General features: G+C 44.9%; 1 protein-coding gene across 1 annotated transcript; it reads right to left on the reverse strand.

Moving 5' to 3' along the window:
- Positions 1-17,030: 17,030 nt before the first annotated feature.
- Positions 17,031-114,591, reverse strand: LOC126251797 (4-hydroxy-2-oxoglutarate aldolase, mitochondrial-like). Its single transcript, XM_049952432.1, has 7 exons — positions 114,384-114,591; positions 57,292-57,420; positions 50,915-51,012; positions 36,694-36,858; positions 36,492-36,588; positions 35,381-35,514; positions 17,031-17,339 (listed from the first exon to the last, which is right to left on the reverse strand). The coding sequence occupies exons 1-7, from the start codon at positions 114,541-114,543 to the stop codon at positions 17,181-17,183; spliced, it is 942 nt and encodes a 313-aa protein (XP_049808389.1). The 5' UTR covers positions 114,544-114,591; the 3' UTR covers positions 17,031-17,180.
- Positions 114,592-144,179: the final 29,588 nt, after the last annotated feature.

Below are 144,179 nucleotides of genomic sequence, written 5' to 3' on the forward strand. Positions count from 1 at the left end.
CACGCAAGGTTGGCGCCGGTGGCTACACCTACAACGTGCTGACATGAAGAAAGTTTCCAACCGATTTCTCATACACAAACAGCAGTGGAGACTATGGGTCAAGCTGCTGGAAAACCATTCTGGAGTGTAATTAGCAGTCTTCGAAAGGGAGGTGAAAAGGAAATGACAAGTATTTTGGACAGGTCAGGAAAACTGCTGGTGAATCCTGTGGATGCCTTGGGCAGATGGAGGGAATATTTTGAAGAGTTGCTCAATGTAGGTGAAAATGCGATCAGTAATGTTTCAGATTTCGAGGTAGAATGGGATAGGTATGATGATGGAAATAGAATCACATTTGAGGAAGTGGAGAAAATGGTCAATAGATTGCAGTGCAATAAAGCAGCTGGGGTGGATGAAATTAAGTCAGAACTCATCAAATACAGTGGAATGTCAGGTCTTAAAAGGCTACACAGGATAACTGAAATGGCCTCGGAGTCGGGACAGGTTCCATCAGACTGGACAAAAGCAGTAATCACACCAATCTTTAAACATAGAAACAGAAAAGATTGTAACAACTACAGAGGTATCTCTTTAATCAGCGTTGTGGGTAAAATCTTCTCAGGTATTGTTGAAAAGAAAGTGCGAGTATTAGTTGAGGACCAATTGGATGAAAGTCAGTGTGGGTTTAGGCCTCTTAGAGGTTGTCAGGACCAGACCTTTAGCTTACGGCAAATAATGGAGAAGTGTTATGAGTGGAACAGGGAATTGTATCTATGCTTTATAGATCTAGAAAAGGCATATGACCGGGTTCCTAGGAGGAAGTTATTGTCTGTTCTACTAGATTATGGAATAGGAGGCAAACTTTTGCAAGCAATTAAAGGTCTTTACATGGATAGTCAGGCAGCAGTTAGAGTTGACGGTAAATTGAGTTCATGGTTCAGAGTAGTTTCAGGGGTAAGACAAGGCTGCAACCTGTCTCCACTGTTGTTCATATTATTTATGGATCATATGTTGAAAACAATAGACTGGCTGGGTGAGATTAAGATATGTGAACACAAAATAAGCAGTCTTGCATATGCGGATGACTTAGTTGTGATGGCAGATTCGATTGAAAGTTTGCAAAGTAATATTTCAGAGCTAGATCAGAAATGTAAGGACTATGGTATGAAGATTAGCATCTCCAAAACGAAAGTAATGGCAGTGGGAAAGAAATATAAACGGATTGAGTGCCAAATAGAAGGAACAAAGTTAGAACAGGTGGACGGTTTCAAGTACTTAGGATGCATATTCTCACAGGATGGCAACATAGTGAAAGAACTGGAAGCGAGGTGTAGCAAAGCTAATGCAGTGAGCGCTCAGCTACGATCTACTCTCTTCTGCAAGAAGGAAGTCAGTACCAAGACTAAGTTATCTGTGCACCATTCAATCTTTCGACCAACTTCGTTGTATGGGAGCGAAAGCTGGGTGGATTCAGGTTACCTTATCAACAAGGTTGAGGTTACGGATATGAAAGTAGCTAGGATGATTGCAGGTACTAGTAGATGGGAATAATGGCAGGAGGGTGTCCACAATGAGGAAATCAAAGAAAAACTGGGAATGAACTCTATAGATGTAGCAGTCAAGGCGAACAGGCTTAGATGGTGGGGTCATGTTACACGCATGAGAGAAGCAAGGCTACCCAAGAGACTCATGGGTTCAGCAGTAGAGGGTAGGAGGAGTCGGGGCAGACCAAGGAGAAGGTACCTGGATTCGGTTAAGAATGATTTTGAAGTAATAGGTTTAACATCAGAAGAGGCACCAATGTTAGCACTGAATAGGGGATCATGGAGGAATTTTATAAGGGGGGCTATGCTCCAGACTGAACGCTGAAAGGCATAATCAGTCTTAAATGATGATGATGATGATGATGATGATGATGAAACAGCAGTTGACCGGCGTTGCCTGGTGAAACGTTGTTGTGATGCCTCGTGTAAGGAGGACAAATGCGTACCATCACGTTTCCGACTTTGATAAAGGTCGGAATGTAGCCTGTCGCGATTGCGGTTTATCGTATCGCGACATTGCTGCTCGCGTTGCTCGAGATCCAATGACTGTTAGCAGAATATGGAATCGGTGGGTTCAGGAGGGTAATACGGAACGCCGTGCTGGATCCCAAAGACCTCGTATCACTAGCAGTCGAGATGACAGGCATCTTATCCGCATGGCTGTAACGGATCGTACAGCCACGTCTCGTCACCTGAGTCAATAGATGGGGACGTTTGCAAGACAACAACCATCTGCACGAACAGCTCGACGACGTTTGCAGCAGCATGGACTATCAGCTCGGAGACCATGGCTGCGGTTACCCTTGACGCTGCATCACAGACGAGAGCGCCTGCGATGGTGTACTCAACGACGAAGCTGAATGCACGAATGGAAAACTGTCATTTTTTCGGATGAATCCAGGTTCTGTTTACAGCATCATGATGGTTGCATCTGTGTTTGGCGACATCGTGGTGAACGCACATTGGAAGCGTGTATTCGTCATCGCCATACTGGCGTATCAGCCGGCGCGATGGTATAGGGTGCCATTGGTTACACGTCTCGGTCACCTCTTGTTCGTAGTGACGGCACTTTGAACAGTGGACGTTACATTTGAGATGTGTTACGACCCGTGGCTCTACGCTACATTCGATCCCTGCGAAACCCTACATTTCAGCAGGATAATGCAAGACCGCATGTTACATGTCCTGTACGGGCCTTTATGGATACAGAAAATGTTCGACTGCTGCCCTGGCCAGCACATTCTCCAGATCTCTCGCCAATTGAAAACCTCTGGTCAATGGTGGCCTAGCAACTGGCTCGTCTCAATATGCCAGTAACTTCTCTTGATGAACTGTGGTATTGCGTTGAAGCTGCATGGGCAGCTGTACCTGTACACGCCATCCAAGCTCTGTTTGACTCAATGCCTAGGCGTATCAAGGCCGTTATTACGGCCAGAGGTGGTTGTTTTGGGTACTGATTTCTCAGGATCTATGCACCCAAGTTGCGTGAAAATGTAATCATATGTCAGTTCTAGTATAATATATTTGTCCAATGAATACCCGTTTATCATCTGCATTTCTTCTTGGTGTAGCAATTTTAATGGCCAGTAGTGTTAGCTAGATGTTTTTAAGTCTTGTTACCGCTGAACATTTGTCTTAACCATGCGGCGGCTACTTTCTGCATTTCCTCTAAGAGTAAACAATGTATCGGGACGTGACGTGGCTCTCAACAGTATAGAGGTCCTTGCAGCAGCCCACGCCGTTGCCTGGCATCGGTCTGAGATGAGGCGATAGCGAGCAGCACGGATGTCACGGATGTGCCCATCCCTGGTCAGCAAAATCTTAAGAAAACCGTGGGATGCAGTAAGAGCACGGCGTAACGATAACAGTGAGAAGGTAAGCTATCAACAAAAATCTGATTTCTGTCAATCCTTGACACTCCAGATACAGGCGTAAAATCTACTTCACCTTTTTGCGGACGCCAGCATAAATTATCACAGGTGCATATAAGTATTGAATTTCGAGAAGGCAGCTACATTCATGGTAATTTGATTTTGCAAACCAGTCACCCAAAATATTTACAACGGCTTCAATAAAGCTGTCTGTCTTGGAGAAGTCTGGATTTTATAAATGTTGTTATTACAAGAAAATCAGACTACCACAAATTATCCATTCTTGAATATTTGGTGTGACAGGAATGCAAAGAAAATGGGAAGGAAAGAGGTAGAAAGGAAATGATGAGTCCCAGCCGCACAGGGCATTACGGCAATGAAACAGTAAGAACTGACAATTTGTGCGCCGGACCAGGACTCGAACCCTATGCTCTGCTTCCCTAGAACGGTTGCCTTGATCGCCTTTTTTGGGCTCAAATGGCTCTGAGCATTATGGGACATAACTTCTAAGGCCATCAGTCCCTTAGAACTACTTAAATCTAAGTAACCTAAGGACGTTACACATATCCATGCCCGAGGCAGGATTCGAACCTGCGACCGTAGCGGTCGCGCGGGTCCACACTGTAGCGCCTAGAACCACTCGGCCACCCCGGCCGGCGATCGCCTTTCTTTCCTTCATTTTGTTCCTTATTGTTTTCGGTATTTGGTCTGGGCGGACGTCACATGACACACCGTCAAGTTCATCTTTGAAGCCAGCCCTCTGACCGAACACGCCGAGCTACCGTGCTGGCTACCGTCTCGGCCATCCGGAAACGCTTTCCGTCAGACTCAAATTCCCAATTTGCTTCCCATCGCACCGTAACGACCTCCGCCTATTAAATTCTCAGATTTATGATTCCCGTAGGAGATAGAACACTGGTCGTGGATCCAGACTGAGCCTTTTTATCAGGTAGCCCTCGCACCCGTAGAATTGTAGATATGAGCGGTGCCTGTTATCTCGGGTATGTCTGACTGAACAGACACCACTCAAATTATCCATGTCCTACGAAATTTCTGTGCCAAGTGCATTTTCGTATACACTTGTGTGGATAATGTTCCAGTAGTCGAGTGTCTCGTATTGTGTCACAACCCTTTTCCCGTCCACACATCATCAGAAATAATACATTTTCGTAAGAATTTCTAAAGGATGATAGGTCGATTTACTGCTTTAAGGTCTATTTTTCTCGTAAATCTAATGTGCGTTTTAAAGCGAGAGACGTCTTGGAAAGTTTCAGTATTAACGGAACGAAATCTGATTTGAAAATTGTGCTTTTGCTGACAAATAATTATGTATATCGTTTTTATTTCGGTATAATCCGTATCTCCAATTCCAATTCAGTGAGCTCATATTTTCTTGGTTTGTCGTCTTTCTAGCACTGGCCATCAAACGATGCTGTGTGCAGTAGGTGCGGCACTGTGGGCGTCATTGCCTGATACTGCCTTTCATTCTGGTGGTAAATAATTTCTGGTAGTAAGTATGATCTGTGTATGACGTCTTACGCCGTACTGTGCGCCCTGGTCTGGCACATCAAGTAGTGCCGTCGATGACACACGAGCGATATATCATTGCCAGTCCCAGCAGGAATATCGGTTGCCAGCGGTCGCTCTCTTTGACGCTGCCATTTCAACCAGTATTTCCAATGCCACTTTTCTTTCTTATGCTACTGCCATTATCCCGCATTGCGCGCAGGGTCGGCAGGGTTAAGTACGGATCTGGCATGGTGAATTTTAAGGGGTGGCCAGACGCCCTTCCTGCCGCCATCCCATACCCCCCGGGACGGAATTAGTGTACCCCAGCTGTCTGCGTCTAGTGTAAATCGGGAGAGAGTGTGAATGTGTTTCAAATGTCTGGGAGTCATGTAACTGAGGCGGAACGTGGGGCGAGCCCGGTATTCACCTAGTAGGATGTGGAAAACCGCCTAAAAACCACATCCAGGCTGGCCGGCACACCGGCCGTCGTCGTTAATCCGCCAGGCGGATTCGATCCGGGACCGGCGCGCCTACCCTAGTCCAGGAAGCAGCGTGTTAGCACTCTCGGCTATCCTGGCGGGTAGTATTTCCAATGCCACTATGTCTGCCGTATTTAGCAGCAAGGCACCTGATCTGCGTATGTTGGGTAATACTAGGAAGCAAGAGGGGGGGGGGGGGGGGGTGGCACAGGAGTCATGTGAAGGATCGGTTTTACTAATTTGGGGGGGGGGGTGGCACAGGAGTCATGTGAAGGATCGGTTTTACTAATTTGGGGGTGGGGTGGGGGTGGCACAGGAGTCATGTGAAGGATCGGTTTTACTAATTTGGGGGGGGGGGGTGGCACAGGAGTCATGTGAAGGATCAGTTTTACTAATTTTTCCAATTCTCCTCTCCATTTTCATTTTTCTTTATTCATTTTTCCTCTCTTTCCTTCGGACGCCAGGAGGTCCTTCCTCCTCGGTGGCCCCGGGGATTCGTACCGGTTGGCCTAGCCTAATTATGTCCCCGATTCCACTGGATAACGTGCCTAGACTAAAGGCTGTAAGAGAATGCCGAAAACTGCATACTACTTACTTGGTTCCCAAATTATTCAACAACTGCTGCTGCTGATGCTGGAGGAGACCTAAGTCACGTCGAACTTGCTGGAAAGTATGATTACGCAGCGTAAAGGATAATAGCACGTAACGAGCATTAGCCATAATATTTTAATTAGTTAAAAAAGTCAAGCAGCGAACATGAAACTTGGTAATGGTGTTCTTCTTTCTCTACATATTCACCCTTGAATGCGACACATTTTTCCCAACGTGGAATGACTTGGCGGAGCCCTTGGTTGTAGAGGACTACATTTTGGTTATTCAAGAAAAGTTACACTTCAAAGATGACCTCGTAGTCATCCTGGAAATGCCTGGCACTCATTAGCTTCTTCATCTACGTCGCTGAGTTCCATGTCAGGAGAATAAAGGCGGTAAAGCAAAATGTGATGTCCCAAATAAGTGACTACATTCTGTGCAGAATAAGCTGGGGCAGTGTCATGGAGTAGAAACACACCTTTGGTCATCTTCCTGCAACGTTTCGGCTTAAGATACTCCCGTGACCTCATCAGTAGAATTCCCTAGCATATTCCTGTGACTGTTTGCTCCTTACGAGCGTAATGAGTAAAAGAAAGTCCGATAGAAAATGATACAAATAAGGTCTTTGGAAAAGTTATTAATTGGTTTTCTGCGAATGGGCTTGCTCTGAACTTTGAAAAAACGCAGTACATCCAATTTTCTGCTGCAAATAATATAATTCCTTCAATAAACATAACAGACGAAAAGAAGTCAGTAGCCAAGGTAGAGCATACTAAGTTTTTGGGTGTACATATAGATGAGAATCTTAATTGGAAAATTCATATTTTGGATCTCCTAAAGCGACCAGGTTCAGCAACTTTCGCAATCAGAATAATTGCCAATTTTGAGGATGTAGAAATTAGTAAGCTAACATACTTTGCATACTTCCACTCTCTGATGTCATACAGAATAATATTCTGGGGCAACTCAACACTTAGGCAAAAGGTATTCACTGATCAAAAAAAGTAGTTGGAATAAAGTGTGGGGTTCATAGTCGCACATCTTGTAGGCATCTGTTTAAAAGATTAGGAATTCATACAACTGCTTCACAGTACATTTACTCAGTAATGAATTTTTTTCTCAACAACATGGACCAGTTTAAAATCAACAGCGACATTCATGATTACAATACCAGAAAAAAGAAAGACCTACACTATCCTTTACTTAACCTATCTTTGTTACAGAAAGGGGTAAAATATGCTGCTATAAAACTTTTTGATAAATTACCAGATGAAATAAAATGTCTGACAGACAACAGTAATAGTCTCAAAAACAAATTGAAATTATACCTCCTTGGCAACTCCTTCTATATGAGTAACTAAGCCTGGAGATATAATGTATGCATTTTGTGCCATTTAAGGGAATGAGATAGATAATAGAAATATTTAGGTATAACACTATAATGTAAACAAAAAAAAACTTGTTTCCTGTGCGCATTTCTTGTGCATTTGACACGGTCCGCATCATAACGGTTTTCTGTGCTATTGATCAATGGAACACGTAGCTAACTAACTAACTGATCCACAGAATGGTAGTCTCAAGAAACTCTCAGCCTCATCCTGTCCGATTATGGTTGGCTCTTAACCTTTTCGGCAGTAATGAATCCATATGTTTCCGGTACTTGCTTTGCTCCTTTGTCTCGGGGCCTTAGTAATATACCCAACATTGGTCCATGGTTGCTGATCAGGCGGCTGCAGAAACCATCTAGACTGGTGCAACAGAGCTACAGGATTTCCGTTTATGGCTCGGTACAGCAGGCCTTTTGAAGGGGTGTGAGCAGTTGTGGAACATAGCGGGTGACCACCAGCTCAGCGTGCATTGTTACATCGTTGTTCCCCTTGATGAACAGAAAACGAATTACCGCACGATACTCCACTTAGTCTTGGGATGCGCCACATCGTTTTGCCTCCTGCAGCCTCGTACAACGGTACTGTGTCACGGGAATTACAGTGTGTTCAAGAACTACAGTCGTGTACGAGGGTTGCCCAGAAAGTAGTGCACCACGCTTTTTTCTTCAACAACTCTTTATTGAAAATAATGAGAATTACACAGACGAAATAATGGTGTTTTATCTACACGCCCTATTTTACCATGTAATCCCTATCCCGTTCTATGGCCTTCCTCCAGTGTGAAATAAGGGCGTGCATGCCCTGTCGGGACAAATCCTTCCTTGTCCTGGTGGCAGAGCCAGTGATTCACTGTGTGAATCACTTCCTCATCGTCCTCAAAATGTCTTCCACGAATGGCGTCCTTTAATGGCCCAAACAAGTGGAAGTCTGAGGGGACTAAGTCAGGGCTGTAGGCTGGATGAGGTAACACTGTCCAGCCCGTTTCGCGATGCTTTCAGCAGTCCTCAGACTTGTGTGGGGCCGAGTGTTATCATGTTGCAGCAAAACATCTCCTGGGTTGCTGTAGCGCCCAAGTCGCCGGAAGCGCGTCTTGAGTTTTGTCAATGTGTTGACATATGCCTCTGAATTAATGGTACCGCTTCTTGGCATTACATCAATGAGAATCACACCTTCACAGTCCCAGAACACTGTGACCATGACCTCACCGGCGGAAGCAGTTGCTTTGAATTTTTTCTTCTGTGGAGAGTGGGAATGGCGCCTAGGTTTCATCACCTGTCACAATCCGGGACACAAGGCCTCCCTTCACCTTCAAAATGTTGCAACCAATTAAGACAAATATTTTTTCTGTGCGATTTGGGATCCACCGTTAGACACTGCAGAACCCATCTTGCACACACTTTTCAATATCCAAGAGTGCGGATAATTGTATCCACACTTCCTTTGCTGACTGACAGAAGCAGCGCCAACTGCCGAGTCGTAATGCGTCTGTCCTCGCAGATGACAACATTAACTTGTTGCAACATGTCAGGTGTAACAGCTGTGGATGGTCTCCCCAACTGCTGCAAATCGTGGAGCTCTGCCGAACCGCCTTCTGATGACCTCACCCTCTGTGCCCAGCGACTAGCTGTACTTCCGTCGACAGCAGATGCTCCACAGACTTTGCACAAGCGTTTGTGGATATTGCCCACAGTTTCTTTCTCTGCAGTGAGAAATTCAATGACGGCACATTGCTTGTAACGTACATCACCTACAGACGCCATTTTGAACCTATCCTGCAGCCAGGGGAGATTCTAGAAGTCGTTCAAGGAGGGGGCTAACGTGGGGGGGGGGGGAGGGGGTTTGGGGAAATGGAATACCGCTTATCAAAGAGGAGAGTTGGGTCCTCTAACGACAAATTGGTAAAATTTAGTGTTGTTTAAAGTAGTTTTTGGTAACTGTTTTGGAGTTCAGGGTAAAAAATGTGTTTTAATAAATAATAAGACGCCTATTTTATGTTAAATGATATTTATTGGTTTAGATAGTAAGCTATTTTCCACTGTTATTCTTTTGTTAAAATGTGTTTGAAATACATTGTAACCTATATTGCTACATAATTATTTAAAAAAATGATTGAATCTGTTGAAGTAATATATTCGCTAATTTATGAAGTCATTTTATCCAGTGTAATACTATACTCCATTGGGGGGGGGGGGGGGCTATAGCCCCCATAGCTCCCCTCTTGCCACCGCCCCTGCCTGCAGCTACGCTATCTGTCGGAAGTGACGGGAACTTGGCGCGCTCACTCAGGAGACTCCAAATAATACATACGTAACGTTTCGCATTCGTAGCATTGTTTTCAGCTGGGAAAAAAGGTGCGGTGCATTACTTTCTGGAAAACCACCATACGTTTAAACAAACAGGAAAAAAAATTGGACAGTTGCGAGTAGGTCTCGCATGCTGAGGGTCCCATACAACCTTAATTTCATATATATAGACAGTTCCTCCATCCCGGGAATCGAGAATCTCAACGGTTTTCGCTGTTACCGACGTTGATATTGGAAACATACTCGTATTGGTCACAGGAATTCCAAGACTTTCGAGAAAGTATTAAGTTTGAATTCGGATGACGAATCACGAAAGACATATTTTTTCCTGTGATAATTACAAATCAATCATTTTCTGATTTTCTTCCTTTACTTATACTGTGAAACCTTGCTTCTTGTCAAATTTAAGAATTCTCAGTCAACGAGTAAAAATACACTATAGGTTTTGATGAGAGAGTTTGCGGGTATCAACATATGTGACATACTGATCAATGACTTTCGTACCCATCATCTTCTTCGCCAGAAGGTGATGGGTACGAAACTCATTGAAACATTGCGACAAGACGACGCCACCACTGATAACCCGAGAAGAATTCATCAGTGGAATACTCCGAGGAAGATTGCAATCGCATATATGTGACATAAAAGGCAGTGTGTTTTGATTGCATGACCTTACAGTTAGAATTTTTTTAATCTTGAAGGGACCATAGACTTTAGTATGTGACACGAATTCGAACTTGATATGTTTACCCGTTCCTGAGGAAGAGAGTCTTAACAGACGGCCGGACAAACAATCGGATAACAAATGAAAAAAAAAATTCGTTTGATGTAATTACAAATTCACAATTTTCGGACTTTTTCCTTTACCTTTACTTTGAAACCTTGCTTCTTGCAAAATTTTTTGATTCTACGTTAACGGGAAGTATCCTACAAAGTTTGGATGAGCGACTTTGCAAGTATCAAAATATGTGACATAAATGGCAATATCTTTTGATTGCATTGACTTAGAAGTTCCGGTATTTTATATCTGCATGGGATCGTAGATCTCAGTATGTGACATAAATTTCAATTTGATACGTCTACCCGTTCCTGAGGAAAAGAATTTTTAACAGGCTGACAGACAGACAAACGGACAGACAGACAGCATAAGTTCATAGCTCTTTTTCGTCAGTTTGGTTAGCGGCACACGTACACGCTGTAGAGAGTTTAGTCTTCAATAATACACTACTGGCCATTAAAATTGCTACACCACGAAGATGACATGCTACAGACGTGAAATTTAACCGACAGGAAGAAGATGCTGTGTTATGCAAAGGATTAGCTTTTCACAGAATTCACACAAGGTTGGCGCCGGCGGCGACACCTACAACGTGCTGACATGAGGAAAGTTTTCAACCGATTTCTCATACACAAACAGCAGTTGACCGGCGTTGTCTGTCGAAACGTTGTTGTGATGCCTCGTGTAAGGAGGAGAAATGCGTACCATCACGTTCCCAACTTTGATGAAGGTCGGATTGTAGCCTATCACGATTGCGGTTTATCGTATCGCGACAGTGCTGCTCGCGTTGGTCGAGATCCGAACACTGTTAGCAGAATATGGAATCGGTGGGTTCAGGAGGGTAGTACGGAACGCCGTGCTGGATCCCAACGGCCTCGTATCACTAGCAGTCGAGACGACAGGCATCTTATCCGCAAGGCAGCCACGTCTCGATTCCTGAGTGAACAAATGGGGACGTTTGCAAGACAACAACCATCTGCACGAACAGTTCGACGACGTCTGTAGCGCCGGCCGGGGTGGCCGTGCGGTTCTAGGCGCTACACTCTGGAGCCGAGCGACCGCTGCGGTCGCAGGTTCTAACCCTGCCTCGAGCATGAATGTGTGTGATGTCCTTAGGTTAGTTAGGTTTAATTAGTTCTAAGTTCTAGGCGACTGATGACCTTAGAAGTTAAGTCGCAAAATGCTCAGATCCATTTTGACCTCTGTAGCAGCATGGACTATCAGCTCGGAGACTATGGCTGAGGTTACCCTTGACGCTGCATCACAGACAGGAGCGCCTGCGATGGTGTACTCAACGACGAACCTGAGTGCACGAATGGCAAAACGTCATTTTTCGGATGAATCCAAGTTCTGTTTACAGCATCATGATGATCGCATCTGTGTTTCGCGACATCGCGGTGAACGCACATTGGAAGCGTGTAATCGTCATCGCCATACTGGCGTATCAGCCGGCGGGATGGTATGGGGTGCCATTGGTTACACGTCTCGGTCACCTCTTGTTCGCAGTGACGGCACTTTGAACAGTGGACGTTACATTTCAGATGTGTTACGACCCGTGGCTCTACCCTTCATTCGATCCCTGCGAAACCGTACATTTCAGCAGGATAATGTACGTCCGCACGTTGCAGGTCCTGTACGGGCCCTTCTGGATACAGAAATGTTCGACCGCTGCCCTGGCCAGCACATTCTCCAGATCTCTCACCAATTGAAAACGTCTGGTCAATGGTGGCCGAGCAACTGGCTCGACACAATACTCCAGTCACTACTCTTGATGAACTGTGGTATCGTGATGAAGCTGCATGGGCAGCTGTACCTGTACACGCCATCCAAGCTCTGTTCGACTCAATGCCCAGGTGCATCAAGACCGTTATTACGGCCAGAGGTGGTTGTTCTGGGTACTGATTTCTTAGGATCTATGCACCCAAACTGCGTGAAAATGTAATCACATGTCAGTTCTAGTATAATATATTCGTCCATTGAATACCCGTTTATCAACTGCATTTCTTCTTGGTGTAGCAATTTTAATGGCCAGTAGTGTATATTCTTCCTCAGTATTTACAACAGTCTGCCAAAGCTGGGATAACTTTTGGATTCACCGACTGTAGAAATCACGTGGTTTTGAGACGAAGAACTCGTAAAGCCATGTTTGCAGAGCGTTTTCATTCGGAAAGGAAATTCTTTGGAGGTTGTTCGACAGATAGCGGAAAACCCGAAAATGTGAAGGTGCAAGATCAGGTGAATAAGGTGAGTGCAGAGTGACTTCCCATCCCAACTGCTAGACAGTGCTTTTTGTCAATGTTGCAGAGCACGGGCTGCCATTATCGTGGAGTAGCATCACTTCATGCAGTCTTCCTGGTCACTGTTCTTGCACTGCGTCAGCAAGACGTCTCAGTTGTTGACAATAAATGTCAGCACTGAAGTACACCACACCGTCGCTGTTCCACCAGATGCACAACATTATCTTTTGCGGATGCTCGCAGGTCTTTGTACAGGGAGTTGCTGCTTTGTTTGGGCCCAACCACTCTTTTTTTTCCCTTATGTCAGCATGAAGACACCATTTATCGTCACCAGATAACGATACAGTACGGGAATGGTTGGTGTTATTTACGAGCCAGTTGATGACAAGCAAGCAGAGAGGCACATATGGCCACCTGCTGATTTTTGTGATTTTGGATTAGAGCATATGGTACTCATAAAACCAATTTTTGCATGTAGATGTCACACGGTGGTGGAATGATCACAGTTCATCACATCTGCCAGTTGTCGAGTACAACGACGTGGATCATTGTGGATTAATGCGTTTAAACGATCTTCATCAAATCCCAAAGGCCTTCCTGTATGCGGAGAGTCATTAATGTCAAAACAATTCTCCTTAAAACTAGGAAACCATGTTCTGTCCAATGGCATTATCCCCATACAGGCGCAAATTTTTCTGGTTGCCTCCGCTGTTGCCACCCCTCTATTGAACTCAAACAGAAATCGGAAGTATTCCCATTTCTCCACATGATATTCCATTTCCTACAGTCCACAGCTTCACTCTCTACCTCCGAATGACAAGATGTGAGAAAGTATCGTTTATATCAAGGCTAAAGTTAAGAGAACATGCAAGAAATACACAAGGTCCATCGACGAGAGCGTGGGCTGCAACACTCTTCACTGCAATGCGCTTCTTCTTGTCCCCAGATGTTGTAGTAAGTTCAATGTTTTCTATATTTTTGTAAACTGTTGTGCGACGACGACGTCGATATCTCCTGTGGGCCATGCTGGCGGCGTTCAGTGCAGTTGCCTGTGCAGCAGCAAGACACAGACTGGGCGTAGCGCTAGAGAGCGCTCGCTTATATACTGTGCGTGGACTTGACGTTTTCGCAGTGGCCAGCGGGAGCGTTATCCCGGACGCGCATACTGGGTGTTCTAGGTATGCGCGTCCCCGCTGGCGCGCCGCCAACGCCGAGCCATAGTGAGAGGTGGTAGTGGAGTTTCTAGTGTACCTGGACTTGAAAGTTTTAATGATAGAGATGTAATTGCCTATCGTACCTACCATATGTTTGAGATTGCTAATAAAGATTTTGGTAAATCTGCTTATGACTCTACCTCGCCACTTGTATACACGTAACAAACGAAAACTCAATCCTAATGAATCTGTATTTATATGGATTAAAGGTAAAGGTGTATGTGAATATGTAAAATTTGTTGGTGATTGTACTGTATATTTTCATAAATAAAGATCTGTAGCGTCAGCCACTAATCGGACAAGGGTAAATCTCGAACCGGTGGCTCTAGGATGCAACAGTTTGAAAAATTTTACAAAGCATTGTGCCACACTGCCCGCTTATCGTCTAGACGGTGGTTACTTAACCCGTCTGTCTCGGCGTTGGCGGCGTGCCAGCGGGGACACGCAAACTCAAATAGCAACAGTGAACACAAATAAAGAATGACAGTCGATAAATAAACACACAACAACCGGAATACTAACATACAAGACAAAAACGCTACGAACGTATGTACCAGACTAACATATGAGTTCACTTGCCGCTGTGGCTGAGCGGTTCTAGGCGCTTCAGTCCGGAACCGCACGACTGCTATGGTCGCAGGTTCGAATCCTGCCTCGGGCGTGGATGTGTGTGATGTCCTTGGGTTAGTTAGGTTTAAGTAGTTCTAAGTTCTGGGGGACTGATGACCTCAGATGTTAAGTCCCGTAGTGCCCAGAGCCATTTGAACATATGGGTTCCGTTTTCACCGATTGACATACGGAACTCAAATATAACTTTAACTTTTCGATGTGATGACTGAAAAATTATGACTATCCTCGAAGTTGTACTAACGTTATTCGGCAGTATATAGAGTTACAGTTGAACGCTAATTATATACTTGTTTTGTCCAACGCCTTGTCGGAATACAACTTATGGTTCTTCGTTGCCTCAAGAGACGGTTAAGTGTCAACCTGCATTAACACTAAGCGAGACTTGCCTCGCAAAAAGGTCAGGAAAGGAGTGAAATATCGGGCGAGACCATGGTGTTGGAAAGCCCGGCCGTAGCTCTGACCGCCGCATCTGCTTTCGCCCAAATGAGGAGCCTGTATATGGAAGAGCAGAAAAAAAACCATAATGTTCATAACACCCCACATCACAAAAACGTGCTGCCTTCCATTGCATGGTACTTCGTCTTATGCCCATTCCAATGTCAAAACAGAATTTTGAGATAGAATTAGACACGATTAGATGCACTGCATCAAACAATGGCTATAACCTTCAATTAACTGACAACATTTTACAAAAACACAAAAGAAGAAACATTTCTGTGTGTATGCCCCTCTGCAGCAACAATCACAGCTAAAACCAGCTGGTGTACTGCTCCGCAGTTAGGAAAGCTATCCGACAAATTAGCCAAAACCCTCAAATCCTGCAATTACAAAACTTCATTGCATGTAAGGAGCACTACAGCTCCTATCCTATTCAACAGCAAGGTCAAAACAGATTTATTGAGTAAGTGTTTACAAAATCAATTGCAATGACTGCAAGGAACTGTATATTGGCCAGACAAGTAGGGCCATAACAAGTAGCTGATTGGACACGAACGCAGCTGGAGGTTATATGTCAGACGCCACCTTTGCCAAACGTGTGTTGCAAGATGAACACAAATACCAAGTCCACACGGAAGTAGTGCATATATACAACAAATGAAGAAAACTAAGCTTGTTAGAAGCCCTTTAGCTAAGCAGACATTTAGTTCAAAATCGCCAGCTGGTGCTAAAAAATCAATTACAGCTGAATATATCCCCATTTTTAACCTTCACATTCAACAACCAATCGGTCACATATCCTCAAACCGCCACACTGACACATACTGCTGGACAAAATTAATGGAATTACCAACTCCTTACCTTTATTAGACCACAAACTTCAACAATATAACTTATAATACTTTAATATTGTGTATCCTAACCATGTACTGTGTTTAATGTTGCCCGCTGCATAAAAATGTAATTTACGATGTGAAACATGTTTGTCGCAGAACATAAGTTACCAGTGCTCAATTACACAGTTCTCAACCAATGTCACGACCTCGCAAACTATGGCACTACAACCACAGAACGTTTAATACTATAAGATTGTATATTTTAATTTCTATATAGTACTCTCCGCTGCCTTAAAGTTTGGTTTACAGCGTTAAAAAAAAAAAAGATGTATGTTGTAGAACATAAATGAAGAGCGCTCAGTTTAACAATTTCTTAGTCAATGTTAATATCTCAAGAAATTTAGCATTATAACCATTTAACCCGTAATATTGCATTATTTAATTATTTATCGTGCTTAACATTGTCAGTTATGTAAAGCGTAATTTGAACGTTAAGAAACAAGTTTGATGCACAATACTCGTACTCTGTGCAAGTGGGCAGTATCTTTGTTTTTGTGTGGTTGCCTAAGAACCAGAGTCTATTTCTGACTATAGTCAGTTGTTTCCTGAAGATTGCCCAATAAGCCGCAAACTAGTTCGAATTAAACAAAAGTCAGCATAACAACAATAGTGTACTTGTTACTCAACCTTAGATAAAACGGGATGAGGTCGTTGCTTGTGGAGTAAGACATTTTCTGTCGGCGATGTCAATGCGGGAATCAGTGTTTGAATAAAATTGGCTTCGTTTTGTTTTTATATGACCTCCAACAGAGTTTTCATTTTTAATTTCAAAACTGAGACTGTCTGCTGAAGAATCACGGTCAGGTTCCTCCACTCATTCTCTCTTTATGCCCGATTGTGATGGGATTTCACTTTGAGATCTCACAAAGGCAGAATTTTTTTGTATAATTCGATGAGGTGGATACTTACCTCTTGTTTTATTGTCTCGCTCGCAACAGGTAGCTACGTTTACATTACTAGAAACGAGAGAGGCGAGGCTTTCCGACGCGAACACAGAGGCCGAATGGGGTCTGCTTCGGCGCGAAACAGCTTCACGCTACACCTCTTGCGGCAGGGACCACGTTTAACAGTATGCGACACTTGCCTCGCCAAACTGTTGCGTACCGCTGTTTCACGCCGTGTAAAGACACCTTTAGGACTTTGCTTGTTTCACTCTGAAATGAATGCATATAGTTCTTTCTAATTTTTTATTTATTTACAGAAGCGTGGATCAGTTTCCTTGTTTCATCCTTCTGACGTTATTCAGTCAACTCATGGAATATCTTTTTATGGAATGGCGAGAAAAGAGGCGAGAAACGTCTCTAATGTGTACTGTTATTACAGTTATTTGACCGGTGTGAAACCAGACTTCTTAAATGTTTCTCTGATTTGTGTCCTTTGATCATCTGTCAAAGGCTCCAACGGTCGACGGCACGGACCTCCGTACAGCCCAAACATGTCCATTGCTGCTTTCATAGCTGGTACGCCGAACTCACGTGTAACCTGCCAACAGAAATTTAGCATTTTAGTAAGTAAAGTGTCTCATATGAACATTTATAAAGGATAAAGAGGCTGCGTTGTCAGTTGGATACAACCAAAAAAAGAGCAAAATTATTGTTTTCAGCGAACTGTACACGTCAATTTATTTAACGTTTATTTATTCAGTTACTTATCTTCGCCAGATGAGGGCATTCACGCTCTCTCCCGTTTAACCAAATCGCTTGCATTTTACTTGGTAGATACGTAAATATTAGAAATTAAACTGGTAGCGATACATTGACAGTATTTCGTCGTTGAAGAAACAGTGCCACGTGACTGACTGTGTCGATATGCCGCATAAATGCAAAAACTCGCACGGCCACAAAACAGTGTTATCGATTTTAGTGTATGTCCTTGTGCTGGAAACCAGTTTTGGGTCAAGGTTTTAGCTGATAGCGTTTCGTAAAATGATCTTTTCATCAAGAAAGAATTCGTTGCTCACTTGAAAGTAGTGTGTTTGAGAGTCGAGATTTGTCTTTGCGAGTGATTGACAGCTGCCAGCCACTGTAGGTGTTGCTGCATTCCGCAAGAATTTTCTGGCGCTGCAGCCTGCTTACACATAACGGCATCTTCTGCTAACACCCTGTGAGATCTTCTGACGCTCCAGTTACACGGTATTTAATTCTTTTGCAGGTGCGTGAAATGTATAAGTCTTTTTACTTTGTTTGGATTACACAATATTCTTTGAGCTTTATTTTCATCGTATACCAACTGAAACAAATCTGGAAAATCGGAAAGGTCAGTTACACAGCATTATTTCTTCAACGACGATTTGTAAGGAATAATGTACAACTCTGCTATGCCTCTTTTGGAAATATTTATTCAGTCGACAAAGTCACAATTGAAACTTCCTGGCAGATTAAAACTGTGTGCCCGACCGAGACTCGAACTCGGGACCATTGCCTTTCGCGGGCAAGTGCTCTACCATCTGAGCTACCGAAGCACGACTCACGCCCGGTACTCACAGCTTCGCAGGAGAGCTTCTGTAAAGTTTGGAACGTAGGAGACGAGATACTGGCAGAAGTACAGCTGTGAGTACCGGGCGTGAGTCGTGCTTCGGTAGCTCAGATGGTAGAGCACTTGCCCGCGAAAGGCAAAGGTCCCGAGTTCGAGTCTCGGTCGGGCACACAGTTTTAATCTGCCAGGAAGTTTCATATCAGCGCACACTCCGCTGCAGAGTGAAAATCTCATTCTGGAAAGTCACAATTATTCCACAGTATTACCAGCTTCGGTTGACTTGGCAACCATCACGTCGATTAGCGTTCCTAAAGATAATCAACACTCGTAGTGTACATTCCAGTGAAAAACTACCGAGACCGGCAAGAAATTGAAGATGGCGTTATTACTGCGATGACAGCACCTAAGGTTGTTTCTGCTATAATATACCTAGATGAACACGCTATAATTTATTAATGTACTGCCGTTACAGTAATGCGATCTGAAGATGGTAGCTGTGACAACCGAATGTAATTACACAGTGCAATAATTATTGACTTTGCTGGTTGAATTATCGTTTCTACAAAGAAATTGGGATTTACAACGTAAATGTTAACTGAAAGAAAACCACAGTTAAAAGAAAGAAATAAAAAAGGGGAGAAATATTAGAAAACATGGAGGGGAAAGTGAAAATATCTGTATGTTTAATTTATGGTAGCAAATTGTGAAAGATGGCAGTTTGTGATGTACAGCAACTAAATGGGAAGTAAACGCTGAGCTCCCATGATTTCGATAGATAAGTCATGAGTTTATTTACGAAAGTGGAAAAAAATGGAACACTTTTGATGTGCTATAATGCTAGTAATTCCTTTGTAGTATGCTTACGCTCAAATGGGGATGGCACAAACACTTGTGGGATGAGCTAGAATTAAAGTTTCAAAATGCCCGAGGGTGTTGAGCAACCAGCTGACATAAGGAAATTGCGCTTGGGCACATGTAGGTGGAGTTGTTACCAGTGAGGGGCTATGGAGATAATATTGCCTTTGACCTGTTATGCTGACAACCGTACTTCTCCGGATCACGCTCCGTCTGCCGTCACCGACAGCCATAACGACAATGTAATCATGAAGATGGTCTGAGGAAAGGGCCAAAACCGGTTGCCAACAAATAAAAAATCTGAAAACGCGATCGAATCTGTTTTTATTGATTTTTGAAGTCTTTATTTTGTAGGAAGGTTTCATGAGACGCCAAAGAGCTGTGAGTATTAGCACAGTAATTTAGGGCTGTCTGAATTGGTGAAAACAGCGAGCCTTGCACACGAAGTAGCAATACGTCTCACTGTTTGCAACATTTTACCCAGAATCAAACCGTAGTCCTCTGATATGGAGACGAGGGGAAGGTTTAAGGCAGACGTTTTCGCGACGGTGTCGAAAGAGGAATTCTTGACAATGACTATCGCACACAAAATGTTCCCTTCCACGGTTCTCCTCTTCCACATCTTTATAGACTCTATGATGAACTAAGTGTAATACTCGGAGAAAGAAGTAGGCCAGGCACGTTAATATTAGAAAAAATTCATCCTTGCAGACTGGGAAGAGGAAATGTTATTGTCTTGTTAGCTAACTGCAGGACAGTCCGTGGTAAGGGACCAAAATTTGTCTTGCTTATTGAAAGGAAAATGTCCATGTACAGTCCATATACAGTTTAAGAAAACAAAAAGACGATGAACCACAAAGGGTTATCAGATTGGGACGGTAATCGGTAGATATGATGTACATGTACAAACAAATAAAAGATTACAGTTTCAGAAAAATTGAATGATTTATTCAGAGAGAGAACTTCACAAATTGAGCAAGTCAATAACGCGTTAGTCCACCTCTGGCCCTTAAGCATGGAGCTATTCTGCTTGGTATTGATTGACAGAGTTGTTGGTTGTCTTTGTGAGGGATACCGTGCCAAATTAAGTCCAACTGGCACGTTAGATCGTTAAAATCCCGAGCTGGTTGCAGGACCCCGCCCATGATTCTCTAAACATTTTCAACTGGGGAAAGATACGGCGACATTGCTGACTAAGTTAGGGTTTGGCAAGCACAAAGGCAAGCACTAGAAACTCTCGCCGTGTACAGGATGGCATCATCTTGATGAAATGTAAGCCCAGGATGGCTTGCCATTAAGAGCAACAAAACAGGGATTAGAATATTGGCGACGTACCGCTGTGGTGTAAGGCTGCCGCGGCTGGCAATCTAAGGAGTCCTGCTAAGAAAAGAAAAGGCACCCCGGACCATCACTCCTGGCTGTTGTGCCATGTTGTTGTTGTTGTGGTCTTCAGTCCTGAGACTGGTTTGATGCAGCTCTCCATGCTGTTCTATCCTGTGCAAGCTTCTTCATCTCCCAGTACCTACTGCAACCTACATCCTTCTGAATCTGCTTCGTGTATTCATCTCTTGGTCTCCCTCTACGATTTTTACCCTCCACGCTGCCCTCCAATGCTAAATCTGTGATCCCTTGATGCCTCAAAACATGTCCTACCAACCGATCCCTTCTTCTAGTCAAGTTGTGCCACAAACTTCTCTTCTCCCCAATCCTATTCAATACCTCCTCATTAGTTACGTGATCTACCCACCTTATCTTCAGCATTCTTCTGTAGCACCACATTTCGAAAGCTTCTATTCTCTTCTTGTCCAAACTAGTTATCGTCCATGTTTCACTTCCATACATGGCTACACTCCATACATATACTTTCAGAAACGACTTCCTGACACTTAAATCTATACTCGACGTTAACAAATTTCTCTTCTTCAGAAACGATTTTCTTGCCATTGCCAGTCTACTTTTTATATCCTCTCTACTTCGACCATCGTCATTTATTTTACTCCCTAAATAGCAAAACTCCTTTACTACTTTAAGTGTCTCATTTCCTAATCTAATTCCCTCAGCATCACCCGATTTAATTTGACTTCATTCCATTATCCTCGTTTTGCTTTTGTTGATGTTCATCTTATATCCTCCTTTCAAGACACTGTCCATTCCGTTCAACTGCTCTTCCAAGTCCTTTGCTGTCTCTGACAGAATTACAATGTCATCAGCGAACCTCAAAGTTTTTACCTCTTCTCCATGAATTTTAATACCTACTCCGAATTTTTCTTTTGTTTCCTTTACTGCTTGCTCAAAATACAGATTGAATAACATCGGGGAGAGGCTACAACCCTGTCTCACTCCTTTCCCAACCACTGCTTCCCTTTCATGCCCCTCGACTCTTATAACTGCCATCTGGTTTCTGTACAAATTGAAAATAGCCTTTCGCTCCCTGTATTTTACCCCTGCCACCTTCAGAATTTGAAAGAGAGTATTCCAGTTAACATTGTCAAAAGCTTTCTCTAAGTCTACAAATGCTAGAAACGTAGGTTTGCCTTTTCTTAATCTTTCTTCTAAGATAAGTCGTAGGGTTAGTAGTGCCTCACGTGTTCCAACATTTCTACGGAATCCAAACTGATTTTCCCCGAGGTCCGCTTCTACCAGTTTTTCCATTCGTCTGTAAAGAATTCGCGTTAGTATTTTGCAGCTGTGACTTATTAAACTGATAGTTCGGTAATTTTCACATCTGTCAACACCTGCTTTCTTTGGGATTGGAATTATTATATTCTTCTTGAAGTCTGAGGGTATTTCGCCAGTCTCATACATCTTGCCCACCAGATGGTAGAGTTTTGTCAGGACTGGCTCTCCCAAGGCCATCAGTAGTTCTAATGGAATGTTGTCTACTCCCGGGGCCTTGTTTCGACTCAGGTCTTTCAGTGCTCTGTCAAACTCTTCACGCAGTATCTTATCTCCCATTTCGTCTTCATCTGCATCCTCTTCCATTTCCATAATATTGTCCTCAAGCACATCGCCCTTGTATAAACCCTCTATATACTCCTTCCACCTTTCTGCTTTCCCTTCTTTGCTTAGAACTGGGTTTCCATCTGAGCTCTTGGTGTTGTGCCATATGGCGTGCAAATATCCCACCGCTGTCCGGGGGTCTCCAGACACGTCTTAGCTGGTCATCGGGGCGCAATGCGAAGCGGGTCTCATCACTGAAGACAATTCTACTCCAGTCAGTGACATTCCAGGCTGGATAACGGCTTTTCTAAGGGCCACAGGTGGACCAACGCGCTATTGACTCGCTCAATTTGTGAAGCTGTTTCTCTTGAATAAATCATCCAATTTCTCTGCAATGAGAATCATTTGTTTGTCTGTGCATGTACACCGCATCTACCGATTTCCGTCTAATTCGGATAATTCCTTCATGGTGTGCAGTTTTTTTTTCTTGTTTTAGAATGTATATCACAACGATAGACTATACGTGTATAGTGATGCAGTAGTTATTTCTGTAAAGAAACGACATTATCTAACGAGATTATTACAGAGTCTTATTGTGAAGTTATCTGGATGAAAGTAAGCATCAAAGATGATAGCTATATGCTTCTGTAGACCACCTACCTCAGGAGCTATACCATTACAATGCTTCAGAGAAAACTTGGAGAATATTGAGGGAACTTTTTTTAGATAATTCTACTGTAATTCATTTATTGTGACAGCTATAGAGCGGATTAGCAATGCGATTAAATCTGGTGCCTGGGACAGCGATTCGTGTGAGATTGCTAGAATGTTATTCTCTGAAAATTACTTCAGTCGTTGAGAGAACTGAATAGATGTAGAATCTGAGCAGACAGAAAGTTTTGGAAACAGTCAGTGTAGATGATGGAATCATTTACCGTAAGGCTTTAACGATCAATGACTGTAGTTGTTAAGTGGAATGATAATAAATATAAAATATTTTTGATCAGTAATTGCGACAGGAATCATATTGTAGATATTTTGAAGATCCAGCATCAATTATCTCTTGGGACGCAGACAAGAAGTGATGATCGTTTGGCATTGATGGCCGTGAGTCCTCAATTGGGGGAGTTCGGCCGCCGAGTTGCAAGTCTCTTCAGTTGACGCCACATTGGGTGACTTGTGCGTCAATGGTGATGGAACAATCGTGAGGGCAACACAACACTCAGTCCTCGAGGGGAGAAAATCTCAGACCAGACGGGAATAGAACCCCAGCCCTATGCACGGGATTCGGACGCGCTGACCTCTTAGCTAAGTGAGCAGAGGTAGACACGACGTGTCAATGGATAACATCCGAGCAAGGTTTTCCAGGAAGGTAAATATGCGCCGTGGTCTAAGCTGTTACAACAAGTAAGGAAGAAAGATTGAGTTTCACGTCCCATCAATATCGATGTCATTAGAGAGGGAGCACAAGCTCGGATTCTGTCAAGGATGGGGAAGAAATCGGCCATGCCCTTTCAAAGGAACCTTCCCGGCATTTGCCTGGAGCGATTTAGGGAAATCACGGAAAACCTAAATCTCGATGGCCAGAATCGTCGTTCTCCCGAATGCGAGTCCAGTTTGTTAACCACTGCGCCACTTCGCTCGGTGTGTCTGTTGTCCTTCTGTAGTCTCTGCAATAGTCATACTATGCATTGGTTGTAGAATATGGGTCATGTGGTAAGAACATATTACCGTCGCAGATAAATGTGATGGATAGTGAGAGCATCCGAGATGACGCATAGCCCTATCACAGAAATGAAAACAAAAAATAAACCGGTATGAACTATGTTACAACAAATGTATTCAAGAGTCAAAACTTGCAAGACGGAACGCAAGAGTCATAGCATGTAGTAATTGTGTAGAACAAAGAGGAGATACGTACATCTGGAGGTCTCTTCCTTACACCTCGTTGTTGCAAACGGACGTTATACCACGACACAAACACAAATTTGAATACAGTGAACAGACACCTGGATTACAGGAAGGACAGTCCATAATTTTGTGGAAAAAATGGCGCACGAGAGAGATTTGAACACAGACCTCCACTTTCGCAGTCCAACAGCGTGACCACATAACGATGACACCGGGAGTATTCAAGTTCACTCGATGATGCACATCTTGAGCTTGGACCGTTCACTGTTTCGATTTTGCTTCTTTTTTCACAGTTCAGTACATCTTCTCCCTGTTTTCATGCTTGATCTGCATTTAGTTTTTGACGGGCTATCCAATGGACCATCCTACCACTAAATCTGAGGCTGGTGCAGTGGGGAGTTTCTCCTGAAAACATCCACAGCCGGAGGACTTGTCCGACTTAGCGATGTAAGTGGGGTGCTTCTGTGTTGGCTTTGCATTGGATCTCTGACTGCGCTTTCTTTGTAAGAGACTCGGTGGCTGGTTGGACTCGTTGTTGGAAGTTAATCGCCAGTACTGTTGGGCAGTTGGAAGTTAGTCGCCAGCAGTGATGGAAGTACTGTTGGGCAGTTGGAGGTGAACAGCCAGCAGTGTTGGATGTTAGATGTGAGAAGTTAGCATTGATGGAGGGTAGAGGTCTGAAGTGTTAGCGTAGGCTGACTATCTGTACATGTTCGACTTGGAGATTGAATATTATTCATGATTATGTACCTTTGTACTAGGTGTCAATGTAGATTTATATTCGTGTCTGAATTGGATGTCACATTATTAAGGTACAAAAAAAAAAAATACATTATTTGGTTTGCAACAAAATCTTTCCTTTGCTAACCACATGCCTATTAGTAGTTGGTGGCTTTAGTCGTTAGAATCTTTTATTTAGCTGGCAGTATTGACGATCACTGTATTGCAATTGTTCGCGTAATGAAGATTTTTGTGAGGTAAGTGCTTAATGAGATCTATAGGTTATTGTTAGGATTTATTTTTACTCAGGGCCATTCTTTTGAATTATTTATTTCAAGTCAGGTTATCTTTTTTTTGAGCAGTCAGATTGCGTTGTGCTGGAATATTGTGGTTCTCAGCCATTCTGCAATTTAAGTACAGCCACACACATTTAAATAAAGAAGTTTCAGCGAAAATAAATTCTGTACGCAAACCTTTCCCTTGAGTCAGTTTATCTATTAGCGAAAACCGTTTCAAAAGCCGTACAGTAGTTCCTGAGATTAGCTTTGCCATACAAACAGAGAAAAGCGGCGGAGGGCTTTAATTTGTAATGCACGGTCCAGTCACATTATGTTACCACCGAAAACAATGTACAATAACCACTCATAGTCGGCGGGTGGCACCGATAACAGTGGAGGGTATATAAAGCGTGTCGGGGCGACGCAAAAAACAGTGAAGTCGTTGCCGAAAGGAGCGATTTATCTGACACTCAGAAGGGGATGATTTTTGTGTAGCAGCATTTCTGAAACGTCTAAGTTTGCAAACTGTCCACGTGCCGTCGAGGATAAAGTATACCGTGCGGGAAAAATGGCTCCATCCAAAACCGGCGCTGAGGTAGCTGTGGTGTACTATTGGCCATAGGTGGCAGGGATCAACAATGGCTGCGGACACGTGTCGGGGCGAATAGACGTGTGACTGATGAGTAACTGACCGCCCAACCGACGAAAGGGATACCAACGGTGTCTGCTCAACGACCGTTCAGCGAACGTTACTGCATGTGGTCCTCTACAGCAGGCGCCTAGTTCTTGCACCCATGCTGACTGCGTTCGTTGGCTCGGAAAGCTGGACGGTGATAGGTGGCCTTTTCATATGAATCACGTTTTATGCTCCATCGGAAAGATGGCTGTTGGGTTGTAGGGTGCGAGATGTGTGAAAGCAAACACTGTACAAAAAAGAGGGAGCGTTGTGGTCTGGGGAATGTTTCTGTGGCATTTCGTGGTTGATCTCGTCATTCTCAGAGGCGAAATTGATCAACACAAGTATGCGTCTATTCTTAGGGACCATGTCCATCTCTGCATGCAGTTTGTTTTTTCTCATTGCTGTTGCATCTATCTGCAGAACAGTGCATTGTGTCAGACAGCCCCCAGTGTACGTTTGTGATTGGAAGAGCCCAAGGATAAGGATGAGTTTATCGTACTCCCCTGGTCACCAAATTACCCGGATTTAAACCGAGTCGAGAATCTGTGGTACCACGTCGATCGGGCTGTACACGACATAGATCCTTAACAGAGAAACGTAGTGCAGCTGGCCCCGGCAATAGAATCGGCATGGATCCACACCCCTGTCGATACCTTCTCGAACCTCGTTAGCACTCTTCCTGCACGTCTCACAGTGGTCAGCGATGCGAAAGGCCGTTGTTCAGGCTTTTGTCAGTTGGTCACATTAATGTGACTGGACAGCGTGTGTACAGATATCGCTGAGGTCTATATGTTTTAGAATTAACAAACATGTGTTTTGCTTAAATATCACAACCATCCTAGAGAACGAAAATCTCATAAAGGAATCAACGTGTTACTGCAAACAAATATCTTGTGAATCTTAGCTCGCTGTGGTTGTCCTTCAGAGCCACAGCGCCGTAGACAACGATGCCCAGGGTCACGTCAGGTTCCTTGACTTCCGGAAAGTGTTTAATATAGTACCGCGCTGTAGATTAATGAAAATAAGAGTGACATCTCGTTGAATCGGGTGTACTGCCGGTGGTCTGCGTTTATCTAACACAGTATTTCGACGCCGTACCTCGGCGTCTTCATCAGATGCTTCCTGTGACTGAACGACAGGCTGACCGTGTCCTGTATTTGTCTGCACGGTGTCTGGCGTTCCATACGCCGTCCGTTCCAGCTGCGAACGTGTTGGTTGGTCGGCAGATGTTCCGTCTTCCGTCCGCGCCCGCTTCCGCTGTTTTCCCCGTCCGTACCCTACCACGTGCGCGCCCGTCAGGCGCAACCAACAACAAACGCAGCCTGTCGACAGTGCTAGGAACGCGGCTGCCGGGCGCGAACCTAGTAGGGCATGCAATGAAACGGCCACCACCGGGGAAAACAGCGGAAGCGGGCGCGGACGGAAGACGGAACATCTGGCGACCAACCGACACGGTCGCAGCGGGAGCGGACGGCATAGGGAACGCCAGACACCGTCCTTACACAAACACGGGACACGGTTAGCCTGTCGTTCAGTCACTCGAGTGAGCGATGCCGTGCGAGTAGGACCACGCTACTCAGGCGCAGGGTGTGGCGGACCGCTGCCCGGCGGGACGGGCTCGGGCGACCGAGTCAGCCCCGCCGGCGGCCCCGTCCGGCCCCCCTCGTACAACGACGCGGCAAACGTCGACGGACAACGGCCTGGATTCTTCCTCTGCGGATACTTGCCCACTTACAGCGGTGCAAGTACACAAAATCCTGAAGCGTACGCAGACGCAACAGGACTACCCGCAGCGCGCTGCTGATGAACGAGCTGATCGCAAGTTCCAGCGGTACCTCCTGTCCATAGGATGCGTGGCCAGAGAAATGGTGAGAGTACCGCAGGGAGCCCCGCCAGGCGTGTTGACAGAAGACGACAGTGCCCTGCCAGGGGCGGCCCCGACGGGTGTTGCGCCACCAGTCACAGTTACGCAAGAAACTGTTGCACCTCTGGTTGCCCCATCGGTCTCTCCCGATCGAGAGGCAATTGAACCACCGGACACTGTCCCGCCAGGCGTGACAAAAGAAGATGTCACTGCTCTGCCGGTTGACGCCGACAACAACAGGATGGAGGACATAGTAGAGGCCAACCTTGGCGATCTGCTGGAGGCAGAAACCATCGATACCTCTCAGCCCTCTAGAAAGAAGCCTGCAGCCACAGAGGAGGACGACTCCTCCACATTTTGTCAGTCTGTTTGCAGGAGGAGCCAGAGGAAGAAGATGGCAGACGACCCTGCCCCACTGAGGCAGACCAGCTGCCTGACGATGGGTTTACCGTCCCGAAGTGGCGGCACACTGCTCAGGCCAAGCGGCTCGAAACAGTGCAGCCGCTTCCGACGACGAACTCATTCATCGACGTCGACGAGCCAGAGGCCATGGAGGCCACTGAGCCACCTAAGAGGCGGGCACACGCCCAACCACCGATAACTGTCTCATGGAAGGACACTTATATGTACTTCCTTGATAAATTTCAGACAGTTGCGTCCACTGCCAAGGTAAAATGTGTCGGGGAGACCTATACCGGGTTTCGACCGGCACCGTGGATGACTACCGAGCAGCCATTAAGATCATTGAGAACGACAAGCTACACTGCTTTACACATAATGTGGAGCCCGTGAAGCAGTTGAAGGTGGTCTTCCGCCACCTACCGCTGCGGATGGAGACTTTGGACCTCAAAGACGAACTGGCGGGACTGGGCTACATGGCCAGCTCCGTGACCATCATGAAGTCGCCCAGGACGAGGCGAGATATGCCTCTTTTCCTAGTTGTCCTCCCGCACAACTTCGAAAAAAGGAAAATCTTCCAGTTGCAGATGGTGGCCCGGATTGGGGTGGAAGTGCAGCCGCTCAAGGCCAAGGGGAGGCGCGCCCAGTGCTTCTCCTGCCAGGGCCTTGACCACGTGGCTCGCTACTGCTCCATGCCGGCCCGCTGCGTCAAGTGCGCCGACTCCCACCAGAGTCGGGACCTCACCAAGAAGAGAGAGGAGGCGCCAAATTGCTGCAACTGTAGCGAGCCACATGTGACGAGCTACAGAGGCTGCGCTTAATTCAGATGCCGCCCACGGAGACAGGGACGATCAGCACCTGCCAGGAAGGTGCAACCTGGCACCAGATTCGCCTCCGCCACCAAAGGGGAGTCCACTGACGTCATCAGGGGACGACAAGTGGCCTTCCCGCCACTTCCGCAACAGGACTCGAACGAGACCACACCAGCCACCGCGCCCGGCTCGTCGGCCCCACCGGCTGACTCCCAGGCCGACCACCGCAAGGGCGGACGACGCACTGCCCGTCCACTCGACACTCCCACGCCTCAGGCTGCTGGGTATGCGGCCCGGCGAACGGGCGTGACAGCGACGCTGCACCCTGCCGCCCCCGCACCCGCTGCTGTGGCTGCACCCGCACCATCAACAGGACCAGGAGCCACAGACCTGGGAGCTCTTCTGGGCTCCCTCTCTTCCCTGCTCCAACAACTGCCCGTGCTAGTCACGGCAGTCACGTAGGCTCTCCATGCTGCTACCGTCACCACGAAGCCGCACCGTGGATAATCCACTCGTCCATGGACTGACCGTTCGTGGCTTCAATGCAAACAGCCTGTTTCCCTAACAAGGTGAGTTTCGCCACTTCATGCAGGATGAGGCCATTGACCTCTGCCTGGTCTGCGAAACTCACCTTTAATCTGGGGTCCACGTGCGTGTAGCAAACTATGTTTGCTACCGCAATGACAGGCAAACAGCCGGCGGGGGCACCGCCATCTATGTCCGTGCATCACTAAGGCACCACATGCAACTCCCCGACCTGGCCACCCTGGAAGCCACTGGTGTGACGGTCACCACGACAGCTGGGTAGATCACGTTCGTGGCAGTATACAGGCCACCCCGTGGACACCTCCCAGAGGCGGACGTCGACGCGCTGCTGGCATTTGGGGGGAGGGTGTTCATTGCGGGTGAGTTCAATGCGAAGCACCTAGAATGGAACTTCCACCTTACGAATGTCAGTGGCCGTCGACTTTCCCGCGCTGCCCAGAGGAACGTCACCCTGGTCCTGGGCCCACAGGAGCCCACAATCTACCCGTCCAGGGGACCGCTGGATGTGCTCAATGTCACAGTCATAAAAGGCATCAGGCACCACACGACCGCCTCCACACAGTGTGCGCTGTCGTCAGACCATCTGCCAGTGGTCTTCGCCATTGATGTCGCTGGAGCCAAGCTGCCAACACGCCGACGGACATACCGGCGCATGGACTGTGAACGGTTCCAGGAGACAGTCCTGGAATCGATCGCGGACACATGCGATCCAGACTCAGTGGGCGCGGACGCCGCTCTGCGGGTCTTCTCCCGCCAGCTACTGCAAGCAGCTGACGCAGCCACCCCTCCCCAGCCACAGGGGCCCAGGGACCTCTCCCGCAACCTACCGCCTCCCATCCGGGACGCAGTCAGGGAGAAGAATAGGCTGTTCCGGGAGTGGCAGAGCCAGAGGACGTCAGCACCTGGCGCACGGTGAATTCGTTCCTGCGCAGACGACAGCGCACACCACCGATACTGGTCGGGCAAGACGTCGTCTGCAGCCCAGGCGGAAAAGCAGGTGTCCTGGCGGACCAATTCGAGTCGTCATTCACCCCGGTGGACGACAGTCTGGATGAAGACCACATCCAGTGGGTAGCCGAGCAACTCCCGGTTTTCCTGGAGGCAAGGGACGACGGAGACGTAATCGACGCCATCTCCGAGGCGGAGGCTGCCGCACAGCTGAAGGCGGTCAACACTAGGAAGGTCGGAGCCGCTGATGGGGTCACCAACCACCTGCTGAGGAACCTGCCGGCAGGGGCCCATCCGCTGCTGGCGGGTATCTTCAACCAGGTCCTTTGCTTGGGTGTCTACCCTCTGTGTGGAAACACACAGAGGTGGTGGCTATCTCCAAAGCAAACAAGGACCCGCGTGACGCCGCCACCTACAGACCCATCATCCTGCTACTGGCTCTCTCCAAAGTGTTCGAGCGCCTCTACGCCATTGCCTGCTTCGCCACGTGACAGCAGGAGTGATACCGGACGAGCAGTTCGGCTTCCAGAGGGGACACTCCACAGTCCATCAGTTGATGCGGCTGGTGGAAGAGGCCATGCGCGCTCTGGAGACTCGGGAATACCTTGGGGCGGTGTTCCTCGACGTCTCCAGGGCATTCGACTCCGTGTGGCACGATGGCCTCGTGTACAAACTTTTTGTGCACGGTGTCCCGACGTCACACGGGGTCCTACTCCTATCGTATCTGGTCGACAGGACTTTCCACGTCCGGCTGGACAAGAGGACGTCCACGCACCGGCCCATCCGTGCTGGAATGCCGCAGGGGTCAATTCTAGGCCCACTGCTCTACTCCCTATTCACCGCCAGTGAAGTTGGCACTATACGCCGACGACACAGCGCTATTCTTGCTGAGTATGAAGGCGGTCGAGATGCGCCGCCTACTCCAGCGTGGATGTGAGGCCCTTGGTGAGTGGTCGACTATGTGGCGCCTGAAACAGAAAGCGGCGAAGAGTATGGCAGTGGTGTTCACACGAAGACCATTGCCACTCGATCTTCCGCCCAGTCACCGTCATGGGAAGCCCCGTCCAGTGGAGCAAGACTGGCCGCTACCTGGGAGTCACTTTCGATCAGAAGCTGACGTGGAAAGCCCACATTGAGGACGTCAGGGGCAGAGCAATAGGGCGCCTACGCGTTCTGTACCCTCTGCTCTACCCGTCATCTGCCTTCCCTCCCCACCACGACATCACGCTATATCTGGCACTGGTTCGTCCAGTGCTGGAATATGCGGCCGTGGTGTGGGGCAACGCAGTCGACACACACATCAACAAGCTGCAGAGGGTGCAGAACAGGGCGCTCAAGCTCGCATTGCGCCTGCCGAGGCTCTATTCGATTGCTTGGCTACACCAGAAAACAGGCATCCCCTTCCTCCGCGACCGATTTAAACAATCGGCGCGGGTCTTCTACGAGCGGGCCGAACGGTCCGACAATAGGCTCATTAGGGACTTGGGCCACTCTATTCACCACAGGCCAACCACGCGTTGGCCTGACCTGTTACGAGAGTAATATCTCGTGACAGAGCAAGGACAACACTCCCCAGAAAACACCTCAGGCCAATTCGGACCGTGAGGAAGCCACAAATATAGGTTTATGCAGGAATAGCAGTATATGCTTAGCCTGCCCCCTTCACGAGTCAGGCAGACTCGTATGGTTAAGTAACAGTGACAGTGACAGCCGTTTCATGACATACCCTACCAGGTCCGCGCCCGCCAGGCGCAACCAACAACAAACGCAGCCTGTCGACAGTGCTAGGAACGCGCCTGCCGGGCGCGGACCTGGTAGGGTACGCCATGATACGGCCGCCATCGTGGAAAACAGCGGAAGCGGGCGCGGACTGTAGACGGAACATCTGGCGACCAACCGACACGGTCGCAGAGAGAGCGGACGGCGTAGGGAACGCCAGACACCGTGCAGACATAAATACGGGACACGGTCAGCCTGTCGTTCATTCACAGGAAGCACCTGATGAAGACGCCGAGGTACGACGTCGAAATATTGTGTTAGATAAACGCAGACCACCGGCAGTACACCCGATTCAACGAGATGTCACAAAATCGCCGGGAAAGTGTAAGAAATTACAAAATAAAAGTGCTTATCGAATGTCAAACTAATTTTGTTTCTTGATTCAGGGCTTCCAAGGTGATATAATTCAATATAACATTTTTAACGGTACATAATCGACTTGTAGGATCATTACCATTTAGAATTTATGTAAATGATGTAGAGAATAACGCCTAAAGCTCCGCGAGGCAGTTCGCGAACGCTGTTGTTGTGTGTAGGAAAATCGTAATCCCAGAGAACTGTATCGAGCTGGAGGAAGACTTCCAAAGGCTCGACACTTGGTGCAGGGACTGATAATTAACCCTCAACGTTAAAGAATGTAACATATCGTGTTTAAGTGTGCAGAAAGATCCATTAGTGTTCTGTTACATTATTGGTGCTAAATAACTTTAAACAGTAACAAGGATAAAACATTTATTGGTGATAGCCCAGGACGACGTACAGTGAAATAAGCAAATAAAACTATTTAAGGAAAAAGAGATACCAGGGCGAGATTCGTTTAAGGAATTAGAAGGTGGTATAATCTATCCACGAAAGAAGCAGCATACACTGCTTCTGTCGTAGAATCTCTGTTTTCCGTCACTCCGGGATCCATACTTCTTACCGGGAGAAGTAAAAGATCAGAAAAGATCCAGAGAACAGCAGATGGTTTTGTCACAAATTTGTTCAGCAGCCGACGGAGCATTACAGCACGATCATCAATCTTCAGTGACAGACGCTACAAAGGGGTCGTCGTTAATCACGAAGAGGTCTACAGTTAAGATTCCAAGGTCGTACGTTCCAAGAAGTTCCAGGCAAAGTGTTACTACGTCTTACATAAATGTCGCAAAACGACTACACTGGGAACACCAGGGAAATGAGAGGTCTTACGAAGGCTTACCGTTATACGTTCATCCCATACATAATTCGTGTCTGGAGTAGGAAACGGGGAAGTCTCTTCTGTAAATCAACGTAGTCTTGCTTAGAATTATAGATATAGAACGTTGTGAGGGATCTGTAGTTCAAAAAATTGAACACTATTTGCATGCTGCGTTTCATTGCTTGAACAGACTATTTTCGTGGATTATGGAATTCAGTGAGCAGTGAACTGTATGTAATAAGGCCTGTCAAAATTTAGTGATAATCCATTTCACTAGAATCATCTACAGATAATTTTTCAGACATTTCATGATCTACCGTTTCACAAAGAGTTCTCTTACTGGCAAGGCAGCTATAAAATATTTGAAAAAAAATTTGTTTACTCTTAAACTGTTACTATCCGCGTGTTGTGATATAGCAAGTGGAACATCATTTATGTAAACATATATCACAAACAACAATGAAACCAATATAGAAGCTTATGGTACATCATGATTGTTCCAAATTCAAGGCACGTACATTGCTTTCTGTCATGCTGATAAAGTAGCGCTTACTATTCCATTACGTTGTAGCTTTTTCTGTAACATGTAATCGAGATTATTGTTTACACTAATACTTTTCGTCGCGACCACACCAGCAAATAAGATGTTTAGAATACAGCTTAACTCCCAATACTTCAGAGCCCTTCTCTATGTCAGTGACATAGCGGCTCGTTTATCCCTTTCTGGCTGTCGAATTAGTGAATCGAAGATCTACTCTAGCGTTCTTTTTCCCCTCAACAATGGGATTTTGGCCTGGCGGGTTGATAACGAAGTTTCTGTGAATAGGGGGAATGCTAGCACACATTTCATTCTGCTGCTGTTTTCATCTGTGAAGAAGGCGGATGTTATACATACCAGGAGGATGCACTGACTGGATTTCCAGTAGAACTTCGTGCTTAAACAAAAAGCAATGCATCAGGCCATCAGAAAGTTATAGCAAACAACGTCCATTAACACTCGTGTGATTTCTCGTCAAGAGTGACTTAAAAGGACTTTTGTCAATTTACATAATTTAAAAGGTGCTCTAATAAAAATGCAGTCCAGCCGTAACGACTTATTTTTCAGTGGTTTACCTCAGGAGCTCCAAGGAATTTCTCCAGAAAAGTTAGCGACTGTTTGCCACCCTCGTCCTTGCCCAACTCCACGAGAGCTCCGTTTATAATGAACCTGATGTCAGCGAGACGTTAGACTGTAAGCTCATTTCTTCCTTTAAGGGTATTTGTGCAGAGAATATTCAGGGAGACAGGATATAAATTAGAAGACATCTGCTAAGACCCAGGGCAGTGCAGTGTCATGAGATGTTAACAAACAAAAAGGTTAGAGAGAAGTACACGTAAAGAACGTTATTAAGCTAGAAGCATAACGCTAACAAGATATAAAGTTTATGAGGATGATAATACTTGAGTACAGTATTATTATAATTTTAGGTATAACGAATTAAGCAACCAATAAGTTTCACATGCGTAACAACTGTGAGTATGAATACCACAGCTGTTAATAAGTATGATAAGACAATGGAACTGTAGACGCTCCTCAATCAATGCTATCAGCATGTTACTTTGCGAAGTATTTTGCCTCCTTCAAGCATGTGTAATGCGAATGTTTTTTGGTGCTGACTGCTTCTCGCCTCTATAAGCTTCAGTTTCTCTTATTCTGTCTATCATTTTCTGGAGTTTTCTTTAGGTAACTACATCGCTTACGGTACGTCTCAATACTAGCTTCTAGATGTATGTCTTTCTTTTTTGTCTTTGAAAAAGTGAAGATGTACAGCTAGAAGCTAGTGTGAAGGCGTTCTTGATGAAGTAACTTCAAGAGGATTCCAAGAACTGGGTTAGTAAGGTAAGATGATGTGGAAGTTCTTTGGTAATGTTATTATTTTAAGGAGGAAGTATTACCATTGCCAAGGATCAGTAGTGTCATCAAGTAACTAAATGTACAATACCAAAATACTCCATTAGAAATAAGTTAAGTTTGCATTTGTAAGTATATTATTGACATTTTGTGAGCAAAGACAAAGAAATACCGAGGCCTTGTGAAATGCTAAGACTATAATTAAACTTATAAGTACTACATATTGCACCTCTTACTTCAAGTACTCACTATGGCATTGGGAGCTTGAATTCTTCCGTGAAGTTCTGTTGCTTCTTTGTACTTCCCTTCAGAAGCTAGCCTGTATATCTCACACACCTCGTTTCCCAACATGTTGGCCAGTCCGTTTATTCCTCCAACCGCCCCTGAGGATGCATATTTTAGAAACAGTTTATCTTGCGATCAGAACAAATAAATTTAAAGCAAGTGATATTAAATGTAATGTCTATAAGATTTATAAGTTTCTTTCGAGATACAAGTAAATTATTCAGGTTTATTGTGCATAAAAATGAAATGTTCAGAACAACTATGCAGACCATAATAAAATATTTCTCTATATAATTCAATAATAGAAACGCTCAGACTTTCCTTCTTTTTTATTTGTAAAATTCAGGTTTCTTTTAATAATTGTATCAGTAAACTGACAATCTACTTAACTACAAGCTTCGTGTCCAAATAAGGGACAGCATCAGTACTGTTCCATAAAAACACGGGAGAACTGCCGGATATCAGTACGCCGGGAAAGCTTTAAACATCACAACATCAGTACTTTCTGTTTTCTAAAATAAGCTCACGTGCCTCCACTGCAGTATGTTACAGTGAGGCTATATTTTTGAGATTCTTACTCAGTGCAAGTAAACAAAGAAAGAAATGAACGGCGATTTAGACATCTGCGAATTTTGGATTGTGTGAGCAAAAAACATCATGCAAAGAAACATAAATTATTAAATCAACCTGATTTAGTTCTGAATCTAATCTAGTGTATCAAATCAGATAAGTAAAAGGTTGGAAATCGTATTTGTATTTCACATGTTTCGTTCATATTATATTCTGTAACACCTGCATTCTCAATGTAAAGATTTATGCCATTCTATATATAAGTACTTGCTTTTTGCACCACAGGATCTGAAACTGACAGCTTAAGAGCATAAGGAAAAATGTAGTATCATGCGTGCATCAAGAGGCTTATGAAACGTAAGCAGAATAAAAAAAAGATTAAATTGAATCTGAAACTTTTGGAATCAGATAATCCCTGATTGAGAATGTTACTGCAGCTTAAATTAAAGTACAGTTACGTCCTCATACGTATTATACGAGACATGCAGGACGGTTACTTTCTCACCGACTAGTAACGAAGGTAGTAGGAAACTAGTGGATCCAGCAAGGACCTGGAAATCGACGTTCTTTGTTTCATGCACTACACGGGCTATCTTCGTTATCTGAAACAAGCAAGATGTTATTTTCAGAATTATATGCTATACTTTTATAAAGGTTACATAAATACATTACATTATTATCATAGTCTCAACAGATTTATAACTTACATCACCACCACTCTCTTTCATTCCGATTATATTTGGGTGTTGAGCCAACTCAGTTATTAGAGGTGCACCCATATCTATTCCAGTGTTAGCTGGCATATTGTACAGTATTACAGGTACACGACTTCCTTCGGCTACATGCAAAAAATGTTTCTTCAGTGCTTGTGGCTGCAAATAGAAATGTAATTCCTTAATTAGTTATATCTGCAGAAAATGGTGTATGTCGCAATATGTTCCATTCAGGCATTTTATTCACCTAACATATAAAAAGAGAAACTGATGAAATGCTTCTTTGTTTACTTAATGAAAAGTAAATTGAAAAATTTTGAAACAACAGAAAGCTATAACGCTTCAGTAAGCATTCATGGCTGATTTCAGCGTGCATATTAACTGCCATTTACGAGAATATTTGTCACGAAGTGTATTGATTCCTGAACAGGTTTTTCGCCCTTTGTGCCAGTTATACTGCTCATTGTCGCATTTCATCTTTCTGCTCATTGTCGCATTTCATCTTTTTCTCAGCTGATAGCCGAAATAATTCTAAATGCACGAGGCAGCATCCGTTCAGTGCCGACTGTTTCGTCCTTTTAACACATATAGTAAAAGGATGGTGAAGGCAAAATGAGTATCAAGTACATGAACATCCGCAGGGGGGGGGGGGGGGAGGGGGTGAGAGAGGGCAAGAGGGTACACACTCTTGGATACAGAGCTTATTTTCATTAAAAAAATTTCCATACGCCATGGATAACCAACAGTTATCTGGGATATAAGAAGTTGTTATGCAACCTGTAAAATGTTATTAGTTCTTGCAGCATGACACATCTCGAAATTAACCAACTGGTTTATCCAAAAATGGCACTTTTACCGTAGGGTCCTGCCTTACACTTGATTTTTTTAATGTATTGTACATATCTATCGGGTCTCTTTCTTAAGAACAGTCAGGCTGATTTTCTCTGGAGTTTCGGCTGTTATTCACAACCACGTTTTGGCATTGCATAGCTGGAGTCAGCCCAACCAAATTACTGCTCGTCACGTCTTTCGTGCGACACCCAGTGACAACAGAAAGCGTCGGTTTGTTTCCTTTTACAAACAAAATTATCTTTAAATCCAAATTTTACGTGCGCGTTAGACTGAGTGCTTCCAAATTATCTAGTGTGATATTCGTTTTATAGACATTTATTAACAGGGACAGAAAAAAACGAAGAATGAGCAGCAACGCAGCGGCGACTCAGCTGCGCCGCATGCTCGGTGGTAGCATCCAGTGCAAGCCAGAGCAGTGCCGTCGTTGCTGGAGTACTGGTTATTATTCGTGTTTTACTCTCCTTTTTAATAAATATCGATAAAACGAATATCGGACTAGACTGATCAGAGTCCGCTGCATCGAGCAGGCATGTAAAATTCCTCTTTAAAAATCACTTTGTTTGTAACAGGAATGGAAGTCGCATGAGACACTTGGTGAGCGGCATTTGTTTGGGCTGACTTCAGCTACACAATGCAAAAACGAATTTGCAAGCATCTGCTGAAACACAGGAGAAAATGCGCCTAATGATTCTTTGGTGAGACACCTCATATACTATCCTTTTCTCCATGGCTTCGCCCCAGTATGCGTTCGACATGTACACTGCACATACCACCACCTACCCCATATCTCTGTTCACCTCTTCCTCTCTCTACCTCATCTTCCAACCTCTATCTGTCTCTAGCTCTTTCTTCTCCTCCTCTCTCTCTTTGTCCATCTTCTCCACACCCTCTCTATATCTTTCCCCTTCTGTGTGTATCCTCGTCCTCTCTCTCTCTCTCTCTCCCTCCCTCGCTCTCTCTCCCCCCACACTCCTTCATCACTATCTCTGTCAGAACCCTCCTACCACTCTCTCTGTCCATCCCCTCCTCTATACATCTCAACATTCCCCTCTGAACGTGTAGCCCCTGCCAAACAAATCCATAAAGCACACATCTGTTGTGTAAGGTAGCCTATATAGCAGGGGCTTAAAAACATGGCTCTTCCTGTAACTCTATTTCTAATGCATCTTTGAATTTTGCTGTTTGTGTGCCAAATTTGGTTGCAGTTGATCCAGGAGCTTAGTAGGAGAACCTAGACATAAATACTACACACACACACACACACACACACACACACACACACACAAATGAGGCTATTACCCACAGCTCTGCTCATGTACACATACGAGTACTCATACATTTCACAAATCTTCTTTTCCCCTTCTATTTATCCATTTCCTCCATCCCATAGCTCTGTTGATCTCCTCCTCCCCTTTCTGTTTCCTCAACTGACTCACCTTGTCTCTCTTTTCACATCGTCTTCCCACTTTTATCTGTCCATATCCTCCTCCAATTCTTTCTGTCTCTCCAACTCTTTCTGCTGTCTCTCTCTCTGTCCTTCACTTCTACCCCTCTTTCTGTCCATCCCCTCCTCACATCTTCTATATCCATCTCCCCTCACTCTCTCGATTCATACTTTTCTCCTCCATCTCTCTAACCATCTTCCCTTCTCTTTCTGTCCATCTGCTCCTCCTCCCTCCCCCTGTCCATTTCCTCCTTCTCCCTCTATCTCTCTGTCCCAATCTTCCCATCCCTTCCTTCTTTCCTTCTCTACTTACCCACCCCCTTCCCTATACATTTGCATCTTCCTTCAGCCATGCCCATCAGGACGTGTAGTCACTGCAAAACACACACTACTACTCCCACAATGTGTCTGCTGTGCAGGGCACCCTACATACCAAAGGCCTTAAAACCTTTTCTTGCTACTGATATGTAGGCTTCTCTTCAAAACAAATCGATAAGGCAGGCTGATGCAGCTCCAACACAACATGGCCTTTAGCGCAGGGCAGCCCACATGTCAGGGGCTAGAAAACCGTTTCTTGCCCTTGACATGCAGGCTGCCCTGCAATGCAGGTCTATTAGGCAGGCTGGCACTATTATATCACAATACATACTTCATGCAGGTCAGCCTATACAGCAGGGGCTGAAAAATTACATCTCTGTCGATATCTCCTCTTTGAGATAGAAGGTTATAAGCCCCACAGTGCTCATACTTGTGAAGTATGCTCATCATGTGCCAAATTTCATTGAAATCTATCAAGGGGTTTGGGAGGAGATTCCTGAAGAACATACAGTCTGCTTTACATATTACATAGTAACCTTTTGCCCATGGTTTCTCATTTGTTTATGCATGTCACTTATAATGGTTCAAATGGCTCTGACCACTATGGGACTTAACATCTGAGATCATCAGTCCCCTAGACTTAGAACTACTTAGACCTAACTAACCTAAGGGAGCACACACATCTATGCCCAAGGCAGGATTCGAACCTGCGACTTTAGCAGCAGCGTGGCTCTGGACTGAATACTTATAATGCACACACCTATTGTTCCTTCACTGATGAGCAGCATTTTCTTGGGCTGCCTCCAACTACATATTACAAAAACAGACTACAGAATGTTTCACCTAACCTTACGACTTCATACATTTCCGAAATGAAACAAAAAATGAAAAATGCAGTTCACCAGGGATGTACCTATGGTAGGGGCTCACACATCAGGAAGGAATGCACAGTCCAAAAATGTAAATAAACATCACTTTCGACGTTTTTCCGCATTGGAGCATTATGGCAGAAACTGTGGCACCATTTCCGAAGTAGTGCTGGACGGGACTGACACCTTGAATCCTGCAGGGCTATCCATAAATCTGTAAGAGTACGAGGGGGTGGAGATTCTTCTGAACAGCACGTTGCAAGGCATCCTAGGTATGCTGAACAATGTTCTGGTCTGAGGAGCTTGATGGCCAGTGGAAGTGCTTAAATTCGTAAGAGTGTTCCTGGAGCCACTCTGTAGCAATTCTGTAGGTGTGGGATGTCGCATTGTCCTACTGTAATTGCCCAACTCCGTCGGAATGCACAAGGGGCATGAATGAATTCAGATGATCAGACAGGTTGCTTACGTATGTGTCACCTACCAGAGTCGTATCTAGACATATCAGGGGTCCCATATCACTCCAACTGCAAACACCACACACCGTTACCTAGCCTCCACCAGGTTGAACAGTCCTCTGCTGGTATACAGGATCCACGGATTTATGAGCTCGTCTCCATACCCGTACACGTCCATCTGCTCAGTACAATTTGAAACGAGACCTGTCCAACCACGCAACATGTTTCATGCCATCAACAGTCCAATGTCAGTGTTGACGGCCCCAGGCGAGGCATAAAGCTTTGTGTCATGCAGTCATCAAGGGTGCACGAGTGGGCCTTCGGCTACGAAAGCCCATATCGATGACATTTCGTTGAATGCTTCACATGCTGACACTTGTTGATGGTCCAGCATTGAAATCTGCAGCAATTTGCGGAAAGGTCGCACTTAAGTCACGTTGAGTTATTCTCTTCAGTCGTCGTTGGTCCCACTCTTGCAGGATCTTTTTATGGCCACAGCGATGTCAGAGATTTGATGTTTTACCGGATTCCTGATATTCACGGTACACTCGTGAAATGGTCGTACGGGAAAATCCCCACTTCATCGCTACCTCGGAGATGCTGTGTCCCATCGCTCGTGCACTGACTAAAACACCGGGCTCAAACTCACTTAAATCTTGATAAGCTGCCATTGTAGCATCAGTAACCGATCTAACTACTGTGCCAGACACTTGTTGTCTTATACAGGTGTTACCGATCGCAGCGTCATATTCTGCGTGTTTACATATTTCTGTAATTGAATACGCATGCTGCCGATACCAGTTTCTTTGGCTCTTCTGTGCATATGTAGTGGCAAAGTTAGTTGGGACCCATTGTGTTCCGTTTTTGTAATGTGTAACGTAAGTTAGCCCAAGCAAATACTGCTCATCAAGTCTTGATGGCTAGTGTAGACAGAAAACTTTGGCTTGTTACATTACAAACAAAATGATGCTTAAAGTGGTATTTTGTGTGGTGTCACCGCCAGACACCACACTTGCTAGGTGGTAGCCTTTAAATCGGCCGCGGTCCGTTAGTAAACGTTGGACCCGCGTGTCGCCACTATCAGTGATTGCAGACCGAGCGCCGCCACACGGCAGGTCTAGAGAGACTTCCTAGCACTCGCCCATTTGTACAGCCGACTTTGCTAGCGATGGTTCACTGACAAAATACGCTCTCATTTGCCGAGACGATAGTTAGCATATACCTTCAGCTACGTCATTTGCTACGATCTAGCAAGGCGCCATTATCAGTTGCTATTGATATTGTAAAGAATGTACAGACATGAGCTACGTTCAACATTAATGGATTAAAGTTAAGTATTCCACCAGCTACATCCTTTTTTTCTAGTCTAACTTCCTTGTCCTGTTTCAGACCTCACGCCAGCCTGCGTGAGCTTAAACGTGTGCCTTCCGGCTTCCTCTTACATTAGTGGATTGGCCCTCTTGCCAGTCCACAACATATTGGCGACGAGGTTCCCGCGTTCTTATCAAAAAATGGTTCAAATGGCTCTGAGCACTATGGGACTTAACATCTTTGGTCATGAGTCCCCTAGAACTTAGAACTACTTAAACCTAACTAACCTAAGGACAGCACACAACACCCAGCCATCACGAGGCAGAGAAAATCCCTGACCCCGCCGCCGCGTTCTTATCGATATTGCCCTGATTTACTTGTGTCATGGCTTCGCCACCATCTCCAGATGTACTGTCCGAATTTTATCGCTTTCAGAATCAGCAGACGCAGGCCTTACTGGATGCCCTTGGACAGCTCGTCCAGGGTCAACGAGCAATGCAAAACGATGCGGCGGCCGCCGCTCCACCGCTACCGCAGCCACAACACGCTGTTGCACCAACTTTTCATCCTTTTGATGCTGCACTGGAAAGCTGGACGGAGTGGTCACGCCAATTTGGATTCCATCTCGCCGCCTACAGAATTCAAGGTAATGAGCGGCAGCCTTTTTCCCTTTCCTCCGTAGGCGTCCAAACGTACCGTGTGATAGTGAAATTATTTCCCCGACGCGAAGTAGCAACTCTGTCCTACGACGAAATTTTGTCTGGATTAGATGCATATTTCAAAGAATCAGTCAATGTAGTTGCAAAAAGGTATACCTTCTTTTGTACAAAACGTACGGCCCGTCAAACTAATCGGGAGTGGGTTGCAACCTTGAAAGGCCTTACTAGGGATTGTGCTTTTGAGTGTCAATGTGGATTTCCTTATTCAGATACTATGGTACGTGATGCAATTGCACAGAACGTTTCTGATGTTCGTATAAGGGAACAGATTTTGAAACTAGTCAATCCCTCCCTTCAACAAGTGATGGACATATTGGATCGGCAGGACACACTTGACTTTGCTCAGGAATCATTTGAAACTTCACCAGCCGTGTGTCAGATTAACCGGCCCGCCGGGCGCGCTGCACGGAACAGCCACGTGTGCCGCGCAGGCAAGCAAATGCAGTGTACAGTGTGCTACTAGACATTCGCATGAGAATTGCCCGTCACGCCAGGCTATTTGCTTTTTCTGTAATAAAAAAGGACATGTTCAGAGTGTTTGCCAGAAAAAGCTCAGATCGGACACTCACAACCATTCCAGGCCCTTTGCTTCGCGCCGGAATCGGAATCGAACCAAGGATACTCCGGCTCGTGAAACTTCGTCCATGGAAATTCATGTAGTTCATTCCACTCCACCCAGTGCCACTCTCTCTAACAGTGACTGTGTTCGTCCCACAAATAGTGTGCGTCGACATCGACGGAAATCCCGTCATGTCACAAGTGATTTTGTACCAGTGTCAGTTCACGTTGCACGAGACAGTCGCTCTTGTCGTCAACAGGACAATAAACTTTTTGTAGACTTGGACATTAACGGCAAAGTGATACCATTCCAGCTCGATACCGGAGCTGCAGTTTCACTGATCAATCAAGACACGTACAAACAGCTGGGCACACCTCCGTTGCGTGCCGCAAGTGTTAAGCTAACTACATATTCAGGTCACAGGCTCCCTGTGTTAGGACAGTGCAGCCTTCTTGCAACATACAAAGGACAAACGAAACTTGTCATTGTACGTCCTTCGTTCTTCTTCTGCAGTGAACTTGTTTGGTTTAGATTTATTTCAGTTGTTTAACTTGTCTATAGTCAATCAGGTCCTATCAGTGAACCAGACTGTGCCTTCAGACAGTGTTTCTCGTCTATGTGAAGAGTATGCAGACATTTTTGCACCGGGCCTTGGTTGCGGTAAGAACTATAAAGCACATTTGGAACTGAAAGTCGTCGCGCAACCGCAATTTTTCAGAGCGCACAATGTTCCCCACGCATTGCGTGATGAGGTCGCAAAAACATTACACGATTTGGAATCACAAGGTGTGATTGATCGTGTGCAGGACTCTCTCTGGGCATCACCGTTAGAAATTTTGCCAAAACCTTCCGGAAAATTGAGACTTTGTGTGGACTTCAAGGCAACAGTGAATCCACAACTAGTGATTGCCACTTTTCCTTTACCCCGCCCGGAAGATCTTTTTGACAAACTGTGCCTGGGTAAATATTTTTCGAAGTTGGACCTAGCAGATGCGTACTTACAAATACCGGTGGACGAAGACTCCCAGCGCGTTTTGGTGGTTAACACGCATCTTGGTTTGTATCGATTCAAACGACTGCCATTCGGGTGTGCATCCGCCCCTGCATTATTTCAGCAATATCTGCAAACTGTTTGTGCGTCGGTCCCTACTGCAGCAAACTATCTGGACGATATAGTGATCTCTGGACAGACGGAAGAAGAACATTTAGCCAATTTCAGAACATTATTTCAGGTCTTGCGACAAAATGGTCTTCGCTTGCGGAAGGACAAATGTGTGTTTTTTGCTCGTGACTTACCCTACCTGGGACATGTACTCAATGCCCAAGGCATACATCCTAGTCCCGAGCACCTCCGTGCCATACAAGACTTGCCTTCGCCGCAGAATTTGAAGCAGCTACAGAGTGTGCTGGGAAAAATTAATTATTATAACCAATATGTGCCGCACGCCTGTTCCATTTCAGCTCCGCTTCATCGCTTACGCCATAAAGGTGTTCCGTTCGTCTGGACGACGGAATGCGAACGCGCCTTTTGCCAGTTGAAATCGGCGTTGCTTTCCAATACTTGCCTTACGCCATTCGATCCCCAGAAACCCCTTTTGTTGATGGTGGATGCATCGGATTTCGGGATCGGTGCTGTGCTTGCGCACAAAGATGGATCGCACGATCGCCCAATTGCCTTTGCGTCCAAATTGCTCTCGTCTGCACAAAGAAATTATTCACAAATCGAGAAAGAAGCATTGGCTCTCGTACTTGGTGCTACTAAGTTTCATGATTTCTTGTATGGTCGTCACTTTACCATCATCACAGACCACAAACCTTTGACATCGATTTTTCATCCGAACAAGCCTGTACCTCCACGTACAGCGCAGAAATTCATTTGCTGGTCTATTTTTCCACTCGCAGTACCGCTACGATATCTTGTATCGGTCCACTGCTAAGCACGGAAACGCCGATGCGTTGTCCCGTTTGCCTGTTGCTGAGGATAGAGCATTCGATTCCTCCGAACTTGCTTGCATGTTCATTGATGCGGAAACCGATGACGTGGTCCAATCGTTTCCGATTGATTTTCGTCGTGTAGCTACAGCCAAAGCTGCTGACCCTGTCCTTGCTACCGTTCTGCGTTTTGTTGCTACGCAATGGCCCTTGTCCAAGTCACGGATCGGGGATCCGTTGGTTCGCCGATTTTTTGCTCACAAGGAGAGACTTTTTGTTCGACGTGGTGTTTTGCTGTTGCGTTCTGATAATGATCAGTCCAGGGTTGTGGTCCCACGTTCGTTACAGTTCTCTGTCTTACGGCTCCTCCACCAAGGTCATTGGGGTATAGTGAGAACGAAACAACTTGCTCGTCAGCACTGTACTTGGTTCGGAATCGATGCCGCGATTACGAATATGTGCTCTTCTTGCATGGCGTGTGCCGAACAACAATCCGCACCGCCGCGGAAATTCTTTGCATGGCCAACAGCCACTTCCCCTTGGCAACGCTTACACATCGATTTTGCTGGTCCATTCTGGAATGCTCGATGGTTGGTTGTGGTAGATTCATTCAGTAATTTTCCTTTTGTTGTCCAGATGTCTTCCACGACGTCATCTGCCACCATCCAAGCGTTCTCTGCTATCTTTTGCATTGAAGGTCTTCCGCAGACTATTGTTTCCGACAATGGCCCACAATTCATGTCCGCAGAATTTCAGTCATTCTGCAAGGCCAATGGTATTCAACATCTGACATCCGCGCCGTTTTTGCCTCAGTCAAACGGTGCCGCTGAACGATTGGTCAGGACTTTCAAGTCCCAGATGTTGAAGTTGAAAGAGTCGCATTCTCGGGAGGACGCATTATTGCTCTTTTTGTCCTCGTATCGCTCTCAGCCCCGAGATGGTCGCTCGCCGGCTGAGCTGCTCCACGGTCGTCCTCATCGAACCTTGATGTCTTTGCTACATCCGCCGCATCAGGTTCCTGTGCAGCGGCAGACACCTGCTTTTGCTCCGGGCGACGTTGTCTGCTATCGTTGCTACCGAGGTTCACGGCGTTGGATTGAAGGGCGCATTCTTCGCTGCCTCGGACGCGCTCTGTATCTGATTTTGGTGGCCTCTGGTGAGATGCGTCGGCATCTCACTCAGCTGCGCCTCTGTCGTCGCACGGGTTCTGTCGCTCCCCGTCTGCTTTCAGCGACGGGGCCGTCCGGTCAGCGCCCTGGGGACCCATCTACTGGCTCGCCTCAGCCCCAGGTGTTACCAACGCTGCCTTCCATTTTGCCCCATGGCGACGCGCCGCCGCCGCCGCCTGTTCTCCCGCCGGCGACGCCCGCAGTGGACGCGTCGCTGCAACCACCGGGCGCCTCCCTGGGTCACGCGCTGCCGTTCGCTTCCCGTGACCAGTTGTCCTCCGACATGGAACTCTTGCCCGATCCGGACCATCTGTCGTCTTCGCCCGTCGGGTGCCCCGGCCCGATGGAGGTCGACCCTTCGGCCCCTCCTGTCTCTCTGCGGGCGCATACACCGCATGTTGGCGTGCACCCTGGAGCAGGTTTTCAGGCGTTTCCTAGCTCCCCTCGGACCGAATGGCAGGGTGCGGGTGGCACAGCCTCGCCTGTGGTTAGGCTCCCCACCTCGTCGCATACGTCAACATGGGGTCCTCCCCACGGCAGGCGGAAGCCTTATAACACAACCGTACGCCGATTTGCGGGGGAGGAATGTGGTGTCACCGCCAGACACCACACTTGCTAGGTGGTAGCCTTTAAATCGGCCGCGGTCCGTTAGTAAACGTCGGACCCGCGTGTCGCCACTATCGGTGAATGCAGACCGAGCGCCGCCACACGGCAGGTCTAGAGAGACTTCCTAGCACTCACCCAGTTGTACAGCCGACTTTGCTAGCGATGGTTCACTGACAAAATACGCTCTCATTTGCCGAGACGATAGTTAGCATAGCCTTCAGCTACGTCATTTGCTACGACCTAGCAAGGCGCCATTATCAGTTGCTATTGATATTGTAAAGAATGTACAGACAAGAGCTACGTTCAACATTAATGGATTAAAGTTAAGTATTCCACCAGCTACATCCTTTTTTTCTAGTCTAACTTCCTTGTCCTGTTCCAGACCTCACGCCAGCCTGCGTGAGCTAAAACGCTTGCCTTTCGTCTTCCTCTTACATTAGTGGGTTGGCTGTCTTGCCAATCCACAACATTTTGTGTGCCCGTTCGACATATCGGTCCCAAATAACTCAAGTGTGACTTTTTTTTTATCGATACGTATTGGCAAGAAAATTAAAACACAAAGGGTAATCGGTACTCCAGCAGTGACTAAACAGCGCTGCTGCCTGATGGTAGCATTCAGGACTGGCCAGGGGGGTGCTGTCGTTGCTGGAGTGATGATTATCCTTTGGGTTCTACTGTCTCTGGAAATACATATCGGTAAAACAAATGTCGCATTAGGCTAATTTGGGACTTCTCTATCGAATGCCCATGTAGAATTCCACTATAGAAATTATCTTGTTTGTAATGGGAAAAAACCCAACGCTAGTAATCGACATTGAGCGTCGCATGAAAGACATGTTGAGAAGTGTTTGCATGGGCTGACTCCAGATGGAGTCTGCACAGAGTACTGTGGCTCACAGATGCACAGACAGCAGGGCACGTGTGGGGAGAGCAGTAGTGGAGGGGGCTAAGGACAGGCGTTGTAGGGTGAGAGCAGAGCACTGGAGGGGAAATGCCATCCTAAACTGAACCCTGCGTTCACATTTTCTGTAAATATTAGGAGGGCCCCTCCACGCCCACAACTGCACGGCGACCATTCGAAAAGATCTGTCATCTCTGCTTTGGTTAGTATTTAAAGAGAATTCCGCCGAAACTGTTTTCGACTGGGTTGTTAACTGTTTTTAACTTTCAGTGAAGCGTCATGGGTGGCGAATTTTGAGTAAAACCTACACATTTCTCTGGTTGACGTGTTAAAATTTGCTTCTTTTGCCAAAACACAGTGGAGTTTACAGACTCACCTCACTAACATTTTGTGCAGACACAACTGCAAGAGCATTCTGAGCCAGTGGTTTAGAAGCTTATTAAGTGAGGAACTTAGGCAAAGTAAGGTCAGTAGCTTATGAAAAAGCGCATCTTCGGTACAAATAAGTGTAATGTCTGCACTTATGTTGTTCCAAGACCCATAGCATTTTTCGTTTCATGGCCTATCGATGGGCATTAAAAATTACATTCTTTCATCGAAGAAGTCTGTTCAAAATGGTTCAAATGGCTCTGAGCACTATGGGACTTAACAGCTGAGGTCACAGTCCCCTAGAACTTAGAACTACTTAAACCTAACTAACCTAAGGATATCACACACATCCAGGACCGAGGCAGGATCCGAACCTGCGACCGTAGCGGTCGCGTGGTTCCAGACTGATGCGCCTAGAACGGCTCGGCCACTCTGGCCGGCGAAGAAGTCTGTAATTAGTGGAATAACACAGTAGATAATGAAGTTTTGCATAATGACAATATGGAAAAATACTCTCCTCCTTGTGTGCTGTCATCTGCTAAAATCTCATTGTAGTATCTGAAATCATTTATGAAATGTGAGGAACGTGTGGATATTCACTCTGCCTTTATCGCTGGCACGGCGCGATCGCAAATGAGAGTGCGCCATCAGATCAAATTTCTCGAGATTGGTGACAGACAGGGACATCTACCCAAGTCTACAGAAAAATTCAATATGTTAGCTAAACTTCATTCACAGCAACGTAATATGTAATAAGGACGAAACGCAAAACCATAGCGACCCCTACTTTTCATCGCAAACTTCTTAGAACTGCGCACGTCTCCACGTAAATATCACAATAACTATGATCATTAACGAAATAAAGAGCGCATCATCGTGAACCTGACATATAAAGCTCTAAGTAAGGCAAAAATGAAATGTTTTTACCGAATAGTTTCTGTAAAATAGTTTGAGAAAGACTGCATGGCGTGCGCCTCGATTCTGTGATCGCCGACCACTCGAAATGTGACGAACACTGGTCGACCTCCCCTTCCGCACAAACGAATGGACCCGCCCAGCGCTTTGGACGAAAATTGCTCACTGCCTATCGGCCACCGTATCCTGTGCGGACTCCACATACTGTAAAAACGAAACTGCAAATATCTGTTGAAACACCAGAGAAAACGCTCCTGACTACTCTTTGGAGAGACAACATGTATTACAAGGAAGCCCGCCCGGTTGGCCGTGCGGTCTAACGCACGGCATTCCGGGTGCGAAGAAGCGCCTGGTCCCCGGCACGAATCCGCCCGGCGGATTTGTGTCGAGGTCCGGTGAACAGGCCAGTTTGTGAATGGTTTTTAGGCGGTTTTCCATCAGCCTCAACGAATGCGGGCTGGTTCCCCTTATTCCGCCCCAGTTACACTATGTCGGCGATTGCTGCGCAAACAAGTTCTCCATGTACATGTACACCACCATTACTCTACCACGCAAACATAGCGGTTACACTCGTCTGGTGTGAGACGTTCCCTGGGGGTGTCCACCGGGGGCCGAACCGAACAATAACCCTGGGTTCGGTGTGGGGCGGCGGAGGGGTGAAGTGGACTGCGGTAGTCGTCGTGGGGTTGTGGACCACTGCGGCTGCGCCGGGGACGGAGTCTCTCCGTCGTTTCTATGTCCCCGGTTACCATACCATACAATACAATACAATGCAATACAATTATAAGGAAAGATAAATCCGTATCATTCTACAGCTCATTATGATGACACTGTGAGCTTCCTATAAAACCCTCATGAGGAAGTTTGAAGGCAATATTTTATCAATCATTTATCACTGATCTGCACATACAGTCACTGACTAATAGTAAGTCTCGTAATAACAACTCTGTTTAACTGAGGATTCTAATTCACAGCAGCACAGTGGCACGGGACCCCAAATAGTCATTCAATCGAAGTCGTAATGGCGAAAAATATTTCCATCGTGGGAAATTGTGCGAACGAGCGAGGTAGCGCAGTGGTTAGCACACTGGACTCACATTCGGGAGGACGACGGTTGAAACCCGCGTCCGGCCATCCTGATTTAGATTTTCCGTGATTCCTCTCAATCGCTTAAGGCAAATACCGGGATGGTTACTTTGAAAGGACACATCCTTCCCCTCCCTAATCCGATGGGACCGATGACCTCGCTGTTTGGTCCCCTGCCCCAAATCGACCAACATTTCTATTCTGCTTAAGCAAATAAAAAGAAGAGTAAAAGTTACCTGGAATGCACTTAGTATCCTGAACAGAATTCTCTACGTTAACTTTTCCACATTGCTGGGCCAAAAAGATTACAGTAAGTGCGTATTATCTGTTTTGGCTTATGGACACGTGATATGAAAACCATTAAAAACAGTAAGGCCTGTTTGGCAAGCAGTGGTGAAATTAATTTGAAAGTATCTAAAAAGGATAGAATATAGCCCTTGTTGACTTAAATATGACCTGAACCTAACTTACCACCTGAAAAGTCTACTAGATAAAATTCTGCAGATGCCCATGGTCAAGTGGTGATGCTAGCCTCAAGCACAACTCACATAAATAAGAAGTGAAAACGAGGCAGCTGCGTATCATATTATACGTCTACAGAACAACTTTTGCAATGACATATGTCTCGAAAGTGAGACACCTGCAGCAAGAAAAGAAGGAGCTATTTCCTAAGAATCCACCATAACAATAACTTGTATAACTTTTTTTACCGTCATGCTGCTCTTGAAGTAACTGGGACAAATGACCATCACGGCGTCTGCGCCAGCATCGGCCATCTTGTTCGACATGTCGATAGTCATTTGAGTAGCTGCAAATGTAATAAACCATGATCAGCTCACGATACTTTTAAATAGTGGATAACTGATGGCTATTAGAAGAAAGTGCATTTAATGATGTTTTTCCATCCAGTGTTTTCAGCTACAATGTCGACAAAATTATTCAATAAATGGCTCTAAGCACTATGGGACTTTACATCTGAGGTCATCAGTCCCCTAGACTTAGAAACTACTTAAACCTAACTAACCTAAGGACATCACAAACATCCATGCCCGAGGCAGGATTCGAACCGCTCGGCCACAACGGCCAGCGACAAAATTATTATTAGTTACTTTAGTAGCTGCAACCTAAATTGATTGTTTACAGGGTGTATCCTAAGAGTCATCAAACGCATTTCCTCTTGTGTTTCGGTGGATATTTGCAGTTTTGTTCTCGTAATGTGTACCTGGAGCCAGCCCAAACAAATACACTGCTCATCGTGTCTTTAATGGGATGCGCAGTGTCGACGGGAAGAGTCGGCTTGTTCCCTGCTACAAACAAAATCAGTCTTAAAGCAGAATTTCACGTTCCCAGTCGATAGAGCGGTCGAAAATTAGTCTAGTCCGATATTCGTTTTATCGATACGCATTAACAGGGGCAGTAAAACACGAAGAATAACCAGTACTACAGCAGTGACAGCACCGCCATGCCCTGCGCTGACTGCTGCAGCCATGCAGAAGCGTTACTCAGTCGCTGTTGGAGTACTGATTATTCCTTGTGTTTTACTGCCCCTGTTAATGCGTATCGATAAAACGAATATCTCGCTAGACTAATTTGGGACCGCTGTATCGATTGCGCACGTAAAATTCCACTTTAACGGTAATCTTGTTTGTAGTGCGAAACAAATCTCGTTGACACTGCGAGTTGCATGAAAGACTTTGTGAGCAGTTGTTGGATGTAAGGTCCGCCAGTTATGCAAAACACCGTTTTTTCAAAGTTTCCAAACATGTTTCAGCACCTTAGTGCGATTATCAGTGGGTTTCTGTTTTATTTCATCTCTAATGTGAACATTTTAATACATGACTGCAAAATTACAGAAATATTAAGTTCAATCAACTATTTGTTTCTGCTAGTTAATACCTTTACATTCGGTTTTTATGGTTTTACAGGACCGCTTGTGTGTCATTTCGTACTGGTAGCTTGTCATCTGCAACCAAATAAGTTTTATGAGAAATTTTGTTGGGAGTTAACCTGTCACTTTATGCTTTAACCATAATTTAGTTTTTAGCGATATTTCGTGCATATATTCGTTTTTTACGTTTTCGTATGGCAAACCCTTTTTCTCAGCATCCTGATGAGGTGTCGTGATGCACACATAAACATAACACTTATTTTCAAAATTTGGTCGTAAAAAAGCACTTTACACTTCACCAAAATGAGATGTAATCGTTTTTCTTGTGTGTCCCAGCCCAGTCAGTATTGATTTGTTCACCAGTGAGTTGGGCGCCAAATTTGAATTTTGTTTACATTTTGTCTTTATGTGTGTGTGTGTGTGTGTGTGTGTGTGTGTGTGTGTGTGTGTGTGCGTGCGTATGTGTGCGTTCTATACACTTCTTTGCTGTTTGTATTGTCTTTTACGTGGTGTTCCTTTAGTGTGTAAAGTGGTGACCGTTTGTAGAGTGTAGTGTATTCACACACACACACACACACACACACACACACACACACACATGATAAATGAATACACTACACTCTCCAAACGCTCACCACTTTACACACTAAAGGAACACCGTGTAAAAGACAACACAAACAGGTAAGAAGTGTACAGAACACACACACACACACACACACACACACACACACACACACACACACACACACACAAACTCACACAAAAATAAAATGTAAACAAAATTCAAATTTGGCGTCCATCTCATTGGTGAACAAATAAATAATGACTGGGCTGGGTTACACAACAAAAACGATTACAGTGTGTTTTAGTGTTAAGTGCTTTTTTACGACCAAATTTTGAAAATAAGTGTTATATTCACGTGTGCTTCACGACACCTCATCAGGATGCTGAGAAAAAGGGTTTGCCATACGAAAACGTAAAAAACGAATATATGTACGAAATATCGCGACAACCAAAATTACGTTCATAGCATAAAGTGATAGATTACCTCCCAACAAAATTTCTCATCAACATCGTTTGATTGCAGGTGACAAGCTACCAGTACAAAATAATACGCAAGTGGTCCTGCAAAACCATGGAAATTGAATGTAAAGGTATTAACTAACAAAAACAAATAGTTGATTGAATTAAATACCGGTAGTTCTGTAATTTTGTAATCATTTAGTAAAATGTTCACATTACCGATTAAATAAAACAGAAAGCCACCGATGCTGGCACAGAGGTGCTGAAACATGTTTGGTAACTTTGAAAAAAACGGTGTTTTGCATAATTGGCGGGTCTTACATCCAACAATTTTAACTGGAAAAAAATATAAGTCCTGCGAACCTAAAGGATGAATATTTGTGTGCAGTATTTGTTTGGATCGAGTCCAACTACACATTGTGAAAACTAAACTGAAAATATCTGCTGAAACCAAAGAAAACGCGCCTTAAGACTGTTAGGAGAGAGAACCTGTAAACTGACGGAAATGGGAAATGTTGCACAGAGAACACCCTCACCGTATCGTACTACACATATACTCGAGTATTTCCGTGCCTGTTTGATATACTGATCCACATTTCATCCTTATGCAGTCTTATTTTCAAGTGTGTCTGCATGACGGCTATTGGATGTTGAAACGTGTCAGGTTTGGACAATTCCATGGTATCATTTTTCTTACTATTATTTCCTCTTCGATCATGCATAACTAGACACAAGTTGTATGAATGCAGATTCTCACGGCGATAACATTGAATAAAATGTTCTCGGGTTTCCAGCAGCGTCAATTGCTTAAAACAACACGAGCTTTCGGCCAAGCACTTCTTGGCCATTCTCAAGTGTTATACAGCCAGTGGGCTGTTGGTGCGCCCTTATATACGCTAGCTGCCAGCTGTGACGTCACTGGTGCCCGTGACATTGCCATACATGGGCATCCTTGATTAAGTGATGCGAGATTTTATATGCAAATTGGGACACACACATTACAAAGGTCGTAACTTCCATGTAATAATGTTATTTTGATTAATTTGATGTTGAGTTATCGTGCTGTACTAGGATTGTAAATTAGCAGAGTCTCGGTGAGCTTTTCCAGTATGAGGTGGCCCACTGACCGGCAGGTGCAGCCTCCTTTCTCGGGTTCTAAGAGCTTTGCCGCTGTAGAGGCCAGCTCCCCTCCCACTGCGGACAGGAACAGCGATCGATCACCGATACACTAAGCTTTGTATTCAGGGCGCCGCTTTGGTGAGGCAGAGAGATTTTTTCATGGAAACTGGACAGGTGTGAGGCAGACGATCCGGACAAAGTAGCTGCGGCAGTAACAAATCAAAGAATTACTAGAACTGCAGAGACCTGTGCGTTTCTTAATGTTCTGTCCTATTCAACCAAACTGCTCCCTGTAGCACTTTTTGGCCACAGCAGTACGGCATGCAAAGCCAACAGATTTCAGGCGAATGGCCCGATAGATAACATCACTTTTTTTAAAAAGATGCCAGCATAATTTTCTGACGCCAGGACACGAAGAGTGTTGAACTGTCTGCTGTCGTGCAGAGTGGGAAACGCTACGATTGGATGGTGCCTAAAATGTAGACAGAGCGGGAGTTAGGGTGCCTTTTTTTTTCAAGAAAAACAAGGGTGGGTTTGCTCGCACTGGTCTGCGCCGCATCCTTTTTCAAGAGTGGGAGTGTGTTACCAAACTGTTAATATTTTGTTGAACATGCAAAATTTAGAGTTTGGCTTGTGGATGAATAAAATGTTTAGATGAGAAAGTGCCGGCGACGTTTATTACGCAGCATGCCATTGGAAGCTCGTCCTACAAACTTGCGGACTGGCAGAGAGACAGTTTTTGGCGGCTTCTCTGGGTAGAGCTCTGAGGAGCGCCAATCTTCATGGATTCCTCGTCGACACTTTTTAGCGTACTCTAAGGCTGACTCTTCTGCTGTTTTCTGTTCTGGGACATCAGGTGAGTCCCACTAGAGACTTGGGAATTCGTCTCTTCTACAACCACGGTTTCGACAGCAGCTACGATTTCAACTTAGACCTCTGCGGCGCTATTTAGGGCGCAGTCTATTTTCTTGTACCGCAGCCTCATGGTACGTTAACGCAGCCAATGTGGTTGATGATTGAAAGTGCGGAGTGAGTGCTCGGCGCATTTGCTCTAAACTTCAGGGGATCTTGTTGTGAATTAATTTGTGTTCAATGGCTTGTTCATGGCTCTGATGCAAGGATTTGCATTTTCTTTCCCTTCCCGTGGACTTTGCCTCTCAGTGTTACGTTTATGTTAACTGAATGCATTGTACAGGTTCTATCGTCCAAGATTCTCTTATATCTGTTGTGTTGGAGATGTTACTGGTTTGTTTATAAATCATGTTTACGTCTTCCTTTTGAATTTTATAACAATAAATGTTTGTACAAGTGGACCAATCTTTACTTTCAATAATTAGATGAACCTCATAGCTCCATTAATGATTAGTGATTTGGCAAGTACCATATCTGCGGCTCATTTGTCAGCATCATTAATTTCCCAATCGTTTGTGATGCGCACAGTTTGCCACATCACGTCACGCCTGAGTCAGAGGTGGGGATCTACATATTGAGGGGGTTCACTCGATACAGATCACAGACAGGGCGCCTTGAATTCCCACACTTGGACCTGACTGGAGTCTTGCAATGTTCCTAACGTTACAGAAAATTTTCAGGTGGATATAGCAACAGAGCAGACCTAGAGGATCTGTAAGTGCAGGTCATCGACACTTTTCAGATTTTGAGTAAGGTCACTGACATTAGAGTGATGAGAGAACCGCAGCGACTGATCACAGAGACAGTTGCCTACAGTGTAAAGACTGCAGAAAGAGTGTTATGTCAAGGACTCAGTATAACAGCGTGGCAAGAGGAGTGGGTATGAGTCCTTCCAGAAGGACTACACAACGAGAAGATCGTAAACGAACAGACGGATGACAACATATGTTATCCGTGCAGACGTTACACGGAGAATATCACCACGAACCATCGGGAACAGGATACTGGAATTTGGGTTCCAATTTTAGATTGTCCTTAGTCGTTTACCATTGACACCGTACGGCAGACGGCAGAGAATTGAATGGTGTAGACTGTAGAGTCAACTGGGACGTACGAGTAGAGTGGCATTCTGAGGAGCTCACCGAAGGATCTCGCGTCTTTTTGTGGTGGTCAGATTGACGCCAAAGGGTCCGTAAATCATCTGATGGAAAGACACCAGAAGCAGCGATTCTCGAGATGCGTGCCTCTCTGTCCTCTGGAATAATGGTGTGGGAATCTATTGGACACAGCGACTGCAGAACTGAATTGGTTATAGTTGAAGGGGGCTAAATTTTCTCCAATATGTGGCAAGATGGGAAAGCCCTGTTATCACACTCTTGGCGATCAAGGTACCAAATGGAGTATTCCAGCAGGATAATGAAAGACCCACAGTGATCATCACACGACAGAAGTCTTCAGAAATGTACGTATGTTTGACTGGCCTGCCTGACTGCCTTATATGTCATCCAAAGAACACGTCTGGGATGTGATGGGAAGACGTATACTTTGGCATCAACCTGCATCGAGCAGTCTTTGTGAACTGACATGGCATGAGTTTCAGGCATATACTCTTTGTAAATATTGAATGAGAATTACTTCAGTGTCCAACTTGCTTCATCCATCTGCATACAAGCCACTGTAACATGTGTGGCTTATTGTTCATGGAGCAGCAGACGTATTTCCCCTTTCTATTCCACTTGCAGACAGTAGAATAAAGAAGGACTGCCGGTACTGCGTGTAAGCCTACATTTCTGCAGTTTTACGGTTGTGATAAGTACGTGAGATATGTGCTGGAGGAAGTGAAACGGATTCGAACGTGTATACCTCGAATTTTAAAATTGTGCATCTTGTTTTGAATTTACCACATTTCTTCCGTTAATCCAACATGGTATGTTGAAACTGAAACCACATATCAACTACGTTGTTCCGTGAGAAGATTATAAATATGTAATGTTTTACTGAATTATAACCACATTCTAAAGATAATGCTGAAAATAGTTGTGACAGACAATGCGGGACACTTATACTTGACGTAAATACATGAGGATTACGTCACGGATTTTCAGAACGAAGAACGTTGTAGCATTCAAAGTAAAGTCAACTCACACTCGCATGAAGATCCAGCGATCACCAGCTTGCCGTTAGGGGTGAACTTGCGCACTTGCCGCACCATTTCAATTCTTTCCTCGGCACCCATAAAAGGGTATTCTCCATTTGAGCCCTGCACCACATAACCTGTAAAAATAAGAAGCATTAAAGTGGTTATTTGCATATGGCTATATTATTTGCCCGCAATAGTTTAGCTGCTGCAACCATGCAATAAATTTTGTCCTAACAATTACAGCACTTGCGCTATTTTTCCTTCATTATGTGAACATTATTGATGAACATTAGTTGGAACAGCCCATTGTTTGTATAATGTTCTCGTGCTAACCTTAGCGATTCGTCTATATATGAACGAGATTTTTGTTCAGCATGATCAAGTTCAGTTTAAAATGGCTTTATTGATAAAGGATTTCAAGTAGTGCGTACAGTATATATAGTCACATACGAATAAAGATGGAATCAAGTGACATGTGAACAAGACATAGAATGCTTTTGTAAAGCATCGCAAGTCAGCATATGATATTCGCCACGCTGTAATACAGTGAATAGTCATACCTGCAATTTAATGATATTTAATTAGAACTTCTCTAAGGCCATTTACAGAAAGTGTGTAAAGATTGCTGCTCGATACTTGTACGGTTTTGTGCTCAGGGAATACTGTACTCATTTTGGACAAGAAAATGGAAGCTCATTCCAATAATACGTGTAGAGAAGATATAACAAAATGACAGGATTAAATGTTTTTAAGAAAGAATGAATGAAAGGAAGTAATACCTCTCAACATTGTACTCAAATTCTTTTTTATTATTCACTAGGATCGTTGTCACCTTACAGTCTATAGTATCATTACCTCTTGTCTGTTACTTCGGTAAGTTTTAGGCAAAAAATTTCTCGGGATTGGCAGAAAACTTTTCTGAAGCTTTCTCTTCGAACTTGTTTTTAATTTCCACTACAGACATTTGCAAGTATCATTATCAGAAGAAACACTCGGACAGTCTTTGATGTTCTCTAGGCCTTCACCCCTCAAAGCTACAACCGACGATGCAGTGTTGGATGAGATAGTACTAATTCTATTAGTGTCCACCTAATGGTGAGTAAAAGACGTCAGTTTAGGTTAATAGTTCAACGACTGCATATCCCTTACTTATCTTAAGTTGCATTCTTTATATTCTACTAAATATGACATAGATGCAAATCCACAGTGTTTTCTATGATTCTTTTTTTATCTTTAAAAATAGAACACTGATGCCATTTTGAGTACCAATGGATAAAGTAAATTACTAGCTGGATGCTGCTGCAAATGTTTTTGAAGGAAAGAATATTTGCCGATGGTCAAAGTGAGTGAAATAATTTTACTAACTAATAATGAACATCTGGACACTATCACATTCTGGGAGTAGATTATTCCGTTTTCTTCTCTTACGCGCAAAACCGTGGAACATAAATTTTTGTTTCCTATTCCCCTGTGTGCCCATGGTTTGCAAGGTGTCACTTACGCCGCACAATAAAACATCTGTTATCTTCCAGTTGCTTAATGAATTTGAAATTGTTGGAAACGCTGCCTTTCCACATCTCTGCCGCGCTAAGGCAGACGTGAAACACTAACCAAATGCACCGAGACCGTTGATGTGAATTGCGAGACCAATGGGAGAATGCCACCCGCGACAACAGTAGATCATTATTCTATTGTTGACATTATTAGCGTGGACGCATTTACGCTTTTTAGGGTTCGCAGTTAAGGACACATTACACCAGATATGATGCATCATTCCGTACTCAGACGCTGATTTCTTAGAGGACTGCTGGTTGTATTGAGTCCGATTGGGTATGCCAGAAAATTCGCGTTAAGGCTTTACAAGGGGCTGTTGATGTTCTAGCCTTGGAATGTACCTTATTTGCCGAAAAGTATCCCGACGCCCATTAGTGGACATTTATATGGGATGAGTCCACACTTCGCATTTATGATAACTTGAAATTTGCTGGGGACACATTCAATTGAGTGTCTGAATGTCTTTAGAGAAGTGGTTCCCATCCTGGGAACCCAGAGGGGTTAAATGAAATTTACTAATGGGTAGAGACAAAAGGATTCAATTGTGTCTCGGTCGCAATACTAAATTTTTTGCACAATACTAGTATTAAAGCGCAACACCTTGTGGTGGCGTTTACAGCTTGTGAAACAAATACATGAACACCTTCCTCACGTATTCCACTCACCACATAAATTCTCTGTACTTTGTACCGTGCATCCATGATAGTAAATGTGAGACATACATATCACATATTCTTAATTATGTCATGAAAATGCCTTTTCCTAATTGTGAGTAGTTCCCATAATAGACTAGAAACTGATCCGTTATTCACTTCGCAACAATGAAAGAACAAGTTGACAACAAACACAAAAAACAGTAACTATGTAAAAACTGCTACATTGCTGTACGGTCTACACTATTATTACTAGTGGCAGTGGTCAGATAAAATGCATTGGCAGCCTGAAGTCTTACGGTATCTGCAACTTCAGAAGTAAGGAGTCTAGGAATCAAGTGATTTACAAAGAATAATGATAGTGCACACATTTTAAATGGAGTGGGGGTGGGGTGCATAGTGTGAATGAAGCATGCATCTATAGCGTGAGGAGTGCAGAGGAAGCATGTTTTGTAACAAATGTCTACCTTCAGTGTGGAAAGTTAGCTTTCTTTCTGAGAAGAAATTGTGAATAGGACTCGCAATATACTGAAAACTGGTTCATCATTTTATTTAAGATAAGGTTATTAAAAATGAGCAGTACCCATTGTTTCATTAATTTATGATTTAGTAAAACATAATGTGTCTTCCTTCGCTTTAAAAATAGAAGTGTTCAAAGAAATTTTTTCCAATCAAATTTAGCTAGGTGCTAATATTGATGATGGTTGGGAGACTTTGGGTGGGGGGGAGGGGGTATATACTAGCTAACATATTGACACATTTCACTCATGGGTAATGGTCTCAGAAAGGGTGGGAACCACTGCTTTACAGGAATAATAGACCATTCTTCAACAAGAGCCTAGACCAGTGAAGGTGGTTGGACTCTAGGGTCTGTAGAGAAGTCGTCGGTCTAACAAATGTGTTCTCGTCAGTGCACTGGGCAGAGCAATTATTTCAGGGATGTTGTTGTCCACAAAGCATTGCCGCACACAACCTGCTTTATGACAGAGTGCATTGTCATGCTGCTGCAACCACTCACCGTCTTCAAACTGTTCCTGTATTGTACGCAGTATACGATGCTGTGAAACGTGTTCGTATCCTTTGGAATTCAACATTTTCTTAAGCGCTGTGAAGGGACCAAACTGTAATCACCAAAAACACCCCCATAGAGTAACACCACATTTTCTGTACTACGCTGTTGACACCACACATGACGGCAGGTAACGTTCTTCAGGCATTCACCAAACCCAAATCCTACCATCAGAATGCCACAGAGTATGGCGTAGTTGCCCGACCGGCTAGCTGCACGGCCTAACGCGCTGCTCCCTGAGCGGGAAGGCGTCCCAGTCCCCAGCACGAATCTGCCCGCAGGATTAGTGTCAAGGTCCGGTGTGCCGGCCAGTGTGTGGATAGTTTTTAAGGCGGTTTTTCATCTGCCTTGGCGAATGCGGACTGGTTCCCCTAATTCCATCTCAGTTACACTATGTTAACGATTGCTATGCAAACACTGTCTCCACATACGCATACACCATAATCACTCTACCATGCAAACATCTGGGGCTACACACATCTGGTATGACACGTTCCCAGGGGTGTCCACTGGGAGCCAAACCGCACAATAACCTTGGGTTCAGTGTGGGGCGGCGGTGGGGTGGGTCGACTGCTGTGGCCTGTTGTGGGGTTGTGAACCACTGAGGGCTACGGCGGGACAAAGGCTCTACATCGTTTCTAGGTCCCCAGTTCAATACACAATAAACAATGGTGTGGTTCCTCACTGAAGAGCCCCGTTTCCAGTTGTCCTTAAACCACGCCGAGAGGCGCTTAGCATTGAATATAGCAACGTGTGGGTTAAGAGGAGCTTCTCGATCATTGTACCCACGACGACGCTTCATAGTGTTCGACGGTTCCTATCCGTCAGTACGAGATGTCTGCCTGGTCTTAGTTCAGCTGTGGTTGTTTCTTCGCCTTTCCTCTTCCAAATCACGTCACCGAACAGTCGACTTGGACAGCTTTAGAAGGTTGGAAATGTTCTTTATGTATCTGTAAGTTGGGTGACACCCAATGACTAGTCCACGTCCGAAGTCACTAAACTCTCCTGACAGACCCATTACGCTGTTACTGCTTTTCGTTGAAAACGCAAAACTCCCCAACTCCTTTTATATGGGCGGATCCACCTCTCGTGACACCTAGCGCCAATTCCGCACTACTTAAGGGTGTCCGGATACTTGTTACCAGATAGTGTTTAGGTCTATGATTTAATCCTGTATTGGTGCAAGGAATTATTTTAACTTGTCGCTTCTTTCACTCTGGCAACGATTAGTTAATGTGAAAAACACCAGACTGCATCGTGGTATGGATTTCGCTATAATCTGAACAAGTAAGTTTTAAGGTGAGAAGAATATGAGGACTCATCGATGGCAATAGAACCATTTCAGTGGCAGCAATATTTATTGATTACAGTCTCCTCTACATCTGTAACCATACGCTGCAAACCATTGTAAAGTGTATGGCAAAGGGTACTTCCTGTTGTGCCAGATACACTGATGTTCAAAATTAAAGCAACAAACAGAAATTTTGCAAGGTTGCTTTTATTTTGACACAAAACATAAACAGGTGATAATAAAGTAGAAACAACGTAAAGAATACAGAACATAAACAACTGCAACATGCGTAATGGTAGACAAAAATGTTCTTCTTTTCTTCCAACTTAATGGATTTTCACACGCATTCTGACAATCAGTTAATGTGCTCAGTATGTGATGTGACCATCTCTGGCAGCATTACAGGCCTGACAACGACGGGGCATACTGTGAATGTCGTCATCAGTCTCATGTTGAGGCAATACCCCCCAATCTTCCTGCAGAGCTGTTCGCAGTCTTGGGGAGATGTTGGTGGATGCTGATGTGATGCAAGCAGTCTCCCTAGTGCATCCCAGATTTGCTGTTTGGGTTTCAAATCGGGAGAGTGAGCAAGCCACGCTATGCATGCAATATCTTCCGTTTCCAAGAAAACCTCAACTACCCATACTCTATGAGGTTGAGCATTAGCGTCCATCAGTACGAAGTCTGGGCCCACAACACCTCGCAGCAACCGCACTCAGATCGGTTTCGGTGCAAGTGGCCACTGTTAGCGGACTGTGCGGCCCCTGAGAGTGACTTCTCCGTGCATGGTGCGATCTTGCAGTCGGTGTGGCAGCAGACTGTGTGGCCTGCAACAGCTGTTTCTCTGCATATGGTGCGATCTCACATTCAGTGCGGCAGCAAACTATGCAGAAGGCAGGCAGCGAGTGGAGTGCTTGTGTAATCAAGCATTACATATTTATAAAGAGCTTCACCTTGCTCCTGCAAGTTAATAGGCAACCAATCATTTGTTGGACTTCTTCCAAGAGTGGAATAAATTTCCCGCCAATTTCATTCGTTGGAGTGAAAGGATGTATGCCAGGGTAGTCTATGTACACTCCTGGAAATTGAAATAAGAACACCGTGAATTCATTGTCCCAGGAAGGGGAAACTTTATTGACACATTCCTGGGGTCAGATACATCACATGATCACACTGACAGAACCACAGGCACATAGACACAGGCAACAGAGCATGCACAATGTCGGCACTAGTACAGTGTATATCCACCTTTCGCAGCAATGCAGGCTGCTATTCTCCCATGGAGACGATCGTAGAGATGCTGGATGTAGTCCTGTGGAACGGCTTGCCATGCCATTTCCACCTGGCGCCTCAGTTGGACCAGCGTTCGTGCTGGACGTGCAGACCGCGTGAGACGACGCTTCATCCAGTCCCAAACATGCTCAATGGGGGACAGATCCGGAGATCTTGCTGGCCAGGGTAGTTGACTTACACCTTCTAGAGCACGTTGGGTGGCACGGGATACATGCGGACGTGCATTGTCCTGTTGGAACAGCAAGTTCCCTTGCCGGTCTAGGAATGGTAGAACGATGGGTTCGATGACGGTTTGGATGTACCGTGCACTATTCAGTGTCCCCTCGACGATCACCAGTGGTGTACGGCCAGCGTAGGAGATCGCTCCCCACACCATGATGCCGGGTGTTGGCCCTGTGTGCCTCGGTCGTATGCAGTCCTGATTGTGGCGCTCACCTGCACGGCGCCAAACACGCATACGACCATCATTGGCACCAAGGCAGACGCGACTCTCATCGCTGAAGGCGACACGTCTCCATTCGTCCCTCCATTCACGCCTGTCGCGACACCACTGGAGGCGGGCTGCACGATGTTGGGGCGTGAGCGGAAGACGGCCTAACGGTGTGCGGGACCGTAGCCCAGCTTCATGGAGACGGTTGCGAATGGTCCTCGCCGATACCCCAGGAGCAACAGTGTCCCTAATTTGCTGGGAAGTGGCGGTGCGGTCCCCTACGGCACTGCGTAGGATCCTACGGTCTTGGCGTGCATCCGTGCGTCGCTGCGGTCCGGTCCCAGGTCGACGGGCACGTGCACCTTCCGCCGACCACTGGCGACAACATCGATGTACTGTGGAGACCTCACGCCCCACGTGTTGAGCAATTCGGCGGTACGTCCACCCGGCCTCCCGCATGCTCACTATACGCCCTCGCTCAAAGTCCGTCAACTGCACATACGGTTCACGTCCACACTGTCGCGGCATGCTACCAGTGTTAAAGACTGCGATGGAGCTCCGTAAGCCACGGCAAACTGGCTGACACTGACGGCGGCGGTGCACAAATGCTGCGCAGCTAGCGCCATTCGACGGCCAACACCGCGGTTCCTGGTGTGTCCGCTGTGCCGTGCGTGTGATCATTGCTTGTACAGCCCTCTCGCAGTGTCCGGAGCAAGTATGGTGGGTCTGACACACCGGTGTCAATGTGTTCTTTTTTCCATTTCCAGGAGTGTATTTAATTTCTTTTAGGGTTGTATGTGAGCCACTCCTCACTACTTAGCAGAACAATAGGGAGTCATAAATCAGTTAGTCAGGTCGATTGACAGCTGCCAAAACTGCACACATGCTGGGGGAAGAGGAGGAGAAGGCTGGAGAGCACTTGTGCCAGAGGGATGGGGATGGGGAGGAGTGGGGGTTCTCAAAAGGTCAGATTATCCACAGGGCACATAAATCAACCCACAGGGTGTCATAAATCAATTAGCATAGCAATGGGTTAAGGTTATAAATCAATCAACTGCCAAAATTGCGCTAATATCTCTTTACTCCACTACTCAGGACTCTGTTTTAAGAACCAGAAACACTAACATTACCTTGTTCTCTTATTGCTGTAAAGCTGAAGTTTCTTAAAAGTGATATTTTAGATACTGATGTCAGCATGCAAAGAAAATTGCAGTTTCCATAACGATAATACAAGAATGTAAGACAATCTGCATTTAATACATACAGACTCAAGTTTATGCAAGAAAGTTGTTTAAAAAGTTACCTTCACATATTAAGACCACTGATGATACAAAATTATTTCAGAATTTACCTGGGGATAATCTGATGCCCCATTGTTTCTATTCAGTTAAAGAGTATATCTATTGTGTATTGTAGCTTGAAAACAACCCTTATTTATTAAGAAGTAAACAATCTTTCTGTTGAGTTGCTGTATTGTATGTATGTGAAGTGTCAATCTAAATCGTATTCCATTGAAAACTATTCTTTATTTACAATGAAATATCCTTTCTTTGTGTTGTGGTACTGATCAGAAGTTTCAAACCCAAATGAGTAATGCTGAGTTTGTATTTTTAATCTTGCATTGCAGTGAACTGTATTGTCCATTATCACGTGGTACATTTGTGCTGCTGGTGTGCTCAACTGTATGAAATAAAGAAATAAGCAAATAGACATCTGTCTTTTAATCTCCGCAGCTGCTATCGCTTAACGAGTAAGCTACTCTTCTTATGAAGCCACGAACGTTAGCCAATTAGCACGACACACAACCCGTCTCTGGGTAATGGCACGATGTCGCCATCGTTTTGTCAATGTGCCGTGCGGTGTTTCTCGTCGTCAGCGCTAGAGGTGACTTAATGTAACGTTTGATCTCATCACATGTGAATCCTGGTCCTTGAACTAAGCCGAAAATGCTTTGTGGTACGTGATGTGATTCTGACGCAACATTCAGTGTGAGTCGACCTTAATGAGCCGGTAGTGCTAGGACCTTGGCCGTAATCCGAGAGCTCCAGAGCGGACAACGGGGTGGCCAGTTCTACTGAAGAGCGCTTGTTTTTCAGCCGCTTCGCCTGTACGTCCACTGCTAGTCTACTGAGTGGGCACTATTTAGTGAGACGCATTCTCTGTGAATCATGCTGAAAGACTGAAATCACATACCGTACGGGAAACAGAACCGTCGATTTTTGCCTCAACAGAACCGTGGGATTCTGGCTCCTCGCGGATAATACAGTTACCGTCTGACCACCCATACACACTTCATTGCCAGACTCAAAGCTTCAATCTGCCAGTAATTCTTTCTGTGACGTGTATTCGGATAGTTCGACTGGGAACAGATTTGCCTGGGAGAGGTCAGAATTTCTGCTTCGATTTCAGATCTGGAGCGAGACTGTAATCACCTAGAGTAAAAAGATTCTCAATTATGATTTACGTATTCCTGAAATAAATACATCAGTTGTTCCAGATCAGGTTTCTTTCCGCATGTATTTGAGAACCACAGGCAATAGCGCGTCATGCCTCTCGACTATGGTGAGCGGTTATCTTATCACAACATTGCCATATTTTACAGATACACTCTCCTGCGGAAATGAAGAGCCTTATCACCAACCGATACATCGAGAATGACACAGCACTTATCGACAGAATCATGTTGTCATAGTCATCATTAATCTGTTCACTCACTGCAGAGTGTTATGATCTCATTTCTTCATTCTTTTCTTGAGTAAATGAATCTTCGACTCTACGTCTCCATCCACAGCGATCTTCAGCTCTTGTACATACAATAGGCCGGTAATCATTTTCGTTTGATCCAGCTATCAACGAGGTATGTGAAAAGGTACTGAGATCGACTATTTATCTACGAAAGTCTTTTTTTTTTCAAACAACAATATTGTCCCCTTCAAAGTAATTCCCTTCGGCAGCTATACAGCAGCAGAGCCGTTGTCCCCAGTCTTGGAAGCAGCGCCGAAAGGCTTCAACTGATAGGGTCTTTAACAAGTCGGTTACATTCTTTCGCCAGAGTCCCAAAAGGATGCCCCTTTTACGAATTTTTTCAGTTTCGGGAAAAAAAGTCACAACGACACAGATGAGGTGAACTGGGGGTCTGTGGAACAGCATGAAAATCTATTGAGGTCAAAAATTCCCTGATGCAAGTGTCTGTGTGACAAGTGCCGTTGTCATGATACAGCATCCACTTGTCGGCAATGTCTCGTCTCACTTGATTCAGTTTCTTCCTGAGCCTTTCAAGGACATCTTCGCAAAACACTTGGTTGATAGTTTGTCTTGAAGGACAAATCCTACTGTCAAATAAGCAAATCATCATTGTTTTGATATTTGATTTGTTCGTTCGAGCTTTTTCAGTCGAGGATATTTGCCACTCATCACTTTGCCACTTTGACTCAGGATCGTACTAAAAAATCCGGGGTCCATCTCCTGTGCTGACATGACTGAACCATTCGCAGTCATTGACAATCCTCTCAAGAAGATCGACACACACGTTGTTCGAGTGTCCTTGTGCTCAGTTTGAGGTTCTTTTTAGCACAGACCATTCGCATGTGCAAAACTTCGGGCAAAATTTGATGTACGGTGAAAGTGTTTAAGTTTAACAGGCCACTCATCATCCTTATTTGTTAAACGTCAGTCTCACCTCACAAGAGCACGCACACGTTCGACGATTTCGTCGGTTTTTGAAGTTGAAGGTCCCCCTGAGCGAGATTCATCTTCAACGTGTTTTCAGCCTTCCAAAAATGATTTTTGGCAGCAAAAAATATGTGCTCTTGATAAAGAATGTTCCCCACAGTCCTGTTTCAACTTTTCAAGGGTCACACTCACGGGTTCCACAAGTTTAACGAAAAACTTGGGGGCATAACATACCTCTAAATTCCGCTGTTCCATTTTCGTAACAGAGAACAAAAACCGAGCTTCGGTGAAGGTACTGTCAAAAATCATGTGATGGATTTAAGGAGCTGAAACTCGGTCTGAGCATCTGGAAGGGATGACCACATCGACCTACACAAGTAGAACAATACACTGTTACCAGATCGCTAGCAGTGTTGCCAGTCTTTTCTCTCACACATCGTATTTGTTACTCTTCATCGTGGTCCTCCGCCTCTGATTTTGCCTGGCAAAAATTTACCCAAGGAATTGGAAGTAGCTTTGACTGACACACGACGATAAACTCCTTGTAACGCTAAGTTCTTCCACTGGGTGACCCAGCACTTCGACGTACTTTCAGAGATTGCTCAGGGATACGAGGTGTGGCTAGAAAAAAACCGGACTAGTACTGGTGAAACAATAAAACGAATGCAATAAGGCTGAAAGTCGCGTGGCCTGTCACGTGACTCTCGCTCCGCCTACTGCTCGAGTTTCATCTGCCTCCTCCACTCAGTCTGCCCGTGGCGTCTGTTTTAAGTAGTTGACGTTTTGTCTGTGCGTCGGAAAATGTTGAGTGTACAGAAAGAACAGCGTGTTAACATCAAATTTTGTTTCAAACTAGGAAAATCTGCAAGTGAAACGTTTGTAATGTTACAACAAGTGTACGGCGATGATTGTTTATCGCGAACACAAGTGTTTGAGTGGTTTAAACGATTTAAAGATGGCCGCGAAGACACCAGTGATGACACTCGCACTGGCAGACCATTGTCAGCAAAAACTGATGCAAACATTGAAAAAATCGGTAAACTTGTTCGACACTTTCCTTGTCAACTCCTGTGAACTCAGACACTGCTCTGATTGTTAAACGGCGATCTTGTCGAACAAGTTTACCGATTTTTTCAATGTTTGCATCAGTTTTTGCTGACAATGGTCTGCCAGTGCGAGTGTCATCACTGGTGTCTTCGCGGCCATCTTTAAATCGTTTAAACCACGCAAACACTTGTGTTCGCGATAAACAATCATCGCCGTACACTTGTTGTAACATTACAAACGTTTCACTTGCAGATTTTCCTAGTTTGAAACAAAATTTGATGTTAACACGCTGTTCTTTCTGTACACTCAACATTTTCCGACGCACAGACAAAACGTCAACTACTTAAAACAGACGCCACGGGCAGACTGAGTGCAGGAGGCAGATGAAACTCGAGCAGTAGGCGGAGCGAGAGTCACGTGACAGGCCACGCGACTTTCAGCCTTATTGCATTCGTTTTATTGTTTCACCAGTACTAGTCCGGTTTTTTTCTAGCCACACCTCGTATCTTATGATTATTTGCGTATGAAGGACCCACAACCTTCAGCGGTCCATTGCAGAGTAACAACGTAATTATGACTTATTCTGTTTGTTACTTTAATGACCATTTTTTCGGTGAAAATATCTTCACAGCAGTGAAGAAGCCTGTAATATGCATAACCAAAACGTACGAAGCGGAAAACAGAGTAAAGCAAGAACTCTTAGGTGCAAAAGTGCTGTGATGCGGCTGCCATCTTTGCTGGAACAGCTCGTTGTATCGTCGTCGTGCCGTCTTCTATTGCGTTCAGTGAACTCATACAGAAGCGAATATCGTCCAGATTCTATCCATATTACTGCAATGTATCGCTGTTAATGCACAACTAACACTGCCGGACAGCAAAACACTAGTCAGAACCGAGCAGTGCTGAATACAAGCTTGAGGGCAACGGCGTAAAGAGCGCATTGCTGTTGCCAACGAGAGGTAACCTGAGCGAATCGAAACAAGACACCCAGTGCATACCATAGACATTTGCACCGTTGCGCACTATTTCCAGTACAATTGAGGGGAGAAACGAAACGAAATTCAGTAACTCTGTAGCGAGCTTCCTGAGACTGTACATCCTTTATACTAAAATACTCAGAATGTTTCCCCAAACTGCCTCTGAAAATTTTTCTAGTTCACCCTGTATAATGGCAACATTGGTTCTTTTTGTCTAAGGTACACGAAACATCTTCTTCCAACAGCACACATCGAAGGTATCAATTCTGATCTTATCACTACGTTTCATGGTCCAGATTTCACAGATATAAAAGCACACAGCGAACACCAATGATTCCACTTTCATCTATTCTGTTTTGGATATTTGCCATTTTTGTGACATCTTAGTGAGTTTAGACATTGCGGCTCGGCCAAGGACGATTCATCGTTTTACGATATTGCAGTGCCTGTGTTATCATGAAATACGATGCAAGGTTCCTTTGGACACACATGCATGGAACAGGTAATGTGGCGACTGCAGTCGCTATGAAATACATTAAATGTAGTCGCAATTGCGAGTACGGATAACCATCAGCTGTAGAATGGGATGACGACAATGAAAATTTGTGCCGGACCGGGACTCGAACCCGAATTTCCCGCTTATCGCAAGCGGTCGCCTTACCGTTTGGCTACCTGTGCACGACTCACGGTCACATACACACTTCCTTATGTCGTCGACTATGTGTCTACATGCACGCATGTCCAGGGGGACATTACGTCTTAATTCGGAACAACATAGGCACTGCAATCGTATTTATCCGCCGACACCAGGCAAGCTACTTTCAAGTAAAATGTCTCACATGTACTGCAATATACATAATGGATGTATGAGTACAGATCGTAGACGTATGGCTGACGACATATGGAAGTTTGGGTCTGGCTTTGAGTCGTGCACCGATAGCCAAATCGTAAGGCGACCGCTCACGATAAGTGTAAAATCCGGGTTTGAGTCCCGCCCCTGCACAAATATTCATTGTAGTCGTTCCATTCTGTACCTGATGGTTGTCCATACTCGCAATTGCGATTACATTTGATGTATTCATAGTTTTATTCCTTTATCACAATTCCTATGCGCTGATCAGATAACCCAGACATACGCATTCATTCACTACCTCCAGAGCCATTAGGCAACTTGTAAGTTGGATTTGATCTAAACCTTGTCGAGTACAATGAGACGACAAAAGTCAGTGTCGAACATCCCTTTCCCCGGCGTACTGCAGCACCTCGACGTAGCCTAGACACAACTACTCCTTGGAAGTCCCTAGTCCGCCCCGGTAGCTGAGTGGTCAGCGTGACAGACTGTCAATCCTAAGGGCCCGGGTTCGATTCCCGGCTGGGTCGGAGATTTTTCTCCGCTCAGGGACTGGGTGTTGTCTTAATCATCGTCATTTCATCCCCATCGACGCGCAGGTCGCCGAAGTGGCGTCAAATCGAAAGACCTGCGCCAGGCGAACGGTCTACCCGACGGGAGGCCCTAGCCACACGACATTTCCATTTCCTTGGAAGTCCCTGAAGAAATATTGAGCCATGCTGCCTCTGTTGCCCGTCCATAATTGCGAAAGTGTCCGCCCCAGTAGCTGAGTGGTTAGCGTGACGGATTGCCGTCCTACGGGCCCGGGTTCGATTCCCAGCTGGGTCGGGGATTTTCTCCGCTAAGGGACAGGGTGTTGTGTTGTGTTCATCATCATTTCATCCCCATCCAGCGCGCAGGTCGCCCAATGTGGCGTCGAATGTAACAAGACCTGCACGAAGGCGGCTGGACTTGCCCCACAAGGGGCCTCCCGGCCAATGACGCCAAACGCTCATTTCTAATTTCATTGCGAAAGTCTGGCAGGTGAAGGATTTTGTGCGCGGACTAACCTCTCGATTATGTCCTATAAATGTTCGATAGGATTAATGTCGTATGGGTGGCCAAATCATCCAGTAGAATTGTCCAGAATGTTCTGACATGGAGTATTGTCGTCCACACAAATTCTACATGAAGTCCATGGATGGCTGTAAATAGTCTCCAAGTAGCCGAACGTAACCACTTCCGGTCAATTATTGGTTCAATTGGACCAGAGGATCCAGTCCATTCAATGTAAACAGAGGCCACACCATTATGGAGCCGCCATCAGCTTTCACAGTACCTTATTCAGAGCTTGGGTCCCTAGCTTCGTGGAGCCTGCGCCACACTCAGCCGTGCCATCAGCTCTTGCCAATTGAAATCGGGATTCACTTAAGAACGCCACGGTTTTCCAGTCGTCCAACCGATATGATCACGAGCCCAGGAGAGAAGCTGCAGGCGATGTCGTGCTAATAGCAAAAGCATTCGCGTCGATCGTCTGTTGCCATAGTCCATTATCGCCAACTTTCGCCGCACTGTCCTAGCGGATACGTTCGTCGTACATCCCACATTGAGTTCTGCGGTTATTTCACGCAGCGTTGCTTGTGTGTTAGCGCTTACAACTCTACGCAAACGCCGCTGCTTTCGGCCGTTAAGGGAAGGCCGCCGGCCGTCGCGATGTCTGTTCTTGATACTGTGGATCTCGACTTCCGAAATGGAATGTCCAATGCGTCTAGCTCCAACTACAATTCCGCCTTCAAAGTCTGTTAATTGCCATCGCGTGGCCATAATCCCGTAGGAAATCTTTTCACATGAATCACCTGCCCTTTTATGCCTTGTGTACGCGATACTACGACCATGTATATACGTGCATACCAGAGCCAGGGAAGCCCCTGAAGGCCGGCAACCCATATTACACCACAGAGGACGAGGTTGTCTATGTCCAAGGCGTACCAAAAGCACCATGGTAAACACCGGCTATTCACATACAAGATAATGGAAACAGACATTCCGAAGCACTACTTTCTGCAGGGGGAGCTCGAGCCACGGCCTGCAGGAAGTATCTCTACGCAAAAACCTGATTGGCTGGAGACAGCTATTTAGGGGCTACAACCAGCCCCGAAGTTCAGTTCATGCTGGATGCCGACCTCGTGTAATGCGACCGTTGAAGATTACGTCTTCGTCTCTGAATTGGACTGTTACTAGTGTGAGTGTGTGTTACTATGAACCTTTGTGGAAAATTAGAAGTGAACTTCTGTTTGCCTCAATAAGGAGACTTTTACTGGCATCGTTACTATTGTACCTTTCGTTTGTTGTTCAGTCATCAACCGTGTGAACTTACATCAATAAAAGTTGTGTTTGTGAAAAATTGCAAATTGTCAGTCACAACACTTTCCAATGACTTTTGCCACCTCAGTGTCATAACCATTAGACTGCTCTTTTTCATGTTTATCTCTGGACCGAAATGTAAACTTATTTATCTTTACTCTGAATAACAGATCACTAAATTTTTCCCCACTCTTGCAATGATTGTATAAACAGCAATGGGTAGAATGGTGATTTTCCTGCCGCTAACTGAAATTCCATCATTGCAGCCATCGAGTGCGCCTCTGATGATATACTCTACGTAGATGTTACATTGATGAGGTGACAGTATACAATCTTGTCTTATTCCATTTGCCATTTCGAAAAGCTCCGAGTATTCATCATCCAACTGTATGGTTTGAGTATATCTGGCATAAAGATTTTTTAGTAGTGATTGGAACCCCATACTCATCGCTCATATGCCACAGCTTGTCCTACATGACACAATCAAAGGCCTAGGAAACAAATTAAGGAAAATTAATTCAATAAATTTTGGTCATGTTACTTCTCGGCGGAACAGCACACAAATTCCTGAGGGAACCTCAGATTAGTTAACGCGATATGGGGGGGTACGAAATTTACGACGAATAGCAGACGGGGTGTCACACTGTGGACACTTGTTATGTTTCATACACTGTTTGAGATATCATAAAACGGTTTCTTGCAAGTGATAATTCCCAAAGGGCTTGTAATATGCTATTTTCTTCATACAAGAAACTATTCTTCGAATTGTGATAGTAAAGCAGCAATGTCCTTTCAGAAACAGACGACTACAGTTTTATTAACTGCATTCGGTAGCTCGTCAGAATTCAAGTACGATGGTATGCGTTATGTGAATGTTGACAGAGCAACTTTTTGCCAAAAATGGGAGGGAAATATTGTAACTGCGAAGTCGAAATCTGGTGGTACTGCGCAATTTTTGCCCCATTTTGTGATGGTTATTGGACGCTGAAGTTACAACAGCCCCACACCAGCTGTCTTTGATTACAGCCGTTTAGCTCTACCGTTAGTAATTCTGCATACTTTACGCACGTCACATTCGAGTTTATAAAAGGGCAATAACTTAATTACTATAGAAAATCATGGGAAGGAACTGTGACGTGGACTAATCGTCGGCTGCTGATATCTGAGTATGTGGTTCATTTTATAACTAGCATATTTTCAGGCCTTTCCTTAATCACCAAACACCCTCACGCCAATCTAATGTTTATCTGGAAGATATAATGAATTTGTAATGAGTCGTTCATTTTAATTTCTTTTATTTATTTCGTGCCATATGAGAAAAAATGAAACAATGTTTTGTATGAATTTGTAACACCATTTTCTCAACGCAGTTACACGTAAATTCTGTTTTCTGAAGCTCTGGTCCTGTAGGGAACCTTTAATCTACCATACAATTTGTCAGTGAGGCAGAAACATGAGAAAGAAGTCAGTATAAGACGGGGCTCAGAAAATTTAAGACGGACAGATGTGGCAACTATGATTTTTAGTAGAAAATCAGATGCATATTTATAAGAAGAGCTACTGTGTTTCTTAGTACACTACTGGCCATTAAAATTGCTACACCACGAAGATGACGTGCTACAAACGCGAAATTTAACCGACAGGAAGAAGATGCTGTGATATGCAAATGATTAGCTTTTCAGAGCATTCACACAAGGTTGGCGCCGGTGGCGACACCTACAACGTGCTGACATGAGGAAAGTTACCAACCGATTTCTCATTCACAAACAGCAGTTGACCAGCGTTGCCTGGTGAAACGTTGTTGTGATGCCTCGTGTAAGGAGGAGAAATGCGTACCATCACGTTTCCGACTTTGATAAAGGTCGGATTGTAGCCTATAGCGATTGCGGTCTATCGTATCGCGACATTGCTGCTCGCGTTGGTCGAGATCCAATGACTGTTAGCAGAATATGGAATCGGTGGGTTCAGGAGGGTAATACGGAACGCCGTGCTGGATCCCAACGGCCTCGTATCACTAGCAGTCGAGATGACAGGCATCTTATCCGCATGGCTGTAACGGATCGTACAGCCACGTCTCGACACCTGAGTCAACAGATGGGGACGTTTGCAAGACAACAACCATCTGCACGGACAGTTTGACGACTTTTGCAGCAGCATGGACTATCAGCTCGGAGACCATGGCTGCGGTTACCCTTGACGCTGCATCAGAGACAGGAGCGCTTGCGATGGTGTACTCAACGACGAACCTGGGTGCACGAATGGCAAAACGTCATTTTTTCGGAAGAATCCAGGTTCTGTTTATAGCATCATGATAGTCGTATCCGTGTTTGGTGACATCGCGGTGAACGCACATTGGAAGCGTGTATTCGTCATCGCCATACTGGCGTATCACCCAGCGTGATGCTATTGGGTGCCATTGGTTACTGTCTCGGTCACCTCTTGTTCGCATTGACGGCACTTTGAACAGTGAACGTTATATTTCAGATGTGTTATGACCCGTGGCTCTACCCTTCATTCGATCCCTGCGAAACCCTACATTTCAGCAGGATAATGCACGACCGCATGTTGCAGGTCCTGTACGGGCCTTTCTAGATACAGAAAATCTTCGACTGTTGCCCTGGCCAGCACATTCTCCAGATCTCTCACCAATTGAAAACGTCTGGTCAATGATGGCCGAGCAAGTGGCTCGTCACAATACGCCAGTCACTACTGATGAACTGCGGTATCGTGTTGAAGCTCCATGGGCAGCTGTACCTGTACACACCATCCAAGCTCTGTTTGACTAAATGCCCATGCGTATCAAGGCCGTTATTACGGCCAGAGGTGGTTGTTCGGGGTACTGATTTCTCAAGATCTATGCACCCAAATTGCGTGAAAATGTAATCACATGTCAGTTCTGTTGTTGTTGTTGTCTTCAGTCCTGAGACTGGTTTGATGCAGCTCTCCATGCTACTTATCCTGTGCAAGCTTCTTCATCTCCCAGTACTTACTGCAACCTACATCCTTCTGAATCTGCTTAGTGTATTCATCTCTTGGTCTCCCTCTACGATTTTTACCCTCGACGCTGCTCTCCAGTACCAAATTGGTGATCCCTTGATGCCTCAGAACATGTCCTACCAACCGGTCCCTTCTTCTTGTCAAGTTGTGCCACAAACTCCTCTTCTCCCCAATTCTATTCAATACTTCCTCATTAGTTATGTGATCTAACCTTCTAATCTTCAGCATTCTTCTGTAGCACCACATTTCGAAAGCTTCTATTCTCTTCTTGTCCAAACTATTTATCGTCCATGTTTCACTTCCATACATGGCTACACTCCATACAAATACTTTCAGACACGACTTCCTGACATTTAAATCTATACTCGATGTTAACAAATTTCTCTTCTTCAGAAACGCTTTCCTTGCCATTGCCATTCTGCATTTTATATCCTCTCTACTTCGACCATCATCAGTTATTTTGCTCCCGAAATAGGAAAACTCCTTTGCTACTTATAATTTATTTGTCGAATGAATACCCGTTTATCATCTGCATTTCTTCTTGGTGTAGCAATTTTAATGGCCAGTAGTGTAGTAAGGAGTGGATGGTGAAATCTGGAGGAGAGAGCTGGAAGTATTGATGTGCAGTCAGTCTTGGCTGGGGTTCTGATGTATATCGACAGACAGGCACGTAGGTTGAGCTAATTACTGAAAAGGTGAATACTTTGCAGAGGGCAGAACAGCTTTCATGGTGACTGAAAAGAGAAACGTCTATGATGATCACAGGGACATTATGTTAAGAAAGAGAACGAAGTACTAACATGAGGAGCCGAAAGGAACTCAGAAATTTCTAGAGAATGATTGCTTCACCAGTGTTGTAATAACATATCAAAATACAAAATTGTTAAGGCTTTCGTGGCTAATTGTTGACAAACTGCCTATGTGCTTCTGTCTCGGGTTCTTCGGACGACGTTCGCCTGATGATTTTACTGACGTTTCGACAGCACGAGTGGCTGGCATTGTCAAAGCTTCACCCTCCATTGCCGGTGGTGAACTGGAGCCGAGCTCGCGGCCGCAGTCTGCATGTACCTGGCGCGCCAACGTCCGAGGGCTCCTCCGCGGTCATTTCCGGTGCGGTTCTCCTCTTGCTGCCTGCGACGGTCGTTCTCTGCAGTGCGGGAAGCCATGATCCGTTTACCTTAAGGCTTTCCTCTTTCTTGTTGAAGCTGTTCCCGTGTTTGTGTATTTCTACAGCTTCTCTAAACAAGCTGGTGTGATAGTGCTTCTCTACAACCAGAACTTCCGTGTCGGAGAATTTTATTACATGGTCGGTCTCACTCAGCGCGTGCTCTGCCACGGCCGATTTCTCCACCTGCCCCAACCTGCAATGTCGCTTATGTTCTTTGATCCTGGTGTTGATTGATCGTCCAGTCATTCCGACGTAAACTTTTCCGCATGTGCATAGTAAGCAGTATATTCCCGATATTGCAAGTGGGTCCCTTTCATCCTTTGCCGATCTAAGAGATTCTTTGATCTTCCTTGTCGGTTTGGAAGTTGTCTTTATGCCGTGTTTGTGCAATGTACGGCCGATTCTGTCCGTCACTCTGGGAATGTATGGCACAAAGGCCGTACCCGACATTTCTTTTCCTGATTTCTTACTTCGCCGAGTGTTTGGCTCTTTTACACATCTAATATAATTTGTGGAGTACCCATTGCTCCTCAGAACACTTTCCAGGTGTTGCATTTCGCGTTTGAGGTGCTGAGGCTCACATATTCGTCCTGATCGCGTTACGAGTGTATGAATCATGCCTCTTTTCTGGCTCGGGTGGTGGTTTGATAGTTTGTGCTGGTACCGGTCCGTGGGTTTCGGTTTTCGGTACACGCTGTGTCCCAGGTTTTCGCCGTCCCTTGTGACCAGCACGTCTAGAAATGGTAGTTATTTGTCCTTTTCTACTTCCATTGTAAATTTTATGTTGGTGTGGAGGCTGTTCAAGTGTCTTTAGGAAGTCACCGAGCTGTTCTTTACCATGGCTCCACACAACGAAAGTATCATCGACGTACCTGTACCACACCTTAGGTTTACAAGTCGCAGAGTCCAGTGCCTGTGCTTCGAAACGTTCCATGAACAAGTTGGCCACCACTGGACTAAGAGGACTACCCATGGCAACACCTTCCAGCTGTTCGTAGAAATTGCCATTCCACGTGAAATAGCTCGTGGTGAGACATGCATGGAAGAGCTTTGTGATGTCTTGTGGGAAAATGGAACCGATGTGCTTCAGAGCGTCGCTGAGAGGCACTTTCGTGAACAAAGAAACAATATCAAACCTGACCAGGATGTCGATTGGTGCAAGTTTTAGTTTCTTCAGCTTCTCAATGAAATGTCCTGAGTCCTATATGTATGTGTCGGTCTTCCCCACGTGCGGCTGGAGCAGATAGGCCAAGTGTTTTGCCAGTTTATTCGTCGGTGAGCCAGGAGCGCTAACAATCGGTCTTAGTGGAACGTTGTTCTTGTGGATCTTAGGTAATCCATACAGCCGAGGTGGTAGGGCTTCCATGTTGCGCAGGTTTCTCTGTATGTCCGCCGGCAGAGAAGACGCCTTGATTAACCGATTGGTATTCCGTGTGATACGCTGCGTCGGATCTGCGCTTAGTTTTCGGTACGTCGTCGGATCTAATAGGTCTCGGATCTTTCGCTCAATATCTCCGGTCTTCATTACGACAGTCGCATTCCCCTTATCGGCAGGCAGTACCAATATACTCTTGTTGGCGTTAAGATTCTTAATAGCTTGTACCTCTTCTTTCTTCAGATTGCAAGCTGGTGGTTTAGCTCGGCGCAGTATCCCGGCTGTTTCAGTGCGTATTTCTTCTGCCCTTTCACAAGGAAGGATCCGAATGGCCGCTTCGGTGATGGCAATGATGTCCTCCATAGCTATAGTTCTCGGGATGATAGCGAAGTCCCTCCTTTTTGAAGAACAGACACTTCTTCGGTCAATTGTCTTTCAGTGAGGTTGACCGCTGTGTGCGCCATGCCGGGAATCACCTTGTCAGTCTGCTTCCGGCATCTTTCAAACTTTTTCTTCTGTCGTTCAGTGCAGCGTTCGAGTTCGTTCTGCATGCTCCTGTGAATGATGCCGTCAGTCTTGTCCCAGTCGTCTCGATGCATTATGCTACTTAGTTGATAGAAAATGTCCAGAAGTTCCTGATCTGTTCTTGCCAAGTGTCCCGTGTTGTGTGAAATCGCTCACGAAGTAAAGCTCGTTCCATTCTATCGTAGATACGATGTTCTTCGGCGGTGGTGAACAGGCGCTTACATTTCAAGAACTTCGGTGTAGCGTCTTCATCTCTGCACCGCGAAAGGAAGGCCAGAGAGGATATCAAACGCGCTTTCTTCTTCCATCATTGGTCAAGGCGTCGGTACAATCTGCAAATCTCCTCCCCGTAGAGGCGTAAAACAAAATTGTTAAGGCTATCTTCCCGAGAACTATAGCTATGGAGGACATCATTGCCATCACCGAAGCGGCCATTCGGACCCTTCCTTGTGAAAGGGCAGAAGAAATACGCACTGAAACAGCCGGGATACTGCGCCGAGCTAAACCACCAGCTTGCAATCTGAAGAAAGAAGAGGTACAAGCTATTAAGAATCTTAACGCCAACAAGAGTATATTGGTACTGCCTGCCGATAAGGGGAATGCGACTGTCGTAATGAAGACCGGAGATATTGAGCGAAAAATCCGAGACCTATTAGATCCGACGACGTACCGAAAACTAAGCGCAGATCCGACGCAGCGTATCACACGGAATACCAATCGGTTAATCAAGGCGTCTTCTCTGCCGGCGGACATACAGAGAAACCTGCGCAACATGGAAGCCCTACCACCTCGGCTGTATGGATTACCTAAGATCCACAAGAACAACGTTCCACTAAGACCGATTGTTAGCGCTCCTGGCTCACCGACGAATAAACTGGCAAAACACTTGGCCTATCTGCTCCAGCCGCACGTGGGGAAGACCGACACATACATATAGGACTCAGGACATTTCATTGAGAAGCTGAAGAAACTAAAACTTGCACCAATCGACATCCTGGTCAGGTTTGATATTGTTTCTTTGTTCACGAAAGTGCCTCTCAGCGACGCTCTGGAGCACATCGGTTCCATTTTCCCACAAGACATCACAAAGCTCTTCCATGCATGTCTCACCACGAGCTATTTCACGTGGAATGGCAATTTCTACGAACAGCTGGAAGGTGTTGCCATGGGTAGTCCTCTTAGTCCAGTGGTGGCCAACTTGTTCATGGAACGTTTCGAAGCACAGGCACTGGACTCTGCGACTTGTAAACCTAAGGTGTGGTACAGGTACGTCGATGATACTTTCGTTGTGTGGAGCCATGGTGAAGAACAGCCCGGTGACTTCCTAAAACACTTGAACAGCCTCCACACCGACATAAAATTTACAATGGAAGTAGAAAAGGACAAATAACTACAATTTCTAGACGTGCTGGTCACCATGGACGGCGAAAATCTGGGACACAGCGTGTATCGAAAACCGACACACACGGACCGATACCAGCACAAACTATCAAACCACCACTCGAGACAGAAAAGAGGCATGATTCATACACTCGTAACGCGATCAGGACGAATATGTGAGTCGCAGCACCTCAAACGCGAAATGCAACACCTGGAAAGTGTTCTGAGGAGCAATGGGTACTCCACAAATTATATTAGAAGTGTAAAAGAGCCAAACACTCGGCGAAGTAAGAAATCAGGAAAAGAAATGTCGGGTACGGCCTTTGTGCCATACATTCCCAGAGTGACGGACAGAATCGGTCGTATATTGCACCAACACGGCCTAAAGATAACTTTCAAACTGACAAGGAAGATCAAAGAATCTCTTAGATCGGCAAAGGATAAAAGGGACCCAGTTGCAATGTCGGGAATATACCGCTTACCATGTACATGCGGAAGAGCTTACGTCGGAATGACTGGACGATCAATCAACACCAGGATCAAAGAACATAAGCGACATTGCAGGTTGGGGCAGGTGGAGAAATCGGCCGTGGCAGAGCACGCGCTGAGTGAGACCGACCATGTAATAAAATTCTCCGACACGGAAGTTCTGGTTGTAGAGAAGCACTATCACACCAGCTTGTTTAGAGAAGCTGTAGAAATATACAGACACGGGAACAGCTTCAACAAGGAAGAGGAAAGCCTTGAGGTAAACGGATCCTGGCTTCCCGCACTGCAGAGAACGACCGTCGCAGGTAGCAAGAGGAGAACCGCACCGGAAATGACAGTGGAGGAGCCCTCGGACGTTGGCGCGCCAGGTACATACAGACTGCGGCCGCGAGCTCGGCTCCAGTTCACCACCGGCAATGGAGGGTGAAGCTTTGACAATGCCAGCCACTCGTGCTGTCGAAACGTCAGTAAAATCATCAGGCGAACGTCGCCCGAAGAACCCGAGACAGAAGCACATAGGCAGTTTGTCACATATCGAAATGTTGAGAATAAAAGTAGTGCAGTAATTCTGAAACTCCATTCTGAAGAGGATACCACAAGAGATCAAAATTAAAAGAAGGCACCAAACGCGAAGAATTGCAAGAGCGAAGATTTTTCAGGACCCAGCACTGAAAGATGTTGGAGGAAGAAGTGAATAATTAATCTGGCATCTAAATTAAAAGAAATCTCATCCAAAGAACTCAGGTATATCGTGATTTTTTCTGGCTGTATACAAGTAATTTTCCGCAATGTTTTGGGCAGAAGAGAGTCTGAATTTTATCCATTCTATGGACAGTGTCATAAGTCGAGACGGACGGTTATTGTTTTCTGTACTGAACTGTTATCCATTCTCAGAAGTTAGCGGTATCAGTGTAAGGACCAAAGATAAAGATGTCTGAATTACGGATGCTAGTAAAAGTGATGACTTGCCACTGAATACGTACTTAGACATTCATCCATTGTTAGGGTATAAAACTGTGCCTACGAACATCACCCTGGCGTAATCGAGTCATGCGTCGATTCGGAAATAGTTTCAAAATTTTACAGCTTGGATTCTACCACAATATGTCACGCCGCAGCAGCTGTGGAAACCTTATTATGCAATTTGTTAATTTTTCTATTGACAAAGTAACGACTGCCATCTTGTCTTGATCCAGCGATCGTCAAAACAGCTACTGTGCTACTACAACAAAGAAGACCCAGTATTCATATCCCAGCGATTTCTGTCCAGAGACTAGCTTTGTCTGTAATGTGTGACGACAGTATCATAGCATGCTACCATGTAGGCAGAGGTATTGACATACACACGGTAATTTTGCATCATTAAGAAAAGAAATGAGCAGAGCTTACTGCTTATTATTTTATTATCAGCAGAAAACTTTCTTGCAGTTAGAATCTGCAATCTTACTGCATAATACGAACTATCAAAATATTTGTGGTTTCATGCACTGTCGGTAAAATATTGTGAAGGAAAGAAGAATTTGTGCGACGAGGCCGTTTAATGAGAAGATGGATGTTACTTCAGCGATATAAAATTTTGTAATGAAATGAACACCTTTAGCTGCTTACAGGTGTTGACATACGTCAACGGGGACAAATGAAAATGTGTGCCCCGACCAGGACTGGAACCCGGGATCTCCTGCTGTGTGCCCCGACCAGGACTCGAACCCGGGATCTCCTGCTTACATGGGAGACGGTCTACCCATCTTTTTTTTTTCTTTAAATTTTCATTTTGTTCGCTTTATTTCGTTGCATATGCTTGGGGCGGACGTCGTAAGACATCCATTTAAGTTCGTTGCTGATCTGTTAACTCACTTTTTTTTGTTACAGAGGGCACGTTGCCCTCTGACCGCACACGCTGAGCTACCATGCCGGCGATCCATCTGAGCCACCGAGGAGACATAGGATAGCGCGACTGCAGGGATTTATCTCTGGCACGCCTCCCGCGAAACCCACATTCTCAACGTATTGTCCCGCACTACATTCGTAGTGTCCCCGCCCATTATACTCATTACTCGCGGCGCGTTGCCGATTCCCGTGAGTTCGGGCACTGTTTGTACATTCGCACAGAAGAAGATGGTCAAGTGGCCGGTGAGCCTTAACTATATATATACTAAGATGGTACCTGTTCTTTCGGACATGACTTACCATCTTCTTCTTCTGTGCGAATGCACAAATAGTGCCCGATCTCTTACGGGAATCGGCAACGCGCTGCGAGTAGTGAGTATAATGGGCGGGGGCTACGAATTACGAATGTAGTGCGTGACAATACGTTGAGAATGTGGGTTTCGCGGGAGGCGTGCCAGAGATAAATCCCTGCAGTCGCGCTATCCTCTGTGTCCTCGGTGGCTGAGATGGACGCCGGCACGGTAACTCAGCGTGTTCCGTCAGAGGGTTAGCTGCCCTCTGTAATAAAAAAAAAACTGAGATAATGGATCAACGACGAACTGAAACGAGTGTCTTGCGACGTCCGCCCCGAGCAGATATAACGAACGAAATGAGAATAATTAAAAAAAATGATAGAGCGTCTGCCATGTAAGCAGGAGATCCCGGGTTCGAGTCCCGGTCGGGGCACACATTTGCATGTGTCCCCGTTGACGTATGTCAACGCCTGTAAGCAGCTAAGGGTGTTCATTTCATTGTAATTTAATTATAACGAGCTGCATGGTCACCGATGGTATCTGTTCTTTTGGACATGTCCGAAAGAACAGATACCATATTAGTATATATAAAATATTGTGATGTAAAGAAGGACTTGTGCGACGAGGTCGTTTAATGAGAAGATGGATGTTATTTCTGCGATATTGCAGAAAGAAATAGCAGGAATGCAGCCACTGTACATCTTTGCTGGAAGTGGTGGTCACGAGAATGTACGGTCGCAAGAAGACCGGACTCGACTCCGGGCGGTCACGTGACACTACCGAGAGGGAAGACCATCGTGTTCGGCGTATGGTTCTGGAGCATCGTTATGCATCTGCAGCAGCAATTTGAGCAGCATTTGGCTCCACAATGAAACAGCGAACTGTTACAAATCGTTTGCTTGAAGGACAACTCCGAGTCAGACACCCAGTAGCGTGCATCCCACCGACCCCAAACCACCGCCATTTGCGACTTGAGTGGTGTCAAGCGAAAGCTCGTGTAATATTTTTGGCTTATTCAGCCATCATATTAGGCTCCAGGAAGCTATTCCCAGGGCAGTGGAGATGCAAGAAGCATAGAGATGACGCAATGTGGGATGAGGTACCGGTGACAGATGTTAGATTCGGTACCATTCCCGTGAGAAAGACCGCCTGCATGATGCTGCTGCTCTGTGATTGGTTGCTGTGTTCGACGGTAGGGCGCCAAAACGTTAAACTTTAGTTGCGATTATTAATTAAACCGGTCATCGAAATTACTTCATTTTTTAAATAAACATCTCTCAACAGCCAGCTATCAATCAGTCATTTCAAAATTATTAAAATAAAAGTATTACTAAAACAAAAGACTGACGATATTACTACCGATGCACTTCGGTGGCGTTCGGGTCACGCCTTGCTGGCTTGGCGCGCGAAGTGTCTCGGGCAGTCCGGCTCTCCAATTCTGACCGTTCCAGTAGACAGACATGTTGTCTGTTACAGCAGTATTTGTTTCATGCAATTTTATTTACTACAGTTCTGACGGTTCCATTAGACAGACATGTGTCTGTGGCAGGATGTATTTCATGTTATTTTAGCCAGATACACTCCTGGAAATGGAAAAAAGAACACATTGACACCGGTGTGTCAGACCCACCATACTTGCTCCGGACACTGCGAGAGGGCTGTACAAGCAATGATCACACACACGGCACAGCGGACACACCAGGAACCGCGGTGTTGGCCGTCGAATGGCGCTAGCTGCGCAGCATTTGTGCACCGCCGCCGTCAGTGTCAGCCAGTTTGCCGTGGCATACGGAGCTCCATCGCAGTCTTTAACACTGGTAGCATGCCGCGACAGCGTGGACGTGAACCGTATGTGCAGTTGACGCACTTTGAGCGAGGGCGTATAGTGGGCATGCGGGAGGCCGGGTGGACGTACCGCCGAATTGCTCAACACGTGGGGCGTGAGGTCTCCACAGTACATCGATGTTGTCGCCAGTGGTCGGCGGAAGGTGCACGTGCCCGTCGACCTGGGACCGGACCGCAGCGACGCACGGATGCACGCCAAGACCGTAGGATCCTACGCAGTGCCGTAGGGGACCGCACCGCCACTTCCCAGCAAATTAGGGACTCTGTTGCTCCTGGGGTATCGGCGAGGACCATTCGCAACCGTCTCCATGAAGCTGGGCTACGGTCCCGCACACCGTTAGGCCGTCTTCCGCTCCTGCCCCAACATCGTGCAGCCCGCCTCCAGTGGTGTCGCGACAGGCGTGAATGGAGGGACGAATGGAGACGTGTCGTCTTCAGCGATGAGAGTCGCTTCTGCCTTGGTGCCAATGATGGTCGTATGCGTGTTTGGCGCCGTGCAGGTGAGCGCCACAATTAGGACTGCATACGACCGAGGCACACAGGGCCAACACCCGGCATCATGGTGTGGGGAGCGATCTCCTACACTGGCCGTACACCACTGGTGATCGTCGAGGGGACACTGAATAGTGCACGGTACATCCAAACCGTCATCGAACCCATCGTTCTACCATTCCTAGACCGGCAAGGGAACTTGCTGTTCCAACAGGACAATGCACGTCCGCATGTATCCCGTGCCACCCAACGTGCTCTAGAAGGTGTAAGTCAACTACCCTGGCCAGCAAGATCTCCGGATCTGTCCCCCATTGAGCATGTTTGGGACTGGATGAAGCGTCGTCTCACGCGGTCTGCACGTCCAGCACGAACGCTGGTCCAACTGAGGCGCCAGGTGGAAATGGCATGGCAAGCCGTTCCACAGGACTACATCCAGCATCTCTACGATCGTCTCCATGGGAGAATAGCAGCCTGCATTGCTGCGAAAGGTGGATATACACTGTACTAGTGCCGACATTGTGCATGCTCTGTTGCCTGTGTCTATGTGCCTGTGGTTCTGTCAGTGTGATCATGTGATGTATCTGACCCCAGGAATGTGTCAATAAAGTTTCCCCTTCCTGGGACAATGAATTCACGGTGTTCTTATTTCTATTTCCAGGAGTGTATAATGACTGTGGAAAGATATGTTCAATACGTTGTGATCAAGAATAGTTTCTCGTGTCTATATCAATAAAAACGCGAGTGGCATCCCAAATGAGTCATAGTTTATTCGTAGCAGCAGTTCCTTGCGAAGTTAATTTCAGCCTCAAGAAAAAGAATCGACGACCTGCGTGCTATTTTCTGCGCTGGGGACATCATCATCATGAAGACAGGAGGTTAGTGAAGTGTACAGGAATTTATGTATTCCACACAGGGCAGTGGAAACAACTAGACACCTCACGTGTACTGCATGCACAGTACAAATGTGCTCAGTGACACGTCATCTGCAGCAATGCAGAGGAGGTAAAGAAGGATGAAAGTATTAACACTATCTCACTTTTATTCCTTTTTTCTTGCCGTACTCGTTGCAGGACAGACTGGAGATCTATTGTGATTTCTGATGAAAGCTGGTTCTGTCTCGGTGTCAGAGATGGCCGTTGTTGGCTAGGAGGAGGCCGGTTGACGGCCTCCAACCAACTTGTCTGTGCTAGGCACATTGGACCTACACCTGGAGTTACGATTCGGGGAGTGATTTTGCATGGTAGCAGGAGCATTCTAGTAGTTATCCCACACACCATGAATGCAAAATTGTACGTCAGTCTGGTGTTTCGAACTGTCATTCACGTACAGCATCCCAGGGGGCGTTTCTTAACAGTATACCGCTCGTCCGCTTACCGCTGTTATAACTCGACATGCCCCGCAGAGTATCGACAAGTTGCTTGGCCTATTCGATCACCAGATCTGTCTCCAATTGAGCATACGAGGTGTGGCTAGAAAAAAACCGGACTAGTACTGGTGAAACAATAAAACGAATGCAATAAGGCTGAAAGTCGCGTGGCCTGTCACGTGACTCTCGCTCCGCCTACTGCTCGAGTTTCATCTGCCTCCTGCACTCAGTCTGCCCGTGGCGTCTGTTTTAAGTAGTTGACGTTTTGTCTGTGCGTCGGAAAATGTTGAGTGTACAGAAAGAACAGCGTGTTAACATCAAATTTTGTTTCAAACTAGGAAAATCAGCAAGTGAAACGTTTGTAATGTTACAACAAGTGTACGGCGATGATTGTTTATCGCGAACACAAGTGTTTGAGTGGTTTAAACGATTTAAAGATGGCCGCGAGGACACCAGTGATGACACTCGCACTGGCAGACCATTGTCAGCAAAAACTGATGCAAACATTGAAAAAATCGGTAAACTTGTTCGACACTTTCCTTGTCAACTCCTGTTAACTCAGACACTGCTCTGATTGTTAAACGGCGATCTTGTCGAACAAGTTTACCGATTTTTTCAATGTTTGCATCAGTTTTTGCTGACAATGGTCTGCCAGTGCGAGTGTCATCACTGGTGTCTTCGCGGCCATCTTTAAATCGTTTAAACCACTCCAACACTTGTGTTCGCGATAAACAATCATCGCCGCACACTTGTTGTAACATTACAAACGTTTCACTTGCAGATTTTCCTAGTTTGAAACAAAATTTGATGTTAACACGCTGTTCTTTCTGTACACTCAACATTTTCCGACGCACAGACAAAACGTCAACTACTTAAAACAGACGCCACGGGCAGACTGAGTGCAGGAGGCAGATGAGACTCGGGCAGTAGGCGGAGCGAGAGTCACGTGACAGGCCACGCGACTTTCAGCCTTATTGCATTCGTTTTATTGTTTCACCAGTACTAGTCCGGTTTTTTTCTAGCCACACCTCGTATACGTGACATCATCGGGCGACAACTTACCCACAAATAGTATTAACCGTCTCTGTACTGTTCGACTAAGTGCAACAGGCATGGAACTCCATCCCACAAACTGACATACCCCATCAGTACAACACAGTGCATGCACGTTTGCACGCTTGCGTTCAACACTCCGGCGGTTACACCGGTTATTAATGTACCAGCATTTCGCATTTGCAATGGCTTATCTTGCGCTTACATTAACCTGTGATCTTGCAATGTTAATCACTTAAATGTATTGTCTAGACAAGTGTGTTCTAGAAATTTCATCCTTCTATATTAATTATTTTTTCCGCCAGTGTATAAAATATAATCTTACGAGAATGAATGACCTCTTACATTGTTGAAATGATTATTTTTCTGAATACGTTTACATATAATAGATAAAAATATTGATACTTTCGCCTAGTAAGAAAACGGTTAAAGATTGAACTTAACGCGACATATCTGAAAAAAAATATTATTTTTTTGTTTAACATTACAGTTAATCCCGAATCCCAGATTTTATAAGGAAGTGTTTTCAATTCTTACCCAGAATGTCATTTTATTCTATGATCAATTACAACAGTTCATGTTAAGCAATGTACTTTGATACATGACAGATATTTTAACAGTGTTTATTATAGACTACAATGTCCGCCCCGATAGCTGAGTGGTCAGTGTGACGGATGGCCATCCTACGGGCACGGTTTCGGTTCCCGGCTGGGTCGGGGATTTTCTCCGCTCAGGGACTCGATGTTGTGCTGTCTTCATCATCATTTAATCTCCAACCGGCGCGCATGTCGCTCAATGTGGCGTCGAATGTAATAAGACCTGCACCAAGGCGGCCGGACCTGCCCCGCAAGGGGCCTCCCGGCCAATGACGCCAAACGCTCATTTACATTTTTTCCATAGACTACAATCGATGTCTTACAAAATACCGACCTACTTCCTCCTACTTTCACATACAGGGTGAACCAACTAAAACTTGCACCATGTTGAGGAAATGGAAATTGCTTCGATGTGCGGTTTTCACAGAATGGATTGGTGATCAGGGGCTCAGAAAGTGTATTTTTTGTGCAACATTACAACTTTTACATGGAACAAGGCCTGCTGACACTAAAAAACTAAAAGTGTGGTAAATTAGAATGTCATTGATGTTTTCTGTAGGATTCTGATGCGAGTCGTTTACGAGATATCATGTTTTGAAAAGTTTCAATTGCGACACTTGTACAATACTTGTGGTAGCACAAACTAATGAACAACATAAATGTGTGGATTCTCACCTGTAGCGAGACAATTGATCATAACAGGTTCTGTTCAAAATGACCACTGGCTGCCGCAATACAAGCTTCTAGTCTGGTATGGAACGACTGCTGCACACGTGCTACAATTTCAGAGGGGATGTTCATGTCATTGCATTATCATCGGGTGTAGTTGGTATGTCCTTGTAGACAGCACTTTCAGCTTACCCCACAGAAGAAAGTCTACCGGCGTTATATCTGGATGACGGACTAGCCAAGGTACAGGTCCTCTGCGTCCAATACAACGATATCGAAACAATTCGTAAAGACATGCTGTTACACTTCGGCCACTATGGGCTGGGCAGCCATTATGATGGTCCCACAGGGTCCTCCTAGCCTGTAGAGAAACGTCTTCTAGCATCCGCGTTAGGAGGCTGCGAGACTTGTGCAAGTTCAGTGTTCCGTCCATGAGAAACAGGCCTATGAGTCGATGGTTTGCTATCCCACACCACACGTTTACACTCCATGGAATCTGACGTTCCACCTTGACGAAGGCAAAGGGGATGGTCAACAGACCAGTAGTGCATGTTTTGGCGTTGTACCTGGCCATGACTGATAAATTTGGCTTCATCACTAAGCAAGATACATGGTACATTTGGAGCATCCTGTTTTAATGCCCATTTACAGAAGTTAACACGATTCTTACAGTCGTTTCCATGTAGCTCTTGATAGACAGAGAGGCGTTAGGCGTGGAACCTATGTCGATGGAGAATGCCTAGGACGCTTTCATAACTCATCCCACTTCCTTGTGCGATTGCAGAGGAGCTAACGTGTGGGTCAACTGCAACAGCAGCAAGAACATTAATTTTTCCCTCTTCTACCGTCACTCGTTTCCTTCTGTTAACGTTGTCTAGGTGTGTCGTTTCCTGACAGGTGGGAGATGGAGAAAAGGGGTTACTGGTCAGTCTGTGCTCCCGAGCGGTACAGAGCAGAAGGCAGAAGGACAATTCACAGTGAAGGCATTTGGTTGTTTTCTTCCATCTGAGCCAACACTGGCACAGGCATTTACTAGAAATGCAGGTGGTGAGACTTGGTAGGGAACTCGTTGTGGAGACTCTTCGACAAACAGGGTTTTGAAATAGTTGTTTATTCCCGACAGGACTAACTAACACACTGGATGCTAGTTTTAGGGTTAGAAAAAGCATGAATAACAGAATCCTGTGCAGAAAACCCAGGAGTGGATACTAACCACAGTATCAAACACTAACAGCATCTTAAGGCAACAACTTAGTTGCAAAACAAAACATACTGAATGAGACACTGTTCACTGAGGCACTCCAAGTGAGAGTGCAGACTTACGCGGAGCTGGAACGAGGCTGGAGTCAACGGACACGGATTTGACGCCCACAACTCCACCAAAATGCGGAATCTAGGGGTTTTAAAGAGTTGCGTGCGGGCACTGTTTTTCCCACTTAAAGCCACCCAGCCAATCCCGCAGGTCTCTTGCAGGCGCCTGCCAATCACGGTTCAGTTAGGTCCTCTCTACTGCTCCTAAGGCGGGGATGTTAATGCAGTTGCACTAACTAAGTCCGTATTTGGTATCAACATTGTTCAGCTGACAGCTAAACGTAACTGCTCTGCCAAATAAGGTTTGCAACGTTATTGTTATACGTCATTTAGCCCCGCCCCTCGGGCTCCCCGGAGTAAGGACTGCTAGGTCAACAGTTTTTTGGGGTTTTCGCTCTCTTTCTAACCCTTGTGAGCCTACTGACGTTGCTGTTCTAAGGGCTGGTATTACGAGGGCGGTTCAGAAAGTAACCTCCGATTGGTCACAGTGCGGGTTGTGGGGGGAGTAGCGACGCCATCTCTGCGTTCACGCACTCAACAGGTCAGTCGGCATCAAGCCGTGGTCGAGTGAACGTCGTACCTGCGCTAGTTTGGTTTTTGTGGCAGTTTGAAATGTGTGCTGCAATAGAAAACCCCGCCAAATGTAAAGTGCGTGCTGTCATAAGGTTTTTTACAGCCAAAGGATATTCTGCAGCAGCTATTCATCGTGAGCTTTGTGCCGTGTACGGACCAAGAGTTACGAGTGAAGGAGTTGTCCGTGAATGGGTACGTTTATTTAAAAGTGGACGAGAAAACGTTCATGATGAAGAGAGGAGTGGTAGACCATCATTGGTGACTGACGAACTCGTTCAGACAGTTGATGCAAAAGTTCGTGAAAATCGACGTTTCTCAATGTCGGAGTTGTCTACTGGTTTTCCACAGATTTCTAATACTCTCTTGTACGAGATAGTGACAGCAAGATTGGGTTACCGTAAGTTCTGTGCACGATGGGTGCCCAAAATTCTTACCGACCACCACAAAACTCAAAGAATGGCCTCTGCATTAGACTTTCTGTCACGTTATGAGGACGAAGGAGAACCATTGTTAAACAGAATCGTGACCGGTGACGAAACCTGGATTAAGTACGTGAACCCTGAGACAAAAGAACAATCAAAGATGTGGGCACATTCAAATTCGCCTACCAAACCAAGAAAAGCCTCGCAAGATTTTTCTGCCAGAAAACTGATGGCAACGGTGTTTTGGGATGCCAAAGGGGTGTTGTTGGTTGAATTCATGGAACGTGGTACGACCATTAATCAAGACGTGTACTGTGAAACAATAAAAAAGTTACGACGGGCTATACAGAACAAACGCCGTGGTATGCTGACTTCCGGTATCGTTTTTTTGCACGATAACGCCCGTCCTCACTCTGCTCGCAGAACAACGGCCCTTCTTGAGTCCTTCAAGTGGGACGTTATCAACCATCCACCTTACAGCCCAGACCTGGCGCCAAGTGATTATCACCTCTTCATGCATTTGAAGAAATGGCTCGGGTCACAGCGGTTTGATGACGACGAAGAGCTCAAAGATGCGGTCACAGGCTGGCTCCAGGCACAAGCGGGTGATTTTTATGCAGAAGGAATTTCAAAGCTTGTGAAGAGATACGATAAGTGCCTCAATCGCTATGGAGACTATGTAGAAAAATAGTGCAAAGATGTAGTTGTAAGATGTATATATTAAAATATTTTTATTTAACTTGGTGTATTTTTTTAAATCAACCGGAGGTTACTTTCTGAACGGCCCTCGTAAGCTGGCTTTATACACTGTTGGTTACAAAGTTCTACGGTGGCAACCTACCACAGCGTCTAGACGACATATGAAGTTACATGTTAATTCCCTGAAGAGTAACTAACGCTCTGCGACCACGTCTGGGGGCGTCTGCATTTCGCAAGGCTCTCCCTTTACGGTTTACTTCTTGTAACAATATCTCTCCTAACTTCGTCTGCCCTCAGCATCGTCTCTGTTTCCGCGTCTTGGAGCGCCCGTCCTCTTTTCTGACAACTTCAAGATAACACTACAGTAGCAAGGAATAATCAATATATTACAGGTGTTAGGCTACTACTTTCACGTAACTGGTTGAAGAGGTTGATAAATAATTGCCGAGATAGTTGACGTCTATTGAAATATCTTGCTGCATACACCGTACAAGAACGAACTGCATTCTTGCTACACTCTCCATACACCATGAGAATGCAGGCTATTTCTGCATTGGTAAATCCCATCGTCCACTCGTGACCTACTACTTGAACGTCATGCACTGACTGACTTAGCAAATCGTAGTGCGCTCAAGGAACACACAGGCACACTGCACGCAAACATAACAGCATCGTACCTAGCAACTACACAAGTTGAATGGAACAGACAAGTATCGGTTGGAAACTTTTCGAAATACGATATCTCGTGAGAGACTCGCACTAGAACGCTGCAATAAACATCACTGACTTGCTGATTTACCCTACTTTTAGTCTGTTAGTGCCAATAGGCATTGCTCCATTTAAAACGTGTAGGCTTTCATACATTTTCTAAGTATTATTCCAATCTGTTTATCGACTAATAATACAAGTCCCTGACTACAAATCCATTATGTGCAAACCGCACATCAATAGTACTTTCCATTCCCGCAATATTTGTGATGCAAGTTTTAGGTGATTCACCGTTCGTGTGTTTTTTATTTTGCGTGTGTGTGAATGGGGGTGTGCGTGTCACTTTTCACTTTAACCATATCAGACCAAAGCAGGAGAAAAATTAGCTACAAGCAAATTCTATAGCTCTCTAATGAGTCAACATTGAAGCATCTTGTGTTAAGCTGAATCTCACGAAAGGGGCGTAGTATTTTGTGATAATTCTAGGTGGGAGTGTTCAGTTGTGGCCTCACTGACGACTGGTGCACTAAATATCTGTAGCAGTAGATTTAACTGTTACTGTTGGTGTTGTGGTGTCACCGTCAGACACCACACTTGCTAGGTGGTAGCCTTTAAATCGGCCGCGGTCCATTAGTATACGTCGGACCCGCGTGTCGCCACTGTCAGTGATCGCAGACCGAGCGCCGCCACACGGCCGCCAGACGTCCTTGCACTCGCCCCAGTTGTACAGCCGACGTTCATAGCAGTGGTTCACTGACAAATTACGCTCTCATTTGCCGAGACGATAGTTAGCATAGCCTTCAGCTACGTCATTTGCTACGACCTAGCAAGGCGCAGTATACAATTGATATTTATCTTGAAGCATGTACAGTCAAGAGAGATGTACACCAATTATGGATTACAGTTAAGTATTACATCATCTACGTACTTTATTTGCAATTCTCAAGACATTGTCCTGTTCCAGACCTCACGCCAGTCAGCGTGTAATTAAACGCGTGCATTTCGGCCTCCTCTAGCAACACGGTGTGGCTCTTCTGCCAACACTACAGGTGTATTATACACAGTAAGGTGAGAGTACTGAGTTTGGATATCTTAGTCAGTTGCGGTAAGACGTATTCTGGCTTTCACCAGAGCGTTTCAGACATCATAACGTTTGTGAGAACCGTCTTAAATAGCTCATCAATTAAAGTAGTAGGAAGTTTAGTTAGTTCACGAAAACTGACAATGGCTGGGAGAACGGTCCACTGACCCCCCACCACTCCATTCCATATCCAATGACTCGCCGCAGAGGATGGTATGGCTGGCCTGTGGGCGAGTTAACATTTTACGTAGGAAGTTCAGTTATAGTCGTTTTGATTTGTCTCCGTTTGGTCCTGCTAGAAATGGGTTGTTGACACCTCCCATTCGTATCTGCGCTGATCTGTCTCACTGTTCGCCGTCGATAGGCTCGTATGATTCCTCAAAGGCGACTAGACGTCCTTTCGTCAAAGATTCGTGGTCGTCCTGCGCTACGGTTTACGCGTGTGGCAGCACTGTCTCTGCGGCATTGTACATCCGGAGATACTGTTGACCTCTGAAACCCGAGTTCTTGTGTGATCTCCAGTATGCTATGAGCCATGCGTCTTGCATCGATTATCATCCCACGTTCAAAGTCGGTTAACTCACGACGTGCTGTCACGTCCATCACACACCTGCATGTAACAGACCGTCCGGATGCGATATGTATACTCACGCCATACGCAACACACAGCAGCAGCGCTCGGACGTCATACGCGGGATATCTTCAAATGGGACAACCCTTCCCGTGACCTCATACGAAGTCTCGCATTTGCAGGACAGCCATTGTTTTGTAAGAGTGATTTTCTTAAGTATCAGTGCTTATTAATGTTTGATTTACGCTCTGCCACTCTTTGTGGACTCTGCGATATAAATGTAAGCAATATTTGTGTTATCCACCCGCCTGTTCTCAGCGTCACCGAAATCTCTCCTTACTTCTGGCATGACAGAAATTGGAAGACTTCAGGCAGTGAATACTTTTGTGCCAAACCACTGCCACAAATAATAAAAAGGTAACAACTATTACTGACAACATTTTGTGTGTTTTCCATTTGAATAACATTTAAGACTTTCACAGCGGTCAGGACTCTTCACCTAGGAACAGTCATTTTACTGAAGACCGACTAAATTGTAAACTTTTATATCTGAATAAATACACTCCTGGAAATTGAAATAAGAACACCGTGAATTCATTGTCCCAGGAAGGGGAAACTTTATTGACACATTCCTGGGGTCAGATACATCACATGATCACACTGACAGAACCACAGGCACATAGACACAGGCAACAGAGCATGCACAATGTCGGCACTAGTACAGTGTATATCCACCTTTCGCAGCAATGCAGGCTGCTATTCTCCCATGGAGACGATCGTAGAGATGCTGGATGTAGTCCTGTGGAACGGCTTGCCATGCCATTTCCACCTGGCGCCTCAGTTGGACCAGCGTTCGTGCTGGACGTGCAGACCGCGTGAGACGACGCTTCATCCAGTCCCAAACATGCTCAATGGGGGACAGATCCGGAGATCTTGCTGGCCAGGGTAGTTGACTTACACCTTCTAGAGCACGTTGGGTGGCACGGGATACATGCGGACGTGCATTGTCCTGTTGGAACAGCAAGTTCCCTTGCCGGTCTAGGAATGGTAGAACGATGGGTTCGATGACGGTTTGGATGTACCGTGCACTATTCAGTGTCCTCTCGACGATCACCAGTGGTGTACGGCCAGTGTAGGAGATCGCTCCCCACACCATGATGCCGGGTGTTGGCCCTGTGTGCCTCGGTCGTATGCAGTCCTGATTGTGGCGCTCACCTGCACGGCGCCAAACACGCATACGACCATCATTGGCACCAAGGCAGAAGCGACTCTCATCGCTGAAGACGACACGTCTCCATTCGTCCCTCCATTCACGCCTGTCGCGACACCACTGGAGGCTGGCTGCACGATGTTGGGGCGTGAACGGAAGACGGCCTAACGGTGTGCGGGACCGTAGCCCAGCTTCATGGAGACGGTTGCGAATGGTCCTCGCCGATACCCCAGGAGCAACAGTGTTCCTAATTTGCTGGGAAGTGGCGGTGCGGTCCCCTACGGCACTGCGTAGGATCCTACGGTCTTGGCGTGCATCCGTGCGTCGCTGCGGTCCGGTCCCAGGTCGACGGGCACGTGCACCTTCCGCCGACCACTGGCGACAACATCGATGTACTGTGGAGACCTCACGCCCCACGTGTTGAGCAATTCGGCGGTACGTCCACCCGGCCTCCCGCATGCCCACTATACGCCCTCGCTCAGAGTCCGTCAACTGCACATACGGTTCACGTCCACGCTGTCGCGGCATGCTACCAGTGTTAAAGACTGCGATGGAGCTCCGTATGCCACGGCAAACTGGCTGACACTGACGGCGGCGGTGCACAAATGCTGCGCAGCTAGCGCCATTCGACGGCCAACACCGCGGTTCCTGGTGTGTCCGCTGTGCCGTGCGTGTGATCAATGCTTGTACAGCCCTCTCGCAGTGTCCGGAGCAAGTATGGTGGGTCCGACACACCGGTGTCAATGTGTTCTTTTTTCCATTTCCAGGAGTGTATTGCATCTACTAGCAACTAACGCTATAACTACAGCAAAATACTACTTGATATTAGATGTAGAATGAACCAATATCTGCAGAATAAGATTTTCACTCTGCAGCGGAGTGTGCGTTGATATGAAACTTCCTGACAGATTAAAACTGTGTGCCGGACTGAGACTCGAACTCGGGACCTTTGCCTTTCGCGGGCAAGTGCTCTACCAACTGAGCTACCCAAGCACGACTCACGCCCCGTCCTCACAGTACTTCTGCCAGTACGTCGTCTCCTACCTTCCAAACTTTACAGAAGCTCTCCTGCATAGAGCACTTGCCCGCGAAAGGCAAAGGTCCCGAGTTCGAGTCTCGGTCGGGTACACAGTTTTAATCTGCCAGGATGTTTCAACTAATATCTGAGATCGCTGTCCAAGAATCGCGTCTTTTGCTCTCTCCTGTTCTACTAAATAACCACAAAGCGTGCAAAGGAAGTTACAACAGTCATCTGACATCTTACTTACAACGTGCTCATTACTTTGAAGTCGGGCGTCTGCATGAAATTCAAGGTAGGAATCGGGTGACATCTTAAGAAGTCACAGTCGCGATCGTGGTAGCGACAGGTGCTCGCTCTCGCTTCTACAAGCAGTCCACAAACCGTTCGTCAATGCGTATCTGGTAAACAACGCACTCACGCGCCCACACCGTTGTTTTTTGTCTCTATTACTCTCTTGGCTCATTAAATGCATGTTTACTTTCTTCTGTTGGTTCTCTCTCAACATATCGAGCAATTTTCCCTAAAGGCTGGAGCGGACTCTGACCATTATATTCTTGTGTAATTTATGTGCTCGTTTTCTGTGGATGCCTTGCTTTGAGCCTGATGTATTACTGAATTGCGGATTCGTGGATTTTCCCAGATGCTGAAGGTTGCCTTCCTTTCCCCATATTCCTAAAGTATTCGTATACTAATTTTAACTCAATAGCATCTCTGTTGCTCATCTGTAGCTCTTCTGTCCTTAAATAATTCAGACACGCCACAACTGAAAAACCTGTTTGCATTTACGAGCTCCGACGCTGAACGGTGAAGGAGACAGGCAGTTTTTCAGGTAAGTCGTAACCTATTTGTGCAGTTGTAGGAAGGAGTAACAGAGTTTCACGTATATTTTTGACCCGTCGTAAACCGCCTTTTAATTTAATTAAACTCGTCACGAGTGATGATGATTCAACAATTTGTTTACCTCAACGGCTTGAAACACTTGGATCATCATTAATATATCAGTGTGTGAAATCCTATGGAACTTAACTGCTAAGGTCATCAGTCCCTAAACTTACACACTACTTAACCTAAATTATCCTAAGGACAAACACACACACCCATGCCCGAGGGAGGACTCAAAAAATGGTTCAAATGGCTCTGAGCACTATAGGACTTAACACCTAAGGTCATCAGTCCCCTAGAACTTAGAACTACTTAAACCTAACTAACCTAAGGACATTACACACATTCATGCCCGAGGCAGGATTCGAACCTGCGACCGTAGCGGTCGCGCGGTTCCAGACTGAAGCGCCTAGAACCGCTCGGCCACACTGGCCGGCCGAGGGAGGACTCGAACCTCCGCTGGGACCAGCCGCACAGTCCATGACTGCAGCGCCTGAGACCGCTCGGGTAATCCCACGCGGCTTAATATATCAGTATGCAGATTATTAAAGTGTTACCGTTTCTTCTACTGAGGTAGAACAAAGATAACGAAACATCGCTTGAACATAAATGCAGATGATAGATAAAATTGTAGGGTGCACTTTTTTATTTTACTACGAACAGCACCTGTGCTACATCCTCAATACGTAGCATGTGTCAGTCGTCGCCAGAACCGTTCAAAATGGTTCAAATGGCTCTGAACACTATGGTACTTAACTTCTGAGGTCATCAGTCCCCTAGAACTTATAACTACTTAAACTTAACTAACCTAAGGACATCACACACATCCATGCCCGAGGCAGGATTCGAACCTGCGACCGTAGAAGTTGCGCGGTTCCAGACTGTAGCGCCTAGGGCCGGTCGCCAGAATCGTGTTCCCTGTAGTCGTGAGTGCATTATGTCGGGGTTAAATGAATTCGATCGTGGGTGCTTCCGTAACCAAGGTGGCTGAAGTGTTTAGTGATTCAAGAGGCACTAACGAAGATTTATACCGCATATAGGGAAAACGGAAAAACATCATCGGCTGAGTCACAATGCGGACAAAAGTGAGTGTCGAGCGTGACGGACGTTCACTGAACAGGACTGTGACGATAAATAAAAGGACGACAGATGCAAGTCAGCGGAAAAGTGAATTTCACGGTCGTGAGTCCTATCAGCACCAAAACAACAGGAAGGGAGCTCCATAAGCTGGAGATTGCAAATGCCCGAAACAGGAAAACGGAGGGCCGAAGCTATAAAACATGGACTACGGAGCAATGGAAGAATATCATGTGGTCGGAAGGGTCTCATTTCCCGCTCTTTCTAGCTTCTGGTCGAATTTATGGTCCCAAGAGTGAAATATGGTGGAGTTCAGTCACGATTTGGACAGCCATATCGTGGTATTCCATTGGCCTTTCGGCTATCCTGCAGGCTTGCTTTATTCCCAAAGACCATGTGACGATTTTAGCTGATCAGGGGCACAACTTGGTACTATGTTTGTTCCCCTGCAGTGATGCTGTGTTGCAAGACGACAGGACCTCTGCTCATACAGGTTGCATTGTCCAGTACTGGCTTTATGAGCACGTGGATGAATTGTCGTGTGTCCTCTGGCTACCACAAACACCAGATCCCAATATTATTGAGCCTTTTTGGTCTACTTTAGAGAGAAAGGCGTACGATCGCTATCCATATCCATCATCATTACCGGATCTTGTCATTATTTGCAGGAAGAATGGTATAAGATTTCCTTTTAAACCATACTGTCCTTTCGAGGAGAATGGAAACTGTTTTCAGTGCCAATGGATTTCCTGCAGCTGATTAGGCATTGTAATGTGTTATGTTTTTGGTAGTCCCAATTTTTGTCCACCCTCGACTACCAATATACAGGTTGGTAAATGTTCCCTTTCTTCTACATCTTCCAGGACGACAAAAGTCGTGTTTATAGGGCTGCGCTCACGCTTCTGGTATGATGAACGCTCTGGCAACTGAACGTACCTCGATTTACCGCTGTAAACCGCCCGATGTTAATCTCATACAAAATGTTATGTACTATTTGGAACAGTGGGTGAAACGCAGAGTCAGCATCCCCGCAATGTGATAGCTCCGCAGGGCTTAAACATCAGTGAGGCCTTGGGCTGGATATGCCATACTTGAAAAAAAAACTGTGAGGCTGTTATCAATGCTGCAGGCGGTGCTCCATAACCTGTGACAGCACCTACTGTGGCGCTGCTGTTAATTTCCACTTCACGTTTTATCATCTTCCTCATTGTTTTGTCACACTGTGGATGTTCGTTATCTGAAAGTCGGGAGACTGTCTCTTCAAATATTATTCGCATCGCAGAGAGATAGCGAGACTACGCGAGGTAACTTGAAGCTGAAGCACGGGACGAGTGGCACGTTGTTTTGAACAGCGTTGACTGTTTCTTAGTGATATTCCAGTAGGAATTCAGTATTAATGTCTTCGTCAAAAGGTGCTGAGGAAACACGTTGCACTGTTGGTGAATGAGTTGATGAAATCCATTGAGGGGCATGATGAGCTTCATTATCGCATTTTTATAAGCTACAGTACATACATCTTTGCATGAAGATTTTTGCTTTATTAGCCGTGCGTATGTTTCCTTTGACACGCAATTTGGAGTGGTTGTTGTGCATATTCAGACTCCTCATATACGCAGATGGAGGAGCTGCGCTCGTCCGACGCAGAACGCGGCAGAGCGTGAAGTTAAAAAGTTAACTGCAGCTGTAAAATGACGATTAATGGCTGGGTATGCCGTATAATAGTGGGAACCATACATTCAGTGCTTAATTTGAGACAATTCGCAAGTGTTTTAACTTGTATACTCCTGCCGCGCCGCGCTGACTGAGCTATGTGTTTGAACAATGAAATATATCATCAGAATTAATTGTGAAAATACCGTGCTATGAATTATATGCTGAACGTGATGGTATCATTGCGATATTTAGAAACGAAAAAGTGATTATCGCAATAAGAACTTGACAATTTTCTCAAGAAAGTGATTGACAGACTTCTCTAGTTTAGCCGTGCAAGTGATTCCGATATATATACATCACCCCGACTCCCAGAACTCCTGAAGATAGACGTTGACTGTGGATATTGTATCACAGATCTAAACAACCATGCATGAGCAACGCCTATTGACGGAGGGGGCCCGACAACCGATCAGTTCCAGTCATTCCACCAGGAAGGAGGCACACTGCTCGTGTTGTCTGTAGTTCAACCATGCCTAGACGGTCAATACTGCGGTTCGATCGCGTCCGCATTGTTACTTCGTGCCAGGACGAGTCTCGCACTGAACCAAAGCGATGTTATTCTGACATGGAGGAGATATAGAGACAGAAACTGTCGATGACATGCCTCGCTCAGGCCGCCCAAGGGCTACTACTGCAGAGGATGACCGCTATCTACGGATTATGGCTCGGAGGAACCCAGACAGCAACGCCACCATGTTGAATAATGCTTTTCGTGCAGCCGCAGGACGTCGTGTTACGATTCAAACTGTGTCCAATCGGCTGCATGATACGCAACTTCACTTCCGACGTCCATGGGGAGGTCCATATTTGCAACCACGACACCATGCAGCGCGGTACTGATGGGCCCAGCAACATGCCACATCGACCGCTCAGGATTGGCATCACGTTCTTTTCACCGATGAGTGCCGCATATGCCTTCAAGCTGACAGGCGTCGGAGACGTGTTTGGAGGCAACCTGGTCAGGCTGAACGCCTTAGACACACTGTCCAGCGAGTGCAGCGAGGTGGAGGTTCTCTGCTGTTTTGGGATGGCATTATGTGGGTCCGACGTTCGCCGCTTGTGTTCATGGTAGGCGCCGTAACAGCTGTACGATACGTGAATGTCATCCTCCGACCGATAGTGCAACCATATCGGCAGCATATTGGTGAGGCATTTGTCTTCATGGAGAACAATTGGCGCCCCCATCGTGCACATCTTGTGAATGGCTTCCTTCAGGATAATGACATCGCTAGACTAGAGTGGTCAGCATGTTCTCCTGACATGAAGCCTATCGAGCAAGCCAAGGATGGATTGAAAAGGACTGTTTATGGACGACGTGACCCACCAGCCACTCAGAGGGATCCACGCCGAATGGCCGTTGAGGAGGGCGACAATCTGGACTAACAGTGCCTTAATAAACTTGTGGATAGTATGCCACGATGAATACAGGCATGCATCAATGCAAGAGGACGTGCTACTGAGTATTAGAGGTACCGGTGTGTACAGCAATCTAGACCACCACCTCTGAAGGTCTCTCTGTATGGTGGTACAACATGAAATGTGCGGTTTTCATGAGCAATAAAAAGGGCGGAAATGATGTTTATGTTGATCTCTTTTCCAATTTTCTGTACAGGTTCCGGAACTCTGGGAACCGAGGTGATGCAAAACGTTTTTTGATGAGTGTATGTATGAGAATAGCGCGTGAACAGTTCCGCCCTTGTTCGGAACAATTTTCAGAACAGATTTCATATAACCAGAAGTGTGTTACTTTAACTGGTATAGTAGCATCCATTCCCTCCGCGTTGAACTTTTGTACTGTGTTGGAACATTTCAGCATTTCTATTAACTACAGTACTACGGAAGCCCGTGCTGAAGCTTCAGGTAGGCTGTTTATGAGCCTACCCGAAGAGTATTGAGAGGAAGTGAAACAGGGAAAAGACAACAAAATAATAGCAGCAGCACAGACTTCCCTTTATAGTCTTTCAAATTACATGTTCTCCAGCAGATGTAAATAAATGTAAGAGCTTAAATAATTCCTTGTTACTTACATGGAACTGGTTGACATTTTTGACAGGACATGAAAATTATAAAATAAAATAGAGAAACAGTCGCTATTATCGAGTTTCTCAATAGATGCTAAAATAATCCGAAAGGAATTCTTGCAAAAGTGGTACTAGGGTATGATCGTTTAATTTTTAATACAAACAATATTTAACAATTTTTGAAAATTTTGTCGTATGTGTTTGTGGTAATGACGGCAATGGTTGCAGGTAAGGTTCTTCCACTGTCTTATACGATTTATCAATTCTCTCCATCATATTATAATCATTTCCTCTCTGAATCTATGTTACACCTTGAATAACTCTTATCTTCCTACATGAGATAAGACCTGACAGCCGAGTCGCTCCAAGACACTTCATATTGTGCTGTGCTAAAGTCTCCACCGTTCTTACAATTCAAAATCCACAACAGATGCAGGACGACACTATTTTGAGAAAAATAGCACTGGTTAAAATATCTAAAAAAAACCTCAGGGTAATTTTGCTGGGAGCGAGAGAGAATCCATACAACGGCATTGCCATTCACAACACACAAAGAATAACCAGAACTTATCAACATCATCTTCTTCATCCAACTCGGGGTTCAAACACGGACATCCATTTAGGGACAAAGCCCAAACAACAAATTAGTAGTGGCGCGTATTTGACTCGCAGTCTTCGCATCGTTCCTCTGCTGCCCAACCCTACTGTCCAGCGTATACCGCCACAACAAGAGCAGGAAGCGATATCCAGGGTACCTAGGCTGTTTTGCTAAACATACAGACACTCAGTGACTTTATATGGAAACATGTTGGCTGCAGTGCTGTGATGGAAGCTTCGAAAAGAGGCAACGCGTTGCACTGACAATGCCGCAGCAGCCTTAAACGTTGCACCGTAACTGAACTCTTCCCTAGAGCAACAGCAAGGAGTTTTCTCAGCCACTCACGAGCAACAACAAATTAATAGAACTTGTTGTTAATACCGGTCCACCAGTTTCTAAAGGCTGACACAAAACAGCGGGAACTTTTGAAATACTCAATAAGTATAGAAAAAGAATCCTACAAAAATTTTTATTGACAGAAATTCAACCACTAAAACTTGGTTTTCAAGAGACAGGAGTCCAATTTATCAGTCTGCTCTTGAGATTTCTCCTTGATCGCTGCAACATCTCAGGTGGGATACCACGAAACTATAGTTCAATTCTTTTATCTTGGCGGTTCGCGCATGCCCGCCTAGACGCGGGAGATTGCTGCGTTGCCTGTTGTACGCGCCAAGAGAAGCAGCGCCATAGTATAGTTCGCAAACTTACGTTTAGGGGGGAGCGCGCAGTTTATGAAGTAAAGCCACCACGGCCGCATTAGCCCTTTCGCTGCTACAGAGACGTGCTCCCCGCATTCCGCGATGTGGGCGATTTTGTCAGCATTGCATTGCTGGCCTGTGCAGATACATGGTGTTTCGACTGCTTTGACACGCTTTATCATTCGATTTCATAAAAACTATTTGGCCCAAAAATTTGATTTTTACACATCTTCTTGACTGCTAGCTTCCCCCCATAAATGACTTAAATTTGTTTCGATATTCAACGCAGTTATTGTGCAGCATTAGATGTAGTAAACCATTGCACGAAATTTTGAAGAGTTTGCAGAGGTAAAAGTCCATAGCGTATGCTTTCCATATGGTCGATTTTAGTTGCCACTAGAAATTTCAAAAAATTACATTCAAACGAATAAAATTCATGAAGTAAGACACTTCGATATTGTTTTTAAATAAAGAAAATATTAAGCACCAAACAAGGTTTGAACTTGGAACCTTTCGTTTAGCAGCCACACACTTTAACCATTATGCTAACGAAGGACTTTGAAATATGACGCAAAATACCGACACACTGTTGGTATGATTATGAATTACTCACGTTTCGTCGAAGTACAATAGGAAATAACAATTACTGTTTTCTTTATTGCGAAAAAGCGGTTAGTGAGAATGATACAAACACCTTTCCTTGCTATCGCCTGAATTAGGAAGCTTGTTGCTTGTTTGGTTTAATTAATTAATAGAATATGAAGCAATTGGTATAAAGAATGCTTTTCCCAAACTTTCTATAAAAGAAAGTCCACTATCAAGACATTGGTTTTGTTCAATTACTTTATTTATGACTGAACGTTTCTAAAACTTAAGACATTCGTCCGTGCTCTGCACTGCAGCCAAATCTGGCAACGTCGTTCTCTGTTCATTGGTTGACTGTGTTTTGTGACGTCAGATGCGCAGAACGAACCTAAACTCGGCCGCCGTCATAAATGACGCGCACTTTAGTCTTGAATTCTTTGTTTCAGTTCATCCAGTGTTCTCGGCCGAGTCATTTAGACGTGACTCTTAAGGTAGTCCACAAGAAAAAAAAATCACAAACGGACAAATCTGGTGATCTTAGGGATTAGGAAATGTCACCGAATCTTGATATGGCACGGTGACCAAAGAATTATCGCGCAGGTGCCATTAATCGCCTTCCATCGTCGCACCATCCAACTGAAACCAGGTTTCGTGAAGCTGTGGAATGCTGTTCAGTGCAGATTGACAGTCACTGTGATCCAATCTTTGTTTTCGAAAAAGTAAACCAAGCGAGGTGGCGCAGTGGTTAGCACACTGGACTCGCATTCCAGAGGATGACAGTTCAGTTCCGCGTCCGGCCATCCCTGATTTAGGTTTTCTGTGATTTCCCTAAGTCACTCCAGGCAAATGCCGGAATGGTTCCTTTCAAAGGGCACGGCCGAATTCCTTCCCCATTCTTCCCTAATCCAATGAGACCAATGACCTCGCTAGCTGTTTGGTCTCCTCCCCCAAACATCCCCCCCCCCCCCAAAAAAGTAAGGTCCGTTGATCACATGCGTCGAGAGTGCACACCATACTGTAACCTCGCTGACGTATAAATGGTGCTTATGAACTTTGTTGCGGTTGCTGTCTGCCCAGTAATGGTCGTTCTGCTTATTCACGTCACCTTTGAGATGAATAACTTGTAGGCCTCATCTGACATTCACGTGTTCGGATGTGCTGACATCCATTCAATTATGCTCTCCATAATTTGCTGATAGGATTCTAATCACAACTGTTAATTGTTGTAGCAGATATACAGCTTGTACGCATGAAATTTTGAGTCAAAATGGAGAATTCGTCGCACTTTCGTTTGGGTTCTGCGTCCGTAGCCACTAGCTTACAAACTGAATGCTGTGGGCTCCGTAAGATTGAGACGCGTGTAGCTTAGACGTTCTGTAGAGTACCAGCACATCTCGGACGTCCTGTCAGTTTCTTTTTTAGAGCAAATCCAGTCTCTTAAAAAATTTTAATCTAAGTTTTCGTCGTATGTTTCAAGGGAACCCGATCATGACGCTCAATGTTGCAGAAACGTCGGAACCCCCTCTGTGCACTTTCGAAACTACCGTTGTTTCGGTGAAACACTTTTATGGCAACAGCACGCTGTTGACCGTTTCCCTAATCCATGATCACTAAATGGCGTGATTGTTTCCAGCTCGAGGTCCCTGTTCCGCAGTGCAGCCAGCTGTATATTGCTGCCACTGTGGACTTCAAAAATTTCCGTTTCTCTATGTAGCTGTTTAACGAATGAGGAAACTTACGCACGGATTGGTTCCCGCCTCTTGAGGCAATGTAAGGAAGGTTATAATCTTATAGAAAGCGCGACATACTTTTGTACAGTAGATGGACAATAACGGCGTTATAGTCCTCCTGTGGCCGGTAAGAGGCACCAGCGCACCGGTGTATGGGGCTGGCCACTGACATCAAGCCAGACATAAAACCCAGCCGCCAGGCCGCTGCAAGACGCAGCGAATCATGCTGTGCCAAAGTCTCTACCGCACTTACGCCGTACTCCCGTCACCTCATTCTTCACTGGATTGCAAATGGAGTACGGTTAGGACTGCTGTTCTTTCTGTAGTTGACGGATTTGCTTGACTCTTGGGGTGTTCAAATGGCTCTGAGCACTATGCGACTTAACATCTGAGGTCAACAGTCCCCTATAACTTAGAACTACTTAAACCTAAGGACATCACACACATCCATGCCCGAGGCGGGATTCGAACCTGCGACCGTAGCGGTCGCGCGGTTCCAGACTGAAGTGCCTAGAACCGCTCGGTCACACCGGCCGACTCTTGGGGTGTCCTACAATCTACGACGAACGCCGCAGATTGGAATTGTAAACCATCAAGTGATTACAGTCAATGCATACCTTCTATGTAATAGAGAATGTTTTACACTGTAGGGGGATAGTAAAACCAAAAGTTTTATGTAATTTCTGGAACAAATCCTAAGGGCCCATTTCCAGAAGACAATTGCCGATCTGTATTTTATATCTTCTTTACTTTGGCCATCATTCGTAATTTTGCTGCTCAAATAACAAAAGCAGATGTTATTCGACCAATAAGGTATGTGTTAGAAACGTCAAATATAGTGCACCAAGACGGCCGGACCTGGCCCGTAAGGGGCCTCCCGCCCAATGACGCCAAACGCTCATTTCATTTCCAGTACGTACTGCAAGGAAAACTGCCTGTAAGTAGAATCGAATCCATGACGTCACGTATTCGAGATAGAACGCTGTCATCAGTGCTCGAGGGCGTAAGATCAGCAGTGTCAATATTATAATGCGGTCTTCTCAACAGTAGCTGCGAGTTACGTTTTATGCTTTTGGCTGTTATAAATCTAGGTAACGGTCTTTACCTATGGAGGAGATGGTTCGTTTCGGTGAGCGAATTTTTACACTTTCACTTTGTTGGATAGCTAAAACAGTCTATATTTTACTCTCCAGAATCAATTATTTACGCAGCCATACGAATCATTTTGGCTTAAGAATTTTTTGAATTGGTCCATCTGTTCTCGTGATGTTGTGTCCGAGCGTACACGGCTGACCAGACCCAGTTTTTAAAATTTAATTTCAGTTTTCTTGATTTTTGAACCTTTTTCTTGCATTTTTAGATATTCACCGCTTCGATTCCCATATGGGAATAATGCACTGAAGTGACAAAGTCATGGGATGCAATATGGACATACACTCCTGGAAATGGAAAAAAGAACACATTGACACCGGTGTGTCAGACCCACCATACTTGCTCCGGACACTGCGAGAGGGCTGTACAAGCAATGATCACACGCACGGCACAGCGGACACACCAGGAACCGCGGTGTTGGCCGTCGAATGGCGCTAGCTGCGCAGCATTTGTGCACCGCCACCGTCAGTGTCAGCCAGTTTGCCGTGGCATACGGAGCTCCATCGCAGTCTTTAACACTGGTAGCATGCCGCGACAGCGTGGACGTGAACCGTATGTGCAGTTGACGGACTTTGAGCGAGGGCGTATAGTGGGCATGCGGGAGGCCGGGTGGACGTACCGCCGAATTGCTCAACACGTGGGGCGTGAGGTCTCCACAGTACATCGATGTTGTCGCCAGTGGTCGGCGGAAGGTGCACGTGCCCGTCGACCTGGGACCGGACCGCAGCGACGCACGGATGCACGCCAAGACCGTAGGATCCTACGCAGTGCCGTAGGGGACCGCACCGCCACTTCCCAGCAAATTAGGGACACTGTTGCTCCTGGGGTATCGGCGAGGACCATTCGCAACCGTCTCCATGAAGCTGGGCTACGGTCTCGCACACCGTTAGGCCGTCTTCCGCTCACGCCCCAACATCGTGCAGCCCGCCTCCAGTGGTGTCGCGACAGGCGTGAATGGAGGGACGAATGGAGACGTGTCGTCTTCAGCGATGAGAGTCGCTTCTGCCTTGGTGCCAATGATGGTCGTATGCGTGTTTGGCGCCGTGCAGGTGAGCGCCACAATCAGGACTGCATACGACCGAGGCACACAGGGCCAACACCCGGCATCATGGTGTGGGGAGCGATCTCCTACACTGGCCGTACACCACTGGTGATCGTCGAGGGGACACTGAATAGTGCACGGTACATCCAAACCGTCATCGAACCCATCGTTCTACCAGTCCTAGACCGGCAAGGGAACTTGCTGTTCCAACAGGACAATGCACGTCCGCATGTATCCCGTGCCACCCAACGTGCTCTAGAAGGTGTAAGTCAACTACCCTGGCCAGCAAGATCTCCGGATCTGTCCCCCATTGAGCATGTTTGGGACTGGATGAAGCGTCGTCTCACGCGGTCTGCACGTCCAGCACGAACGCTGGTCCAACTGAGGCGCCAGGTGGAAATGGCATGGCAAGCCGTTCCACAGGACTACATCCAGCATCTCTACGATCGTCTCCATGGGAGAATAGCAGCCTGCATTGCTGCGAAAGGTGGATATACACTGTACTAGTGCCGACATTGTGCATGCTCTGTTGCCTGTGTCTATGTGCCTGTGGTTCTGTCAGTGTGATCATGTGATGTATCTGACCCCAGGAATGTGTCAATAAAGTTTCCCCTTCCTGGGACAATGAATTCCCAGTGTTCTTATTTCAATTTCCAGGAGTGTATATAGATCGGGTTAGTATCGCGTACACGATGTATAAAAGGGCAGTGCATTGGCGGGGCTGTCATTTGTACTCAGACGATTGATGTGAAAAGATTTCCGACGTGATTATGGTCACACGACGGGAATTAACAGACTTTGAACGCGGAATGGCAGTTGGAGCTACACGCATGGGACATTCCATTTCGGAAATCGTTAGTATCACGGAAGTGCCGAGAATACCAAATTTCAGGCAATGCCACTCACCACGGACCACACAATGGCCGGCGGCGTTCACTTAACGACCGAGAACAGCATCGTGTACGTAGAATTGTCATTGCTAACAGACACACAACATTGCGTGAAATAACCGCAGAAATCAATGTGGGACGTACGACAAACGTATCCGTTAGGAGAATGCGTCGAAATTTGGCGTTAACGGGCTGTGTCAACAGATGACCGATACGGGTTCCTTTGTTAACGATACGACATCGCATGCAGCGCCCCTCCTGGGCTCCCGACCATGTCGGGTGGAGGCTAGACGACTGGAAAATCGTGACACATGCTTACAAGATACTTTGCCTTGGAAATATACAAGATTTTCAATCCGTGAATAAAGTACAAGTAAGTTATCGATAGATTTGTATTGATTTTTTAATTGAATAAAATTAAGTAAAACATCGTCTTTTGGACGAAAACAGTTAGCTGTGTAAAGATATTTGGCCCGTGTACATTGTTTGTGACACTTAAATTGCTCTAGAACACCTTTCAAAGAACGTACCTGATAGCAGGTCAAGCATTGTTCTCATACAGTCGACGGACAAAGATATGGAAACATAAAAAACACGACACATTACCATGCCTCATAAGGAGTAGGAAAACCGATGGCATCCAAGACAGCGTCCAATCGTCTCGAAATGATAAATACAGATCCTTAATGCTTTTCAAAGGAATCGTACACTACACACGCATCCCCCCCCCCCCATATATATATATATGTGTGTTTCAATCACAATCTGTTTAGTTTTTATTTTGACTTGTATCAGGATTCCCATTTTATATTTTGATCGATTGACCCGTGCCGAAAATTAAGCTGTAGTGTCATTGCAAATGGTACGAACAGCAATTTGATGAAAGACAAGAACACGGTACTGACTTTCCATAGTAACATGTTTTTTATAGTTATTTGTGAACCGGCTTTCTGCGTTATGGCCCACCTTCAGACAATTTTAGACTTAACAATTAGTCTACAAAATATCAGCAAGAGTTAATGGCTGTACAAAGATTGTGTTTCCAGAATTATGTGACCTTTGATGACAATATGTATATATGAAAAAACACTAGCATATTGATATACGCAAGTCAGCTGTGAACAAATAAACTTCATATTACAGTATCATTACACTCAAAGATTTAAAGTAAAGAATGTCAAAACAGTACACAAATTAGTAGAGACTCAGACTAGCAGACTACTACGTCCTGTTAACAAAGTAACAGGTGAATTTGATGGACAAGGAAACGGGGTGTGGTTAGGAGTCGGAAAAGGGGGGAGGGGCGAGGGTGACACTGCTGACTTGTGTACTATTTTGGCCGATATATTCGTATACTTGTAATGTCTTGAGTAGAATCGTAATGTAATACAAGGTTCATTGTACACAGCTTCTTTGAGTATTTCATTATGCTTGAATTATTTTCGTGGATATGTATAGTCGTAAAAAGTCACATAACTTTGGAAAAAAGTCTTTGCACAGCTATAAGCATTCGCTTCTGTGTCGACTAACTCTTTAGTCTAACGTCGCCTGAGGACTGCCTCAAAACCGCAAAACCGGAAAGGCAATTCACTACGAACTATAAGAGGCGATCAAAAAGTTTCCGTTCAATGGTCGTACTGTCCAGAATCGGTATGCAAATCAAGCAAAATCGACGTGAGCATTGAGGCAATCATCCTACCAACGCACCAGGTTGAACATATCAGTTTGGTAAAACACTGTGATCTCCTGCTTGAAGAAGTCCATAACTGTCTTATCTACTGCTTGAAGAAGTCCTTAACTGTTTGCTGTACTTCCTCGTCCGACAGGAATCGTCGACCCTCCAAGGTTTGTTTTAAGGGGCCGAGAGCGCGCTAATCGCTTGGGGTGAAATCAGGACTGTTGAGAGGTACTCAAGTGTCGCTCACTTAAAGCTGGCGTAACTTCTGCGTTACGACATTTGCGATATGGGGACGTGCGTTATCATGAAGCAACAGCACCTCTTGTCGCAGTTTCCATGGTTTTCGACAAACATTCTACCTATACAGATTCTTCAATCTCCGACGGATGTCTACCAGTGTTTGTCCTTGGGCAGCCAAGAAAAGAATAACAGGACGTTGGTCCTTTTTTCATGCAGTTGATTTACCGCTGGCAGACCGTAAAGACATGCATGCCCCACTAAAGCCTTCGCTACTTGTCGATGTTTATCTACCCTCATCGGAGTCGTGCCACGTTGCATGTACGCCGCAGCAACGCCCTCAAACGGTACATTTTTTATCGCCCCTTATATAAAATAAATATTATTGAGGTACACCAATCCTGTGTATTTCCACATGTCTATGTTCCTGCAAGTACCGACGGAATATTTAACAAAAGATTATTTGATTTGTGAGAAATATCGTAATTCCGAAATAGGATTTGGTTGTCGCTTAAGAATGACGTCACAAGCCAGCATACAAAATGAAGCTTCCTCAGCTTAACTGCGGCACTTATGGACAGTTTTCATTGATTTAGACCAGTTACTAGCAGAGTGATGACAGCAACCGTTTCAGACTTATGGTGGCAACACTGACGACGCCACACTGAAGTAAAGCACAGTTTTTGGTTGTTTGTCAACCAACCAACCAAGTCAGCTGAGACATATGAACCTGTGGACCTGCAAATTGGATAATACAGTTCAAGATGAGCGTAAATTCACTGACAGAAAAAAGTCGTAACACCAAACAGGAGTTGTGCATCATAAATGAAAGTTGATTGGGGTGTTTCTACATCTGAAAGATGATGTCTAATCAAATTTTGCGGCAGTCGCATAAAAATGGCGCTAGTAGCGCCACTATGAGGCTGAAAATCATGTTTGCTTTAAATACACGCTGTAATACTCTAGTTACCTTTGATAGTGAACGAGTTGAGTTGATGTAAAGAAAGCCTTTACGGCGACAAAGACGCCGATATCGACAACTCACTGAGTTTGAACGAGGTCGTGTAAAGGGCTACAATAAACTGTTTGTTCCTTCTACAGTACTGTACAAAGACTTGGCAAGTACGTTGCCACTGAAAATTAGTGCTGGCAGCAGTTGTCATGAGAATCCACCGTCGTGAGAAAACCGGACTCCGGACGGCCATGCGGCACTACAGACAGAGAAGACCATCGTGTTCGGCGTATGGTTATGGTGCATCCTACTACATCTGCAGCAGCGGTTTGAGCAGCAGTTCGCACCATAGTGATACAACGAACTCTTGAAAATCGGTTACTTCGAGGACAGCTCCGGGCCAAACGCACTGTAGTGTGCAATCCACTAACCTCGAACCATCGCCAATTTCGACCTCAGTGGTGTCAAGCGAAAACTCACTAGAGGGCAGGGTGGAGCTATGTTGTGTTTTCTGATGAAAGCTGGCTCTGCCTCGGTGCCAGTGATGGCCGTATGTTGGTTAAAAGGAGGTCAGTTGGGGGCTTGCAACCAACCTGTCTGGTTGCTAACTGGATCTACACCTGGAGTTCTGGTCTGGAGTGCAACTTTGTGTGACAGAAGGAGCACTCTCGTGGTTATCCCAGGCAACTTGTCTGCATATATGTACGTAAGTCTGGTGATTCAACTTCTTGTGCTGCCATTCATGAATGGCATTCCAGGGAGTGTTTTCCAGAAGGATAACGCTCACCCACATATAGCTGTTGTAACCCAACAGGGTCTACATAGTGGAGAGATGTTGCCTTGGCCTGCTGTATCACCAGATCTATCTCCAATCGAACACGTACAGAACGTCATCGGACGAGAACTCCAGTGTCATCTACAACCAGCATTAACCGTCCCTGTATTGACCGACCAACTGCAGCAGGAATGGAACTCCATCCCACAAACTGACATCCGGCACCTGTACAACACAACGCATGCACGTTTTCAGTTAATATTCTGGCGGTCACACCGCTTATTAATGTACCAGCATTTCACATTTGCAATGGGTTATCTCGCGCTTACATTAACCTGTGATCTTATACTGGTAAACACTTACGTGTGTTATCTAGAAAAATGTATACCCAACTTTTTCATTACCTGCATTAATCATTTTTTTGTGTTGCGATTTATTTCAATCAGTATCCATCCACAGTTGTTGTGGAATCTGTTGGCTGCTTGCCTTTTAAGTCCAAGACAACGAAATACAGGTAGTGTTACAGTGTAATGTCAAGCGCCGGCAAGTCACTCGTGAACGAGAGAACAGAGAGGGTGTGAGCAAGACGTCAGTCAATTGCACGCTGACTGACCCCTCTCCAGGACGAGCGGGCCGGGGTGGCAGAGCGGTTCTAGGCGCTACAGTCTGGAAGCGCACAACCGCTACGATCGCAGGTTCGAATCCTGCCTAGGGCATGGATGAGTGTGATGTCCTTAGGTTAGTTAGGTTTAAGTAGTTCTAAGTTCTAGGGGACTGATGACCTCAGGAGTCCCATAGTGCTCAGAGCCATTTTTGACTGATCACCTCAGATGTTAAGTCCCATAGTACTCAGAGAGCCAGTTGAACCATTTTTGAAGCCTCCCCAGGACGACAACGCAACAGCAGCGCCCTCTATTCGAAGAGGACATACACGTCGTGCCCATCTGGTCGCGACCCAGTCGAGGAGAAGCTTCAAGACTAGTGACTTGAATAGAAGCGTCAAAGCTCGTTACTTGCTTGTACATTCTATCTAGCTCAGTCTTGGAATTGTTGTCCGCCCCTGGTAGCTGGATGGTCAGCGCGACGGAATGTCAGTACCTAATGGCCCGGGTTCGATTCTCGGCTGGGTCGGAGATTTTCTCCGCTCAGGGACTGGGTGTTGTGTTCTCATTATCATCATCATTTCATCCCTATCGACACGCAAGTCACCGAAGTGGCATCAACTCTAAAGACTTGCACCAGGCGAACGGTCTACCCGACGGGAGGCCCTAGCCATACAGCATTTCCATTTGGAATTGTTATACTGAAGAAACTTGTTTATTGCGGATGTCGCCCTCTGCTTGCGATACATCTATGTAATTCTCAAAGTTAAGTACTGTGGCGTCACCGCCAGACACCACACTTGCTAGGTGGTAGCCTTTAAATCGGCCGCGGTCTGTTAGTATACGTCGGATCCGCGTGTCGCCACTATCAGTGATTGCAGACCGAGCGCCACCACACGGCAGGTCTAGTCTAGAGAGACTCCCTAGCACTCGCCCCAGTTGTACAGCCGACTTTACTAGCGATGGTTCACTGACTACATACGCTCTCATCTGCAGAGACGACAGTTTAGCATAGCCTTCAGCTTCGTCATTTGCTACGACCTAGTAAGGCGCCATATTCAGTTACTATATGTCTTCTGAACAGATAATATTGTGAATCATGTACCGTCAAGAGCGACGTTCATCATTAATGGATTAAAGTTAAGTATCAAACTAGCTACGTCCGCTTTCTGAATTCTAATTCCTCGTCATTTTCCAGACCTCGCGTCACTATAGTTCTTCCCTCCTCACGCCAGCCTGCGTGAGGTAAAACGCGTGCATTTCGGCCTCCACTAGTAACACGGTATTGGCTCTTCTGCCAACACAAGTAATGTCAGTTACATTTTGTAATAAAACTCATTAATACGATTTGCTTGAATTGTTGTCTAGCGATCCGAGGAAGCCGGTTTCATAGATACCCCATATTTGACGACTAGGCAGGATGCAACAGGTAGATCCCAGTCTACAGAAAGCGAAACGGCGTCAGCTGGCAAGAACACGCAGAGTGACGACTGCTGCCCACAGCCACGCTAGTCAGGGCCTCGCGACAGCTGGTGTGCTGCCGGCGCCCGCCTACCTGCTAGCGGCCAGGCGTTCCACGCGCGCATGTTGTCTGCCAGCTTGTCCATGGCGATGCTCTCGTCGCGGTTGAAGGGCGTGGGGATGGGCGGCATGATCCCCGACAGGTCGAGCCGCCTGCTGGCGGCGGTGGCCGCGCCTCTGCTCGCCTGCAACATAGCTGTTCGCGTCACTTTGCGTCGGCACTGTGCTCGGCGTCGACCTTGCAGCCGCGGTTTTACTCGCGCTGCGGCCAAAGATAACGCTACTACACACGCGTTGCGTCACAGATATTAAGCCGGTGACCGCGCGAGTAAACAAACGACTGACGAAGAGGTAGGGGGTACGACATAACACGCGCGAAGTTAGCGGCACATAAAACATTCATCAAGTAATCAGGTTCTACAGGGTGATCTCGAACTACAACCGAATCCACATCTGTGTTCCTTAACCCTCCGTCGCTCGCGCGGATGACACTCGTCATCCACATGACTTTCCCGCTCAATTTTGTCTGACAGGGCAGGATTGAGATCTCGCCATTTTCAGTAACTTTCTGTTAACTCTCCAGCAGTTAGCTCCAATCATTGTTGGCTTTCAGTTTCGAAAGATACGAGGGCAGTTCAATAAGTAATGCAACACATTTTTTTTCTCGGCCAATTTTGGTTGAAAAAACCGGAAATTTCTTGTGGAATATTTTCAAACATTCCCGCTTCGTCTCGTATAGTTTCATTGACTCCCGACAGGTGGCAGCGCTGTACGGAGCTGTTAAAATGGCGTCTGTAACGGATGTGCGTTGCAAACAACGGGCAGCGATCGAGTTTCTTTTGGCGGAAAACCAGGGCATCTCAGATATTCATAGGCGCTTGCAGAATGTCTACGGTGATCTGGCAGTGGACAAAAGCACGGTGAGTCGTTGGGCAAAGCGTGTGTCATCATCGCCACAAGGTCAAGCAAGACTGTCTGATCTCCCGCGTGCGGGCCGGCCGTGCACAGCTGTGACTCCTGCAATGGCGGAGCGTGCGAACACACTCGTTCGAGATGATCGACGGATCACCATCAAACAACTCAGTGCTCAACTTGACATCTCTGTTGGTAGTGCTGTCACAATTGTTCACCAGTTGGGATATTCAAAGGTTTGTTCCCGCTGGGTCCCTCGTTGTCTAACCGAACACCATGAAGAGCAAAGGTGAACCATCTGTGCGGAATGCTTGCTCGTCATGTGGCTGAGGGTGACAATTTCTTGTCAAAGATTGTTACAGGCGATGAAACATGGGTTCATCACTTCGAACCTGAAACAAAACGGCAATCAATGGAGTGGCGCCACACCCACTCCCCTACCAAGAAAAAGTTTAAAGCCATACCCTCAGCCGGTAAAGTCATGGTTACAGTCTTCTGGGACGCTGAAGGGGTTATTCTGTTCGATGTCCTTCCCCATGATCAAACGATCAACTCTGAAGTGTATTGTGCTACTCTTCAGAAATTGAAGAAACGACTTCAGCATGTTCGTAGGCACAAAAATCTGAACGAACTTCTCCTTCTTCATGACAACACAAGACCTCACACAAGTCTTCGCACCCGAGAGGAGCTCACAAAACTTCAGTGGACTGTTCTTCCTCATGCACCCTACAGCCCCGATCTCGCACCGTCGGATTTCCATATGTTTGGCCCAATGAAGGACGCAATCCGTGGGAGGCACTACGCGGATGATGAAGAAGTTATTGATGCAGTACGACGTTGGCTCCGACATCGACCAGTGGAATGGTACCGTGCAGGCATACAGGCCCTCATTTCAAGGTGGCGTAAGGCCGTAGCATTGAATGGAGATTACGTTGAAAAATAGTGTTGTGTAGCTAAAAGATTGGGGAATAACCTGGTGTACTTCAATGCTGAATAAAACAACCCCTGTTTCAGAAAAAAAATGTGTTGCATTACTTATTGAACTGCCCTCGTACACTGTTTATGAAACATTATTATAGTCTGGAGGACACCAGTCGATTTAGAGTTTGGCAACACGATTCTTTCTCCCGATTCGATTCCTACGATTCAATCTCACATTGCGAATCGATTCCTACTATTCGTTCACGATTCTTTCACGATTCATTCTAGTCTGCGATGGCACGATTCTTACGGAATGCAAAAAGTTCTACATCTTACTCACAGATGGCAGGACATGTCTGGAATCGTGTGTATTGGTAGCTGTGTACTCGCTGTATATCGTTTCTGTCATCACTAGTTCGTGTATTACTCGCGCAAACTAAGCTGACGTCGGCGAGGTGGCTGATGGTAGCGATAGTAAATGGGAAATGCCTTTACGCTCGTTCCCGTCAGCCACCGTCAAGTGTCAGCTTGTTTTTCACGGGTAATATTACGGCCCACGAACTTCGTTTGTTCGTTCCGAGCTTCCTTTGTTCACACGCATCCTCCACTTGACTGCCATCTGGCGGTCGTAATTATTCGGCACGACTCGGCATGATTTGGAAGTTGCCTTCGAAGCATACCGTACTAAGAATCGATGAATCGTTGGAACTTGGAATCGTCACGACTCGGAAATACCCAATCGTTCTTACGATTCTTTTGAACGACGATTCGTCCGTATCACGATTCGATTTTTACGATTCTTTATTTAGAGTCGTTCAAATAAACGACTCATTCACGAATCGCCACAACTCTACCAGTCATCAGCGCGAGCTTTGCTGCGACAATCTGAAACAAAGGAAATCTGTATTACCTTACTGCTTTCCTAGATTCAATGGATGCTTCATGTGCGTAAATTTGGACTAATGGAAACTGACTGCAGTTACCTTACGTGTTACCTAGTATTCTCTTTATTTTTAGATTGTGGAAGAAATGTCAAAAGCAAAGAAACCTCGGACTGAATTTAGTAGAGATCCTAATGTATGGTTGGAACGGTTCAATGAGCCGAGTGATGAAGATGCTCACAGTGATAGCGCTGACTCAGAGACTGAGGACTGTGTTCATGAAAGCGGTCATGATTCAGGAACAGAACAAGAAGAGAATGATGAATATGAGTCACAGGAAGAAGTAACTCCAGAGGATGCATTTCTTTCAGGGAAAGATGGAATAACTAAAGGGAGGAAAAATAAATATTGTACCATTGTTAGAAGCAGATCTTGTAATATTATTACGCATTTGCCGGGACAAAAAAATCAAACTCGTATAAAAAAGACAGAAATAGAACTTCTGAATTTGTTCCTGGATGAAAACATAATAAGCGTTATCACAAAAGCACTAATACACCCATCAGTGAAGTTCATGGTAACTGCTCTAGGGAAAGGGATGCTAAAGAAACAGATGCTATAGAGATCAGAACTTTCAGTGGTGTGTTATATCTGTGTGGATCTTTGAGATGGCTAGGAAGAGCATATCGAAATTGTGGGATAACTCAAAGGGAAACGTACTTGAATCATGTTATTTATGCATAAGGGAAAACCAATTCAGATTTCTGTTGAGATGTCTTAGGTTTGATAATATCCGTGATAGAGGTGTTCCCAGAGAGACTGACAAGTTGGCTCCTATCAGAGAGGTACTTGAACTATTCACGAACAATTGCCAAAAATATTTTTCACCTAGTGAATATATTACTGTTGACGAACAGCTTTTCGTATTTCGAGAAAACTGCCCATTCTATTCAGGCAATATATCCCTAGCAAACCAGCAAAGTATGGGTTAAAAGTGTTTGGTTTGGTTGATGTAAAAACATCTTACACTTTGAATTTAGAACCGTACATTGATAAGCAACCAGAGGGACCGTGTAATACCAGTAATTCAGCTGAAGATATTGTTTTTCGAATGGTCGAACTGTTTCAAACGTTAGAATATATTATACTGTGTACGAATATTAAATGTATTATATTTAGATTTAATAAAATACCATAAAATAATTCATGAAGACCGTTCAAAGTATACAAGTAGACTGCTTGCTTTGTGGATGACACCTATCATCCACGCGAGTGACCATGTCACGAATTTTCGCGAACAACGGAGGGTTAAGTGACCTTAGTGTCAGTGGCGGAGAGTTCTTTGTGTACCATTAGGACTTGCCATATTTCCTGTTCCACTCGCGAATAGTGCAGTGGATGAACAGTTGTTGGTAACCCGTATGAGTCCGAATCTCTCAAATATTTCTTGCCTTCATAGTCTTTTCGCGAGACATACGTAGGAGGAAGCAATATATTGCTAGACTCTTCTAGGACTATGCGCATCTACGTCTACATCAGCGTAGATACTCCGCAAGCCACCGTACGGTGCGTAGCGCGAGGATGCCCTGTGCCACAACTAGTCATGGCTTTTCCTGTTCCACTCGCAAATAGAGCGATAGAAAAACGACTGTCTGTATGCCTCCTTATCATCCCTAATATCTCGTATCTTATCTTCGTGGTCTTTAGGCGCAATGTATGTTGGCGGCAGTAGAATTGTTTGGGAGTCAGCTTCCGATGCCGGTTCTCTAAATTTTCTCAGTAATGTTTCTCGAAAAAAATGTCACCTTCCATCCGGGGATTCCCATTTAAGTTCCCAAAGCATCTCCGTCACACTTACGTGTTGTTCGGACCTACCGTTAACAAATCCAGCAAAAAAAGGGTTCAAATGGCTCTGAGCACTATGGGACTTAACTTCTAAGGTCATCAGTCCCCTAGACTTAGAACTACTTAAACCTAACTAGCCTAAGGACATCACACATATCCATGCCAGAGGCAGGACTCGAACCTGCGCCTGGAACCGCTCGTCTACAGCGGCCAGCACACAAACTAGAAATTTTGTCTAAGTCGTCTTGTATCTTCCTACAGGCACTCAACTTCGATAGCTTATCGCACACCACATCATCATCTGCAGACAACCGCAGATTACTGCCCACTCTCTCCAACAAATCGTTTATGTACAGCCGTGCGGGGTTAGCCGAGCGGTCGCGGGCGCTGCAGTCATGGACTGTGCGGCTGATTCCAGCGAAGGTTCGAGTCCTCCCTCGGGCATGGGTGTGTGTGTTTGTCCTTAGGATAATTTAGGTTAAGTAGTGTGTACGCTTAGTGACTGATGACCTTAGCAGTTAAGTCCCATAAGATTACACACACATTTGAACATTTTTGTTTTGTTTATGTACATAGAGAACAAAAGCAGTCCTATCACGCTTCCCTTGGGCAATTCTGATGATATCTTTGTCTCTGATGAACACTCGCCATCGATGACGACATACTGGGTCCTATTTCTTAAGAACGAGCCACTCACTTTTCTGTGAACTTATTCCATACTCTCGTGCTTTCGTTAACAGCCCGCAATGGGGCACCGTGTCAAATGCTTTCCGGAAATCTTGAAATATGGAATATGCCTGTTGTACTTCATCAGTAGTTCGCAGTATATCATGTGAGAAAACGGCAAACTGAGTTTCGCACAAGCGATGCTTTCTAAAACAATGCTGATTCGTGGACATACGCTTCTCAGTCTCAAGGAATATATTGGAACTGAAAGTATGTTCAAGGAATCTGCAGCAAACAGAAGTTAGGAATATTGGTCTGTATTTTTGAAGGTCCTTTCTTTTACCCTGTTTATGTACATGAGTCATGTGTGCTTTTTTCCAGTCACTTGGGGCTTTGCGCTGGGCGAGAGATTCACCATAAATGCGGGCTAGGGAAGGTGCCAATGTCATAGACTGTTGTTGTTGTGGTCTTCAGTCCTGAGACTGGTTTGATGCAGCTCTCCATGCCACTCTGTCCTGTGCAAGCTCCTTCATCTCCCAGTACCTACTGCAGCCTACATCCTTCTGAATCTGCTCAGTGTACTCATCTCTTCGTCTCCCTCTACGATTTTTACCCTCCACACTGCCCTCCAATGCTAAATTTGTGATCCCTTGATGCCTCGGAACATGTCCTACCAACCGGTCCCTTCTTCTAGTCAAGTTGTGCCACAAACTCCTCTTCTCACCAATTCTATTCAATACCTCCTCATTAGTTATGTGATCTACCCATCTAATCTTCAGCATTCTTCTGTAGCACCACATTTCGAAAGCTTCTATTCTCTTCAAGTCTAAACAATTTATCGTCCATGTTTCACTTCCATACATGGCTACACTCCATACAAATACTTTCAGAAACTACTTCCTGACACTTAAATCTATACTCGATGTTAACAAATTTCTCTTCTTCAGAAACGCTTTCGTTGCCATTGCCAGTCTACATTTTATATCCTCTCTACTTCGACCATCATCAGTTATTTTGCTCCCCAAATAGCAAAACTCATTTACTACTTTAAGTGTCTCATTCCCTAATCTAATTCCCTCAGCATCACCCGACTTAATTCGACTAGATTCCATTATCCTCGTTTTGCTTTTGTTGATGTTCATCTTATACCCTCCTTTCAAGACACTGTCCATTCTGTTCAACTGCTCTTCCAAGTCCTTTGCTGTCTCTGACAGAATTACAATGTCATCGGCGAACCTCAAAGTTTTTATTTCTTCTCCATGGATTTTAATGCCTACTCCGAACTTTTCTTTTGTTTCCTTTACTGCTTGCTCAATATACAGATTGAATAGCATCGAGGAGAGGCTACAACCCTGTCTCACTCCCTTCCCAACCACTGCTTCCCTTTCATGTCCATCGACTCTTATAACTACTCTTAAAAAAATCTAAATGGGATTCCATCCGAATCTAGTGATTTGTTTGCTTTCGAATCTTTCAGTTATTTCTCTACGCCAGGGATGCTTATCGCTTTGTTGTCCACACGGGAGGCTGTGCGATCGTCAAATGACATGTTTCCACAATTCTCTGTTGTGAACGATTTCTTTAACGTGAAATCTGAAACTTCGTCTTTCGTTTTGCTGCCTTCAGAACCACACCAGACTGGTCAACAAGGGAATGAATGGAGCCTTAGACCCTCCTAGCGATTTCACGCACTCAGTGTTATTACAGGAAACAACACCATTATGCGTAACGATCGTTGGTAACCCGTGCGACCTAAATCTCTCAGGTATTGCCTTCACAGTCTTTTCACGAGATATACATAGGAAAAAGCAATACATTGTTAGAGTTTTCTAGGAATTTACTAAGTCAGAGTTATTACAATAAACCACACCGTGACGCATAACACATCTCTTGTAGCGTCTGCCACTGGAGAAGAGTGAATATCTCTATGACGCTTTCGATTTTCCTAAAAGAACCTGTGAGGAAACGTGCCAGTGGTGAGGGTCATAGACTGACCAGCAGTTCTCAAGTATCGCTGTAACAAATGTTGTGTGGACTACCTCTTTCATGAGTGGTCTACCCTTTCTGACAATTCATCAAATGAATCTCAGTCTGGTATCTGCCTTTCGTACAATTTCTTTTATGTGGTCGTTATACATTCATGCTCATAAATTAAGGATAGCTGCAGAATGTGGTGCCACACAACGTGGCACTACTCAAAACTGGCGCTAATAGCATAGGCACATAGGGAACACACCCGAAACAGATGTGTAAGTCGACGGTATTGGTGATAAGTTGAGAAAACCGTCCCGAAACACATGTGCTACAAAACGCCACTGTTTCCTGCGCATGTACCCCGACATCAATATGGGATATGATCACCATGCACACGTACACAGGCCGCACAACGGGTTGGCATACTCTGGATCAGGTGGTCGAGCAGCTGCTGGGGTATAGCCTTCCATTCTTGCACCAGTGCCTGTCGGAGCTCCTGAAGTATCATAGGGATTTGAAGACGTGCAGCATTACGTCGACCGAGAGCATCCCAGACGTGCTCGATGGGGTATAGGTCTGGAGAACAGGCCATTCCATTCGCTTGATATCTTCTGTTTCAAGGTACTCCTCCACGATAGCAGCTCGGTGGGGCTGTGCGTCATCATCAATCAGGAGGAAGGTGGGACCCACTGCACCCCTGAAAAGGCGGACATACTGGTGCAAAATGATGTCCCGATACATCTGACCTGTTACAGTTCCTCTGTCAAAGATATGCAGGGGTGTACGTGCACCAATCATAATCCCACCCCTCAACATCAAACCACGACTTCCATACAGATCCCTTTCAAGGACATTAAGGGGTTGGTATCTGGTTCCTGGTTCACACCAGATGAAAACCCGACGAGAATCACAGTTCAGACTATACCTGGACTCGTCCGTGAACATAACCTGGGACCAATGTTCCTATCACCATGTACTTTGTTCTTGACACCAGGCTTTACAGGCTCTCCTGAGATTAGGGGTCAGTGAAATGCACCTTGCAGGTCTCCGGGCGAATAAACCATGTCCGCTCAGTCGTCTGTAGACTGTGTGTCTGGGGACAACTGTTCCAGTGGCTGAGGTAAGGTCCCGAGCAAGGCTACCTGCAACACTCCGTGGCCGTCTGCGGGCACTGATGGTGAAATATCGTTCTTCTTGTGGTGTTGGACATTGTGGACGTCCCGTACTGTAGCGCCTGGTCACGTTTCCTGTCTACTGGAATCGTTGCCATAATCTTGAGATCACTGTGGCACACGGAGGGCCCGTCCTACGACCTGCTATGTTCGACCAGCCTCCAGTCGCCCTAGTATTCTAGCCCTCATAACGTCATCAATATGTGTTCTTTGAGCCATTTTCAACACACAGTCACCATTAGCACGTCTGAAAACGTCTCCGCACTTACTCGCTGCACCGTACTCTAACATGCACCAACACACCTCTGTGTATGTGGACTGCTGCCAGCGCCACCGTGCGACGACCGCAGGTCACTTGCACTGCGTGGTCATACCTCGAGGTGATTTAAACCCGCAAACCGCCCACCAGAGCGTTGTTTCACCATATATCAGCATTATCCTTAATTTATGAGCATGAGTGTACTCTAAATCGCTCCGTGTGCATACTTCCCGATATTTAATGGATGTGAATACTTCTAGAAATTATTCGGCTATTACTTAATAATACAATATTGGGTCTTTCCGACTATTTATGCTCAATACATAACACATGTTAGTGTTGAGGGTCAAGTGCGGGTCCCTGCACCAACGATCGATCCTGATCTTCCTTCATTTTGTTGCAGTTTTCTAGCATTCCCTATATGCGAGGGTGTGCTGAAATGTAATGCCACCAAATTTTTAATGTGAAAACTCTGAAAGATTTTTGAGTAAAAGAATCTTTATTAGCATTATACATCTTTATTCTCCATGTCTACAAACTTGCAGCCTTCTGCCGCTAGCGGGCTCTGAGCTGTAGCGTCTAACATGGCTTAGGACGTAACAACGCATCTCTGTCGGTGAGAGAGCAATTGCGTGCTGTAATCGCGTTTCGAATTCGAAGAGTTCGTCCACACGTGGAGCACCCTCTCCTCCAGCATGACAATGGCAGTGTCACTGATCGTCCTCCATACAGACCCGAGTTGGCACCATCCGATTTTTATTTGCTTCCAAAACTTATAGAACACCTCCGAGGACTTCACCTTGACAGTGTAGAACCGTTACATTCAGAGATGAGGTTGTGGCTTCGTCAACGAATATTCTACTGTGACGGTGTAAACCAAATCGGCCGTCATTGAGAGAAATATGTTCATTACCACGGTGGCTATGTTGAGAAATAAATATGTGGACATGAAGAATAAAGATGTAGAGTGTCAATAACGTTTGTTTTATTTAAAATGCTTTGAGAATTTGCACATAAAATATTCGGAGGCATTATTTTTCAGTACGCCCACATACAAGCGAATTCTATATACAACAGCATCATCCACGAACAGCTTCAAATACCTTCCGAAGTTATGTCCTATGTCATTTATTCATACCGTGAATAACAATTTCCTGCAACACTTCTTTCGAGTACGTCCGAGGTTACTTGAACGTCTCAAGGTTACTCTCCTTTATGAACGACAGACATAATGTGTTCTATTTGTCGATTGCTACGGACGTGCTTTTCGGTCTCAGAGAGGTCATAATATGTGACCATAAAACGTATTCCAAAATTCTGCGACATAACGACGTCATCAATATAGGACTGTGACTGTGAGCATTCTTCCAGTGACTAGGAACGCTTCGCTTCTCTTAACGTCCTGAGGTAGACAATTGCTTGGTATTCCATCAGTCGTAGTCGCCTTTCCTCTGTCAGTGATTTTAGATGATTTTTCATTCCAGCGTATAGTTATTTCGATATCTGTCATTTCGGAGTTCATGCAGCGATGTAATTGAGGAATCTCAGTACGATGTTAGTCAGTGAAAACATTTCGGAAAAAGGATCCGTTTGGAAGCAATTATGGTTACAGATCTTTGCATTGTAATAATGTAATTGTGATTTATTCGATTTGTTACTTTAGTTACCTTTGTTTCTGAGAAAATACATTCACAACAGTGAGAAAGTCTGCAGTACGCAGTCACCAAAACCAGCAACACAAGACACAGAATAATGCTACAACCCTCAGTCGAAAGGGGGTCATATTGTGTTTAATCTGTTCTGTCAGAGTACAGTACAATAAGTAACAAATGCAGATCTGTTCTCTTACAGATGTTCAAAATGTCGAACCATCGTGATCATGTCAGCGTTACCACAACGGACCATCGATTGTCTCACATGTTCGAGAATCCCAGGAGTTTGGGATACTGCTTCCGGGGATGCGACTATCCTTAACAACCAGATCTATGTGCTATCGACCAAGGTCTCGTAAAATAGGCTCTCCACATACCCCAAAAGAGGAAATCCGTGTATGTCATATCTGGTGACCGAGCTGACCGACGAACAGGACCACCGAGTCCACTGTCCAAACTGTACATCGATGTGGTGTCCTACATAGAGTACACAGTGTGCCAATACCTCGTCCTGTTGAAACTACTTAAGCTGACTAATTATCGGCTGAAAATCTTCTAGGAACTACGGGGGGACAAGCTAAATGAGCGTTTGTACAGTGCTCCGTTCTGTTAATTTGGAATTACGCAAGGTCCACTCTCATAATCGTTGATAATCTCTACCCTCATCCAGTAGATTCACAGAGAACTAGTGTTGATAGGAACGACACACCAATGGCTGTGGGTTTCGTCATCCTATACATGGCTATTCTACTGTTGGAACATGCCCTATCCTGCAAGTATAGCATGGTCTCTGTAAACGGCATGAAACTAGGACAGTTGTGTTTTTTCTCATATTGCTGTAGGAACAAGATTTGAAAACACCATTTCAAATGGGATGCAATGAATGCACATTATGTGGTTGATAGACCCTATGAGTGCAGTCGTTGGGGATAAGTCTCAAAACAGTTGTTTATTTTGTATTCAGAGCTCTTGCAACACGCTGGTTACTGTTGGAACAATTAGTATCAATCCCATAAAATGCGTTGTCTTCCAAGTCGAGTGTTGTAGTGAAACGTCCCCTTTTATCAATTTTACACCTGACTGTGCTTAACCTGACGCACAATATTTTTAGCGCAACGCAATCTGACTTTCAAGATTCCCTACAAAAGAATGGCCCTGACTAACATTAAACTATACCTTTCACAAATCACTTACCTCACAAAAATCTTCGCTGCTCAAGCTACTGCAATACAGCGAGCGCCACTACTGCCAGCTAAATAAAAGATACAAACTATGGAAGGCACTAACTACTGATAGGGATAGTTAGCAAATGAAAGATATTAATAGAGAACAAACAATGTATTTACCTTGATATCATCATATATATAGCAGTTCATGACAAATTACAAAACTCCGCCATCTCTCTCCCCACATCCACCACTGCTGGCGGCTCACCTCCAACTGCCCAACGCTATGCGCTGTTCACAGCCAGCTGCCTAACACTACAATGGCGAGTATTACAACAATGCAAAGCAGCCACAGACTACACACAGCACAGCCAGTGATTTTTTTATACAGAGGTGGCGTTACCAATAAAAAAACCTAAACAGCCAACTTACATAGCCCCCATGCTCCCCACAAAAAATTTTACAAATTTTTTTGGGCACTGGCCAATACATATTTGTTAAAATTTTTCATAATCGTAATTACAATAACAAAGAAATCAAATGCACACACTTATTGATACAATGATGGTCAAAAGGTAAAATTTTCTCACAGTCCATAAAGACAGTCCTGATCATTCATCACATTGCAGTGTTTTTCTCAAAGTCTGAGCAGTAAAAGAAAATGCACACGGAAGTAGTGGATTTCCATGCAGTCTTGAAGAAGTAGCGTTGTCCTTCCAATGGAAAGACAGTGCTGACTCTTGACATGCTGTCAGGTAATGGGCCACAACAGAGCAAACCCACAGCGGAGTCAATCGAAGTTTTGAAGAATATCGTTTGGTAGGTCATCACAGAGCAGACCCACTGCAGTCCTGGTAGAGATTACGGTATTGGTGGGCCACCAGAGGTGCAGACCCACTGCAGTCCTTGTAGAAATAATGGTACTGATGGATCATCAAAGATGTAGACCCACTGTAGTCCTTGTAGAAATAATGGTATTGGTGGGTCATAAAAGATGCAGACCCACTGTAGTCCTTGTAGAGATGGCCAGCAGCCATCTGTTGTGACTATGCAGGTGCACAATCACCATTGAAGAGTCTTGCGGATAATATAGCAAGTCCATAACCACCACTTGTGCACTCACAAAGTTTTTGGAATTGTCCTTAGAACCAGCAATGCTGTTATCCAGTCCCTTGCTGAATTATTAACACACGTGCAAACACTATCAGTCCCTACTTCTCACATATTGTCCATATACTATGACCAACAGAAACGTGTGCAGTGAAATGATACTTAATTTGAAGAACTGGTGTCAATTACAATATTATAACATGAGAATACAATTACAAAGGTACAAAATACATTATTAAAGAACATAACAATACAGATAACATTTGTAGTACAGGTTTTACAACAGAACAGAAATAAACATATACATCAATGTTACAGGAATTATGACATAAGTAAATACATAAAATGTCAGAATAACTTTTGGAACATCAACTTCACACATAAGCATTAAAACAAAACAGAATAAATAATGTCTAAGCATCTTTACAAGGTAAATAACATATTATCAGAAAAAATTCTACAACTCTCATCAGATAAACACATAAAGACAGGAAGAACACAAATGTACAAGAGTACACAAACACATAGCGGAATAACAGAAAGGGAAAGGACAGGGTTTGTTTTACTGCAGTATCTTGCGAACAAAACTTTTTTTGTTCTTGGAGATCTCCCTTCGTTCATCATTATTCCCAAAAAGTCCTATCTATACCTCCTTTCTGTATTCTAACCATATTTCTTTCAAAATAATTACGGATCATTGTATAATACTCATTTTGGCCCAAAACGTTTTCATATACCTTCAATGCATTTCTTTCCATTCATCACAACTAGTTTCTTATATAGTCTACCCCCTCTTAAGCTAACTTAAATCTACTGAGCTCAGATGCTAAACTAAGGAACGAGGCAATGCAACAGCACAAAACAATTAACACAAACAGCAATGATAAAAAATACAAAAAGCAAAGCAACCAGCATAAATTACAACTAATATAAGGCAATGAGCAGCAAACAAGAAAAATAAATCAGTAGTAAAACTGGCTTAACAGAGTAACACAAATTAAAATTCAGTAGCACTATGCCTGGCAAACAGCAGAAGCAATAAATTATATCTAAACATGACAAAGCACAAGCTAGTACATTAAAGACAACAATGCAGATAAGGGAAATGTCTATTCACATCTTAATGTCTGTGTAATTAAAGTGGTGCACCACAACAACTTATTGTAAAAAAATATTACCATGTACTTGAAAAGAATATTATGTATGCATTTACTGTTACTAGTCCCTTCTTATTGTTCTTTCCTTTCGAAGTGCTCCTTTTTTGAAGAATGTGGATCACAAAATTATTATTTAATAGATCTGTTGACAGAAAGTGTTCACATTAGCAAATGCATTTAATTTTTTTTTATGAAACCAATGCTGCAAGACAGCTGGAAACCAGATATCAAATGAAATAAGCAACTATGTACAAAGTAAAGCATAAAATAATCATTCAGTAGTCATGAGGCATTTCATAAGTTAGTAGAAATTCTCTCAATTCTCGTAGATAGACACTTGTCGTAATCAGGTGTGCAGATGTAAGAATGTTTCCAAGTTATTATTAGCGTGTCGTATTTACGATGCTTTCTACAATGGAACGTCAATAGCGAGGATAATGGCCTCCCTTGTTTTTTTTCTCTACCTGTGCCGCTGGAAGGCACACGCTAATGGCTTTTTTTCTCGGGCGGCTGTCGCCCATCTGGGTGCCCACAACGTATTACGTGCAGGTGGTCACTTAACTTTCTTACGGAAATATTTACGACAGCAGTTTCCGCTACAGTGGCAGTCTTATATAAAAATATTTCACAGGTCAAGAATTAGCGTTGCAAATCTGTAGAAACAAAATCCTATAAATATAAGTGTCCAAAAAAATATTCGTCAGCATTGTGATACAGTCACACATTTACACACATTTCATAACCTTGAAGTACGATTCTTGGTTTCCAAAAACCTTTTCCACAAGTCAGAGTCCCTAATCACTTTTCATTACTCCATACCTTATTACACATATACATATTCGTCGACACGTCAATCTTGCGACGACACTTCACTATTTCATCGTAATAAATACATAGCATAATCAAATTCCCCATATAGCATCAAATTGTTCATCATAAACATACCTCAACAGCATAATACACATCGTCGTCGTAAAAATAACATCATAATACCTCAGTCAACTCTCAAAATCGTCGTAGCTTCCTCCAATAATTTCAAAACCTAAAAAAATTCTCTGCTCATGTCAAAAGTGTCATCCGCCTCAAATGCACTTCAAAAATCATGATCCCATACCAAATACATCATTCAAAGTTCTCATAGTATCACAATGGTACCAAAAAAATATGAACAGTTCACAAAGTACTGACAAAATGCAATTTTATACGTGTGAAGTTATTCAACTGTGTAATTACGTAAACATCTGTCACTAATGTAGTAAAAAAAATGTTTATCTCTCAGTTACATGATCAGATAGCTGTGTAATTTGTGTGTTAGAGAAATATGGTACCGATGTGTAAAGTTGTATAAGCAAATACCATATTAGCTAGGGTTCCTTGTGGTTGCCACACACATGGTACACAAAGTAAGCGTGTACCCCCCTGAGGTGTCTGTTTTGGTCACGATTTATGTTGTGAGAATAGCCTTGTCGCGTCCAGTTATTATTTCTTTCATCTCGGAAATGTGACGGATGTGACATGTAATTGTTGTGCTCCTGTTTTCGCGTTCCGCGACTGTCAGTGTCAATTTCCAGTTCTTGTAAGAGCACCTGAAAAGCTTCACTGTCGTCTTTTCAACGTCCTGCCAAAATAATATGTCGTAAATGTTCAGGCAGTTTGATTAAGCAAATGCGGATGAGTTCTGAGGAGCTGTATGGGTTTGACAGGTACTGATTCTTATGCAACAAGTCTTCAAAATATTTCACAAGACTGGAAAATTCAGATTGTTCGAAATGATTCATCATTATGATGCTATGTTTTACTCGGTCTTGTGTAGCTTGAGACCAATATGCTGAGAGGAAGGCATGGTAAAATTCTCCTTCACTGTGGCAATCGTGAATGACCGATCGCATTCTTACAGCTGGTTCATTCTCTAAGTAGCCACACATAAATTCTAACCTGTGCTCCAATGACCAGTTGGGAGGAAAACAATGAGAGAATTGATGGAGCCACGCTTGTGGATGAATGTCGTTGGCAGAATTCTTAAACGTTTTGAATTTACGTGTAGTAATAAACAGCTTATAGTCAAAATCATCGTGTCGGCGAGTAGCATATCGGTCATTGTTACGTCGTGTCGGCGGTTCTATCTCAAAATTCGGTGCACCTTGCCAATTTCTTTCATAATTTCCGAAGTGTCCTGTGTTATTATTTTGTGGTTGATCTGTATTTCTATGTCCCTCTTCCCGTATTGGGGCGCGAGTGTCCTCTGAAATACGTAATTCTTGTATTACCTGTGTCAGCTGATCTTGTACTTCGCGGATTTCTCTTTGGTGTTGCGTATTAATTTGATTCAGATTTTGTTTCAGTTTGCTAATTTGTTCGCTCTCTTCTGTGTCATTAAAGACTACCGGTTTTGTGTCGTTCAGATTATCATCTACCTTCGTAGATAAGTTAGTGAACTGATCCGAAAGTTCGGCTACTTTCTCCGATAGTGAACACATTTCCTCAGTGTGTTTTTCTGAACCAAGTTTCAGAGTATCTACTGTGTCCTTCAAGTTTTCCTGAGTTTTTGCAAGTTGCGTAACCGAATCGGTAGATGCAACTGAGTCAAATTTAGCTTGTAAGGTCTCATAATTTTCATGAACAGTAGTTTGCAGTTCTTTTATGGCTGCTTCGTGATTCTGTAGTGCATTTTCATGACGCGAAAAAATAGGTTGGAAATGCTCACAAATTTGTGTTTTTACGTCGTTACAGACTTTTTGACATTTCGATTCAATGTGATGTAACTCACTAGTTAAATCCTCACGTGTTTGTTCAAGTGTGGTGTCTAACTTTTTAAGATTTTGTTCCACTGTGTCTAACTTTTGAAGATTTTGTTCCATTATGTCTAACTTTTGAAGCTTTTGTCCCATTTGTTTCTGATTTTGTTCCATTTGTTGCATTAATTGCAATAATAATGTATTAGTGTCTGGAATCTGTTTCTCTACGCTTTTCGGCAGTGCATTTGCACCGGCAACATTCACATTTTGACAAGCAGAAAATGTGTTTTGACTTATTTGAGAAAACGGTGATGACCCAAAACCTGAATCTACAGTATTTGCGAAATTGTGTCCTGTCATTTCGGATTCCTGAGGCGAGCTGTTGCCGACCGACCGATCGATAATGCTTCCCTGCTCACTAATTGTTTCACTGTCTACGCCATTGTTTGCCGCCCGCTCCATTTCCCTATGCACAATTACCAAATTATTACTTTGAACATTAGTTAATTCATTACTCTGCGGCGCTAACACACTGCTTTCGTCTTCACTGTCATTTCTCAGTTTACTTTGGAGCCTAGTATTACGTTTTTCACACGCCATTATTGTCACAATATTTCACACGACAACACAGAAAAACACAATTTGAAGACCAAAAATAAGAGAACACATTAACATAGCACTGAAAATAATATCTAGTTAATTGCAGCTGCGAAATACTTGGTGCAAATCTACATGCATGCCACAACTGTTTTACTGTACAACAATGAAATACTGCAACTACTAAGGAGATTTTCTCTACAATTACGCGCTAGCAATAAACAAAAGCTACACTAATTACACAAACTACAAGAAAAAATCAGAAGATTCCAGTGAGGATCCTAGGCTAAGGGTCGACATATGAAACGTCCCCTTTTATCAATTTTACACCTGACTGTGCTTAACCTGACGCACAATATTTTTAGCGCAACGCAATCTGACTTTCAAGATTCCCTACAAAAGAATGGCCCTGACTAACATTAAACTATACCTTTCACAAATCATTTACCTCACAAAAATCTTCGCTGCTCAAGCTACTGCAATACAGCGAGCGCCACTACTGCCAGCTAAATAAAAGATACAAACTATGGAAGGCACTAACTACTGATAGGGATAGTTAGCAAATGAAAGATATTAATAGAGAACAAACAATGTATTTACCTTGATATCATCATATATATAGCAGTTCATGACAAATTACAAAACTCCGCCATCTCTCTCCCCACATCCACCACTGCTGGCGGCTCACCTCCAACTGCCCAACGCTATGCGCTGTTCACAGCCAGCTGCCTAACACTACAATGGCGAGTATTACAACAATGCAAAGCAGCCACAGACTACACACAGCACAGCCAGTGATTTTTTTATACAGAGGTGGCGTTACCAATAAAAAAACCTAAACAGCCAACTTACAGTGGCATACCTCGCAAAGCCAGTGAAATTAATTATACTGAAAAAAAAAAGATGTATAAAAATTTTAAAGCTCTTGTTTTGCGTATGTTGTTCAAATTATAACCTCTTTTCAAGGCACTATTCATTCTCTTCATCTGATCTTTCAAGTTATTATTCGTCTCTGACCGAATTACAGTGTCATCGACAAATGTCAATGTTTTCGCTTCTCCTCCTTAACCTTTAATTCTCTTTTCAAATTTCTCCTTGGTATCGTTTACTGCTTGCTCTGTGTATAGATTAAATAACATCGTGGATAGGCCACAACCGCGCCTCTTACCCTTCTCAGCTGTTGCTTCCCTATTTTGTCCTTTGATTCTTGTAACTGCAGTCTTGTTTCCGTACAAGTCGTGCTCCCTTCAGAATTTTGAAGAGTGTATACTAGTTAACATTGTCAAAAGCGTTCTCTAAATCCACAGATGTTATAATAGTACAGCAGCAAGGTACTTTCTACCTGGAAACTATTCCGAAATCAATGGTATTTCGGTGTGTTGTTAGTGCGTACTCTGTGGGCTAGAATCTGGATTTTCGACCTCGAGGACCCTGTGCTAACTTGGGGAGGGCCGAAAAATCTTGAAATTTTTGGCTTTTTTCCATTATTTCGTCTATATCTTCTAAACCACGCGGTTTTAGTGGGATACACCTATTTGTAAAGCTGAAGAGCATTAAATTTTCTGTACAATTCACTCGTCAAAATATTTTTTTACGCAAAACTCAGAAATACAAAAATTCAGAAATACCAAAAATTTCTCAGATTCTCCAAAACAGCAGAAAAACGGTGGTTTTTGCTTATAATTTACATTTGTCAACGTTTCTATATAAATGGTGTTAGATGCCCATAAATTTCGACACACAGAAAGAGTCTATCGAGGTGGCCCACATCACTGACACCACAACCACGAGTGAGCCCGCCATAGCTGTCATGGCTCACGTGAGATCACGCTCTATGGATGCAGAAATCTTGCATAACATCTCTTTCAAACCACTCCCAGCCGTAACCGTCCCGCTGACACCCATGAATGACATTAAGAGGCAGAAACCTCCTTGCCTCACAACGACATTGCTCTATTACGGAATGGATGTAACCATATCAAGAGCCTTCCAAAACAATGGCTGTTTAGAGTACCACACAAGTTTCTTGGTTAATCCGCTTACATTATTCAATTGCAATGAGGATGGATGTATATACTATAGAGTAATAATTTACCGGTGAATTGATTAACAAGAGGCACACAGTCTCGGAGCATTCGTATTTCCCTCTTTGTGTCCTCAGTTCAATGAATCCATTCCGGCTGCGCACTGATGACGAATGCATGTTCTTCTCATACAGCCAGGCAGCATCAGAGGCAGATGATACGATATCCTGTGCAGTCCTGATATTTATGTCAAACAGTTTTACAGTTTTCAGTCCTTCATTGTGTGGTCGGAGAAACTGCTTAACTTTAACAGTGCCAGTTTTGCCAATAATATCTGATGCTGAGATGACTTTTATGCAAACTACCTGCGTCTCACTGGTTACTGCATCTCTGAGGGGATGGCTATTATTCCTTCCATGGTGTGAAATGTGACTTTTTCATTCACCTTTTTCGCGTTGAAGTTGGAGTTATCGAGGATGAACTTGCTTATTGAACTGACTGACTCATCGACTGTGTCTTTCTTTGTCTGCAGCACATACTTTCCTTCAAGTCTAGAAGCTACGGCATAGGAAGCTGAAAATTGTAACGTCGCTAGTAAGTGCATAAGAAGTTTGAATCCAGGCTTTTTGTTAACTTACTTTGCACACCCGATTAAAATGGGAGACAAGAATTATTTTGGTCGCAGGCTAGCACAATGGCATGTGCCAGAGCAACACATTTCTTCCTCCAAGATTATAGTGAATTTGACAGAATGATTGTACGCAGGAGGAAAAGCTGTGTCTCGGGGACAACATGATGCAAACGATCAAAGAAATTATTGATGGGAAGGTAAGCAGTAGTGCTGAACGCAATAGAGCGGAATCCTCTAAAATAATTTTGTCTGCTGTTTTCACAATTTGAAACCTTTCTTCTTGAGGGTATCCTTTTTCTCGTTCCATTTGTAAGACAAAATTTTGTGACTAGTGTTCTTGAAACATACAATACTCGCTCTATTGGATGAGCAAGATATAATTATGTCATATTTATACTTCTCCTCCAGACGTTTTTTCACTATTTTATCATGAGGACGAGAGTTTTCAGGTACCTCATCAAGCAACTGTCCAAGGGAGAACTGACACTCGTCGCTGCTCTTATCGAGTAACGCGAATATAAGTTCCATGACTTGATCTATGTTGGGAGTAGGTTGTTCCGGCCTTTTGTGGACACATGGTGGTATTTTGTAGAAACTGTGAATGCACTTCTGGTGATATTCCGCGTTAACTGCAATTGAATCTGAGAACATGTTATCCAACATGCTCATACGGTCTTCCATTTTTTGTCCGCAATCATCACCTCGCAGTCTTGCATGTGACAAAACTGTGCTTGCTACCTCAGGGAATGCGCCTTTCCTTAGGTAAATTGGCCTATTTTTCTCTGTACTCTTCAGTAACCTCTTACTCGCAGAAGAAGCAACTGTATACATCTACATCTACATGGATACTCTGCAAATGACATTTAAGTGCCTGGCAGAGGGTTCATTCTCTATTATTCCAATCTCGTATAGCGCGCAGCAAGAACTAACACTTATATCTTTGCGTATGAGCTTTAATTTCTCTTATTTTATCGTGATGATCATTTCTCCCTATGTAGGTGGGTGTCAACAAAATATTTTCGCATTCGGAGGAGAAGGTTGGTGATTGAAATTTCGTGAGAATATTCCGTCGCAACGAAAAACACCTTTCTTTTAACGATTTCCATCCCAAATCCTGTATCATTTCTGTGACACTCTCTCCCATATTTAGCGATAATACAAAACGTGCTGCCTTTCTTTGAACTTTTTCGATGTACTCCGTCAGTCCTATCAGGTAAGGATCCCATACCGCACAGCAGTATTCTAAAAGAGGACGAACAAGTGTAGTGTAGGCACTCTCCTTAGTAGGTCTGTTTCATTTTCTAAGTGTCCTGCCAATAAAACGCAGTCTTTGGTTAGCCATCCCCACAACATTTTCTATGTGTTCCTTCCAATTTAAGATTAGATGATAATCATGGCTTACCTGAGCGGTTTGGGTTGGGTGCAATTGTATCGATGTCACTTTCACGACGTAGTGAGGTGAAAATCACTTTATCGTTATTGTAACTGTTTTGAGAATCCGTGGAAATTATAATTTCTCCACTTCTTCCAGCAACCGTTGATCTTCAGGCTCTTTTCGTTAGACACTAGAGGCAAGAAGCGTAGTAAATGGTTCAAATGGCACTGACCACTATGGGACTTAACATCTGAGGTCATCAGTCCCCTAGAACTTAGAACTACTTAAACCCAACTAACCTAAGGACATCACACACATCCATGCCCGAGGCAGGATTCGAACCTGCGACCGTAGCGATCGCGCGGTTCCAGACTGAAGCGCCTAGAACCGCTCGGCCACACCGGCCGGCGAAGCGTAGTAACTCCTCTGTTTTAACTCCTCTCGTTTTAAGTTCTTTCGCGTATGAAACACCATTCTAACACCACTGAAGAGACCATATTAGCTCAGCACTACCACGACAAAAAATTCTATTACAGCAAGTCTAAGAAAAACGCGTTGTAATATCACTCAAATAAGAAATCATCAATGATCATTCACATCGAACGGCAACAACGTAACTGACCTGAGAAGAAAAGAACCTCTACTTTAGAAACGTACATTGCGCTTAACACAATTTTGCATAGAAATTAATAAAAGATTCGCAAATTGCGATTATTACATGTAAACATTGACAAATGAAAATTATAAGCAAAAACGTTCGTTTTGCTGCTATTTTTCAGAATCTGAGAAGTTTTTCGTATTTGTGGACCACTTTGTATCTCGGTAACTATTCGGACAAAAATATTTTTGGCGAGTGAAATGTGCAGCAAATTTAATGCTCTTCAACTTTGTAAATATTTGCGTTCCGCTAAAAACGCATGGTTTAGATGTTGCAAACGAAATAATGAAATAATACCGAAAATTTAAAAGTTTTTCGACCCTCCCCAACTCAGCAAAGGGCCTTCGAGGTCTAAAACTCAGATTCTAATTCACTGGATACCCACAAATAACATACCAAAATATCATTAATTTCGGAATACTCTCCACGTACCCTCCACCCCCTTCATATATTGTTTGTCCCAGATTGTAAGATGCTTCTAAGACAAGAAGTAGGGTCAGTATTGTCTCGCGTGTTTCTACATTTCTCTGAAAGGAACTGATCTTTCCTATCAGTTTTTCCATTCTTCTGTAAACAATGCGTGTTTGCAACCAAGACTAATTAAACTGATAGTTCGGTAATATTCATACTCGTCAGCACTTGTCTACCTAGAAGTATTGTTATGAAAAGGAAAGGTGAACAGAGATTGTTCCCAGACAACATTAAAGCAGTCATACCGTTTACGTCTAGCAATTAATTTGATTCCTGTGTCATTTATCCAAAATGTATTCTGTGTTTTGCGTATGTAGTATGGATGACCATATCCTTCAGCTACCTGCAATGTGTATCAGATTTCACCGCTAGTTTCAGTGAAATAAATTGCACGTCGTACCTGACATATTTTCATAAGATGTAGATAATAACTCGGTTCTTATTATTCCGACTTCACGAATCCTCCCAATTCTTACAGTTCAGCTTGTTGTTGAATTAGGTGCTTGGTCTAACAACTTCAGAGCTGCATTTAGTTGCATCCACAACGTCGATATCGTTTAGTATACGGTGGTATACCCATAGCACCCACAGATTAGACACGCACAGACTTCTCTGGAATGATGTATTTCTTTTTAGAGTACAGCTGTATAATTTTTATTTGGGATAACTGTTTTGGAAACTTGTTGGCTGTACGCCTTCCTTCTGTCTAAGCAGCACAAGGTTTTAGGCTTGACCTTTCCCATCAACGCAGATCAACACTCCTAAATTATCGCACTAAAATTTTTAAGTTTCCTCCTCTGAATTTTACTCAGTACTATGCGCTGTATATTCCTCGTCAAAACTAAAATAAGTAGGAGAACATGCGGCAGAATGGGGTACTTCATGGTCAACAGTTATTTTGAGGTACAGGAAAATATTAATAAGTCGTTAAATTGGTTTAGACGTCTTTATTGTAATGCTAGCTTTCAAAACATTATTCTATATCAATATTAGATTACTTAACTTGGCATTTTATTGACAAGTTTGAGAAATGGTAAATTTACCAATTTTTCCCGATCGGTGGGGCAAAATGGGGAATAATATTCCACATAAAAAAATTAGTTATAAGTGGCATATAAACCATAAACATTTATCTTCATGTAATGTGCATACTTGAATAACCTCGTCCTCACTGTCAAACCCCACACAACTTGCGAGCCCACTTGAAGCACACTTTACATTCAATCCAATCCCGTTCGGAGCAGTCAAGACAGTAAAGGACACTCATTGGCTTCTTCTAATTTACCAATACCATTGGACGAATTCGGCTGTTTTAGTTTTGAGTACGTTTTATAGATGTAATGTTGTCTTTTGTCTACTTCAGACTTTTGTTAGACTTCCTGGACCAACTGAAGGCGCCTTTTCCGAGTTGGTTTACTCTTTGTTATTTTCCTTCATCCACCTTTATTAGCTCTGTATTATAAGCAGATGAGGTCAAAATACACTACTGGCCATTAAAATTGCTACACCAAGAAGAAATGCAGATGATAAACGGGTATTCATTCGACATATATATTATACTAGAACTGACATGTGATTACATTTTCACGCAATTTGGGTGCATAGATCCTGAGAAATCAGTACCCAGAACAACCACGTCCGGCCGTAATAACGGCCCTGATACGCCTGGGCATTGAGTCAAACAGAGCTTGGATGGCGTGTACAGGAACAGCTGCCCATGCAGCTTCAACACGATACCACAGTTCATCAAGAGTAGTGACTGGCGTATTGTGACGAGCCAGTTGCTCGGCCACCATTGACCACACGTTTTCAATTGGTGAGAGATCTGGAGAATGTGCTGGCCGGGCAGCAGTCGAACATTCTCTGTATCCAGAAAGGCCCGTACAGGACCTGCAACATGCGGTCGTGCATTATCCTGCTGAAATGTAGGGTTTCGCAGGGATCGAATGAAGGGTGGAGCCACGGGTCGTAACACATCTCGAATGTAGCGTCCACTGTTCAAAGTGCCGTCAATGCGAACAAGAGATGACCGAGACGTGTAACCAATGGCACCCCATACCATCACGCCGGATGATACGCCAGTATGGCGATGATGAATACACGCTTCCAATGTGAGTTCACCGCGATGTCGCCAAACACGGATGCAACCATCATGATGCTGTAAACAGAACCTGGATTCATCCGAAAAAATGATTGTTTTCCATTCGTGCATTCAGCTTCGTCGTTGAGTACACCATCGCAGGCGCTCTCGTCCGTGATGCAGCGTCAAGGGTAACCGCAGCCATGGTCTCCGAGCTGATAGTCCATGCTGCAGATGGTTGTTGTCTTGCAAACGTCCCCATGTGTTGACTCAGGGATCGAGGCGTGGCTGCACGATCCGTTACAGCCATGCGGATAAGATGCCTGTCATCTCGACTGCTAGTGATACGAGGCCGTTGGGATCCAGTACGGCGTTCCGTATTACCCTCCTGAACCCATCGATTCCATATTCTGCTAACAGTCATTGGATCTCGAGCAACGCGAGCAGCAATGTCATAATACGATAAATCGCGATAGGCTACAATCCGACCTTTATCAAAGTCGGAAACGTGATGGTACGCATTTCTCCTCCTTACATGAGGCATCACAACAACGTTTCACCAGGCAATGAGAAATCGGTTGGAAACTTTCCTCATGTCAACACGTTGTAGGTGCCGCCACCGGCGCCAACCTTGTGTGAATGCTCTGACAAGCTAATCATTTGCATATCACAGCATCTTCCTGTCGGTAAAATTTCGCGTCTGTTAAACGTCATCTTCGTGGTGTAGCAATTTTAATGGCCAGTCGTGTAACTGTTTTGCCTCTATTTTTTGACACGTATTTGTTTTCCTGTGCTACTTTCTGAATTGGTAATATGATTTCTGGACTAGAAATCTGAAACCTATATTCTGGAGATTTCGCTTCTCTACCAGGAAGCATGTCCGATCAGTGCGGTGTAAGAGTTATCACTTGTGATGTTTCAAGTCGTGTTGTGCTAGATGAGTGTAGTGGTCCAGGTAAATTTTTCTTCAGCGTTTGCACTTGGTATTAGTGATTGGTGATGGTTGTCAACAGGCCACATTCCAGAATTCGGGCGTCATTAACAACATGTAACTTAACTGACAAGGTTGCAATTTAAAACAGTGTGATCACTTTTCCAGGATTTCAGACATACACTGATGGAAAAAAATCGCAGCACCAAGAAGTAGTTGTGCGACTTAAATGAAAATCGGTAGGCGTGTTTCTACATCTGAAAGATGACGTCTGGTCAAATTTCGCGCAAGTCGCGTAAGAGTGGCGCTAATAGTGTCACTATGAGGGTGCATATCAGATTTGCTTTAAACACACGCTGAAACGGTCGTGAGCGTTAGTTACTTTGAGACTGGACGTGATGAACCGAAGTCAGTCAAGAATTGCTTTAACGCCACAAAGATGCCAGTATCGACACTTCACTGACTTTGAACGAGGTAATGTATTAGGGCTACGAGAAGCTGGATGTTCCTTAGGCCATACTGCACAAAGACCTGGTAGGAATATAGGCACTGTAAGTTATTGCTGGCAGAGGTACTCAGAAGAATGTATGATCGCATGAAGACCGGGCTTCGGACGGCCACGTGACACTACAGAGTGGGAAGACCATCGAGTTCGAAGCATGGCTGTGACACGTCGTAGTCCAGCAGCAGTCTGAGCACCACAGTGACACAACGAACTGTTACAAGTCGATTACTTCAAGGACAGCTCCGGGCCAGATGCCCTGTGGGGTGGATTCACCCTAATCCACCGCCATTTGCGATTTCAGTTTGTGTCAAGCTAGAGCTCATTGGAGGGCAGCGTGGAGGTATGTTGTGTTCTCTCTGCCTCATGGTCGAGTGTTGGTTAGAAGTAGGCCAGTTGAGGGCCTGCAGCCAACCTGTCTGCGGGCTACACATACTGGTCCTAAACCTGGACTTATAATCTAGAGCGCGATTTCGTGTAACAGCTGGAGCTCTCTCTTGGTTATCCCACGCACCCTGACTGCAAATCTATACGTCAGTCTGGTGATTCGTTCTGTTGTGCTTCCATTCATGAACTGAATTCCAAGGGGTGTTTTCCAAGATGACAATGCTCGGCCACATACCGCTCTTGTAGACCACCATGCTCTACATGATGTCGACATGGAGCCTTGGTCTTCTCGATCATCAGATCTGTCTCCTATCGAGCGCAAACGGGACACCATCGGACCATAGCTCCAGCGTCATCCACAACCAGCATTAACCGTCCATGTACTGACTGACAAAGTGCAACCATGGAACTCCATCCCAAAAACTCACATTCGGCACCTGTAAAACTCAATGCAAGCACGTTTGCATATTGCATTCAACATTCTGGCACTTGCACAGGTTATCAATGTACCAGCATTACATTTGCAGTGGCTTATCTCGTGCTTACATTAAACTGCTAACTTGCAATGTTTATTTTTCCGTCGGTGTAGATATAAAAACTTCAGATCGTTTACTGGAACTTCATTTTGATGACCGGTTTGGAAATCAAAGCTGCCATCATCGGATCTTATGCAAACAGACCGTTGAGCTCAACCATTCACAAATTGCTCTGAGCACTATGGGACTTAACATCTGAGGTCATCAGTCCCCTAGACTTAGAACTACTTAAATCTAACTAACCTAAGAACATCACACACATCCATGCCCGAGGCAGGATTCGAACCTGCGACCGTAGCAGCAGCTTGGTTCCGGACTCAAGCTCCTAGAACCTTTCGGCCACAACGGCCGGCTAAGAATTGCATCGTCATAATACATGCTAAGAGGTTTCATGGTTCAAATGGCTCTGAGCACTATGGGACTTAACTTCTAAGGTCATCAGTCCCCTAGAACTTAGAACTACTTAAACCTAACTAACCTAAGGACATCACACACGTCCATGCCCGAGGCAGGATTCGAACCTGCGACCGTAGGGGTCGGGCGGTTCCAGATTGTAGCGCCTAGAACCGCTCGGCCACCCCGGCCGGCAGAGGTTTCATATAGGCTACGTCCAATGACTGTAGCCTGTGAGTGTCTACGTGGCAGCAAACTTAAAAACATATACCCCAGTTATCCATTGTTAAATCGATTAGTTCCAAGCTTTGTGTGAGTTGTGAATATCCGTCTAGAACGAGACGAACTGGATTTTGTTTATTCACCCCTGTCAACGATACGAAGTGCTTGACTTGTTCTATAAAGAGGTCCTTAGTCATGCAGCGCGTTTCGTGAACATGTGACATAGCACCAGCTGGTAGACCATTCTGAAATTCCTACCTCATCCGTTTCCTTGGGAAAACTAATGTCTGTGGGGCGTACACAACAGCTGCAGAGAAGCAGATCATCAATGTCATAGCATCATCTCCTTCTGCAGAGGTGAGAGTTTCCACTTGCCTTCATCCTTTCGGAGCAAGTATTGATAAGTGGCGTTTAGGATTTACTGGTATTCCCGTCTCATCACAATTAAATATTCAGTCTGTATTCGTCGACGACACAACCGAACAAGTCAATTTGTCAGCTGCAGGTTTATTAAAGCCCATATCTCGCACTGCTGAAATAGCTTCCGGTTTCCATAAACTCAGTGTTTGATGCTGCCTCCAAAAGCATCTTATCCATCCTACTACTGTTTTCTATCGTTGCCAAGTGGATGAGGCAAACTCTTAGGATTAGCCAGTTCACAGGCTAATTCTCAGACTTCATTAGTTGTTAATCCAAATAGATGAGCTTCCATTTAACTTAAATATCGGACTATTGCGGCCTCTTGTTGTACAGTAAAGACAATTAAAAAGACCTATTGCTTCTTTAACACAACATTCGTTGTTTTCAAGTTTTTTCATCACATGACGCTCTAAGGTTGTTTGAGGGATGCTGAAAAGAGCTGCTGCTCTCTTGTAGCCTATTCTTCCAGTTATTACGGCTTCTACAGCCATTTGCATGGAGATAATAGATCAGTCTTGTCTGTTAGTTTTTGTTTGTGGACTCGAATCATTCTGTACAGAGAACAAAACATCTTTTGTGTACAAAATCAGAAATAATTAACGTGGGGCAGGACGGGGTACTAAAGGAGCAGTGTCCCATTATTCCCGATCCCATTCTGCCACAAGACGATACTTCCAGATTACGTAACATTCAGTGACTACCATAAAACATAATTAATATCTAAAGTACTCGTACGTTAAAAATGAAGCTGAGGATACAATGAAGACAAAGGTAACGATTTAGTTTAACTGTAACAAACGTATTCACTTGGATGAAATTTTCACTCTGCAGCGGAGTGTGCGCCGATATGAAACTTTCTGGCAGATTAAAACTGTGTGCTGTACCGAGACTCGAACTCGGGACATTTGCCTTTTCGTTGGCAAGTGCTCTACATCCCCCAAGGGTGTGGCCAGGCCATGTCTCCGTAATATCTTTTCTTCCAGGAGCGTTAGTTCAGCAGGGTTCGCAGGAGAGCTTCTGTGAAGTTCGGAAGGTAGGAGACGAGGTACTGGTGGAAGTAAAGCTGTGAGGATGGGTCGTGAATCGTGCTTCGGTAGCCCAGCTGGTAGAGCACTCGCTCACGAAAGGCAAATGTCCCGAGTTCGAGTCTCGGTCCGGCATACAGTTTCGATCTACCAGAAAGTTTCATATTCCACTTACTTGTGAGAAAACGCATCGACACAGAACAAGCCAGAACATAGCATGCGGCGGCGTTTCTGAATTGTTAGATACCCCGTTTTGGTCTCTAGACATAGTTATAACAATGTCCGAGAGATGACAGCTCATACAAGGCAAAAAACACCGCTACCTCGTTCTGTATTGTTACCCCATTATGGCAAACGTTTCCCTACAAAATATTCAAATTTTTCGTAATAAACACAGTAATTCCTTTCGTCTTTACTGCAGTCCCAGTCGATCTGTGGTCCACGTGGCGTGAACATAGAGTTAGAGTCGCTCAGAGTGAGCAGTACCCAACAACAGCAACAGCAGCTGTTTGCTTTTGTACATAACGTTTACTTTAGTGTTCTCTCACGGGCCTGTGTCAAGAAAAGAATATTATTTGTGTGCCTATATGGGCTGGTTAGTGATGTATCGATGGCACGCAGTGCACAGCTATTTGGTTGATGCCACATCGGCACATTTAAACATCAAGCCAGCAATCCGCCGGGTGAGCTTACTGTTCCATCGTTAGGGGTGGCCGGTAGGGGTGGTCACAAGCATACACGAATACACGCCACTTTCACGCCACAATTCACTAAATTCACATGACCTCAGTGCCTGTGACTCTGATGGGCCGGCATGTCTTTTTAAGCAGCTGCACTCAGAGCTCTCCAAAGGGGGCGGAGGAACGGTTAGAGGTTCAGGACACTTTCTTGACTTTGAGGTGGAAATTGCCCCTAGAGGCGGAAGAATCAGCAATAATCAGTGGCATGAAGATGCAGAAGCCAATTGAAACCACTGCATCACGGACACATTGTGTGTTTTGGAAGTTTTTGGAAATTTGTGGAAAGTTCCTATGATACCAAACTGCTGAGGTCATCGGTCCCTACGCTTACACACTATTTTAATCTAACTTAAACTAACTTTTACTGACAGCACACACACTCATGCCC

This window comes from Schistocerca nitens, chromosome 4, assembly GCF_023898315.1.
Source record: "Schistocerca nitens isolate TAMUIC-IGC-003100 chromosome 4, iqSchNite1.1, whole genome shotgun sequence".
In the NCBI taxonomy this organism is placed as follows: domain Eukaryota; kingdom Metazoa; phylum Arthropoda; class Insecta; order Orthoptera; family Acrididae; genus Schistocerca; species Schistocerca nitens.

Bases quoted from the DNA above. Each gene is read 5' to 3' on its own strand.
- LOC126251797 (XM_049952432.1), bottom strand. From the start codon at position 114,543: ATGTTGCAGGCGAGCAGAGGCGCGGCCACCGCCGCCAGCAGGCGGCTC. The intron at 51,013-57,291 runs GTGAGTTGACTT...TTACATTTGCAG, and splicing joins CGCTGGATCTTCATGCGAGT to CTACTCAAATGACTATCGAC. The intron at 35,515-36,491 runs GTGAGAAAGTAA...ATGCATCCTCAG, and splicing joins ACTACCTTCGTTACTAGTCG to GGGCGGTTGGAGGAATAAAC.